The sequence below is a fragment of the Artibeus jamaicensis genome, unplaced genomic scaffold (assembly GCF_021234435.1).
Source record: "Artibeus jamaicensis isolate MK-2021 breed Jamaican fruit bat unplaced genomic scaffold, CSHL_Jam_final contig_601, whole genome shotgun sequence".
Lineage (NCBI taxonomy): Eukaryota > Metazoa > Chordata > Mammalia > Chiroptera > Phyllostomidae > Artibeus > Artibeus jamaicensis.
Genome location: NW_026521902.1, coordinates 1,673,327 through 1,817,505, shown reverse-complemented (window position 1 = coordinate 1,817,505; position 144,179 = coordinate 1,673,327).

The window sequence follows — 144,179 nt, the reverse complement described above, 5'->3', positions numbered from 1 at the left end:
CCATTTAGCTATTTTGTGTCTTTTAATTGGAGCATTTATTCCATTTATGTTTAAGGTTATTATTGATAGGTACTTATTCATTGCCATTTTTGTGCCTGTGTTCCTCTCTGTCTCTCTCTTTTCCTTCCTTTCCTTAAATCAGTCCTTTTAGTAGGGCTTGTTTGGTGGAGGCATATTTTTTTAGACTTCTTTTGTCTTGGAAGCTCTTTATTTGACCTTCTATCTTGATTGAGAGCCTTGCTGGGTAAAGTAGCCTTGGTTGTAGGCCTCTGGTTCTCATTACTTGGAATACTTCTTGCCATTCTCTTCTTGCTTGGAGTGTTTCTACTGAGAAGTCAGTAGCTAACCTTATTGGGGCTCGCTTGTATGTTACTTCTTTTTTCTCCCTTGCTGCCTTTAAGATTCTCTTTTTGTCTTGGAATTTTCCCATTTTAATGATGATGTGTTTGAGGTGGGTCTCTTTGGGTTCCTCTGGATTGGGACTCTCTGTGATTTCTGGATTTGTGTAACTTTTTTCTCTCATCAAATTAGGGAAATTTTCTCTCATTACTCTTTCAAATAGGTTTTCTATCCCTTGTTCTTCTTCTTCTCCTTCTGGTATTCCTATTATTTAGATATTATTATGTTTCGTATTGCCTTGCATCTCTCTTAATCCCTTTTCATTCTTTCTGAGCCTCTTTTCCCTTTCTTGCTCTTTCTGTGAGATATTTTCTACTGTGTCTTCCAACTTGCTAATCTGATCTCCTACCTCATTGATTCTACTTTTGATACTTTCTACTGTGTTCTTCATTTTGGAAATTGTATTCTTCATTTCCTCTTGTCCCTTGGTGATAATTTCTATTTCCTTTTTCATATTGATATAGTTTGCGGTGAGTTCATTGTAGCTCCCCTCTAGTTTCTGGTAGCTCATTGTGAGCTCTTTGAACTTCCTGATAACCAGTGCTTTGAATTTAATATCTGATAGTTGACTTGTCTGTATTTCATGTAACATTGTTTCTGAGGGTTTTGCCTTTTCTTTCATTTAGAGATTGTTTCTTTGTCTTCCCATTTTTTGTGAGACTCTTCTTGTTAACCTCAGCTTCTAAAATGGATCTGTTTTGACTCCCTGGGTCTGTGGTGTGAACTTCTGTGATAGAATACCTGTGAATTTCAGTGGTGCAGACTCCTTCCGGTATCTTGATATTCTCTGCTTCTACCTACTCCTTTTTCATGTATGTGTAAACAGTTGGAGGGGGAGGCAAAATGGTTTACGACAGCAGAAGAGTACTTTATGGTATTTACGGTCACAGCCAGTAGAGAGGAGATGGTTGATCTTTTGGCTATATATAGTGTTAACCGTAATCTTCAACCCAACTTGACACTTTTATGAAAGTATAGACAAAAGATAAGGCTCTTGTTGGGGAGGGAAGACTTGTGAGTTGGAACTAGAAAGCAGTGAGGTTGCAGATGGTCAGATTTTGAGGTAAGGTGAGAGTAAGAAATAGTAAATAGGTGTAGTGTGTGAGCAAATAGAGTTAATTACTCTAGTAATAGAATTCAGGAACTTGTAAAGTGGGCTAAGATCTGGGAGATAGATGTGTTGTGAAGTAGTTACAGTTGTGTAGAACAGCTATTATTTACAGTAGTATTAGAGCAACAATCGTATGACCAACTCTATGAGATCTGTCTGAATAGGGGATGTAGAGCTTCAGGTAGTGTGCTAAAGGAAAACGAGAGGTGTGAGGTATAGAAAATTAGAGATACCTTGTGGAGGAAAGAACAGAGGAAACCTGTGAAATAATACAATAAAATCAGCCAAGACTAAGAAGCCTATATAGAAGGAGGAGAGATACAAAGATACTATTAGAATATAAAACAAGTGAGAATAATGAAAAAAATAATACAAGTATACAGCAACTTGTGGCTTCTCTGCTATAGCAAAGTGAACTTTGTCTCTATTGTAGAGATGCCCTCTCTTTGGGTCCCACTCTGGCCTTTTTGCAGTTCCCAGTTGTTTGTGTCTCTTGTGGGTAAAAGAAAACAAAGCAACAAACAAACAAAAGAAAACAACACAGAAAAAAGGGCAGGAGAAGGGAGGAGAAAACAATGTTTGGGAAGAAGGGAAGAAGGACTAAAACAGGAAAAAAAGAAAGGAGAGGACCAAAGTATTGAAAGAGAAAGCAATAACAAAATTAAAAATCTATAAGATTACTAAAAAAAAAACCCCAAACAAACAAAAAAACCCACAAAACAAAACCAGATAACTTCCCTGGTTGGTTTTAAACTCTCCAAATCAGTTTTTCTGGTTGCAGCAGGACCTCTCTGTGGGCTGGGTTGCCATCGCATCAGCCAGGCTACCAGATTGGGATTCGGGCACCCGAGCACCTGCCAGGCCACCCAGTACCCTTTTATCCAGCAGGGCACCTCCTCACCACCAGGCTGGGTGGGAAGCAAGCCAAGCCGTTGCAGGAGAGTACCTCAGTCCACTCTCCAAGAAAAAGCAAACAAACAAATAAACAAAAAACATCTCCTGACAGCCTGCCTCTCAGCCCAGCCCAATCTTCAGCCAGTCTGCTGGCAACAATGCGCCTCTCAATTTTCCCGGGGTGACAACCACAGAGTCCACAGATGAACATGGCCCTTTGTTCTTGTTACTCTCTGCTCTCTGTGTCAACTCACACAGACAGGCCTCTGACTGGTGCTGCCCAGATGGGGAGGGAGAAAGCTGCTGACCCGTGATGGTTGCCTACCGGGGCGCTGAGTGTCTGGGCCCCCTTGGATGCCTCCTCCGACCCCGGCCCCAGACCCGCCATGATGGCGGCAGCGCGGGGACCACCCAGCCTTGGGCACTGGCCCCGCTGCCGCTCCCATCTCCACTCAACTCCCTGATGCCACTGACCTGCTGCTGACTGGACCCTCAGCGTCTGTCACAATCGCTGCTCTCCCAACTTCATAAATGCTGTGGATCTGTTAGTTGATTTCACTGCTTCTCAGTAGCTCTGCCAAGATTTTCACCCAAGTGTGCAGGAACTGGAATACACTCCTTCCTACCCTATCGCCATCTTCCTTCCTCCCTATTGTCTTCTTTTTCATGGCTGAGTAGTATTCCACTGTGTAAATGCCCCATGGTGAATTCATCCATTCATCTACTGATAGACAGTTGGGCTACTTCCACATCTTGGCAATTGTAAGTAACTTTACAATGGACATAGGGGTATTTCTATTCTTTTGAATTAGTGTTTTGAGTTTCTCCAAATATATTTCCATAAGTGGGACTGCTGCATCTAAAGGCAGAAAAGACTTGCAAAACTCAACACACACACACAAAAACTGAGAAACAACCCAATAAAAAATGGCCAAAGGACCTGAAGAGGCACTTCTTTAAAGAAGACATACAGTTGATCAGTAGAAATATGAAGGAGAGAACCATGTGCTTTTGGCCAGAATGGGGACTTCCATGGCCATGTGACTGAGAATCACCATGTAGCTTTAGCAGAGAGAACCACATGGCTTTGGCCAGAGAATCACCACATGGTTTTCTATTTGTTTTCCTGAGATACACTGACTGGGACTCCTGTGGCTCAACAAGTTGGGAGGGAGTGCCTGGGTCCTGTTCATTCCACTGACCTCCAGCTCACCTCAGGACCCTGCCATTTGTCTTCTTGTATAAGATGGCAAGTTTCCTCCAACTGTGGACCTTCTCCAGCTGCCAGGCCATCTTTCTGCATCCAGAAAGCTTGCTGAGGCAGAAGCACTGCACAAGAATACTTCCCCTGGAAGCCTGAAATTGCCTAGTTCTTGTCCAATGCCCACCTTCCTGCTTTTGGAATTGGTCCCCACAGATGAAATCCAGCCATAGTCAGGTTATTCTGAGACTCTGGTATTGTCAGGCCTGAAGAATCAGATGATCAAAGATTCTAGTGGATCCTCAGCTTTCCTGTGAGCCAGGCTGAATAAATATCACCTTATAAGATGAGCTGTGTCCCCTAAAAAATACCTGTGTAAGTTAGAACTATGGGCTCCTGAGGGTGAGACTGTGTTCTTTCACAGCTCTAAGAACATAGAGCTCCCATTCCGGCCAAGATGGAGGCATAGGTGGAAATACTGTATTCCTCGCACAACCAAATTTAAGAACAACAAAGATTTAGAAACAAAAACACAACCAAAACAGACAGAAAATTGAACTGTACCAGAGTCCAATAACAACAAACCATTCATCCAGACCAGTAAGAGGGGTGGAGTAGGTGGTCGGTGGAGAGGGGTGGCAGCAGGAAAAAGTGGTGGCTGTCGGACCAACCCAGGGGCACAGGTGGCAGTTGGCAGATCTCAGGTGTGGGGTTGCAACAGGCAGACCCAGTGAGGGCACAACACGGTGGCTGGCTGACCGCAGTCACACATTCATGCACAGATAAACCAGGTGAAAAAACAAACTGAGACAGACTGCCCAACACAGGGCCCCAGCGCAAGGAAATAAAGCCTAAAAGCACCAATTGAAAAAACTTTCGGGGGTTGAGGTGCCAGCAGAGGTTCCCAGACTCACAGGAGAGTTCGTTGGAGAGACTCACAGGGTCCTAGAATGTACACAAGCCCACCCACCCACGAACCAGCACCGGAAAGGCCCAGTTTGCTTGTGGGAAGTTGCAGAGGGGACCAAAATCTGAGAGAGAGCCCAAAAAATGCCATTTCTCCCTCTCTGACCCCACCCCCAGTCACAACCCAGCAACTGTGTTGACCCACCCTGGTGAACACCTAAGCTTTTGCCCCTCATACGTAACAGGCATGAACAGACCAAAACATTATGGCTCAAGCAGAACAACAGCTCAAAACCTCAGTGTCAATACTTCTAAGCAACAGAGATCTAGCCAATGTATTGAATGCACAGTTCAAAACACTGGGGATCAAGATGCTCACAGAACTGGTTGATTTTAGTCACAAATTAGATGAAAAATGAAGGCTACACTAAGTGAAATAAATCAAAATGCACAGGGAACCAATAGTTACAGGAAGGAAACTAGAACTAAAATCAATGGAGTGGACCAGAAGGAAGAAAGAAACATCCAACCAGAAAAAATGAAGAAACAAGAATTCAAAAAAATGAGGAGAGGCTTAGGAACCTCCAGGACATCTTTAAATGTTCCAACATCCAAATTATATGGGTACCAGAAGGGGAAGAGGAAGAGCAACTGGTGGAAAACTTATTTGAATAAATAATAAAGGAGAACTTCCCCAATCTGGCAAAGGAAATAGACTTCCAGGAAGTCTAAGAAGCTCAGAGAGTCCCAAAGAAGTTGGACCCAAGGAGGATCACACCAAGGCACATCCTCATTACAATAGCCAAGATTAAAATGAAGGAAAGAATCCTAGAAACAGCAAGAGACAAGGAGACAGTTACCTACAAAGGAGTTCCCATCAGACTGTCAGCCGATTTCTCAAAAGAGACTTTACAGGCAAGTAAGGGCTGGAAAGTATTCCAAGTCATGAAAATCAAAGACCTACATCTAAGGTTGCTCTATTCAGTGAGACTTTCATTTACAATGATGGAAGGGCAGATAAAGCACTTCTCAGATAAGGTCAAGTTCAAGGAGTTCATCATCACCACGCCTTTATTGTAAGAAATGTCAAAGGGGCTTATCTAAGAAGGAGGAGTTAAAATATAAACAGTGGAAGGACAGCAAGCTCATAGTTATTAACAACCACACCTAAAACAAAAGCAAAGTAAGCAGACAGCTAGATCAGGAACGGAACCATAGAAATGGCAATCACATGTAGGGTTAGCAACAGGGGAGTGGGAAGAGAAGGGGGAGAAGGTACAAAGAATAAGTAGCATAGACAGTAGGTAGAAAATAGACAAGAATAGTATGGGAAATGTAGATGCTAAAGAACTTGTGACACATGGACATGAACTAAAGGGGGGGAATGTTGGGTGGGAGGGGGTGTACAGGATGGAGGGGAATGAAGGGGGGAATGGGACAACTGTAATGGCTTAATCAATAAAATATATTTTAAAAATTTTAAAAAAGAAATATGAAAAGATGCTCAACAAGCATCTTTAGATCATCAAGGAAATGCAAATTAAAACCACAAAGAGATATCATCTTACACCTGTCAGAATGGCTATCATCAATAAATCAACAAACAACAAGTGCTAGTGACCATGTGGAGAAAGGAGAAGCCTAATGCACTGTTGGGGGGAATGCAGACTGGTGCAGCCACCATGGAAAGCAATATGGAGATACCTCAAAAATCATGTTAATTTTTAAACCTATTTTATCTTTTTGTGTTGTTTTTGTAAGTGGGATATTTTTCTCCTGTTTTATCTTCTAACTAGTTAATATTTAAATATATGGAAAAATGTATTCATTTATATTAACTGTATATCCCCCCAACTTGTTTTTTGAGTCTGTATTTTAATTAAGTTTATTCTTTTGGGTTTTCCAGGTTAATATCAAACACTTTCAAATACTAATTGTGTTTTCTTCTTGGTTTGCAGTTTTATTCCTCACTCTTTCAATTGTGTTGGCTACTACCTTTAATACCATGTTAAACAGTAGTGATGATAGCCTTGCTAGGTGTAGTGTTAGTGGTAGGTCCTTGTTTCATGACTTTGAATACTTTGTGACTATATATTCTGGCTTGAAATGTTTCTGTTGAGAAATCAGCTGAAGTTTTGTGAAAGCTTCTTTACAGGTAACTGTTTTCTCCTTGTTACTTTCAGAATTCTCTTTGTCTAAGTTTGTAGTTTTAATTTTGATGTGTTTTGGTGTGAACCTCTTTGGGTTCATCTTTTTTGGTACTCTTTGTGCTTCCTGGACTTGTTTTTCCTTTTTCTTTACCAGGTTAAGACAGTTTTCAGTCATCGTTTCTCCAAATAAGTTTTCAATCTCTTGCTCTGTCTTATCCCTCTGACAGGTACCCCTATGATGTGGATACTGTTGAACTTCATGTTGTCTAAAAGATTCTTTTAAATATTCTTATTTTTAATTTTATTTTTTCTTGTCTAATTTGGTGTTTACTGCTACCTTGTCTTTGAAATCTGATTCTGTCAGAGGCACTGATTCTGTCCTCTGCTTCATCTAAACTGCTGTCTTTTCCTTTTAGTATATTCTTCATTTCAGATATTGTATTATTTATTTCTAACTAGATGTTTTTATGGTTTTTATATCTTTTTCATACTGCTGAAATTCTCGCAACTTCCTTAGCATCCTTAAAACCATTGCTTTAAAGTCTATATCTGATAGATCACTTGCCTCCGTTTTAACCAGCTCTTTTTTTGAGATTTCTTTTGTTCTTTATTTTGGAACATGTTTCTTTGTCTCTTTGTTTTGGCTGCCCCTTAATTTTTTTTTTTTTTGTGTGTGTTAGGTAGATCTACTGTGTCTCCAACTCCAATAAGAGGAGAGTAGGTAGAGTTGCCTACTGTAGTGGTCAGCCTTTGGAAACCAGTGGTAGTGTCCTTTATCACCTAAGCTGAGCGATCCAGGAATGTCTTTTCTGTGGTTCTGTGAGCCTCCTGCTGTAGTGGAATATTTATTGCTTTTGGCCAGCTTGTACATGGGGTTCATTCTCAGGCTGGCTAATTGTAAGGATCAATCCTGACCACAGAGAAGTGAGCACTGACTACACCAAGAGTAATTCACCTCAGTAGGGTCTGGTACCTGCCAAGATCTCTTTTTTGACTGTGGCTTGTGAAGCCAAATGGATCTTTACCTGATTTTATCTGAAATTGGTCATTGGTGTTGGTTCTGGGGCTTCTTGGGAGCCACTCCATTGCAAGTCAAAGTCAGATGCTAGCTGTGATTGGTCCTGGGCAACTTTTCTGGAGCTACAAAGTAATTCATAGTGTATCACTGCTTATGTGGGGCCTGGGTGTGCATGAGAAGGACCAATCTGTGGACCAAGGCTGGCTACCACCAGTACCAATCTCAGGAACAAGTCAGCAACAGGCCCAAGGCACCCTCAGATTTGTCTTTGCCTTCATCCACCTGCTGGATTCCTGTTAGGCTCAGTCACTAAAAGAGCCCCTGGCAGCAAACAATTTGCAAGAGGTAGAGCCTCAGTGAATTACCAGGAAGGGGCAAGTGATGTTCACCAGATTAATATAGGTTCAAACTAGATGACACTGATGTGTCTCAGGCTACCTCACAAAAGTCTCAGGGTGCACCTATGTTAGCTGATACCCCTCCAGGTGCCTATAGACCTTTGTGTTGTGGTGGGGTCTCAAGGAATCTTACAAATGAGGCCAGCAGAGTTCACCAAAAAAAAAACAAAAAACCCAAAGTTTGGTATGTGAAGGGAAGACTCTATTACTGGCAAGTGTGCAAAGGAAAATTTGCGACTGTCCTAGAGCCACAAAATAATACTCTGTCCAGAATTCTACCTGGACTTCCTAGAGATCCTGAGTTCAGCATGGCTGTGTGACTGGGTGTCAGGTAGGTAGGGGTTGTCAATCTCCAGTGAGTAGGAGGTGCCTGTCATATTCTGGGAAGGTGCAGTGGATGGCCCCCACCCAAGAGCACACAAGTCAGTCTGTCCCACAGACTTTTTGGAGAGCCCAGGCTGAGGAGGGCATGGTGGGGCTGCCTATATTGGGATGGTTAGGCCATCAGAAGTTTGAGGTTGGAGAAGGAGGATTTTCCCTGAAGATAGGCACTTGTCAGGCCCACAGAAAGTTGCGGGGAGTGGTCCCCACCCCAGATACACACAACGCAATCACTGATACTCATTAAATCTGCCAGGACTTTTATACCTCAGGCCCAGGCAGCTGACTTCTTTACCGGACGTGAGTTCCACAAAGTAGGGCAACAGGGAGTCTGGAGCATGGGCCAGCACATTCCCCCAGGCTGATGCCACATGGAGGTGAGTGCTTCACCCAAGAATGATGCTGCTGTCTGTTATGTGAGAGAGGGGCTCAGCACAGGGACCCTGGCAGCTCTCCCTCCAGCTCTCTACCAAGAGCCCTCACCCCCAGTCTCTCTTCACACAACTCTATCTGCTTTGTCCTCCCTCCACTGCTGATGAGTTGCTGTGAATGACATTTTGTGCACTGGCCCTTTAAGAGAGCGCTGGTATCACTATATGGTTCCATTAGTTTGTGTCTTCCCTGATTTCTTTCTTCAGTGCTGTGTAGTTTTCTGCATACAGGTCTTTTACCTCCTTGGTTAGGTTTATTCCCAGATATTTTATTTTTCTTTTTGCTATATCGAATGGGATTTTTTCTTGATTTCTGCTTCTGCTGATTCATTTTGTATACTTTTGTTAGTATACAAAAATGCCTTTGATTTCTGGATATTGACTTTGTATCCTGCTGTTTTGCCAAATTCATTAATTACTGTGAGCAGTTTTTTGTTAGAGTCTATAGGATTTTCCATGTACACTATCATGTCATCTGCAACAATGTTCATAGCAGCACAAGTTACAATAGCCAAGAGTTGGAAGCAACCTAGGTGCCCGTCAGTAAATGAATGGATCAAAAAATTGTGGTACATATACACAATGGAATTCTATGCAGCAGAGAGAAAGAAGGAGCTACTACCCTTTGCAACAATATGGATGGAACTGGAAAGCATTATGCTGAATGAAATAGGCCAGGCATTGAAAGACAAATACCATATGACCTCACCTTTAACAGGAAGCTAAACAACAGAACAAACAAGCAAACAGAATAAAAACAAAGACACTGAAATACAGAACAAGTGGGCAGTGACCAGAGGGGAGAGGGAAGGGAATTTAAGGGGAAAAAAGGGGAGGGATTTTGAGGAACAAATATGAAAGACACAGGGATGAGGACTGGGGGGGGAAGGAAATGGGAGTGAGGTGGGGAGCATGGGTAGGGGGGGCTGGGATGGGAGAAATAGACAAAAAACTGTACATGAAAAATAACTAAATAAAAAAAAAGTAAAAAAAAAAAAGAGCACTAGTATCGCTAGCAAATTCAAGTTTCTCCCTTTTGGACAGAATCCTCACTAATTTTCACAGCCAGATGTTATGTGGATGCCTCTTCCCAGCTCTGGTGCTATGGGCTGGGAAACCTGTCCTGGAGTTGGAATCCCCCACCCCTCAGGAGGAACCTTACAGCTGAGATGTCTCTGCAGAATCTCAGCCATTGCAGCATCAGCCCTTTTTGCATCTCTGCCTTTTCTGCCAGCCACCATGTGGCTTCTTATGTAAATCCTTGGTGATGAGCATTCTGTTCAGTTGCTTTTCAGTTGGTTATTTAGGTTGATTGTTCTAGATATTAGTTCTAACTCAGTTTTGTACTGGGTGAAGGGGAGTGCATGTCTCATTTACTCTGCTATTATCTTGGATTCTCTACTTTATTGGGTTTTTAAAAATCAAAAGTCACTGATAGATTTTTTTACATCCGATTTATTGAGGTTTAATCTTCACACAATAAAAGTCAGATTTTTAAGTGTAAAGTTTGTAGAATTTTAACAGTGTATGCAGATTTCTAATTGCTAACACATTCAAGATATAGATATTTTTATCACCCCAAGAAGTTTTCTTGTGATACTTTGAAGAATTCCTCCGACATCCCTTCTCTTGGCAATCACTAATCTGATTTTTTTACTCTTAGCTTTTCTCCCCCGGGAATTAATGGAATTGTGCAATATAGCTTTTAAAAAAATTTTAATATCTTGCTTCTTGCCTTTACCATAATGCTTTTGCAATGCATTTATATTGTTGTATTTATTAGTAGTTGTTTCTTTTGATTGTTAAGGAGTTCATTTTATGAATATACCAGTCTGTTTATCCACTCACAGTTGAGAGACACTTGGCATGTTCCCAGATTTCAGCTTGCTATAAACAGCCTAAAGATCTTAATGTACACTTGTACTTCCATTTCTTTTATATAAATATTTAGGAGTACAAATATGAACTGTATGATAAATACATATTTAACTTTATAATACATTGCCAAACTGGTTTTCAAAGTGACTATACCATTTTCATTTACACCAACAATGTAATAAAATTACAGTTGTTCCGTGTTTGTCAGTTCTTTATTTTGTCTTCTTCACCTTCCTTTCTTCCTTTCTAGGGTAATTTTTTAAGTGTATTTGTTTTTTTTATCTATGACTTCAATTTGAATTTTTATATAATTTTTAAAAGATTTATTTATTTATCTTTAGAGGGGAAGGGAAGGAGAGAGGGAGAGAAACATCAATGTATGGTTGCCTTTCATGCATCCCCTGCTGGGAACTGGCCTGCAGGGAACCGGTCTGCAACCCAGGCATGTGCCCTGTGGGAATCGAACCACAATTGTCTGGTTTGCAGGCCTGTGCTCAATCCACTGAGCTACACCAGCCAGGGCTGAATTTTTATATAATTTTTGATGTTGAGCATATTTTCGTGTGCTTATTTGACATCTATGTCTATTATTGAAAGTATTTCTTCAAATATTTTGCCCCCTCCCCCTTATTTGGGACATTTGTTCTCTTCTCATGATTTTTAACAGCTTAATGACATATAATTAACAAACAGAAACTGCATATAATAAAAGTATATAACTTGCCAACTTTAAATATTTTTTATTGATTGATTGATTGATTTTGGAGAGAAAGAGAGACCTAGGGATCAAACCCATAACCATGACACATGAGGATGAGGCTCGAACCAATTCCTCAGACAGGTATCAACTTGGTAACTTTTGACAGATACATAAATATATTTTTTCATGCTTTTTGATGATATATGTATAATTTAATCAATATATATGTATATCATCAAAAAGCATGAATGTATTTATCTAGTCCCTAAAAATTTCTTTACCTGTTTTGATTCCTTTCTCCAGACCTCCCAACTCTGGCCCTTAACCCAGGAAACTAATGACATAAGTTCTGTCACTAGAGATTAGGTTCCATTTTTTATAATTTTATATAAATGGAATCATACAGTATGTGCACTCTTACCAGTAATGTTTCTTTTACTGATATAGTGATTTGGAGATAAATCTATGTTGTTCCATGTTGTCCATTCCTTTTTATGGTTGAACAGTGTTTCATGTTTGGGTAAACTGTAATTTGTTTATCCATTTACCTATTGGCAGACAAGTGGCTTGTTTACAGTTTTGGGCTATTACAAATAAAGTTGCTATGAACATTTTTGCTTGTCTATTTGGATGGACATGTGTTAATTTAGATATAGATCACATACCATAAAAGTCACCATTTTAAAATGCACAATTTAATGGTTTTTAGTATACTCACAAGACCATACACTATCATTGCTATCTCGTTCTACAACATTTTTATCACTCCAAAAAGAAACCCTGTACCCTTTAGGAGTCATTCCAATCCCTCCTTCCACACAATTCTCCTCTCAACCACAATTCTATTTCTTTCCCATTATGGTCTTTTATGTAAATGAAGTCATATAATATAGGACCTTTTGATTCTGGTGTCCTTTACTTAGCATAATGTTTACAGAATGTATTAGTGTTTTATTCCTTTTTAAAATTATTGAATAATATTGTTTTGTGAATTATACCATATTTTGTTTATCCATTGGTTAAACATTGAGTTGTTTTTACATTTTGCAATTCATGTTCAAATTGTTGAATGAGCAGGTGTTTTTAGTTGTCCTGCATATATAACTAGGAGTGGAATTGCCAGGTCATGTTGTAACATCATGTTGAAATTTTTGAGAAACTGTCAAACTTTTCCACAGCAAATTCCCACCCCCATTTTATTTTATTTATTTTTTATTGATTATGCCATTACAGTTGTTCTATTACCCCATTCATTCCCCTCCACCCTACCTCCCGTCCCCACCATTACCCCCCCTTTAGTTTATGACCATGTGTCTCAAGTTCTTTAGATTCTATATTTCCCATACTATTCTTGCTCCCCCCATCTATTTTCTATCTACTGTCTATGCTACTTATTTTCTGTACCTTCTCCCCCCTTCTCCTCCTCCCACTGCCCTGTTGCTAACCCTCCTTGAGATCTTCATTTCTATGTTTCCACTCCTGATCTAGCTGTCCTTTTAGTTCGTTTTTGTATTAGGTGTGGTTCTTAATAACTGTGAGTTTGCTGTCCTTTCACTGTTCATCTTTTTTTAACTTCTTTTTCTTAGGTAAGTCCCTTTAACATTTCATATAATAAGGGCTTGGTGATGATGAACTTCTTGAATTTGATCTTATCTGAGAAGCACTTTATCGGTCCTTCCATTCTAAATGAAAGTTTTGCTGGATAGAGCAATCTTGGTTGTAGGTCTTTAGATTTCATGACTTGGAATACTTCTTTCCAGCCCCTTCTTGCCTGTAAGGTCTCTTTTGCAAAATCAGCTGACAGTCTGATGGGAACTCCTTTGTAGGTGACTGTCCCCTTATCTCTTGCTGCTTCTAGGATTCTCTCTTTCATTTGAATCTTGGCTAATGTAATGATGATGTGCCTTGGTGTGTTTCTTCTTGGGTCCAACTTCTTTGGGACTCTCTGAGCTTCCTGTATTTCCTAGAAGTCTATTTCCTTTGCCAGATTGGGGAAATTCTCCTTTATTATTTGTTCAAATAAGTTTTCCACTGGTGGCTGTTCCTCTTCCCCTTCTGGTACCCCATATAATTCAGATGTTGGAGCATTTAAAGATGTCCTGGAGGTTCCTAAGACTCTCCTCATTTTTTTGAATTCTTGCTTCTTCACTCTTTTCTGTTTGGCCATTATTTGCTTTCTTCTGGTCCACTCCATTGATTTGAGTCCCAGTTTCCTTTTCATCGCTGTTGGTTTCCTGTGCAATCCCATTCATTTCAATTAGTTTCGCCTTCATATGTTTCTCTAATTTGTGGCTATAATCAACCAGTTCTGTGAGGATCCAGATCACCAGTGTTTTAAACTGTGCGTCTGAGAGTTTTGCTATTTCTTCCTTGCTTAGATTTATAGGTTCTGGGGCTTTGAGATCTTCTTAAGCCATTTTTGGTCTGTTCGCACCCGTTAAGTATGTGGAGCAGAGCCTTGGACTCCCAGGTGACTGGGTTGTGACGCTGTATGTGGGGGCGTGGTCAGAGCAGGGAAATGGTGGAGCCCTCCGCTGCCGCCTGCAGGGGGACCAGCTGGGTCCCAGTCCAATTGCCCACTCCCTCGCTTGTCTATCTGCGCACGAATGCTCGACCACAGTCAACCCACAGCCCTGCTCCCTCGCCATTTCCCCGTGGTCGCTGGGTCTCTCACTAGGTCCAACCCTGCACCTGGATTCCGCGCACCTGAGTTCGTCTGACCGAGTTTTCCTGTGCTACCCTGCTCTGCCAGCTGCTGCTTTCGCCCCTCTTACCGGTCAGGCTGAAGAATTTGTTGTTATCAAACTTCCGAAAAGTTCAATTTTCTGTGTTCTGGCTGTGTTTTCTGTTGCTAATATTTAGTTGTCTCTAAACTTGGTTGTGTGAGAAAGCACGGCATCTCCACCTATGCCTCCATCTTGGCAGAAGTCCTTGGAATACTACCTGCCCACCCCCATTTTAAATTCCCACCAGCAATGCACAGGTTGCCAATTTCTTTATATCCTCAAGAAAATGTATTATTTTCCTGTTTCTGAAGTTATAACCATCATGATGGGCATGAAGTAGTATCTCACTGTGGTTTTGATTTGCATTTGTCTAACAACTAATAATAATGAACATCTTTTCTTTTGCTTACTGATCATTTTTCTATCTTCTTTGGAGAAATATCTAATCAAAACCTTTGCCCATTTTTAACTGAAGTATTTGTCTTTTCATTTTTAAATTGTAAGTGTTTTTTATATGGGCTGGATATTAACCCTTATCAGATATACAATATGCAAATACTTTAACCTATTCTGTGTGTTGTCCTTTTCCTTTATACATAGCATTATTTGATATATAAATGTTTTTAATTTTATGAAGTCTAAGTTATCTAATTATCCTTTGATCATTTGTGCTTTAGGTGATAACTTATAAACCACTTCCTAATCCAAAAGTATGAAAATTTAATACTCTGTTTTCTAGTTTTAAGCTTATATGTAAACCTGGTGTATTTGGGTTAATTTTGAAAATATTGTGATGTAGGGGTTCAACTTAAATCCTGTTCAAGTGGATATCCAGTTGTTTAAAAATCTTTTCTTTCTGAAATTAGGAAGACACAAATAAATGAAAGTATATATCACATTCATGGATTGAAAGAATTAACACCACCAAAATGTCCATACTACCCAAAGCAATTTATAGATCCAATGCAATCTTTATTAAAATACCAGTGACATATTTTACAGATATAGAATAAACATTTCAAAATTTTATATGGAACTATAAATGATGTCAAATAGCCTCAGAAATCTTAAGAAAGAAGAACAAAACAGAAGAGATCACGATACCTGATATCAAACTGTATTACAAGGCCACTGTAATCAAAACAATCTGATACTGGCATAAGAATAGACACATGGGTCAGTGGAACAGAATAGAGAGCCCAGAAATAAACCCAAGTCTTTATGGCCAATTAATATTCTACAAAGGGGGTAGGTATGGGGGCAACTTTGCCCACAAAGTTCCCCCATCTGCCATGGATAAAAGTAAACACTACCAAGTCATGATCTGATTGGGGAGGAAAGGTGGCCAATCCCTCAAAGGAGAAGGGCCAGGAGCCCCTTCCTCCAGGGGCTTTTATTGGGTTTGTTTGCACAAGAATACAAGTAAGGATCAAACAATAGATAACATTCAAAGAAATAATATGAGGTCTTATTCTCAGTCAGAGTCAGACAGCTAAAGAGCCACAAAACTTTGAGGAACAAACTTCTTGCTTGGACCCTTATAATTTAAATAAGAGCATTCTAAACAAAGCAGGTTTCACAGGATTTTACATATTCTTTCTTAGGCCTGATCACCTGGGGAACCGGCCCTTTCCAGCACAGGGTTGCACTGCCTTCCCCATCATAGGCTTTTAGGCTTAAGTGGATTAGAGCCAGGAAGTGCTTCTCCCTGAGGACATGGGGACTTGGGCTATGTCAGAATAGCAGGAGGGAAAGGGTCCATCACTCCCTTTTTGCTGCAGTCCCCCCTGAGTCCTACCATGATGGCCTCCCAAGTGATCGTGTCTGGCTTAGGTTGCCCCTCCTCTGAGGTGTCATACCTGTCATGGACATCAACCATGCTTTGGGGGCAGGGGAATAAGCTGAGGCAGAGTTTGCTATCAGAGACAAGCTTTGTCTCCTAAGTGGCTCGCATTCTGGAGGTTGTTCACTCAGTCTTAGCCATGGGAGGCAGTTACAATTCCTGAAACCAGGCAGAGAGGTTCCCAACAGGTAGGAGCATAAAATAGAGCAAAAATAGCCTCTTCAACAAATGGTGTTGGGAGATCTGGACAGATACATGCAAAACTGAGAAACTTGACTACCAACTTACACCATACACAAAAATAAACTCAAGATGGATAAAAGACTTAAATATAAGTCGTGACACCATAAAAGTCCTGCAGGAGAACATAGGCAGGAAAATCTCAGATATTCCACACAAAAATATTTTTGCTGATATGTCCCCTAGATCAAGAGACATAAAGGAAAGAATAAACAAATGGGACTACATCAAATTTAAAAACTTCTGCATGGCTAAAAAAAATTAGCAAAATGAAAAGGGAATAAACTGTATGAGAAAATACATTTTCCAGTGATACCTTGAACAAGAGTTTGAACTCCAAAAATATATAAAGGACTCACACAACTCCACTCCAGGAAGACAAGTAATCCAATTAAAAAATGGGCAGAGGACTTGCACTTCTCCAAGGACATACAGAGGGCCCAGAGCTATAGGAAAGGGCACTAAGCATTACTAGCCATCAGAGAGATTCAAATTAAAACCAAAATGAGAGACCCCTTCACACCAATCAGAATGGCCATCATACATCATAAACAAATAAACAAATAACAAGTGCTGGTGAGGTTGTGGAGAAAAGGGAACCCTAGTGCACTGTTGGTGGGATTGCAGACTGGTGCAGCCACTCTGGAAAACTGTATGGAATTTCCTCAAAAAACTAAAAGTGGAACTGCCTTTTGACCCAGCAATTCCACTGCTGGGATTATACCCTAAGAATCCTGAAACAGAAATTCAAAAGAACTTATTTACCCCAATGTTCATAGTAGCATTATTTACAATTGCCAAGTGCTGAAAACATTCTAAGTGAACATTTGAAGTCAGTGGATCAAAAACTGTGGTGCATTTACACAATGGAATACTATGCAGCAGAAAGAAAGAAGAAACTTCTACCTTTTGCAACAGCATAGATAGCACTGGAGAGCTTTATGGATGGAACTGGTATGTGAGATAAGCCAGGTAGTGAAAGACAAATACCATATGATTTCACCTATAAGTGGAACCTAAAAAACAAAAAGAGCAAAATAGCACCAGAGACATTGAAATAAAGAACAAACTGACAGTGAGCAGAGGAAAGGGGAGGGGGAAAATGGGGGAAAGAAGAGGAAGGTTCAAGTCAATGAACGTGTATATAGGACACATAGATAAAGACAATGGGGGGGACACGAGGTTTGAATGTGGAAGGTGGCGGGGAGGTAGAGCAGGGGAGAGTAATGGGCAAAAGTGGGGACAACTGTAATGCAACGACAATAACTTTATTAATCTAGTCTTTCTACCATTCAATTGTTTTACACCCAGGTCAAAAATAAGTTGAGCATAAATATGGGATTATTTCCCATTTGTATCCTATTCATATTAAATGCCTAGGTTTATGCCAGTGCCACCAGGTCTTCATTAGTGTAACTGTGTACCAAGTTCTGCAACCAGGAAGTTGTGTGTCCTCCAATATTTTCAAATTATTTTGAATATTCTGGTTCTCTTATATTTCTATGTATAATTTAGAATCAGCTTATAAATTTTTGCAAAAATGACATTTAAAATTTTTATAGAGATTTCTTTTAAACAGAAGATTCATTTAGAGAGTTTAACCATATAAAAATATTATGTATCTCAATCTTTGAAGATAAGATATCTGCCATCTATTTCGGTGTTTTTTAATTTCTTTAAAAGTTTTGTAAATTTCAGTGTACAATTATTGAACTTCTTTTGTTAAATGTATTTCTAAATGTTTTATGCTTTTTTATACTATTGTAAATTAAATTATCTTCATTTCAGTTTCAAATTATTCACTAAAATGTATACAATACAACCAACTTTTTAAAAATATTTTTTAAATCCTCAGCCTAGGACAAATTTCCCCTGATTTTTTTTTAAGAGAGAGAGGAAAGGAGAGAGGAAGAGAAAGAAAGAAACAGCGATGTGGGATAGAAACAATGGCTACCTCATATGCACACCCAAACTGGGGATCAAACCACAGACTAGGTGGGAACCCCAGCCAGGAATCAAATCAGAAACCTTTTGGTTCTTAGAACAATGCTCCAACCATCTGAGCCAGTGACCAGGGCAGAATACAACTAATTTTTGTAAATTGATCTCAAATCCCATAACCTCACTGAATTTGTTTATTAGGTCTAACAGATCTTTTGTGCATTTCTTTGGATTTTCTACCATATACAAGATCTATATACAATCTTCAAATAAAAATACACAGGTTACTTCTTCTTTACAATCTGAATGTCTTATTTCATTATCATTCCTAATTTTCCTGACTAGAACCTCCTGGAAATATTGAATAGAAGTGACAAGAGTACAGATTCTTGCCCAGTTTCTGCTTTTAAAATAAAAGCTCAGTTTTTCAAAATTAAGTATGATGTTACCTATATGTTTTTTATTGGTGCTCTCTGTATCAGTTCGAAGAAGTTCCTTTATACTGCTATTCATTGTTTAGTGTTTTCATTACTAAAAGATGTTTAAAATATATATTTCTGCCTCCATAGAGATTATTGTATGTTCCCCTATTGATATCCTGTATTATATTGATTTGCTTTCATAGGTTGTACCAACCTAAATAACAGGAAAAAATTCTATGGTCATATACTTTGTATAGCCTGCTGAATTTAATTTGCAAGTACATATTGAGGAATTTTTGTCTCTATATTTATAAGACATTGGTGCGTATGTGTACGTGTGTGCCTGTCCTTGCAATGCCATTTTCTGCTTTCAGTATCAGAGTAATAATGTAATCAAAGGACTTGAGACACATGGACATAAGCTAAAGGGGGGGTAATGGGGGGGGTGGGGGGGCAGGGTGGAGGGGAATGAAGGGGGGAATAGAACAACTGTAACAGCATAAACAATTCAAAAAAATAAATAAATTTATTTAATTAAAAAAATAAAAAAAAAAAGTATTGCCTTGTTTTTTTGTTTTTGATGAGTTTAAGAATGTTTGATGTTAATTCTTCTTTAAATGTTTCATAGTATTCATTAGGGAAGACATCTACCTTTTTGGGTTTTTGTGGGAGGAAATGGTGGGGAGAAATTACTTATTACTAATTCGATTTATTTTTTGTTTTAAATGTATTCAAATTTTTAATTTTTTAAAATCAGTATTGGTAGTTTGTTTCTAGGATTTTTTTCATTTCATGTAGGTTATCTAGGTTTCATCTATGTTGACATACAATTGTTTATATTATTCTCTTATGATTTTTTTATTTTTATAAGATTAGTGATGAAGTCTTCAACAATTTTAGTTATTTAAATCTTTCTTTCCCTTTTTTAGTTAGTCCATCATTTTTTATCTTTCTAAAACCTACTTTTGTTTTTGTTAATGTTTATTGTGTTTCTGTTCTCTATTCATTTCTGCTCTAATTTTATTATTTTCTTTCTCTTGTTTTCCTTTTACCTTTAATTTGCTCTTAGTTTTCTATATTTTTTTAGGTAGAGGATCAGATCATTGATTTGAGATCTTTCTTCATTTATAGTGTAGATTTTTGCAACTACAGACTTTCCTCTAAGAACTGCTACCACTGCATTCTATAGCTTTTGGTATAATTGTGTTTTCACTTTCACTCACCTCAAAATATTTTCTAATTTCATTTGTGAGTTCTTCTTTAACACATCCATTTTTAGGTTCATATTTTTACATTTTACATATGTGTAAATTTACCAAATGTATTTCACTTACTGATTTTTATTTTTTTTAATTATTTTATTGTTTGGTCAAAGAATATACTTTATACGGCAGTTCTTTTAAATTTTTGAGAGTTTTTATATGGCTAACATCTAGCTATCCTAAAAAAAGTTTCAGTTTTTTGAGAAGAGTGTATGTTCAACTTTTCTTGGGTAAAGTATTCTCTATGTATCTTTTAGGACTAGTTAGCCTATAGTGTTCAAGTAGACTTTTCCTTTGCTGATCTTTCTAGTTGTTCCATTCATTATTCAAAATGTGATATTAGAGTTGCCAACTGTCATTGCTGAATTGTCTGTTTCTCATTATAAAATGTTGTTCCTTGTCTTTAGTGACAATTTTTATCTTGAAGTCTATTTTTTTCTGATATTAGTATAGGCATTCAAGTTTTCTTTTGAATGGTATATACTTTCTACTCTTATTTATACATGGTATATATTTTTCCACTCTTTTATTCTCTCCCTATTTGTGTTTCTAAGTTTAAAGTGTGTCTCTGGTATATAGCATGTAGTGTGGTCTTTGTATTATTTATTCTGTTAATTTGTGTCTTTTAATTAAAGAGTTTAATCCAGTTACATTTAATGTAATTACTGATAAGGCAGTATGTGTCTGCAGTTTTTTCTGTATGTCTAATTAATTTTACTCTTTCTCTGTTCCTACATATTACCATCTTTTTTTTGTTAAAAATGAACTTTGTAGTATACCATTTAAATATGTGTGTTTCCTTTACTACTTACTTGAGTTATTCTTCTAGTGGTTTCCTGGGATTAACATCTTTATTTATACAATCTAGTTTGGATTTATAGCAACTTTATTTTCTTCTTTTTTTCTCTTTAAAAACAAATTTTATTGTTATTCAAGTACAGTTGTCTCCATATTTCTACCACTGTTTTCCCCCACCCCACCTCCCACCCTCAGTCCTACCCCCTTTTTGCTCTGCCCATGGGTCCTTTATACATGTTCCTTGATGACTCTTCCCCTTCTTTCCCCCCTTATTTCCCTCCCCACTTCCCTCTGATTACTGTTAGTTTCTTCTTTATTTCAATGTCTCTGGTTATATTTTGCTTGTTTGTTTGTTTGTTTGTTTGTTGATTAGGTTCTGCTTATAGGTGAGATCATATGGTGTTTGTTTTTCACCACTTAGCTTACTTCACTAAGCATAATGCCCTCCAGTTCCATCATATTTTTAAGTGAATAAATTGCATCCCCAACAATTAATATATTGAAACCCTAACTCCCAGTTGGACTGAATTTGGAAATAAGAACTTTAAGGAAGTAATTAAGGTTAAATGAAGTTATAAGAGTGGGGTTGTAATCTGATAGGATTGGTATCCTTATAAGAAGAGGAAGAGAGTAGGGGATCCCTGCCCTTAATGTAGGATGTGCAAGAACATGCACAAAAGGTAAAAGATGTAGGAGAATACACTGAGACGCTGGTTTCTTACAAGCCAGGAAGGTAGGCTGTACTAGAAACCAGTTCTAATGGCATCTGATCCTAAAGTTCTAGTATGTGTGAAAATAAATTTCTGTGGTTTAAAACACCCAATTTGTGGTAGTATATTAACGTAGCCCAAACAAATTAATACAATATACAAAAACCTTTTTCCATGTAGCTCCATTCCCACCACCTGTTTATGCTGTTATTGTCACAACTTAAACATCTATATATTGTATATCTATAAATACAGATGTATAATTATTGCTCTATGCAGGTTTTTTATAACCAGATAGAATAAAAAGTAATAATTAAACAAAAATATATTTATACTTTTACCTTTACCTATGTAAAATGCTCTTCATTTTTTTCTGATTATAGATTTGAGTTACTGTCTAGTATTCTATCTTTTCATTATGAAGGACTTTAATTAATATTTCTTCTATAGCAGATCTCTTACTAATTCTCTCTTTTTGATTAAGGATATCTTAATTTTTAATTTTTTTGAGGAAATTTTTTTCTGAATAAAAAATTTATGGTTCACAGTTTTGTTTTACTTTTAGCACTTTGAACGTGTTATTCCATAGTGTTCTCATCCACAGCCATGTTTTCTGATGAAAAATTAGCTATTGATCTATTGAGACTGTCTCGTTGCAAGAGGAACTTGTCCTTTGTTGATTTCAAGGATACCTCTCTCTCACTCTCTTTTGACATTTGACAATATGATAAGTATATATTTAGGTGTAGATTTTTTAGTTTAACTTACTAGGGATTTTTTTGAACATTTTAAATGTGTAGAACAATGGTTTTCTTCAAATCTGAGTATTTTTATCATTATTTCTTCCAATATTCTTTCTGATTGTTTTTCTTTCTTCCTTCTGATGCTTGATGCTATCTTAGAGGTCTCTAAGTCTCTTTGTGGTTTTAAAATTTCCCCCATTTCTTCAGACTAGATATCTCTCATTGATTTATCTTCAAGTTCACTGATTCTTCTGCTTGTTAAATATTTTCTTGAGTGTTTTTAGTCGATTTTTAAATTTTATTTTATTTTTCAACTCCAAAGTATCCATTTGATTATTTTTTATAATCTCTATATTATACTTATATTCTCTATTTGATGAAATATAATTCTCATACTTTAGTTCTTTAGGTGTGATTTCTTTTAGTTCTTTAAACATTTTGTAAATAGCTGCTTTAAAATCTATGTGTGCTAACTCCAGTATTGGGTTTTCTGAGGGTTTAAGTTGACTGCTATTTTCCTCTGAGTATGAGCCATATTTACTTCTTTCTATGTCTCATAAATCTTTACTGAATACTGGACATTTTAAACCATAGAATATGACAGCTCTGTAAAGCAGATTATCTTCTTTCTTCAGGGCTTATTGCTGTTTCTGCTTCTCACAGTTGTTTGCTGACTTTTCTGAATAATTTTATAAAATATCTATTATTTTTCTATGTGGCCAGTGAAGTCTCTACTTGGATAGCTTAATGGTCACTTAATAACTGACAGATTTTAAAAATTCTGCACATTAGTTTTTTGTGGCTTTGTAAAAATTTACCACGAACTTTGTAGCTTAAAGCAACACACCTTTAGTCTACTATAGTTTGGATCTCAAGTGTGAGATTATTTCACTCAGCTGAAGGGCTGTACACTTTCCAGAAGATCAAAGGCAGAATCTGTTTCAGTTACTTCCAATTTCTTGAGTTGCATTCCATGGTCAGTGGGTCTTTCTCTCATTTTACATTCAACAGTGCAGTATATTGCTATATTATTCACATTTTCTTTTTCTTCTGTCAGGTCTCCTTTGGCTTGCATTTTCGACACCTTTGATCAAAAAATTAGAGCCCATCTAGGTAATCCAGGATAATCTTGTCATTTTAGTATCCCTAATTTAATATATCAGTAAGTCTCTTTTGCTGTGTGAAATTACAGACACAGAGTTAGGATTTGGATATTTAATGTGACTATCATTCAGTCTACCACAGCCAAGAACCAATAAATCTTTTAATCTTTTCCAAGAATGGGTATATGTGCAGTGGGGGAAGCACCTTCAAAACTCAGCCAGAAAATTGACAACTCTGCCTTAGCCTTCACTTCCCTCTTAAACAAACATTTTACCCAACAACTTAATTTAAGACTGTTGATGCATCTATTGTTTACCCAAATCACTGTTCCCTAATTCAGACAGCCATAAAGTTCAAACACTTTTCAGTAACTAGTTTTGAAATGGGAAAATATATTTCATACTGAGCAAGCTTCTATCCAGATCAAATGCAGGTAGCCTTGTAAATGAGGTCTTCCAGGAAACCACCAGCCAGGTCAGATAATGACAATTCTTAATGTATGTGTTTTTCCAAAAGCTTTGGCTTTATTCTACTCCTTCCAGTGGCTGCCAGGCTGCACTTGGTATGCAAGCTCTTATTTTTTTAAAGATACAACAGAGTTGAAGAACAGAAAATGATACTAGGGTAAGTTAAAATGCTAAAAAATATATACTTCTTAGCAAGATACAGCCATTTTTCTTGAATGAATATTCCTTGCATTGTTACAATCTTTTAGATAATTACCAGAGTTCTGAAAAAGTGAGTCTGACATTTTTTTGTTTGCCACTTTTCTTGTTTTTTATGGAAGAGAGACATTTTGATACTTATGCCATCATTTCTGTTGCTATCACTCACCAAACTTTTTAATAGTAGCTGCACCATTTTATATTGCTATGATCAATGTATAATAAATAGTCAGTGTTCCCATAGTCTCACTAATACTTTTGTATGGTTGTTTTTTTGTTTTAGGCATTCCAATAGGTGTGTAGTAATATTTCTGAGTTTTTAATTTGTGTTAAAACATAATAAATCATATATTAAATGTCTTTTTATATATTTATTTGCCATATATGTATCTCCTTTAGTAAAATGTATTTTCAAATATTTTATTCTCTTTGTTGCTCAATTATTCTCTTATTATTGACTTTTGCACATTCTTTATATATTCTGGGAACAAGTCCTTCATCACAATTGTGATTTACATATATTATTTCCTAATAAGTGATTTACATATATCTGCCTCTAAAATTTTGTCAAAGGGAAGTAATTATGATGAGGTATGTATTTTTGTTTTAATTATTTATTTATTTTTACAGTGGGAAAACTGTACTTGAATAACAATTAAAATTAAAAAATAATAATTTAGGTTTTTGTTGTAGGTCTCTGATCCATTTGAGCTAATTTATTTGCATAAGGATATCCACTTCTTTAAAACAATTTGTTATGCAGACTATCATTTCTCCTCAGAGTTGCCTTTGTACCTTTGTCAAAAATCAATTGGTCATAAATATTTGGGCACTTGAAGACTCTGTTATTTTATTTATCTATTTTAATTATATCTTTATGGTATTACCACATTATCTTGATTCTTGTAGCTTTAATTAAGTCTTGAAAGCAAGTAGTGTTAGTCTCCCATTTTTGTTATGCTTTTTTCAAAGTTATTGTGGCTTTCCTAAATTATTTATATTATCATACAAATATTAGAGTTTGACAGTTATACAAAGCACTTGCTGTTTTATTAGAATTGCATTGTATATACACAGTTAAATTTGAGGAAATTTAAATTCTTAACAATATTGATTGTACTAATCTACAAAGACAAGCTATCTCTTCATTTATTTAGGTATTCTTTGACCTGCCAACAGTGTTTGTTAGTCTTTAATTTATAGGGCTTTCCCATATTTAGTTGGATTTATTACTTAGAACTTTATAATTTGATCCTGTTCTATGTATGTTAGCTATTTTTCTTTCAGATTCTGATTGTTCATTGTTAGTATGTATAAATGCAATTGATTTTTGCACATTGATCTTATACCTGTAATATTGATAAACATATTTATTAGTTCTTATGCCTCTATTGTAAATTCCATAGAGTTTTATACATATATTAATGACAGTTTTACTTCTTTTCTATCTGAATGTCTTCTTTTTCTCTTCCTTATTGTTTTAACTAGACCCTATGGTATCATATAGAATAGCAGTAGTAGAATAAACAACTTTGTCTATGTCAAACTTTGTCTAGTCCAACTTTGACTTTGGAAAAACTACATGAATTACCATTAAAGATAATTTTAGCTGAAGGTTTTTCATAAATACTCTTTGTCAGGTAGTGTGCTAAGAGATGTTTTACTATATTTCATAAATGGATTTAAAATTTTGCCATATTTTTATTCTACTTTACATGATTTCTTCTTGATTTGTTATTATTTTGTTTTCTCTATTGGTTTTCAATTGTTGAACCAACCTCGCTTCCCCTGAATCAACTCCATATAATCATAATGTATTATTCTTTTGATACATTTTTTCCAAATTTTTGGTAGAGGTTTTGCATCTGTATTCATGAAGGACTGTATTCTGTAATTTACCTGTATTGTGTTTACATACATTAGGTTAGACCTATTGCATGTATATTTAATATACATACAATACTCTATACATGTGTAACATACATGCAATAATATATGTATATATGTACACATAATATTCAGGTGCATGTATTATATAATAAATACATATGACATATTCTATCTAATATATATTTAAAATATATAAATACATAAATGTATATGTACACAATCTAATTCTTTTTTATTTTAGTTTTGCCTTTCAAAAATTAATACATTTTTATAAATAGAACATTCATTGTCATAAAGTTCTTCATACTATTTAATATTTTGAAGGTGTATTGATTTGTTGTGATGGCCTCTATTTTTCCCCTGATGAAGGTAATTTGTGTGATTGCTCTTTATTATTTCTTGTAAAGTCTGGCTGGAGGCTTCTAATTTCATTTTTTTAAGCCTTGTTTGGTTTCAAGTGGCTTTCTCTGTTATTTTAAAATATTTTATTAATTTTTGCCCTATGTTTATTATTTTCTTCTGTATGTTTTATATTTAATTTGTTAATCTCTTTTTCATTTATTATGGTGGGATTTTGGTTTTCAGTTTGAGACTTTTCTGATATAAGCCTTTTATGCTATAAATTTCCCTCTAATCACTACAGTATCTATGTTCCACAATTTTTGATATATTATTATTTTTATTTAAGGCAAAGTATTGAAACGACAGTGTGATTTTATCTTTATTTTATTTAGACATGACATTTAATTTCCAAAGATTTGTGAATACTAAACACATCTATTATTCATTTCTAGTTTGATTCCACTGTGGTCACAAAACATACTTTATATGATTTAAATTATTTTCTGCTCTTTAAAATATGATCTATTTGGTGAATGTCTGATGTATTCTATAGAAGAGTAAGAATTCTGTTTGGTTAGACTAGTCTATAAGTATTACTTATATAAAGGTGGCTTATATTATTATTCATATTTTATATTTCCTTATTGATTTTCTTCTAATTACTTTTGCTGAGAGAGGGGTATTTATGCCCCCAAGTATGTTTGTGAGTTTGTCTATTTCTCCTTTTAGAAAGGAGAAAATAGTCAATTTTGGTTTAATGTATTTTGAAGTTTTCTTATATTCTTGAAAATAGGCCTTCATTATAACATAATGTATTTTTTTAAAGATTTTATTGATTGATTGATTGATTGATTTTTTTTGGGGGGAGGGGAGGAAGAGAGGGAAACATCAATGTGTGGTTGCCTCTCATGCACTCCCTACTGGGGACCTGACCTGCAACCCAGGCATGTGCCCTGACTGAGAATTGAACCAGCAACCCTTTGGTTCACAGGCAGGAGCCACACCAGCCTGGGCAGAATGTCTATTTTATTCCTAATAATAGCCCTTATTTTGAAGTTTGCCTTTTATTTTGTCGAATGTTAATGTAGCCACTCTAGCTTTTAAAAATTAAATTAGTAATTGCATGATATACATTTTACATTCTTTAACTTTTAACCTATCTTTTTATATTAAAATCGACAATTTTAAATAGCATAGAGTTGAGTTCTGTGTGTGTAGCCTATGTGACCATCTCCATCTCTTAATTTAAGTGATTAGAACATTGATGTTTACTCACTGCTGTTAAAATCCTCAGTCTGTAACAGGCTTCAAATTTCTGCAGTTGTGGGCTTCTCTTACCCCCTGGAGCCTGTGGGTGGGTTTTTATGTGTCCCAATTCCACCCTTAGGCTTCAAGGTCCATGTATTAAGGCCACAGAGGATGTTTCTCCCTGGACTCTGCCCACATCTGCAGTGTGACTGCAGTTCTGTGTGCGCACCCCCCCCCACACTCATTGTGCAGAAAGAAGGCATCCACAGGTCTGGCTCTGACAGTTGTATTTTGTCCTTTTTAGATCAGTGAATATTATTATATATGATATGATATAATATATGGAGAATATATTTTTTATTCTCCTTGAACCTATTGGTATGATGACATAATCAAGAAATTTTATAATATTGAATACATTTTATGGTTCAATAAACCCAAGTAATTTATTATGCATGACTTCAATATTTTTTCCAGCTTCTACTTATAGATATTTTGTTTAGAATATTTAAACAACATTCATGAGCAAGATTACTTTGTAATTTTTTTATTTTTAAATTTGTTTACATTTGCTGGAAAACATTTTGAAGGTGAATATTTAGCTCCATAAGTTAATTATTTCTAAGTTTTCATTCTTTTGTCATTCTTAGGAATGTTTATGTAGCATCAGAATTATGCATTCTTTAAAGCATCAAGACTTCTAGGCAAGAAGGAGGCATCAGTAGATATATTTGGCCTTCTTGCACAACCAAAAGAAGGACGATAACAAATTTAAAAGTTAAAAAAAAAGAACTGCCAGAAAATTGAACTGTATGGAAGTCCAACAACCAAGGCATTAAAGAAGAAACATTCGTTCAGACTGGTAGGAGGGGCAGAGATAGGCAGCTGGGCAGAGAGGAGTCATGGCAAGGTGGTAGCTGGAAGACCAGAATGAGCAAGGCAGAAGCTGGTAGACTGGGCAGTCCCACATTTGCATGTGGATAAAACAGAGGAACAACTAGGAAGCAAGACAGACTCTATGACCCAGGGTTCCAGCAGGGGAGAAGAAAGCCTCAAACCTCTGGCTGTAAAAAACCTATGGGTGTTGCAGCAGTGGGAGACATTACCAGCTTCTCAGGAGACCCACAGGGTTCTAGAAGTTACACAAACCCACTGACCTGTGAAATCAGCAGCAGAAGGACACAATTTGCTTGTGAAAAGAGGAGGTGACTGAAAGCCCACCAAGAGCCGAGCCAGCAGCATTGTTCTCTCTCTTACCCCTCCCCCACATACAGCACCACAACACAGTGAAGTGGGTTGCCCTTTCCTGGTGAACACCAAAGGCTCCACCCTTTACAACATAACAAGTACACTAAGACAAAGAAATCTGGCCCAAATGAAAGAACACATCAAAACTCCAGAAAAACAACTAAGTAACAAAGAGCCAACCTGTCAGATGCAGAGTTCAAAACACTGGTAATCACGATGCTCACAGAAATGGTTAAGTCTGGTTGCAAAATAGAGGAAGGATTGAAGTCTATGTAAAATTATATATATATATATATATAGCACCAACAGTAAATGGAGCAAAACCTGAATTCAAATCAATGATTTGGAACAGAAGAAAGAAGTAAATATTCAACCAGAACAGAATGAAGAAACAAGAATTCAAAACAATGAGAAAAGGCTTAGGAGCCTTTGGGACAACTTTAAACACTCCAACATCCAAATCATAGGGGAGCCAGAAGGAGAAGAAGAAGAACAAGAAATTAAAAATTTATTTGAAAAAATAATGAAGAACTTCCTCAATCTGGCTAATGAAATAGACTTCCAGGAAGTCAGGCGCTTAGAGAGTCCCAAAGAGGTTGGACCCAAGGAAGCATGCACAAAGGCACATCATAACTACATTACCCAAGATTAAAGATAAGGAGAGAATCTTAAAAACATCAAGAGAAAAGGAAATAGTTACCTACAAAGGAGTTCCCATAAGACTCCCAGTTGATTTCTCAAAAGAAACCTTACAGGCAAGAAGGGGCTGGAACGAAGTATTCAAAGCTATAAAAGGCAAAGACCTACATTCAAGATTACTCTATCCAGCAAAGCTATCATTTAGAATGAAAGAGCAGGTAAAGTGTTCCCAGATAAGATTAAGTTAAAGGCACTCACAAACAGCAAGTCCTTATTATATTAAATGTTAAAGGGACTTATGTAAGAAAAAGAAGATCAAAACTATGAACACTAAAATAACCACAAATTCACAAATATCAATAACTGAACCTAAAAAACACAAGTATATATATACACATATATATTTTTTCTTTGATGTAGATGTCAGGAAACACATTTAAGTTGGATAATCCAGTGTACTTTTGTTGACAACAAAACGAGGACTAGAACCCAGGGACACTTAAAGTAGAGAGTATCAGATACTGAGAATGCCAACTCTTGGCATGTTGGGAATCCCTGTCTCATCCCAGAATATGCATTTCCTATTTGGGAGGGCTTTCTCAAAATAGCTGCAGTTGCTGTACTTTTGATTTTAGAAAGCAAGGATCTGTGTGTGCCATACTTTGAAAATGATCCTAAAAATTATCTTTTTGATAACTACTAAATGAATGTTTCCTATTGAGAGTAGATTACGCTTCAGTGTTTAACCTCTCTTCTTTTTCATTTCCTTCTTACCTGATGCTCCTTGCCATCTTCCTTGGGTATTCAGCTTGGAACCATGACCATGAATACAATCCCGCAAGGCTACTGCAAGGCAAGACTGAAAAACATAATACAAGAGACATTAAGTAAAGACAAGGTAGGAGTAGGAAAGACCCAGGGGGTCCTAGGAGCTGGAAATTAAGAAAAACCTTGAGCTCTAAAAATAGGACTTCCAAAGAGTCTGTGTGGTCTTAGGCTGGTTAGAAGTTGGGAATCAAGCAGGTAGCCAGCACAGCAAACCCAGAGCACAAGGAAGAAAAAGTGCTTGGAACGGAGGTGAGGCACTTTCAAGGTGAAAGTAGCTTGGGACCCACGGGATCAGGGCCGTTGTATTTGCAGAATTCCCCAGATCATGGTTCTTATGATCTACTGTGAAGATCAGGTCAGTAATATCAGGGGACTGGTCAGTGTCTCCAAAAGATTAAAGATAAAAAGTGGGGTGTAAATCTGTCCGTCTGATGTCAGTATCAAACATGCTCTGGGTAAAAGTACTGAAGTTCATACTGAGGTGATGTCTTCCTAGAACAGTTTCCATGTTAGTGGAAATCAAAGCAATAAGCTAGAGGGCTTAATCTTCAAATGAAGGAGATGTTAGGGGCAGCAGGTGATTTGGGGCATTCCTGAGATTCCCAACATACCAGAGTGGCTGATGTGCTACCTAGGGCCTAGATACCACATCTGATCATTTTCTTCTTTGGGAGAGCACCCCCATTCAGCTGCTTAGCTCAATACGCATACTTTTAAACTGGTGTTTTTTTAATTCAGCTCCAAAGCTGTCATCAGCCATCTTTTCTCTTGCCTTTAACACTGACCACCTTGTTCCCTTTTATACCTTGAACAGAGCCAAGCAGTGTGCATTGAAATCCAGCATCCTTTGTGTTGTTTGAGAAACCTGAGGCTGATATCTCTGGGGCTTTTTTGTTTCTCTTGCCTCTCCCCACTGTGACCTGCCAACTTTTTTCGGCTCTCCTGGGCTTTCCCATGTCCCATATCAATTGCTACCCTTTTCTTTATTTGTGGAGTGTGAAGGATGAATCCTGTGGTACCATGATGCTGACTTGGGAGATGGTTAGGTCAGCCTCTGACCCCGGGCACATCAGTCCAGTGCTATTTCACCAGATCAGAGTTGTTGCATCAGCCACTCATAAAGGAGTTGATTGATTTTTTTTTAGATTGCTATTCTGACTTCACAAGGTCTTTTCCCCAGAAAAGACCTTTTATTCTGTTTCTTTAAATGCTCTTTTTGTGCTCCTTTAATTTTAGACCTTATTATCCTTAGGTACCCAGTTTACTAATTACCCCCAATGCTGGCTCCTGACAGCAGGTGACCAAAGTTCTGTTAATTATGTCTCCAGGCTTAGTAATTCTCTTAGAATGACATCCAGTCATCTACCTCTGACTCTTTGTCTAAAAAGAGGTTTCAGACATGCTTCTCCCTTGAGCTCTTGACATCTATTCATCTCGCAGAATCTTAAGATTTATATGCTGTGCCTTAAAGGTGTGTGATAGAAGAGCCAAGTACTCGATGCCTTCTGCAGTAACGGGTGGAGTGACAATCAGTGCAGGCACAGCATCTGTTGAACAGTAACACAGACCGCCCAGGAGTATGTGAGCAGAGACACTCTGGGTAGACGTGGTCTAAGGCCCTTCTCTCGTCTCTTTTCATTCCTCTTACCCCTGAGGTTGTGGCTTTCCATGGAGAATGGAATAAAGATTAGAAAGAGGTTAATGGTTATTTTTTTCTTGTGGGGATAACAGACCAACATGATGGTATAAGATATAAGGGGCCTGGTTTTCCAGAGAAGTGGGTTCTAATCAGTTAGAATATTTACTCCATGAGAGACTGGGCCTCCATTTTTCATCCATAAAATGGGAGAAACATCTATTCCTTATTTGAAGTGAAGCCAAGATAATTAATTGTGCAATATTTCCCAAAGATTTGGTATCCATGAAGACAGGTGCTGCATGTGCTTATATGTGAACACACAAAGATATGTAGGCATATATATAACCCCTCAATGATTGTTTCAAGATACTGAAAGAAATAAATTATGGGTAAGGAGAATTGTTGAGCAGGGAGTTTTGGTCAATTTGTGGGTACTTTAAAGCAATTGTGATGGATGTGGGAAAAGAGATCAATGAAAAATATCAATAAGGATTTCACTGTAAATACAATATCCTAACAGCCTAACTAGTCATCAAAAATACTGCCTATCTTCTGTGTAGGCAAATTAAAAGGGAGAAATAAGATCTTTGCATATACACAACAAAAATAAAATAAAACATGCACTTAGCCTCCCAAATGATGAGGCAAGTAGGAAGGTCAATGTTAGAGGTAACTTACCTGGTCTACAATTCCTAGTAACTATATAGTGCCCCTTTCAGCTGCAGGCCAACCTGGCTAAAAATAATTTAGATTTTCTTGCTGAGTTCACTGATTATTTGTCCATTCATTTCTGCACTAATAAAATAATTCTCAAGAGGGATTTTTAATTAGTACTTGGTTTTGCTGGGTATCCTCTTTTATGCTCTTCCTTCTTGTTGTTGAACCCTTTGCACTCTTTTTCAGGTTGTTCGAATTATTCTCAATTAATTAGTTCTCCCACTCCTTGGCTCTTCCACAGGTCAGGGTGCCAGATTAAAGAACCTGTTATATACACAGGTTAGTAAATACACCTACATTATAACCATTGTGTCTATTCTTTATACTGTTCAGATCTAGGGAAAAATTACCTTCCATCCCATACCCATCATAATGCTTTCTGACCACTTGGGAACTGTGAAAGGATAGCAGCGCTGAGGATTTTTTTGTTGTTGATTTTTGACATGTGTGAATAAATTGCATCATTCCAATGAGATCTAAACTCATACAACAGACTCTTCCTGCCAACTTGGCTGTGTTTTCTGTTCTGCAGACAACAAAAGATGACAGGTTGTAAGTTCCAGCATCAGAAGAGAGCAACTGGCTTTTGTTGGCAACCTTACTTGTTAACTGGCAACTCCAGGAAACAAGGCTCTCTAGGTCATCTAAGGACGGGTGGGAGCTGATGAGTTTGAAGGTAAAAGAGAGAACAAAGAAAGAGTTGATTTCGGTTCCATGGCACTGCAGCACCTTAGCACCTCTCTCCCTGGGCGCTTTCCTCCTCTCCAAAGCTCATTCCCATCTCTCATCTCCCAGCCCAGTAGATCACATTGTGAAACATAGTAAGAAGCACTTACATTTCCAGAATATGCTTAATGGAAAGAAACTCAGAACAGCCTCTGTGGCCATGAAAATTACTTCATGAGTAACTGTCCACCTTCTGCAGCAAACCTAGCCAGCCTAGGAGCATCTGATACTGCTAAAGAACATACACTTATTGATTTCTTTTCACTGGAAGATTCCAAATGTTTAATTTTAATTCAATATCATAAACCCAATTTAGTTAGAAATAGGGAATCAATTATTTTAATAAATATTTTTTCAACAAATACATTCTGAACTCATACAACAGAATTTTAGATTCACAAAAGTTTCAAAGATAACACAGTATTTTCATATATCCCCCCACTCAGTTTCTAGAATATCAATTTCAACACTTAGCTGAGTTTAAAATAATGCTTTAATTTTAAATGGAACCAAACCAGACTTTTAGAGCTTCTTAGTCTTGTCTAATTTTCAGCATTTTTCCTGCTAGCTAGAGATCCTAACTCATACCCAATGTCTCAGTTCCTTCTCAATTTTTAAAAATTTTATTTATTTTTAGAGAGACAAGAAGGGAAGGAAAAAGAGAGGGAGAGAGACACTGATGTACAAAACATCAATTTGTTGCCTCTTGTGTGTCCCCAACCAGGGACCTGACCTGCAACGTGGCCCACAACCCAGGAATGTGCCCTGACTGGGAATTGAACCAGTGACCTTTTGATATTCAGGACAATGCCCAACACTCTGAGCTACACCAGTGAAGTCCCTTCTCAAGTTTTAAGCTAAGCCTGACTGGCAGAGTAGGGTTGTAAGTAGATCTAGCCCCATATTCTGGTACTCAGACATAATTGCCAAGCCTTAGGCCTCAGGTCTGAGTACTTTGGGCATCTATCTCATAGGAAGTGTCCCCATTAAACCTCCCTAAGGATATCTGAATCAAGAACTGTGTGCTTACCTCTCAACTTAGGAAATAACTCAGTTCCTTGGCCTTGATTTTAATCAGTCCTTTCTATGGCTTCCAGAGGCCCTGTCTATCTCCTGCTACTTGCCAGCATATATTCCTGTTGTTACATGTGGGCCTGGATAACTATTCTTTTCTTAAAATGTGGCCAGTTGGTACCAAGCTTTGCAGACTCGTGTCCTGGCTGCTGGACTGAACATTCTTTTGATCCCTGCTGTCTCAAGTGAACAGTATATACTCTAGACCCATGTACAGACACTTCTGAGACTTCTCCCATGTGCTGACACTGATACAGCCATGCTTACTTACACCATGAATTATGATAATGCTTTATATAAACACATGCTGCCTATTCTAGGCTCCATTATTGAGATTCATGAAAGTAAATAATAAAATCTTTCTTTCATAGGGCTTACATTCTAGCAGAAAAGGTAGGCAAAACAAGTTAGAATTACCATGAAACAAAGTAGCTGCTATAAGGAAGCTAGCCCAGGGTAAATAAATCCATAGGACTAAATTTCCTAAAAAGGGAGACATAAGAAGAAAAGCCGATATGAAAAGAAAAGTAAACCATGCATTTGGAGATTATACATATATTTTTGAAATAAGTGTAGGACATTCATATGAAGGTGTCCACCATTGGTATAGAAGCCTGGGGATAGGAAAGAAATGTGGACTGAATTTATGGGATTATTGGAATATGAAGGCAGATTGCATCCTAAGGCAACCAGGAGATCACAGGTAGAAGGAGAAAAGAGCTAAAAAGACAGTCTAGAAGAAATAAGCACTTAAGGAATACAAGGGTCAATACTGAGTAATTTGAAAAGGCATCCTTCCTCACTGAAGCATGAAAAGCATGAGGGAGGAGATATTTGTTCAGATTCTGCTTTGCACCATAACTCTTCTCCTGTGGTGGTCTGTCCAGGCAGGCAGCAGCTGGGTGCCAGTCTCTGATGTTGCTGAAAAAAAAAGAGAGAGAAAACCAAGAGTCAATGGCCTCTGCTGTTATGGCTTGAGAATATTCATTCCCCTTCAAGTTCTGGGTATTGGTGAATTCGTGGAGAATTTGAGGAGAAGTGAGGCACACCACAGTTCCTAAATAGATCTCACTATCTTTGTCCATAATATGGGATAGAATATGGGTCATTAAATGACATTCTTAGAAAAAAACAGTCTGTGCTCCTGAAACACAAGTTCCCTGATCATTAGAAAGTGACTGGAATCAGTAACAGTGAGTCGAAACTGGTAAATTCCCAGGTTCTCAAAGAGTTTTCAATACAATGAGGGCCCCCAAATAACCTAATGAGTAAAGGATAAACTTCAGAGTCTGCACTTAGGAACTAGACAAACAAGTATGAATGATTTGTATCTAGCAAGAACCAAACCCACACATACACACACAAAGATATAATTGAAATAATAGTGTCCAGAAGTGTAGCATACACATTGCAGCTTCCATTTTACTTGTGTTGAATTAACTGAGCTATAATCAATAAATGAATGTTTTAGAGTTTCCACATATGGAAAAAGTAGTATGATTATTGTATTGTGGATCCTGTTAGCTGCTTGATTTCAAGGCTAATCTATAATATATTTATAAACATTGGTTGTTTCCGTGGGAAATTTGAGAACACACTATAGGTTGCTCTTGGATTTCTTACCTGAAAACACTCCTTAAAACACTCATAAGTTTCCAGCAACAGATCTGATGTTCCTGCTGGGGTCTAGAGCCACTTCTGTCCATCTGACATGGAGGAGTCTTTCAAAGAGGTATTTTCAAGTAGCAAAGATGAATTATCTGGTGCAGGGGAATCTAAAAAGTTCACCAAAAAACTGCCTTTATAGTGTTAATGGAGAAGCCCACAGCCTTGATGAGACATTTTGTATCTAGGTAACTAGATATCCTGGAATAAGTTCACCAAGAGGCAAAATACAGGAACAGGCCAATCCCTGCTGACAGTGGGAACTACTGATGGTGCAGATTGTAAGGAGTGTGGGGAAGAGATGGCTGGAAACTGGAAGGAAGTCTTAGAACTACACACAAGGATATACTTTCTCGAGTGCAAACATTTTCTCATAGGGCTGGAAAGCTTCCACATTATTTGTCTTGAATCGTTTCAACAATCTTGTGCCCAGAGCTTAAATAAGGAAAGAAGGTTATCTCATTTGATATCTTAAAATTCCTATAAAGAACAGATATCAGCATGCCCAATTTTCAAAAGAAAAAGTAGAAACTTGTCTATCACATATGTATTTAGTACCTATTAAGTATCAGTACTTGCAATGTGATTAATGTATCACAAGCTGCTCTTTTGCAGCTTGAAAATGTGAGAGAGGCAAATAAAGCAAAGACACATTTTCAAGTTTTAATAGCACTATGAAATAATGGATATTATAGATTGTATTATTTGTTTGGATTCTTTGTTCCTGCTCTCTCTTGTCATTCCCTATGAAGTACTTCCCTGATGCCACTCACTGTAGAGAGTGTCTTTTTATTTCACTGAGATCAAACTTTGATGTATAAAGTGCTTTGACCAATAGGCAAAAGTTAAAAAAACCTCTGTGAGGGTTTGCCATTGTGTTTTCTCTATGCCTCAAGAATTGAGTACCCAAGATAGGGACTGCTTTTTCTACCCATACCTAAATGAAGACAGCATGTGGAGGGGAACCTCAGCCCTCCCACAGCCAGTAGGAATGAAACAAGAATGAGAAATACACCCTTTGTTTCTGGAAGCCACGGAGATTTGGGGACTGCCTGTTATTGTAGTATAGTCTAGTGAAATCTGATGAGTACAATGGGTATGTTTTGGTGTCTTGGTAGGGGGTAGAAAGGGACTTTTGAGATGGTCCCTGAAAGCTTGTCTTGGAAGCCAAGGTATTTATTGACCAGTCTGTGGTAACTATATATCAACATATTAACTAAGTTTCCCCAAGCCTGTTTGGGCCATTTCTCCACAAATGACACCGTATTCATAAAAGGGCTGGGTTCTGATTAAAATTCACAGAATGCATAATGGAAAATGCATAATAATTTCTAAGCAGATTCATGAAAATTCCAATGATTTATCAAACATTTATGTTTGGATTAAGTCTAAAGTATGTTTTGTCTCAAGATCCTTGTTTCTTAATTTTAAATCTGTATGAATTTTCCAGAAAATAGAATCCATATGTTTCTCATTCATTTACACTTACCTCATCAAAATATAATTTAAAAGATGTACTTGATTTTTTAAGCTCTTGGAATCATATTTTCCTTCCCAAATGTGAAAGCTGCCTTCCCTAGGGTCTGCACCTCAAAGGAAGAAAATATCTTGACCCTTTGGGGATATGATATGGTGATGTCCCCAGTTCCAACTACTTCTCTCTCAGCCACAATGAAAATTCCTCCAAATGTGGCTTCCATTGTAATTACCAAATTGAAATCTGAATTAAACCACAACATACTGCTGCTAGAGCATGAATGTATTTCTTTAAGAAAAAAATTAAAAATTCAGAAGTCCAACATTTCCCCAGGCACCTACTCTTTTCACTGACATTTAATTATTTTTACTTTTTTGCATCCAGGTCAGCTTCATTATTTTATACCTTATTTCTGTATAGTAAGAAAATTAATTTAATCTTTCATTTTTAATATTTAGGAAAACATTAGATATTTTAGGCATAGCAAAACAGCCCTTTGTCCTTCACCCTAGCTTATTATTTTATGTTCTCTCAACATCAAACCACTTGTAATTCCTCAAACGTGACTTGTTGATGCCTATTTGCAAAGACAGTTCTCACTGGCTGGTATGACTTCTTGATGCCAGTCAACCAGGTGCCTTCCTGCTCTGCTTCCGGACTCTGCTCAAAGGTTTATCTCCTCTGATCTCTGTGCACTTACATGCTTCATTACCTGTGCTCATGTATGTCCATGCACATCTCCCATTACCATTTGTCTCTGGTGCAGTCGTCCATGTACACAGTAATCTCCTCCAGTGGATTTTCTCCTATTCAAGGGCAGAAAACAGGCCTTGTTTGTTCTTATTTCCATCTCATTACCAGAATAGGAGGGGAATAACTGGTGAAATACATGCATGACATTTAATGCTCATTACTGTATGTTTACTGCAGTGAGAAAACATATTTGTTCTGGGCTGAAGAAATTAAGTTCAAAGTTTCACCTATAATAAATAATATCACAAGCCATGGCTGGTGTAGCTTAGTGGATTGAGCATGGGCCTGTGAACCAAATAAATAATATCACAATTTAAGAGTATTTAAATTAATATAAAAATGAGAGATCCAAGATGGTGACTAAATAGAAGCTACACTCACCACTTCCCAAGACCAAACTAGAATTACACCAAACATACAGAAAAATAATCTTGAATACCCACTGAAAAGACGTTTCATAACCAAGGTTTACAGAAGGAGCCACATCAAGACTGGCAAGAAGGGCAGAAATGTGATAAAGGTCTGGTCCCACTCCACGGGAGGTGTCTGAGATTCTGGAGGGCTATCTCAGCTGCAAAGGGTCCCCCTGAGAGCTGGGATCTCAGCTCCTGCCAGGCACCCCATCCCAGTGCGCCAGTGTCAGGAAGAGGAGCCCACATAACATATAGCTGTGAAAACCAGTGGCAATACTGTCTACAGTGGAGAGATGGGAGTCTGCTAGAGAGACACAGGTGCCTTCTTAAAGGGCCACTGAACAAAACTTTTTTTGCTGCCACTCACCTTGGGCTCTGGTAGAGACTTGGGTTTGTGGCTCTGGGAGATGGCTGAAGAAAGAGCCACCAGGGTCCCTGTGCTGAGTCCCTCTCCTACACTACAGACACCATCTTTCTTGAGTGGAATAGTCCACTCCTTATGGCATTGGTCTGGGGGGAAGCACTCCCCCCTCCTCCTGACTCCCTGTTCACACAACCTGTGGAGCTCCTGACCAGCAGAGAGTCAGCTGCCTGCGCTGAGATACGGAGGACTGAACAAACTCAGGGGGCTTCAGTAACTGAGTTGAGTGGCTCTGGGACAAAGGACATTCCCCCCATATTTCCATGAGCCTGACTGATACCTTTACCTCGTGGAAGATCAGCTGCCCCACCAAATGGGCTTCTAGCCCTCACTGTACAAACTCCTTGTGGCCTCACCCTCCGGAGTGCAGGATCTCTAGGAGGTCTGGGAAGAATCTGCAACAGACTGAATTGTGTGGCTCTGGAGCAGGATCCATGCCCCCGTCCTTGCTATGAGTCTGCTGAGAGCCTGTTCCTCACGAAAAACAACTAACCCCACCTTCTTGACTCCCATGGACCTTTCTCTGTTGAATTCATTCTCTCCAGGAAATCCCTGCAGAATCTGGGACAAACTGAGTTGTATGGATCTAAAACAGGGGCCATTTTCCCCTCGCATACCTGAGTGATGCACAGCCCTCTCTTCACATGGCAAAGTCATGTCCTGACTTTGTATGGTCTGTTGTATGGTCTGTTTGGGCCTGATAAACTCTGCTGCCCTTGCCCTGATGAGTCCCTGAGACCTTGCCCCACCACAAAGGTCTGTGGGCACCTGGTGGGTGGAAACTAAACTTGGTATGTACTGGGACATTTAGTGAGTTGCCTCACACACAGCACTAGTGCCAAATTTGAACCTGTATCAGTGTGGTAAACAACACTTGCCCCTACCTGGTGACTCACTGAGAACCCATTTCACACAACTCCACTACCACCAGAGGCTCTTTCAGTGACTGAGCCTAACAGGCAGCTGACAAGTGGAGGCAAGCAAAGGTGGATCTCAGGGTGCCCTAGGTTTTTTTGCTGATTTGCCCCAGGAGTTGGTTCTAAGGAAAGTTATCCTTGGTGTCCAATTTTGTCTTTCCCAAATTTTCTGCTACCTTTGCAACAAGGTAGCAAAAAAATATCCAATCAGAGCAACAAATACAAAGGTTGCCCAGGGCCAGCCATAGCAATGTTGGACATTTTGTTTGCATTAAAGTCCCTCCCAGTAGACTCCAGAAACAGCAGACACATTAGCCAGAGTCACTCAACAACAGAGCAGGATCCAATTAGCTTTGAAAATTGCATATCCAGCCCTGACTGGTATGGCTTAGTTTGTTGGGTGTCAACCCACAATGTGAGAGGTCTCTGGTTCAATCCCCTGACAGAGCACATGCCTGGGTTATGGGTTCAGCCCCCAGTTGGGGCATATACAAGAGGCAGCCTATCAGTGCCCACCTCCATTCCCCTCTCTCTAAAAATAAATAAATACAATATTTTTTAAAAGTGGCATAGTCAAATAAATTTCTCATCAGGAAGCTCGCTGCTGAGGCAAATTCTGCTCATGTGATCAGCTGTACCTTATACTCTGTCGTGGGGTTGATTCTCACAGGTAGCTAGCCTAAGGGTCAACCCCACAAATGACTGTCCAATAACAAGACTCAAATACAGCAGGAAGGCTTATGTAACCCATACAATTTCAGATGATCAAGGAAACTGCACCACAAGGCCCCACAGGTCACTACTACATAAGGCCACCCTACCAATAGTGGAAGCCCTAATATATGTATATATACATATATATATTAGGGGTGAGTCATTGAGTCATCATATGTATGTGTGTGTGTGTGTGTGTGTGTGTATATATATATATATATATAATATATATAATACATACATTATATATATATATATATAATGTTATATAAGGAATGAAATAGTGGAATTAGCAACTAACACCAAAGATACAAAGGATTATAAGAAAATATTACAACCATATGCCAAAAAATGGAACAATCTGGATGAAATAGATAGATTCCTAGAAACATACAATCTTCAAAAAATAAATCAGGAGGAATCAGCATATTTAAACAGACCAAAACAACTGATGAAATTGAAGCTATAATCAAAAGAACTTCCAAAAAACAAAAGTCCTGGACTAGGTAGGTGGCTTCACAGTTGAATTTTACCAAACACTCAAAGAACTAACACCTATCCTTTTCAAACTATTCTAAAAATTTCAAGAGAAGACTCCCAAGCTCATTTTATGAGGCCAGCATTACCCTAATTACAAAAATAAATAAAGAAACTACAATGAAATAAAATTATAGGTCAATATTTCTGATGAACATAGATGCTAAATATAACAAAATATTAGTAAACTGGATCCAGTAATACATTAAAAAGGTCATACAACATGACCAATTGGGATTTATTCTGTGGATGCAAGGTTGGTATAATATTCACAAATTAAAACACATGACACGCCACATAAACAAAATGAAGAATAAAAATCACATGTTATCAATAGATGCAGTTAAATTGCATTTAATAAAAATACAGCACCTGCTTATAATAAAAAGTCTTAGGAAACTGGGAATGGAGGGAACATACCTCAACATAATAAAACCTGTATTTGACAAACCCAAACTCAAAGGGCAGAAAATTACAAGCATTTCACTTAAGGAAAATGACATTTTTCATTTTTTGGCATCAGCATTTAGTACTGTCATTCAACATAGTTCTGGAAGTCCTAGCCACAGCATTCAAACAAGAGGAAAGAAACAAAAGGCATCCATATTGGAAAGGGAGAAAGAAGTAGAAATGTCATTATTTGCAGTTGACAAAATACTGTATGTAGAGAACATTAAAGATTCCACCAAAAACTACACGGGACTTATAAATGAATTCAGTAAAGTAGTAGGATACAAAACAAATATTTCTAAATCAGTTTCATTTTTATAAATTTATTGTGAACTATCAGAAATGGAAACTAAGAAAATAATTTTATTTATAATTGCATCAAAATTACTTAGGAATAAGTTTAACCAAAGATGTAAAAGATCAAATAATGTTTACAGGACCCATACAGAAAGACAACGGTGGTGAGGAGGAGTGCAGAGTACTGCATGTAGGAGGCAGGGGTGGGTAGGGTTGGGGAGAATATTGGGGGGAAATGGGGTCAACTGTAATTGAACAATAAAAAAATGAAGAAAGAAACTGAAGATGATATGAATAAGTGGAAGCACATGCCATATTCAAAGATAAGAAGAATTTACATCATTAAAATGTCCATACCACTGAAAGCCATTTATAGGTTCAACACAATCTCAATCAAGATACCAATGGTATATTTTATAGAAATAAACCAAATATTACAAAAATATATATAGAAACACAAAAGACTGCAAATAGCCACAGCAATCTTGATAGAATAAATCAAAGTTGAAGGAATCACTCTACCTGATAATAAATTATATTACAAAGCTATACATTATATTATATTACAAAGCTGAAGAAATCAAAACAACATGGTACTGGCATAAAAACAGACATGGTGATTAATGGAACAGAATAGAGAGCCTAGAAACAAACCTATACCTATGTGGTCAAACTTATATTTGACAAACAAGGAAAGAATATACAATGCAATAAACATAGTGTATTTAATCAAAGGTGTTTATAAAATTGGACGGATACATTCAAATATGGGAATAATTCACCTTCTTACACCATAGACAAGAATAAATCAAAATGAATTTAAAGCTTTATGACTCATAAATATCCTAGAATAAAATACACTATAAAATCTTTGACATTTCCCTTTGTAATATTTTTTAAAATATATTTCCTGGGGCAAAGGAAACAAAGTAAAAAATAAGAGCAAAATATAACCAGAGACATGAAATTAAGAGCAAACTGACAGTAACCAGAGGGGAGGTGGGAGGGGATACTGGGGGGAAAAGGAGGAAGGGTTGCCAAGGAATACATATTAAGGACACATGCACAAAGCCAAAGGAGGGTAGGATCAAGGGTGGGAGGTGAGGATGGCTGGGGTGGTGGAGAGTCTGGGGGAAATGGAGATAACTGTATTTGAACAACAATAAAAAAAGGAAAAAAATGAGACTACATCAAACTAAGAACTTTTTACAAAGCAAAGGAAACCATTATCAAAATGAAAAGACAACCAACTAAATGGAGAATATATTCACTGATACTTCTGATGAGGGGTTAACATTTAAAATTTATAAAGAACTTCCAAGTGCACATCAGTAGATACATGGGTTAAAAAGCAGTGGTACACTTATACAATGGAATACTACTTAGCTGTAGAAAAGAAGGAAATCTTATGCTTTGCAACAGCATGGATGTACCTGGAGAGTATTATACTAAGTGAAATAAGCTATTCGCAGAAAGATAAATACCATATGATATTACTTATATCCGGAACCTAATTAACAAAATAAACAAACAAAATAGAAACACTCAGAGGAACAGACTGACAACTTTCAGAGATTAATTGGGTTAGGGCTTGGTGAAAAAAGTGAAAAGATTAAGGAAAAAACAACTACATATAGGCAACAGCATGTTGATTACCTGAATGAGAGGGAGAGGGGGTATTAGGCTAAAAGGGCAATAAATGGTGATGAAATAAGACTTGACTTTGGGTTGTGCACACACAGTACAATATGCAGATGATGTATGATAGAATTGTACACTTGAAACTTATATAACTTTAATTAGGGTAATATTAACCAATATCACCCTAATGAATTTAAGAAAAAATAAAACAATCCTAGGACCCAATGACTTAACCAGTGAAATTTACAATCATTCAAGGGAGGGATTATAACAGCTATTAAAATCTCTAAGAAAACAATGAAAAAGCACTAAAAAAAAAACAACAAAAAGTATATTCCCACTAGAGTGAAAACACTAAAAGAAGAGGAGAACCGGCAATTTATCCAGAATTCAGACAGCGTAACCCAGTCTGGACAGTGTGGGCAGTGAGTTCAATAGGTCTGCAGTATTCTACATTAATTATGCTTTCATAACTTTCAAAGGTTGAATTTTGTCTCCCCATCCTCTATCTTTAGTTCTGTTACTAACTTAGTTTAAGTCTCGGAAAGTCCTGAATTTATGACAACTGGTATGAAGACATAGTTTCTGGGTAGGGTAAGGGAAGAGCAGGCAGTTTTTTCATGACTTTTCACATATAAATATGCATGTTAATATATATGCACATATATATCACATGTGTATATATACGTACATATATTTCATATATCTGGATATACATATATATGGAGAAAGAAAGGTAATACTGTACAATTGTGTATATATGTTTATGTGTTCATTTAACCTTGGATATGAATGTGTTTTCAGTCCAATTTAAATCCAAACTAATGACCACATTGGCTTTAAGAAAAATGCTAGATGCACTTTGTGTGAAAGACAAAAATTTTAATAAATTATTACAATAAAAAGCACAATAAAAACAGATTTGATTTTGGTCTTAGTATTTTCAGCAGCAAAAGAGAAATAAATTATATTTAAAAAATGAGAAACTAAACAAGTAATTCAAACAAAAGACACATGCCTCTTCTTGAAACAATGAAAGACTCAATCAAAAATTTCCTTCCTCTTCTTTCTTTGGTCAAACCTTTGAGAATATCTTGCAGAATTTTTTTTGTTTGTTTTGTTAAAACCATAGATTATACGTCAGTGGAAGGAGAACTAGAGGGATGAACTGTATTGGGTATTTCAGCACCAAAAATTTTTGATTTACTTTAAAACTGTAAGTACTATGAAGTATGAGATAGCAATTATTTTCTCCTAAAGGGTTTTACAGTCATCAATGCCCAAAGTAAGCTGATAAGCTGAGAGTGGGTGGCCTTAATAGATATAACTGTGTATGAGTTCATTGTACCATGAAATTAAATTTTTAATCTGAATTGATGAACATAAATGCTGGTTTTACATTTTTTAACAATAATTTTAACAGGCTTGTAACTCTTTCCTTTCCATGTGAATTGGAAAGGAAAAGATTCTGACCTGAATTCAGAATTGTTCAAGGAAGCTTCCCATTTCTAAAGACTGTATCTCAACTCTACTATTAATTAGTAAATTAAAAATATTTTAGGAGTAAGGGGCTGTTTATCCACAGGTGGTTGGTTCTCCATGTCTTTATTTCTATTTTTCCTTCTTGTTCTCTTGCAAAGAAGAGAACATATCCCCTCTTTCTTCTTGTTTGTCATTGACCTTCTTCCACAGTCTACAGTACTCTGCTCCATTAATATGTCCAACAGTGTCATATATTCAGTCTCCTTCTAATCTTCCTCATCTCAGGTTTGTCTCTCTTCTGGTCCATTTAAATATCCTATCTCCACTTTTCGTTTAAAAAGGGGCCTATATTTTCTTCCCTTACTTTTTCATCATCCATTTATTGCCACCCAAAACTTAACTTTCTCTACAACCAGTTACATCCAGTGCCCTCATATTCTCTGCTGTTTTTTTTGGCTTTGGGTTAACCATTCCCATCTTCTTGAGTTGTATCCCACCTCTGGCTTCTAGGACAAAGGCTCCCCCTGCTCTTTTGTCGACACTCTTATTTTATTTTCTCCCATGTGCCTCAGGTGACTCTGGTCTTACTCCTCTGTCGCCAGATTTTTCCTCAGCAATCTCATTCTTTTTTATGGCTTTAACCATTTACCCGTCTCTTGTGAATACTTGTCCCATATTTTTATTTACTTTCTTGATATCCCCACATGAATATTTTCTTAGAATCTCAGAATCAATGTGATTAAAACCCAAATCATCACCTGTTTCTTTATACCTGCATCTCATCCTGACCTCCCAATAAAGAAAGAACAAGACATGAAAATAATATGCAGAAACTTCTACCTTCTGAGAAGTGAATAGCTGCAGTGTGCATGTGTTTGTGTCATGGCATTGAGAGAACTATGCCAGTTCCTTAGAGGGCATTTAGGAGTACATTTTCACTTGTGTTTTCACTCACTATTTATTTATGCAACCATTTATTCATTCACTTATTCATCCATCTATGCATTCCTCTATCCCTTTCCATTCATTCAAAAAAACACTCACTAATTATGCCCATTATTTTGTCAGAAAGACAATTGTAAGGCAGAGTCTCCAATTTCAATAATTGTTATAGAAAGATAAAATTTTCAATAAGCCTTTTGATAGAAGTATTCAAAATATGGAACACCAAATAGGAGGTGGTCAGTGTTACTGAGGAGACAGACATAAGGTGAGAAAATCTTCAAAAATAGCTGACATGAGACACAGTTGAAAGTGAGTTGATGTTCATCCTTTGCACAGGCCAAGGTGTTACATGAACAAACTGATATCTGAAACAGCTTTGTGTCCTAAAGAAGCAGAGGTGAAAGGTCTGAGAGTGGAATTACAGAGTAACCAAGGCCACAAGGCGGTGGTGACTGTGCTCACCACATGTAGGCATTTGAGTTTTATGCTGACATCCTGGAAGTCTCCTTGAGGCTCAGACCTTAACTCTGGTGTTCACTCTTTGTGTGGCCTTTGAGAGTTCATGGAGACCCAATCTCCTCACTTATAAAATGGAGCTAAAATGTCTTTTCATAACACTGAGGTGAAGTGCAGATAAAATAATGCTTGCAGAGTACTGAGGCTTGGCACCATGTTGGACACAAACTGTGTGTTCAACAAATGGGAGTTCTATTAAAAGAGGCTAGAATCCTTCTGTTCAAATGTGGGAAGCTCTGAAAATTTTTAAAGATTAAGATCATGGATTTCACTGCTAAACACAACCTAAATGGACCTGAGGTTAATTTGTATCTTCCTTGTCTTTTAAAAAGTAGTTTTTAATTCTGTTTATCCATCTTTATCTAAACATTCATGCATTTTGTGACAGAAATGTTATTGCTTTTGCTGCCCCAGGCCCCAGGCGTATATGACATGATATTGACTATACATACCATATTACCTGTCTAAAGTTCAAAACACTCTGTATTCTGAAACATGACTGTCCATAAGGATACTGGCAAATGACTACAGATTCACACTTCCACACTGCTTGTACTAATATTTCTGTTATGTCTGATTCCTTCAGCATTTGTTTCTTTTACCTGCTGGGGTTGGACTATCTTACCAGTCAATGTGAGTTCTGAAGGCCTGACGTTGAAATAGAGAAGACAACCTGAAAAAAACAGCCCAGCCACAGGGATGGTCAATTCAAGGTGTATTGGAGAGAGATAAGGCTCAAATGCCTGAGAAAGCAAGCAAGGGCACTGAATGCAGGGGCCAGAGAAAAGTGTACCAATGTAGACCCTGTAAAAAGCAGACACCAAGACAGAATTAAACCTGCAAGACATTTATTAGAGGAAACACCTGTGCAGGATAAATGGTGAGGGATCATGAGTAAGCACATTGCAATGTTGTTCTGACTGACACCTGTGAAAGAAGAAACGAGAGTTGTATAGAAAGAACTTCAAGTGGCAGCACAGCATGCAGAAACTCTTTGCAAGGTTGAGGAAAAGCCTTGGGCAGGGGTTTTTCAGGGAAGATTGCACTGGCAGTAGCAGCCCAGCCCTGTACATTCCATGGTCCATCATTGGCTGGGTGCACACTGTTGAGACTGTGGCCTCAGCACAAACACAGTGGAGGACCCAAAGGCATAGCCAGTGGAGGTTATCTGTCAGATGCACTCTTCACGGTGGTTCTCTTGAAGACAGATCCAAGTGGCACATCTCCATGGCTATCACAATACCTAATTTTATCCAGAAAGGCATTCTAAATCTGGCAAAAGTATGTCAGAACAAGAGAAAATTAAAAAGAAGTAAGCTGAAAGGAGAATATAATATAATAATATTAAAATTATGAGACAGTTTCTAAAGATCTCAGAGAATAGTTGCAACTTACCTCTCTGGCTAGTGGGTTTGGCACCTAGTGGGTTTGTGCATAGTGGGTTTGACATCTAGTGGGTTTTTGTCTAGTGGGGTTGATAACTAGCTTAGGTGCCAAAACAAAGTTCCTGATGCATCAGAATTATTGCCAGTTCATCCCACCATATGAAGAAAACAGAATAAATTATTGAGTTGTCCACCCAATTCCCTGTGGCCCTCTAGGACAATCATACCACAACTCCTCCTTTGTCCTCCTAATAGTCCTTCTTCCAAATGCTGGCTGTGGTATTCCAACATAATGTCCTGCACACAGCAGACTAAGGTCTAGTACAGAGGTTAAAAATGGTTTCTTCCCAGGTCTGATAGCTCCAGTCAAGGCAGAAAATCATCTCTATCCCCATCTGTCCTTTGTTTTTTTCCATTTTCTTTCTTCCTTTATTTTATTTTATTTTTTAAATTTATTTTAAATTACATTTTTATTATCATTTACCCCCCTTATAGCCCCTCTCCTCACAATCATCACATTGTTGTTCATGTCTGTGAGTTCTTTTACCTTCAACAGAATGCTTATTTAAAAATAAATACTTGGGACCTGGTTGGTGTGGCTCAGTGGATTGAGTACTGGCCCGCCAACCAAAGGGTCACGGGTTTTATTCTCAGGACACACACCTTGGTTGCAGGGCAGGTCCCCCAGCAGGGGGTGCACAAGAGACAAACACACATTGATGTTTTTCTTTAACTCTTTTTTGTTCCTATCCCCTCTCTCTAAAAGTAAAATAAATAAAATCTTTAAAAACTAAAAATAAATACTTGATAGTGTTATTATGAGCTGAAGATTTTGAAACATCAAGAACCAGGTCAGCCCTAACCAGGTGGCTCATTTGGTTGAAGCATGGTCCCATACACCAAAAGGTTGCAGGTTTGATCCCTGGTTGGGCTGTGCACGGGAGGCAACCAGTCAGTGTTTCCCTCTTACATTGACGTTTCTCTCTCTCTCTCTCTCTCTCTTCAATAAACATACTGAAATCAATAAAACATATCTTCAGGTGAAAATTAGAAAAAAAAGAACCACAGCAACTTAGCAGACATCTGTCAGGACTAGAAAACTTGATTAAACGTTTTCAGAAATCAGAATTGCCCAGGGCCTGTAGTCTCATCAAAAATATATACAGCTAAGGAGAGCTAAGAAAGCCTGAGATAAAAGAAATGGTCATATGCTAACAGTTGCCTGAAAAGGTCTAAACAAGTAGGAGCAGACACATCAAAGTAATAAAAGCTACAGTCCACAATGAAGAACACTTGTGACTCACTGTGCATTAAATGATGTAGCTTCAAAATGAGTCTACAGAAATTACGAGAAACTCATCAGTGAAAAAACAAATTTATGCCTTTCTCAGGTAATAAGAGAAGATATCAGAGAAAATTTTTAATCAAATGAAATAAAACTAAACCTAGAGTAAAATAATTTTAAATGATCCTTGAGTCAAAGAAAAAATTGGGCGAGCCTTGATGCCTATGTAGAAAATAATAATATTAGGCTTTATGTGATATAATTAAAGCAAAGTTAAGTGGAAATTTTATAATTTTAATATTAATAAACAGAAATATTTTTAAATTAATTATGTGCAAAACTCAAGAAATCAGAAAAAAAACTAATCTAAAAGAAAGCACAATAAAGAGAAAAGCAGAAATTTATAAGAAAGGCCAAAAAGGTAGAGTGAGTAAATATACTCACAAAGTGTATCTTTTACAAGGTAAAGTAAAATAGTTACACTCACCACCTCCCTGGACTACTGGAATTACAACTAAAAACACAGAACAATCAACTGGAATTACAACGAAAAACATAGAACATTCAACCTGTATAACCAACTGAAGACTAGCTGAACACAAGTTTTATAACCAAAAACTTTGGAAAGAAGATACATCAAGACTGGTGGGAAGGACAGAGAGGCAAAGAGGGCCGGTCCTGTATCAATATGTGGTGACTGAGAATCTGAAATCATATCTCAGCTGCAAAGATACTCCCTGAAAAGTGTGGGGTCTCAACCCCACACCAGCTTTCTAGCCCAGAGCACCAGACCTTGGAAGGGAATCCCACATATCATCTGGCTGTGAAAATCTGAGAATCCTGTTTGGCAGGAAGAGACAGGAATCTGGTAGAAATCCAGGAATCCTCTTGAAAAGCCAGCACAAAAAAATCTTGTTTGCAGCTACTCACCCTGCACTCTGGACAGGGGAGGGAAGCTTAAAGAAAACTAGGGTTGTACAAGGAAAGACTGGGTTGTGTAGTTCCAGAGAGAGCTTAGGGGATAGCTCTCTACATTCCTGTGCTGACTCCCTCTCCCACACCACCGACAGATGCCATCTTTCTTGGGTTGAGCTCTTCCATCCACAGGGAATCAGCTGGGAGAATGAAATAACCCCATCTTCTTAACTTGTGTCAACCCACCCTGCCAAGCTCACACCCTGCAGAGGAGTCAGCTGCCTGGGATGGTGGTGTAGAGTTCTAAGTGGACAAAGCAGGTGTCAGAAAATCAGTTGTATGCCTCTTGGACAGGAGCCATTCCCATTCACCCAGGAGCCTGACCATTCCCACCCCTCAAAATGGGAGGTCCACTAGACACTCTCCAAACTCCAGTTGGTCCCAACCTGCCAAGGTCAGGCTCTGGAGGAGGTCTGTGAAGAATCCAGGAAAGGCTGAGTTGTATGGCTCTATGTCAGGGACAATATTTCCCTTACATGCTGGACCAGTACAGGGCCCTCCCTTTACACAGCTAAATCTCAAACTGTTGGGGTTTCATAAATTCTTCTGGCCTCACAATAATGAATCTGAGACGTTGCTTTGCCAAAAAGTCAACAGGCACTCAACAAATGACGAGTGGCTTTGGTGGACACTTGGATTTTGTTAAAGTCTCAGACCAAGCATTGGCACTGAATTTAAATCTGTATCAGTCTGGTGAACACCACTTTCCCCTACTAGATGGCTCACTAATAAATGACCTCATACAACTCTTGTACTTGTCAGAGTGTCTCCCAGTGACTGAGTTTAACAAACAGTTGGCAGGAGGGACATGCAGAGTCAGTTGTTGGGGTACATTATGGCCTTTGCTGACCAGGTCCCAGGCTTGGTACTAGTATAAAATGGCCTTGGTGAGAAGCTTGGATCTTCCTATGAACACCCATACTCAGCAGAGGCGATCACAAACTATGAATCACTTGTAACTCCAAACAAGTAGCCCAGGGCCAGTCACAAACAGCATCTGACATTGACTTGCACCGGAGTCCTTCCCAAGAGGCCCTAGCACTAACATATTCAGTGACATACTTCAGATAATATTATAGCACAATGCAATTAGATCTAAAAGCAGCACATCCAAATACAGATCTTGGCAGGCACTAGCCCATGCTGGGGTAAATTCCACTTCATTTGGTCAGCACACACACAGCTGCTCACACACTGTGGTCCAGTTAATCCTCACAGTTAGCTAGCCTACAGGTCAACCCCACACACAGATGAGCCAACAGCAATTAAGACTCAACTACAACAGAGAAGAGGCAAGATGGCAAAGTAGTAAATGGAAGCCACAGTACCTCCTCCCAGGAACAATCTGGAAATACAACTAAATTGTGGAGAAATCACCTGGAACAAACAACTGGACAATAGCAAGAGAGAAGCTTTATAAACCTTGGACAGGCAGAAGAATAATCTGTAGCACTAACTAACTGGTGAGGAGTGTGGTGGAAACTCAAGATAACTGGCTGGGCACCCACAGGCAGCAGTGCCAGAGGAAGCAGTGCCAGAGGAATAATTAAGCAACTGGTTGGATTCCCCAAAGAAGTGTGGGGTCTAAATCCTAAGCTGGGATCCCCAGCCTAGAGCACTAGAGCACAAAATGTATGAATAACCGGTGGTGAAAAGTGACGGGGTTGCTCCGTGCCAGAGATATATAGTTGGAGCTGCTAAGAGCTGTTTAAAGGGCTAACACACACATTTGCATTTTCAGCCACTTACCCAGGGCTCCAGCAAACATGGGGGCAGAGTAGGCTAGAGGTGCCTGAACAGCAGCCATCTTGCTCAGGCAGAGCATTACCCTCTGAGCAGTAGCAGCCTGAGGTGAAACAACAGCTTGACCCCAGGAAAGACTCTACCCCAGCTCTATGGTGCTTAAGCCTGACTGCTGAGTGCAAAGTGACTACATTGAAAACTGAAGGAGGAAGCCACAGATAGCAGATCTCTGGCAAAGCGGGGCAGAGTGGACTAGAGACACTAGAAGAAAAACTGGGGATGGAGGCTTCGAGGAGAGAAATGAGATAGTAGCTGCCAGAATCTGGGTGCTAAATCATCCCCCATACAGCAGTAGCCATCTTGCTCAGGCAGACCACTCCCCTCCAAGCAGTAGCAGTCTGAGGGTAAACAATAGCCCAAACACCAGGAGTGATTGTGCCCTGACCTTATGGTGCTTAACCCTGATTGCTGAATGCAGAGTGACTAGATTAACAACTGAAAGAGACAGTCACAGACAGCAGATACCTGGCAGTCTCAGAGTACACTGCCTAAGGTCAGATGAGGTCAACATCTGATATCACAAAAGGCAGATTCAGAAAGGAAAAACAGTGGTAAATACTAAAGACTACCAAGATGCAATCTACTGAGGTCTTCTCCATGATTAGCAATATTTTCTTTCCTGCATAGTTTTCTAACATTCATTTCTTGTCCATAAAGTTTGTGCCTATTATGTCACTAGATTTTATATTATATTTTATTTCTCTCCTTTCTTATAATAGTCTTAATCTCCTTACACCATTGTTAATACTGGTTCATTTGCTGTTGACACAGAGATTGTGGCAGTGGGGGGTATTTTGTAGATGTGGGTCTTTTCCCTAGGCTTTGTGGTTTTGTTCTGGTAGCACCTGCACAACAGCATACAAGATATGGTGGGTGGAATGACCTTCAGTCAATCAGCTGGAGGGAAAGACCCACGAAAAAAGACCAAACCACCATCAAACCCAATTACAGTCAGAGAGCCAATATAAATGGCATACAGGGCATCCTAAGAACATCAAGTTCAGGAGATCAAGGAGACTGCACCACTGAATCTCACAGGTCTCCTACCATAGAAGCTCACACTACAAAGTCAGAAAGTCAAAACACATAAACTTAAGAAACAAAAGCAAATAAGAAGAGTCTCACAAATAATGGGAAGATAAAGAATCTCTAGATGAAAGGAAAGAAGGAATCCTTAAAAAGAATGCTAAATGAAATATAGGTAAGTCAACTATCAGATATTGAGTTCAAAACAATTGTTATAAAGAAACTCAATGAGCTCACTGACTATTACCAAAAACTACAGGGAAGATACAAGAAACTTACTGCAAATTGCACCAGCATGAAAAAAGACATAGAAACAATTGACAATAGCCTAGAGGAAATGAAGAATACAATTTCTAAACTGAAGAGCACAGTAGAAGGAATTAAAAGCAGGCTAGATGAAGCAGAGGATTGAATCAATGAACTGGAGGACAAGGTAGGAAAAAAACTCCCAGAAAAAGCAAGAAAAAGAGAAGAGACCGAAAGAGAATGCAAAGGGGTTGAGGTAAATGCAGGACAATATGAAGCATAATAATATTCATATAATAGAAATACCAGAAGGGGAAAAAGAAGAGCAAAAGATAGAAAACCTCTTTGAAAAAGTATGATGTAAAACTTCCCTAATTAACAAGAGGAAAAAGTCACACAAATCCAGGAAACAGAAAGGGTCCCAATCAAAAGGATTGCAAGGAGGCTCATTCCAAGACACATCACAATTAAAATGGCAAAATTCAAACACGAAGAGAGAATCTTAAAGGCAGTAAGGGAGAAACTGGAAGTAACATACAAGGGAGCCCCAATAAGGCTGGTGTCTGACTTCTCAATGGAAACATTACAAGCCAGAAGGGAATGACAAGAAATATCCCAAGCAATGAAAACAATGCCTGCAAACAAAAACTACTCCACCCAGCAATGCTCTCAATTAAAATGAAAGGTGAAATAAGGAGTTTTCCAGACAAATGAAAGCTAAAAGAACACACTTTCACCAAACAAGCACTGAAATATATGCTAAAAGATATGCAAGATATGAAAGATGGAAAAAAGAGTGAAAGAGAGGAACACAAGTCCAAAGGGGGTAAAATGGGTATGAATACATACCTATCAATAAAAACCTTAAATATAAATGGATTAAATGCTCCAATCAAAAGACATAGAATAGCTGAATGGATAAGAAATCATGACCCACACATATGCTGCCTCCAAGAGACCCACCTCAGAACAAAATACCTACAGAGACTGAAAGTGAAGGGTTGGAAAAAATATTCCAAGCAAATGAACATGGAAAAAAGGCCAGGGTAGCAATACTTATATCAAACATAACACAAAGACCATAAAAAGAGACATAGAAGTATTTATAATACTCAAGGGAAGAATTCATTGAGAAGACATAAATAATATAAACATATATGCACCCAATATAGAAGCACCCAAATATATAAGGAGAATCTTGGAGAATTTCAAGAAAGATACTGACAGCAATATACTTATAGTAGGGGATTTTAACATCTCACTGTCAACAATGGATAGATCTTCCAAACAGAATATCAACAAGGATATTGTGGTATTGAACAATGTCCTAGATCAAATGGACTTAACTGACATATATAGATATAGATATAAAGATATAGAAATATATAGTTATATATCTATACATAGAGATCTATATATGTATATCTATATATATAGAACCTTTCATCCCAGACAAGCAAAACACACATTATTTTTAAATGCACATGGAATATTTTCAAACATAGACCACGTAACTGGACAGAAAACATACCTCAACAGATTGAAGAAAATTGAAATCATGTCAATCATTTTCTTGGACCACAAGGGACTGACACTAGAAACCAACCTTAAGGAAAAAACTCAAAAACACTCAAATTCGTGGACATTGAATAGCATGCTATTAATCAATGAATGTGCTAGGAATCAGATCAAGGAAGAAATAAAAAGGTTCTAGGAACAAATGAAAATGAACTCACAACAGTCTAAAACTTATGGAACAAAGTGAAGGAAGTCCTGAGGGGGAAGTTCATAGTGATACAGGCCTACCTAAAAAAGATAGAAACATTTCAAATAAACAACATAAACCTACATCTACAAGAACTGGAAGAACAACAATAAACAAAGCACAGAGCAAGAACAAGAAGGGAAATATCAGAGCAGAATTAAATAACATTGAGACTAAAGGACCAATTCAAAGGATCAGTAAATCCAGGAGCTGGTCATTTGAAGAGATAAACAAAATTGACAAGCTTTTAAGCAGACTTGTTAAGAAGAAGAGAGAGCAAACACAAACAAAATCAGAATTGAAAAAGGAGAAATTACCACTGATACCACAGAATATAAAGGATTGTAAGAAATTACTATAAATACGGGACTTCCGCCAAGATGGAGGTGTAGGTGGAACCACCTTGCTTCCGTGCACAACCAAATCTAAGAACAACTATTTTTAACAATAATAAACACAACCAAGCCACACAGAAAATTGACAATACGGAGTCCAAAGACAACGAAATGCTCAGCTAAAATGGTAAGAGGAGCGAAGCCAGCAGCGGAGCAGGTTGGCAAAAAAAAAATCCCCGAACTGGTGGTGCGCAAGCAGCCCAAGGTGTGGATCATGGGCTAGCTATGGGAGCACACAGGGAAGAGGCACGGCTGTCTGTCTGCAGTAGGTCGTGCATCTGCGTGCAGATAAACAAGTGAAGAGGCCAGCAGGTGTGGGGCAGCAGGCTCACACAATTCCCATCGGATAAAGAGGCCGGGGCGAGTGGTGGGACAGGACGGACTGGGCTAGCGGAGAGGACCGCCATTGCTCCCTCTCTGACCATGCCCCCACACAGAGCATCACAAACCAGCGACCTGGGTGGCCCCGCCCTGGTAAACAACTAAGGCTTCGCTCCGCTTACTTAACGGTGCGAACAGACCAAAAATGGCTCAAGAACAACTCAGAGCCCCAGAGCCGATCAATCTAAGCGATGAAGAAATAGCCAAAATTTCAGATGCACAGTTCAAAACACTGGTTATCAGGATCCTCACAGATCTGGTTGGTTTTAGTCACAAATTAGAGAAACATATGGAAGCTAAACTAATTGAAATGAATAGTAATGCAAAGGAAACCAATAGTAATGGAAAGGAGATTGGGACTCAAATCAATGGAGTGGACCAGAAGGAAGAAAAAAATGATCAAACAGAAAAGAATGAAGAAATAAGAATTCGAAAAAATGAGGAGAAGCTTAGGAACCTCCAGGACATCTTTAAACGTTCCAACATTCGAATTATAGGGGTACCAGAAGGGGAAGAGTCATGAGTGGAAACTTTATTTGAACAAATAATAAAAGAGAACTTCCCCATTCTGGCAAAGGAAATAGACTTCCAGGAAATCCAGGAAGCTCAGAGAGTCCCAAAGAAGTTGGACCCAAGAAGAAACACACCAAGGCACATCATCATTACATTAGCCAAGATTCAAATGAAGGACAGAATCCTAGAAGCAGCAAGAGATAAGGGGACAGTCACCTACAAAGGAGTTCCCATCAGACTGTCAGCAGATTTCTCAAAAGAGACCTTACAGGCAAGAAGGGGGTGGAAAGAGGTATTCCAACTCATGAAAACCAAAGACCTACAACCAAGATTGCTCTATCCAGCAAAGCTTTCATTTAGAATGGAAGGACAGATAAAGTGCTTCTCAGATAAGACCAAATTCAAGGAGTTCATCATCACCAAGCCCTTATTATATGAAATGTTAAAGGGACTTACCTAAGAAAAAGAAGATAAAAAAGATGAGCAGTGAAAGGACAGCAAACTCACAGTTATTAACAACCACACCTAAAACGAAAGCAAACTAAGAGGACAGCTAGATCAGGAGCAGAACCATAGAAATGAAGATCATCACATGGAGGGTTAGCAACAGGGGAGTGGGAGGAGGAGAAGGGGGGAGAAGGTACAGAAAATAAGTAGCATAGACAGTAGATAGAAAATAGATGGGGGAGGGTAAGAATAGTATGGGAAATATAGAATCTAAAGAATTCCAGACATGTGTTCATGAACTAAAGGGGGAAATGATGGGGGAGGGGTATGCAGGGTGGAGGGGAATGGAGGGGGGGAATAGAACAAATGTAATGGCATAATCAATAAAAAAGTTTAAAAAAATAAATAAAAAATAAGAAACGTGTATTAAAAAAAAAGAAATTACTATAAATAACAAGCCAAGAAATTTGAACCTAGGTGAAATGGACAAATTTCTAGAAAAATGCAGTCTTCCAAAACTGATTGAAAAAGAAGCAGAAAGCCTTAACAAACTGATAACACCTTGCAAAATCAAAGCAGTAATCAAAAATACTCCCATCACACAAAAGTTCTGTTCCACATGGTTTCACAGGAGAATTTTACAAAACATTTAAGTAGCAGCTAACCTCTATCCTTCACAGACTATTCCAAGAAATCCAAAGAGGGATAAGACTTCCAAAATCTTTTTATGAGAACGGCATCATCCTAATTCCAAAACCAGATAAAGAAACAATAAAGAAAGAAAACTACAGGCCAATATTGCTAATGAACATAGACACTAAAATCCTCAACAAAATATTGACAAAACACATCCAGAAATACATTAAAAAGATCATGCATTGTGATCAAATGGAATTCATCCCAGGAATGCACGATGATACAATATTTGTAAATCAATAAATGTAATACAAAACATAAACAGAAGGAAAGACAAAAATCACATGATCATATCAATAGATGTGGGAAAAGCATTTGATAAGGTACAGCACCCATTTGTGATAAAAAAAAAAACACCCAGCAAACTGGGAATAGAGGGAGCATTCCTCAACATAATAAAGGCCACATATGAGCCAACATCATACTCAATGGACAAAAACTTACAGCTTCCCCACTAAGATCAGGAACAGGACAAGGATGCCCACTTTCAGCACTCCTATTCAACATAGTACTGGAAGTCCTAGCCACAATGATCAGACAAGAAAAAGAAATAAAAGGCATCCAAACTGGAAGAATGAAGTAAAACTGTCATTATTTGCAGATGATATAATAGTGTACATGGAAAATCCTATAGACTCTACCAAAAAAACCCTAATTGACCAAATAAGTGAATTTGGCAAAACAGTGGGATACAAAGTCAATATTTAGTAATCAAAGGCATTGTTGTACACCAGCCATGAAATATCAGAAACAGAAATCAAGAAAAATCCCATTTCCTATAGCAACAAGATAATAAAGTACCTAGGAATAAACCTAATCAAGGAGGTAAAATGCACATATTCATAAAACTACAGAACACTGAGCAAAGAAATTCATAAAGACATAAATAAATGGAAGCATATACTGTGTTCATGGATTGCAAGAATTAACAACATCAAAATGTCCACACTACCCAAAGCAGTTTATACATTCAACTCAATCCCTATTAAAACACTAATAATGTATTTTACAGATATAGAACATTTCAAAAATTTATAAGGAATCATAAATAACCCTGAATAGCTGCAGCAATTTTGAGAAAGAAAAACAGAGTAGCAAGGATCACAATAGCTGGCATCAAACTATATTACAAGGCCACAGTAATCAAAACAGTCTGGTACTGGCATAAGAATGGACATGGATCAATGGAACAGAGTAGAGAGCCCCAAAATAAATCCGAGTCTCTATCTATGGCAATTAATATGTGACAAAGGGTCAGAAGCATAAACAGAGGAAAAATAGGCTCTTCAACAAATGGTGTTGGGAGATCTGGACAGCTACATGCACAAAAACGAAACTTGACCACCAACTTACACCATATACAAAAATAAACTCAACATGGATAAAAGACTTAAATATAACTCATGACCTTATAAAAGTCCTAGAGGAGACCCTAGGGAAGAAAATCTCAGATATTCTATGCCACAATATTTTTCACTGATATGTCCCCTAGAGCAAGGAGCATAAAGAAAAAATAATAAACAAACGGGACTTCATCAAAATACAAAGCTTCTGCATAGCTAAAGAAAAATCAGCAAAATTAATAGGGAACCAAAGATTAGGGAAAATATATTTGTCAGTGATACCTCAGACAAGGGTTTGATCTCCAAAATATATAATGGATTCACATGACTCCAATTCAGGAAGTCAAACAACCAAATTAAAAAATGGGCAAAGGACTTGAACAGACACTTCTCCAAGGAGGACATACAGAGGGCCCAGAGACATATTAAAGGATTCTCAGCATCAGTAGCCACTGAGAGATGCAAATTAAAACCATGATGATATACCACTTCACACCAGTCAGAATGGCCATCATAATGAAATCAACAAACAGATGCTGGCGAGATTGTGAAGAAAAGAGAACCCTAATGCACTGTTGGTGGGAATGCAGACTGGCGCAGCCACTGTGGAAAACAGTATGGAATTCCCTCAGAAAACTAAAAACAGAACTGCCTTTTGACCCAGCAATTCTGCTGCTGGTATTATATCTTAAGAATCCTGAAACACCAATTCAAAAGAACTTATTTACCCCAATGTTCAAAGCAGTGCAATTTACAATAGCCAAGTGTTGGAAGCAATCTAAGTACTCGTTAGTAAATGAGTGGATAAAAGAACTGTGGTACACTTACACAATGGAATACTACACAGACAGAGCTCCTACCCCTCACAACGGTATAGTTGGATCTGGAGAGCATTATGATAAGTCAAATAAGCCAGGCAGTGAAAGCCAAATCCCATATGATCTCATCTATAAGTGGAACCTAATTAACAAAACAAACAAGAAAGCAACATATAACCAGAGACATTGAAATAAAGAACAAACTGGCAGTTACCAGAGGTCAGGTATGAGGGGATAAGGTGGGTAAAGGGGGAAGGGTCATCAAGGATCATGTACAAAGACCCATGGACGAACCCAAAGGGGTATATGAGGGAGGCTGGGAAATGGGGATGGCTGGGATGAGTGGGAGTGGTGGGGGGAAATGGAGACAATTGAACAATAAAAAGAGAGAGAAAAAATAAAAATAAATTCAAAGACAAAAAATACATATTAAATTGAAATAAAAAGATTCAACTACAATGAAAAGGTTCACATAACACATATGGAGAACATTACTGGAGCACCTTGCTCAGGGGATCAGAGAAAATGCACTACTGAGTGTCATAGGACACCTACCACATCTGTTCAACATAAGAAGATGGGAGGGATAGCAGATTAACCTAACACACAGAGACAAATACATAAAGGCAGCTGAAATATAAAGACAAAGAAATGTGCCGCAAATGAAAGAACAGAAGAAAAATCCCAAGAAAAAGTACTACATAAAATGAAGGCAAGCAATCTACCAGACACAGAGTTCAAAACAGTGGTTACATAAGTGCTCAAGGAACTTAGGGAAAGAATGGATGATATCAGTAAAGAATTAAACAAAGAGTTAGTAAGCATTAAGAATATATGGAAACCATTAGAAAGAACGAGAAAGAAATGAAGAATACACTAGAAGAAATCTACAGAAGGTTAGATGAAGTAGATAATAGAATCAGTAGTTTAAAAGACAGGTTAGCAAAAAACACACACACACAATCAGAGCAGCAAAAAGAAAAAAATAAGATAGTTTGAGTGACCTTTGAGACAATGTGAAGTATAACATCTGCATCACAAGAATAGCAGGAGGAGAGACAGAAAGGAAAAGATTGAAAACCTACATAAAGAAATAATGAATTACCTGGCTGGTATAGCTCAGTGGATTGAGCACGGGCCTGCGAAGCAGACAATCGCGGTTCGATTCCCAGTCAGGGCACATGCCTGGGTTGCAGACCAGTTCCCTGCAGGCCGATTCCCAGCAGGGGACGCATGAAAAGCAACCATACATTGATGTTTCTCTCCCTCTCTCCTTCCCTTCCCCTCTAAAGATAAATAAATAAAATAAAAAATCTTAAAAAAAAAGAAATAATGAATTAAAATTTCCCTAACATGGTAAAGAAATAAGACAATTCCGTGAATCACAGAGTCCCAAATAAGATGCAACCAAGGACTCCCACACCAAGATACATCATCATTAAGAATGTCAAAAGTTAAAGACAAAGGGAATCATAAAAGCAGCAAAGAAATGATGATGATCAACAAGGTAGCTCCCATGTGACTGTCGGCTGATTTCTCAAGAGAAGCATTTCAGGCCAGAAGGAATTGGCATAAAATATTCAAAGTGATAAAAAGGAAGGATCTACAACCAAGACTACTCTACCTAGCAAGGTTATCTTTAATATGAAAGGATAAATAAAGAGCTTTCTAGACAAGTATATGCTAAAGGGGGTCGTCCCCACCAAACCCATATTATGAAACTGTTAAAGAGATATTTTAAAAAGAAGAAAGAAAAAATATAGTTATATAGAATAAAATAGTAATAAATACATAATCACAAATAATCACTTAAATGTAAATAGAGTGAATGATCCAGTCAAAAGATAAAGAAGACCCATAGCTTTGCTGTCTACAAGATACTCACCTCAGAAAACAAGACACACACAGACTGAAAGTCAAGGGATGGAAAAATATATTTCATGCAATTAAAAATTTTTTAAATAGCTGGGGTAGCATTACCTACAGATAAAAATAGAGTTTAAAACAAAAAGTATAGTAAGAGGGAAAAAGGAATACCACACAAAGGAATCAATCCAACAAGGGGATATAATCCTTATAAACCTTTATGCACTCAACATAAGAGCTACAAAATATATAAAGCAAATATTGATGGACATAAAGGGAAAGTTAGACAGTAATGCAGTCACAGGGTATTTTAACACCCTATCAATATCAATGAGTAGATATTCCAGATAAATCAACAAAGAAACAGTGACCTTAAATGACACACCAGGCCAAATTGATTTAACTAATGCTATCAGAGCATTTTACCACTAAGCAACAAAACATACATTCTCTTAAGATAAACATGGAGCATTTTCTAGAATAGAACACATGTTAGGAAACAAAACAAGTCTTAGTAAATGTATAAATGTTGAAATCACTTCAAGCACTTTCTCTGACTACAATCCTATTACATTAGAAATTAATTACAGAAAAAAAGCAAAGAACACACAACAAATGACGGCTAAATCACGTTACTAAACAAAGAATGGGTTATTAATGAGATCAAGAAAAATATCAACACACACCTTGAGACAAATGAAAATGAGAACACAAGATTGTGAAAAACATATGAAAACATATAAGAAACAGTAAAAGCAGTCTTCAGAGGGAAATTCATAGCAATATGGGCCTATCTCAAGAAACAAGAAAACCCACAAATAAACAATCTAAATTTCCCCTGAAGGAACTAGAAAAAGAAAGACAAAACTGCCCAAAGTAATAGAAGGAAGGAAATACTAAAGATCAGAGTAAAATAAATTATATATAGTCTTAAAATATATAAAAGGTCAATGACAGCAATACTGGCTCTTTGAAAAGATAAACAACATTGACAAATCTTTAACCAGACTCATCAAGAAAAATAGAGAAGCCCCAAATAAATAAAATTTGAAATTAAGAATGAGAAATAACATCTGGCACAAGGGAAATAACAAAGGATTATAAAAATATCACTGACTATTGCCAACAAACTGACAATCTGAAAAAATGGATACATTTCTACAAGCCTATAGTGTTCCAAAACTGAATGATGAGGAAACAGGACATCAGAATTGGGCTAACAGAAAAAAATTAAATCAAAGAAGTAATAAACAAACTGAAAATAACCAGAAGGGAGGGGGGATAAGAGGGGGAAAGAGTGGAAGGGTCAAGTCAAGGGACATGTATAAAGGACCAAAGGACCCAAGGACCAACCAAGACAACAGCAGGGATGGGGAGTGAATGTGGAAGGTTAGAGGTCGAGGTGGGCAGGCTAGGGGAGAGTAATGAGGGAAAATGGGGACAACTATAATTGAACAACAATAAAATGTTTTTAAGTAGTAATGAAAATACTTTTAACAAACAAAAGTACTGTCCAAGGTGGCATCACAGGTAAATTTAATCAAACATACAACAAAATAACACTTCTTTTTAAACTACGCCAAAGAAATTAAAGAGAAAGGAAGACTTCCAAGGTCATTTTACAAAGCTAGCATTTTCTTAATTCTGAAAACAGATATAGACACTATGAAAAATATAGTCATTGGCAAATATTCTTGATGAACATAGATACAAAAATTCTCAAAAAAATATTAGGAATCTGAAACCAGCACTACATTAAAGAAATCAAACACCACAATTGAAAGGTATTCACTCTGGAGTAGTAATGTTGGTGCATTATCTGTAAATCAATTGATGTGGTACACCACATAAAAAATAAAAGGTAAAAATTATATGGCCATATCAATAGATGCAGAAAACACATTTAACAAGATTGAGCAAGAATTTATGATAAAAGTCCTCAGTTAAGTGAAAATAGAAAGAACATAACTAAACATATAAATGCTATATATGACAAACCCACAGTTAAGTTATACTCAATAAGCAAAAACTAAAAGCATTGCCTTTAAAATCACAAACAAGACCAGGAGGTCCACTTTCACCACTTATATTCATCATAGTACTGGAACTTTTAGCCATAGCTTTAGACAAGAAGAATAAATAAAAAGCATTCAAATTGGAAAAAAAGAAGCAAAAATGTTAATATTTGCAAATGACATAATAGTGTATATAGAGAACCCTAAAGAATCCACAAAAACTACTAGAACTAATAAATGAATACTGTAAAGTAGCAGGATACAACCTAATTAGATATCAGTTACATTTTTATACACCAAAAATGAACTATCAGAAGTGGAAAGTAGGAAAACAATCCCCAAATCCAAGATGGCAGAAGAGTAAGTGGAACCTATACTAACCTCCTCCCAAGACAAATCTAGAACTACAACTAAACTGCAGAGAAATCAACCAGAATAACTGATGGAAGCCTTATAACCAGGGACACAAAGGAGAAACCACTTCACCACAATACAAATGGTAGGGAATGTGGATGAGGCACAAGAGGGCTGGCTAGGCTTCCACAGGTGGGTGGTAACTGACTGCTGGAGAGATATTTCAGAGGCCAAGGGCTCTCTGCTGAGGTGTGTGGGCTCAAACCCCAAACTGGGCTCCCAGACTACAGCGAAAGAGCCAGAAGGGAGCCCAGACAATACCCAGATGTGAAAAGTAGCAGAATTCTGTCTGTCAGGGAGAGACTGCTTGAGATGGCAGAGAGCATCTTAAAGGGTCAACACACAAAATTTCATTGGCAGCTACTTACACTGGGCTCCTGCAGAAGAAGGGCAGAGTTGACTAGAGATGCGTGAGGGGAGCCTGGGGCTGGTGGCTCTGGGGAGAGAACTGGGGGAACAGCCACTAGGAGCCCAGTGCTGAGCCATTCCCCATACTGCAGGAGCCATCTCTTTCAGGCTAGCACTCCTCTCTGAATGGCATCAGCCTGAGGGGAAGCAATACCCCTGCCTGCAAGAATTACTCTGCTCTACCCAGGGGTGCTTAAGTCCTCAAAACTTAAGGATCTATTTTGAGGATATTGAAAAAGTGGACTTAAGCACCACTGGGTAGAGCAGAGTAATTCTTGCTGCTGATTATAGCTTGATTACATTAACTGTTGATGAGCTGGACGATCTGATTAGTTTAACAATAGGTGGAAAATACAATGAAGCCAAAAAGGGAAGACAAAGAAACAAATCCCAAATGAAAGAACAAATGAATTCTCCAGAGGAACTGGATGTAATGGAGGCAAGCAATTTATTATACAGAGAGTGTAGAGCAATGATTATAAAGATACTCAATAGCATGAAAAAGACATAGAAATCATAAAAAAGGACCATCAAAAATATGGAATGAAATATCTGAAATAAATAATACACTGGCAGGAATAAACAGTAGGTTACATGAAGCAGAGGATCCAACCAGTGTTTTGGAAGACAAGGTAGGAAAAAACACCAAGTCAGAACAACAAAAGAAAAAAAGAATTTTGAAAAATGAGGAGAGCTAAAGAAACATTTTGGAGTACATGAAGTGTGGTGATGGACAGAAGGAAAGGAGGATGAAGGCTATGTGGAGGTGGGCAAAGGCAGAGTTGGAATGGAAAGAGACTTAGCTTGAGGCAAATGATCACATGATGCAGTGTGCAGATGGATTTATTGAGTTGTGCACTTGAAACCTGTATGGTTTTGCAAACCAGTGTCACCCCAATAAATTTAATTTGGAAGAAATAGTTTTCATGGTGAAGGAAGAAAAAGACAAAATGTAGTAGAATGATAGGGACTATCTAATGTAAATGGTCAGGGAAGCCTCACTGATAAGGTGACATTTGATTAAAGACCCAAAGAGAGTTTAGAAGTGAGGTGTGATAATATGTGAGGGAAGGGATAGTGCAAAGCCCCTGAGACTAAAATGTAATTTTCCCCACATGGGTAAAGGAAAAGTTAAAAAATAATGATTTTTTAAAAGTTGAAACAAAAGTGTACCTTTCCTATGATTACATATGCATAGGGATATATCAGAAACAACTATTGAAAATGTATAAATCTTTAAAGTACTCCAATGAAAAGCTAACAACTGCTTCTCAAAGGCAATCAATATCTTCTAATTATTTTTGTCTGATTTGACCAGGCTTGGTATACATGGAATCTTGGTATGTGCAGAAATTTTATCTGATGACTAAATTAATGAATTCTTTTGAGAATGGTTTATCATTTAAAAAGTAAAACAAAATGTATGTTTGTGAAAAACTGTATAGCAGGTTTTCCCAAAAAGATTTGAATTTAGCTCTGGACTAGCCCAAGATATAATTGGCAAAGGAGACTAAAAGCTAAATTTTGCAGATTACCTAGTGTTTGCTTCATATTGTACATGCATCATCTTGAGCAAGCCACAGAACAGCTCAAGGAAGAAGGTATAGTTATTTCCATATTGCAATTTAGGACAATGAGGCCAGGGAGCTTCCTATTCTAACCCAGGAACATACCACCAATACATTATGGAGTTGAACAACAGATCTTGTGACTACAATTTCTGACAACCACAGCAAGGTCTGCTGCACACCCCATAACTCATGCCCAATAAGTTTTGAGGGCTACTTTCCTGTCCCCAACACTCTCAATGATCCTTCATTTTCCTAAACCCTCCCAGTGTGGCACATCAGCGAAGATGTCCCCATCTCTGATCTTAGTGTCAAAAGAACTGAACCCCAAAGAGCTGGACCCTCTTACTTGTGGTGTGTCTCTTGGCATGTCATCTCATTTTTCTAAGTCTTACTTTTGTTACTTTTTAATGGAGATAACTATGTGTTTGTATTGTGCTTCAGAGTCAGTGAATTTATTGGACCAGAATCTGATACATATGGCAGATAATAAACACTGGGTGAATCTATTTTTGCTGACTTTGTGGCTAGGTCCCACTAATCTTGACTAAGCTGAAAATGAATCTTATTAGTTACTGATGATGATAATATCATACAATATTGTGCTTCTCCAATAACATTAACAATTAACATAATTCAGATTAATTGCTGTGTTAAGGTCAGTCGAGGGTGCCAGGGAAGACCTCATTGACATCGTTTACCTTGCTGTTCAGTGGGAAGGCAGCCATTTTTTCAAAAATTATTAGGCCATGACTTAGGCTCAGAGTAAATCTAATGTGTAGGTTGACTGTCATAAATCAAATAAAAATAGTCCGCTAAGAAGAGATCAGTCAGCCTATGCAGCTTCTAAACTTAAGGTTCAGAAAAAAGTGAAACTCTTCAGAACACTACAAAAATGAGTCAGTCTAGTGAATTATGCTTTCTGAAATCTAGGATTTATCTTTCTGTATAACAGTTTTATATTTTTAATTGTCTTGACACAGAGCAGGAGAAGTGGACAGATGAGGAGCCTAAAAGGAAATTGTAAGAGATTCCTAGGACTGCCATAACAAAGTACCACAAACCAAGGAGCTTAACACAACAGAAATATATTGTCTCATAGTTCCGGAGGCCCGAAGTCTAAAATCAAGGTGCCAGCAGGGCCGTGCTCTCTCTGAAACATGTAGGGGAGACCCCTTCTTGCCTCCCCTAGCTCCTGGTGTTTGTCTGCAATTCTTGGCATTTCTTGGTTTGCCGATGCCTCACCTCAGTCTCTGCTTCTGCTGCCACCTGGCCATCTTTTCTCTGTGTAAACCCTACTCCAATATGACCTCATCTTAACTATTAACATCTGCAACAACCCTATTTCCAAATAAGGTCAAATTCTGAAGTATTAGGAAAAAGAACTTCAACATATCTCTTGGGGGTCACAAATCAACCCATTACAGTGTGTAACTAGTCTTTGCTGGGCTTAGAGGAGCACAGGACTGAAGAGCCAGACAGGTGATTTTTAGTTGCAGAGAGACAATGCCCCATATACAGAATCTGTTGTGGCAGTTGGAGGGCTACCAGTCATCTCTCCCCTTCCCAATGTGGAAGGTTTGTATTGAAGATGACCCAAATCTCAAGCTGGTGGCTCCATTTCTGACATAGAATATACAACTCTAGGAGCCAGAGTAAATGACCCTTCTCTGTTTCCATTTATTTTTGTTTTTTATAACAAAGACTTTATTTTTACTTATTTTATTTTATTTTTAACTGTTTATTTTTATTGCATTTTTCCATTATACAACTGTTTCCATTTTCACAGCCGGATTTTCATCTCAGTTTCATCCATGAGTAAAACATATTGTGTGCTTACCGCTGATTGTCTTACTTTTATTAAGTTAAAGCATATGAAGTTTCTATTTTCATTGATGAAAATGGTCAAATATTGGCAATTTCACATGGTTTGACTTATGCATTTCATTAGCTATTGTCATGGATGAGCCCTACTTTTCTCTGATTATTTAAATTGGTCTCCAGACTTCATATTTTAGACAGGGCCCGATCCTACTGTCACATCATCCTAGGGAACCACTGAGAATTTGTACATCCTACCATGGCCAGCAACCCTGTGAAAGGCAAATGTTCAGAAAAGAATCAGGAATTCAAGGATTCAGAAAGATATGGATTCAAATAACATCTATTATTTGTAGAATTTGACTTTAGGCAGACAATTAGGTTTATTTATGTCTCAAAACCCTCATTTGTGAAATGGGGATAAAACCATGTAGGATTATTGTAAGGATGATTACACACACACACATACACACAATAGGTGTTTGACAGATTTTGACTCACTATACTCATGACCTCCATGACTTCTACTGTGGTCCCTAATAATCCCATGAACTGTTCAGAGGCAAAATGAAGTAATGTGGAACTCTGCAGGCCTGATGGAGGTAATAAGATTAAACAATAATGGGACAAATAAATAGACCATTTTACATGCAATTATTCTTTGGATCCTACATCAGATACCAGTCTTAAGGAATATACCTTCAAGCTCAGTAATGGAAAAGTTCCATTAATACGCAATCTTTTCTCATCTCACAATAGCTGATCTCCATTTGAATTGTATCTGTGATATGGCCGTGTTTACACCATTGTCATTTTCCAGCATAATAGCTCTCAACCTCTTTTCCATTGGGACACACATGGCACAAACACAATTTAGCATGTGTGGACACTCGATTGGGGCTAATCAGAAATTTCCTAATTCCCTGCAGCCACCTCTTTATCGTTCACCATAGAAAGCATATTGAAAAGGAAATAATGAGGAAGGTCACATTACAGAGATAACCTCCTTAATTTTTTTCCAGTTACATTTTCTGCAAACTAAACAAATTGGTCACAAATGCTATGCTTGTAACAAACCTGAAACTTATGTGTAGTATAATACTGAGGCTGAGCATCAGTTTTCTGAGAAATACTGTTATTATGACTATTCAGCATGATTAAAACACTCTGAAGCCAATTCAGAACCAAGTAGACAATTGCTGTCCTCTACATCTTATTTAAATGCCTCTTGGTGCTTCTACTTAGAGTGGATGCAGAAAGTCAGGATAATTTTCTCTGCAAAATGAACAGATAGATTTACTATTTAAGTGAAAGTGTGTTGGCACAAATGGTACCATTGCTTCCATGTAACAGAGTTACAGCAATTAGGTATAAATAAATAACTAAAACCACCCCAGGTTTCTTGCCTTCCAGTATGTTCGATATGTGCAATATTATTACTGATATGATCAATGCTATCTAACCCTCAAAAGCAGTCTACTACATCTTTAGATACTTATGCCTCCTATTCAGTTAACCTGATCTCCCGTTTCACCAACACCATTTATTACCTGTTATAAGTAAGATGACTATCCAGGATGTTTCCTGGGGCCCCTGGAAACCTGCCATGACTTAAGAGTCCTTGGAACTAACTCAGACATTTTAAGTTTTTGTTTTGTTTTGTTTTTGTTTTTTTTTATTTAGCTATCTTTACAGGAGAAGGGGAGGAGAGAGGGAGAGAAATATCAATGTATGGTTGCCTCTTGTGTGTCCCCTGCTGGGAACTGGCCTGCAACCCAGGCATGTGCCCTGACTGGGAGTCGAACCGTGGTTGCTTGGTTCCCAGGCCTGCGCTCAATCCACTGAGCTACACCAGCCAGGGCACATTTTAAGTTTTAAAAAAACCTCTATCAGCCAAACACAAACATTTTTATAATTGACACTATAATAAATCATACTGAAAGGAGGATTCAGGAATGATTCTCTCTCTCACCCTCTCCCTTTTCTTCTCTCTCTCTCCCTCCCCACCTCCATCTTTCCCTCTCCCTCTTCCCCTCCCTCTTTTTCTCTCCCTCTCTATCTTTCTCTCCCTCTCTCTCTCTCTCTCCCCCTCCCTCTCTCTCTATTTCTCACCCTCTCCCTCCTGCCCCCCCTCACCTCTCTGCCAAAAGGCTCTCTGGTAAGGCAGAGATATCAAGAAAAATGACCGTTGTGTTCAGCCATGTTCAGGGCAAAGGTAGGAAATATAAGATTCGATCAGTTCTTAAGATATGGAGACCAGACACAGGGATAGATAGAACAAAATGAAAATGCAAATTATAGTTGCCTCCAAGCTTTATTGACCGATGGCTCCCTGTCACCTCTGAGGAAACGTTCACACATATTCACATGATCTGCCTGCACCTGGCTGCCCCTCCCCCACAGCACTCACCTATGTGTGGAGCAACTGTTTTTTTTCTTTTCCCTTGAGGCCCTTGAGTACAGGAATCATGAATTAGTGAACTTTAACCCTCAGTACCTATCAGAAGCCCAGTAAGTGTTTAATCAATTTTTTAAAATGAGGAAACTGACCCTGTACTAAAGTTGTACACAAGCCAAGAGGGCAAAGTCAGGAGAAGTGAACCTCAGTTTTTGCATAATCTGAAGAACTTGTGGGCACAGTCTTTTCTTCTAGATGGGGCAAAAAGCTATTTTAGGGAAGGCTATTGTAAAATGTGACTGTGAACTAATGGGTTTAATTTTTCCCCACAAATGTATCAGAATCTATTATCCCGTCTAAGTAATCTCCTTCAAAGGCTCCGTGTATACATATTCTAAAATGGCTACAGTTGCTCAACAAGCCTCTTAGAATTTTGGTTAAATTCAGTTTCTATGCTACATACATATAAAAAAATCTAACTTCTTTATAGACTCATTTATTTCCAAAACAATGTTCCTTCAGCTCAGTTGCCCACCATGGTCATTAGACATAGCGTCAGGGTGATGTGTGGTAGCTTCCAACCCCAAATCCATCCTCTGAGCATGAAGACGTGCTGCATGTGAAAATGTTTATGGAAGAGTGCTGATAGTGTCCACACAGAACTCTAAAAAAGAGTTCCAGGGCTGCTTTAATCAATTTTATATTAACTTGGAAGTAAGCATAAATCTATCAAGGAGACCACTGTGAACACACACAGACACTTTAGAATCACAGTGCTGCCCAACAGTACTTCCTAGGTTTACTCTGACCAAACAGTGTGTGTGTATTCTCAATGACCCCTCCCAACAACTGTATGTCAATATTTATTGAGTACCTACTATGTGTCAGGCACTGAGCTCTAGATTGTTTCATTTTACTCCTCATTTCACAGACAAGAAAATTGAGGTTTAGAGAAAAGTAAGTGTCTTGCTAAAGGTCACAAAGCCAGTAAGAGAGAAACTGAGATTCATGTGCAAATAGCTTTAACTTGTTCTTAATTACTCTAACAAATGCTATGCTTTTAACTACTATGATATGACCTCTGCATTTTTATTGACATTTTAGTGTTACATGCACTAAATATGTATATATTTGTGTATATATAATATATGTTTGTATATACATATATTTTATATATCATATGAGACTCATGTTATATCAAAACATTGCCTTGCTGAGTAAATGAATGAACTTATGTGAGTGACAAAGGTCTAACCCAGACCAGAAAAAAGGGCAAGAAAGAACAATAGGTCACAGTGATACAAGATGGCTCATCATCTAATGTCCAAACTGAAGCCTGTGGCTTCATGACAACTGTAGCATTCAACTTCATGATTTGTTTTCTATTTTATTTCAAGTAGGCCCCTGCTGGGCCCTGGGCCTCAGTCACTCCATCCATGAATCAAGAATGGGTACAACCACCTCTCTTCTTCAGACTTCCCCTATGAATATTTATAGAGCTGCAGAATCCTGGTATCCCATAAAAATGCAAAGTAAAATTTTTATTAACAATAGGGTTAGCAAGAAGGACATTTGTTATTTCTCCTCAATTGGCTTCCCTAGGGGAGCAGAAGCAATTTTTGACATAGTATTAATGTGCCATCTTTGTGACTTTGATCACTTGTCATTTTCTTTATGAGAAAGTTGCTCCAGTTTCAGGCAGCACTCTACCTCTTCCTTGGCAATGTGAGCATTACCTGAGTACAACTGCTTCACGGTTTGGGTGAAACTATGGATCCTGACTTGATTTCTGGTATCAAGAAATAATTTATTAGGATGGGGGCAGTTAGACTATGAGACTTCCTTTCTTACCCAGGTCACCACTAGTGAGCAGGCAGCCCTGGCTCGTAAATTTAGTTTTATTTCCCCATCAATTCACCTGGAACTAAGTGATTTTTTAAGGCAAAGGGGCAAACACATTTCCTTATGTAAGCACTCTTCCTCCTGATTGTAATCACCATTGTTTCTCAGACAAACTAGCCAGCAGCTGAAGCAGGGAGCCTTTTCTATTTTCAGCATCACCCTTGTATTTTCAGAGTACAAAAAGCACTTGCAATCAGTTTGGGATTTCCCTGTAATGATCCACTTCCTCTAAATGAATCAGAATTGATTCAAATGTGAAGTTCAGAGACAAAATGGCTTTCTGCAAATATCTCTTTTCCTATATTCTTCAGAAACTACCTTGCCTTTCTGCCTCCACCCCCCACTCCCACCCTTCCTTAACCTGCTCCCCCCTGCCTTCCCCTCCTTAAGAAGACTTTCCCAGGTCCCTCTTGGCTGTGGTTGACCGACGTTGGCTCCTGTCCATGCTGCAACAAAGACCTGGCATTCCAGCTGTCTGCGTCTAATCTCCAGTGTCAGCTCTCGTTAATGTGTGAGCGTGAAATCAGAGGGGGCAGAGCTGCACAGAATATTAAAACCATGATCAGAATTCCGCTGAAATGCTGGGAGTCTGCAAGCACCATTAGAGGAGGCTGTCAAATCATGGCTTTGCATTAAATAAAAGAAAAGATTTCTATCAGAGGAAAGTACAATCAGTGAATCGCTGAGCTAAATTAGCATTTTTTTCAATTGGAGATCGAAGTTGATTTATTGTTCTACACGACATTAATGTAACTATGTGCTTGACCTGCTACGGCAGCTAATTTTTCATTTAAATGGGTTCTTTCCTTCCCGGTGCAAAGACTGCAATCATATTTCAACTTTGAAGAGTGATCAGAAAAGTCGTGGAATGCTGTACAAATGTCTTAGAGCGGCCTTCCCTTATCCTCCCCTCCCTTCCTTTTCTTTTTCCAACTCCAGCGCCTTCCTCCTCTCCACCCCTTCCCCACTAACCTCATGGCTGGTGGTCAAGGTCACAGAGGAAGAGTAATCTCAAAGCCACCAACTTCAAAGCCGCCATCAAAGAAGCCCTACATAGCCGCTGAATTAAAAGTGAGTGGGGGAGGGAGGCCCTGGGCACTATGCTCCCGTCTACAAGAAAGGGCCCTGTAACTGCCTGCCCTGTCTGTGCAGCCAACCTGAGGCTCCCTCGGTCCAGGTCTCCCCTGCCAGCCTCGCAATATGTGTCTCTTCTCTTCCTCCCCGTCCCCTCCCCACGCACACATCGCCTGAAGATAATATACATTTCCAATTAGCAGAGCACATTCCAGTCATGTTCTCTTTTACTGCCCTGTCTTCCATTTGCTAAAAAGCTGGGCTGTCATTAATGAAATCCTGCAGTTCTGTTAATCCAAGATACAATGCTTCTTTTCTCTCTCACACTCCCTCTAACATAAAAACTACAGTTACTCAAGCTCCTTTCTTCTGTTTAGATCCCTTGTCATTTGTCTTTCATTACATACCTGATGTAGCACAGGAGCATTCAAAGTTCCTGGACATAGAAGGAAAAAATGCAATTACATTTGCTTTCCGGTGCCCTGTTTGCAAAGGAAGCTGACATTTTCTGTGGTTATTTTACATTGATTTTAATCTCTGGAATGATGAATATGTTTTAGGGTACTTTGGGGTCCTTAACATTTAGCAAGCTTGTTAGATTTTAAACTAGCTGCAAGTTCTGGAAGAACCCTAATAAATTAGATTTCAGCTTTTATCTGAAATGCCTCTTATAAATAAATTCACTATATCCCACAGTGAGAAAAAAGAAGGCACTGGGAAGTGGGCGGTAGACAGTGGGAATGATATTTGATACCTTTTACCAATATAAATGCTACTTCTAAAAACAAGAGTGTTGAATAATAGCTAGTATTTACATTTTTTCTTTCTGCCTCCCCACCCCAAACATCCACCTTCTAAAATAACAAATTGAGTAATTTTCTACATTTGAAGAGACATGAGGGGCTCATCAACCTCTTAGACCTGAGGGACCTAAGGTTATGAGGCTAAGGACCAGAACCAATCACTGCATACAGGACTGGCTACGGATAGATGAGGCAAAACCCCTTCCAGCCCTGTGGCCTCCAGGACAGATAAAGTCACTCCAAGGGTCAACAGAATGGCACAAACCTTCCTTCAACTTCCATCACAATTGGACATAATGATCTCTTTTCATCAGCCTAGAGACTGTGGTATGAACAGTCAGGAAACTGCTCTTGGCTCTGACCTAGTAAAAGGAACTCTACACAGAGCAAAGGTGAGGGTCCTGGCAAAAGATTGCTTATATTGGTACTGGAGACAAGAATCTCTTGTCACTTTAAGCCTACTGCCATTTTGTCCAGGTTGCTTACCCTTGCTCACTTCTCAGTTCCTCTGTCTCCCCAAGTTGATTATTTCTCAAACCCGCAACTCAAAAAAAGAAGTGTATTTCATTGTTTGAAGGCAATAAGAGTTTTGCTACTAAATACAGAAAAAACTTAACCACATGGCACACTATCATCTGCTTCTCTCCTAAATGATTTCCATCATGCTCTGTACCAAGAGTGGACATTAACCAATGTTAATTGGTTCCCCTAACATCCATTAGCCAATCAGGGTTCCCTCTTTCATGTTCCCCTAACATCCATTAGCCAAAGGATGTTGTCACAGAATGTTGCTCCCATGTTTTCCATCTGCAGGGCAATCCCATTACAAGGCCTCCTAAAGAACCCAAATGCAGAGTTCTGTTATGTCATGCACTCATTATTTTCAGGGTTATGTGTTCCCCAAATATAATGCACCTCTCCTTCACATTAACATCTCATGAATATAGTTTTATTCATGGAATTAACAATCTTCAGATGACTTTGGTCACCTTTGGTTCACTGGCCCACAAAATAGAACCCCAGCACCAAGAAGACAAACTGCCACTACTTAGTCCATCTGTAACACCTGCAACATGCTGTGAGCCTCAAAGGCTAGGAGGGACTGAATATGGAAGGAGCCATATTCTTTAGGGCAGGAAACTCAGGACAGGGACAAATTTGATAGTAGAGGCAGACCGGCTAAGGCATTAGCCAGAGGCACAGTGACAGAGCCCAGTTCAAACAATTTTTAGCACCAGTGCCACAGCCCAGTGGGCATTTGGAAGGAGGAGAGAGCAAAGGATGGGGTCATGAGATCAGACCATTCAGCACAAAAGCATCATCACATACAGGGTCTACTCAAAATGAAGAAAGAAGTGGTAAGTGAGGCAACAGCACAGGCCTACCACCACCTGGGCTTTGGGGAAAAGACTCAGTTCTCAAGAAAAACAGAACTGATACCCAAATAGATACATGGAAACACAGAGGACAGACCTGAAGCAGCGGCCCCAGGCCCAGTCTGCTCTCTCCTCCTAGAAAAGGGTCGTAACAGTAGTACCCCATCGGGCTACTTGAAGATTAAATGGCTTGATATTTAGATCCTTCCCTCTATCTATCTGTGTGTGTGAGAGAGAGATCACACCTGACACATTGAAAGCCACTAAGTGACTGTCTTTCAGTTCTATCAGAATGTTCAGGGATCATCCCAGGTGTCTCAGATTAAGTGCCATAAAGGGCTTTTCTGTTTAAGTAAAATAATAAACAAACATTTATTAAGACTGTCACACAGGATGCTGGATACTTCCATATGTTCTTATTTAACTCAATCTCAAACACTCATTTAATCAGCGCAGCAACCCTATGATGGGCGTAAGATTACCTTTCCTTTTTAAGTTAAGGAAATAGAAGCTTAGGAAGGTTGAGTGCTTTCTACCAGGTAAGATACCCAATAGAGGTACAATATTGAAACTCAAGGTCCAAGCTCTAACTCCAAAACTCAAGTTTCAATATCTAACTTGAAACTCAAGTTCCAAGATCTTACTCTTCAAAAATACTAAGAGGGATTTGAAGTATCTAATCTCAGAAGTAGATTTTATGTTTATAAAATTAAGCCTTTAAGCATTTTGAACATAAGTCTCATTAGAAAGAAACATCAATCATGCAACATGGTACTGCAGTAAACTCCAGGTAGAAAATATTTTGTTTGCAAAATAATAACTAATAACTAGAACCTCTTGAATATATATTCAGAGTTACACAATATTCCAAGTAATTGCATGTATTAATACATTTAATCCTCACACCAACCCTAAAATATGCTCTATTATTGCCCTCATGTAAAGATGAGAAAAACTAAGCACAAATATATCAAATAACTTACCCAAATTTGGACTTCAAATTCTGTACTATCAGCGACTATGCCATATACCATCCTGAAGGAGAATGGAGCATGGCTCCTTACTATTATTCTAGTTCAGTGAGGAGTTCAAGAAAAACACACTGGAGCCCTGCAGCTACTTTTGAGCCAAAATATATTTTCAAGGCAAAAATTACAAACTTATTTATAAGCCTCCCTTTTATGAGGTTTAGGCCACTAATATTTCATCCTACTGTTAGAATTTTCCCAGAAGTAGGAAATATCTGGTTACATAAGTTGGGGGGAGATGGGGAAAATAAAAGCAGGAGAGATAAGGAGGCAACAGGCACTTTTATTCAATACCTCCTGTGCAACTTCAGAGTACAAGCACCATGTTCTCGGAGTACTGGAAAAAGAATGATTAATTCTTTGTCTGAGAAGAAATGGTGAAAAAGAGAAAGGAAATACTCTAAGCTGCCCCTTGAGGAATGGGAAGAATTTCCATAGGGGGAAAGCAGAGTGAACGACTTGAGCTGAAGGATGTGCGTGAATGAAAGCAGAGAAACTATGAACTCCCAAAGACAAGATATTCATATGACTTATCTCTGTGTCCCTCACCGCGCCTTCTTTAGTGCCTGGCTAGGCCTTGATCACAGTCGGTGCACAATATGTTGAATGAATTAGATGAATAATGCTTTCATGCATGCATAAATGAGTAAAATCAAAGTACATGTTATGTCCAAATAATAGCAAGTAATCCAATGCAGCTGAAGTTGATCTACCAGAACATATACATTGATTCCAGAGAGTGGTTTAAGCAATGAGGAAATCTCGTTCCTGGTGGTCTTGTCTCCTAGCTCTCACCATGCTATGGATCATCCCGATATGTGAGAGATTTGTTTGCAGTGGGGAAAGCATATTTTTATTTGCATTTACTTAGCACATTGCTGTCGCATATTTTGCCGTGAGATGTAAAGTCATCTGCATGCACCACGTGTGCAGTTAGAAGAGAAGTCACAACAAGCGTCAGGCAGGTTGTCATCCACACAGCCTAGGCAGACTGTCATCCTCTTTGCCCATAATTGGTGCCAACTTCCCTCTCCTTGTCCCTGCTCTCTTCCCTGTTCATGAATCTTTGCACCTACATATACATCCTTAAGTTCTAATTAGAGAGTGGTTTATGTAGAAGACAGCATCTACACTGACTACAGATCTAAATTCACTAGCATGGCAATGCCTACACCATTTGTACCTTTGGTGTCACTGAACAAACTTCCTACCCTAAATTATAGTATTTCCTGAAAATCAAATATTAAAAAACAAAGCCCCAGTGGGGAAAAATAAGAAAATACTCATGGACACAGACAACAGTGTGGTGATTGGCAGGAGATGGAGGAGAATAGAGGGGGAATAATTGGAGATAGATAGAAACTTGACTTGGCATGGTAAACACAATACAGTGTACAGATGATGTGTTGTGGAGGTATATACCTGAAACATGAATAATTTTTAATCATTTTCACCCAATAAATTCAATGTAAAGATTAAAAAAACAAGCACAGTGTCTTCTGGATGCCTTTCTGGAAAAATAGGTAGCATCTAAAGTTTTCAAGACACCCACATGCAAGTTCACAGGTTAGAAGATCTCATTTAGCATAGATTTTACTGCTGCCACATCAAAGTCATGCCATCCTACACAGATACTTGTCCATTTGTTAAGCCTTTGTTTTGAAATGCTAAACGTGCTGAGACTAGATTTGCTCACACACTACACACAAGGGTGCATCAAATGTCATGCACAGGACTTCCACCAAGATGGAGGCGTAGGTGGAAACATTTTGCTTCCTTGCACAACCAAATCTAAAAAAAATAGTTTTAACAACAATAAACGCAACCAAACCACAGAAAATCAAACAATACAGAGTCTGAAAATAATGAACCACTCAGCTAAACCGGTGAGAGGGGCAGAGCCAGCAGCAGAGCGGGTTGGGCAAAAAACAGTCCCCCACCCCTGGGCAGTGTGCAGGCAGCCAAGGGCGCGGATACCAGGTGCGGGGTAGCTATGGGCAAAACCAAGGAAGGAGCTGCGCGGCTGGCTGTCAGCTGTCTGCTGTCATGCATTTGCGTGCAGAAAAACCAGTGAAGAGACGAGCATTGAGACAGATTGCACAGGCCCCAGCCCAGGGCGCAGGGTGGCAGGCTCATACATTTGCCCTCAAATAAATGAGCGGGGGTGATCGATGAGGCAAACTGGGAGAGCAGAGAGGACCGCCATTGCTCCCTCTCTGACCCCACCCCCACATACAGCATCACAAACCAGCAACCTGGGTGGCCCCACCCTGGTGAACATCTAAGGCGCCTCTCCTCATACGTAACAGGCACAAACAGATCAAAACATGGCTCAAGAACTACTCAGAGCCCCAGAGCCAATAAATCTAAGCGATGAAGAAATAGCCAAACTTTCAGATGCACAGTTCAAAACACTGGTGATCAGGATGCTCACAGAACTGGTTGATTTTAGTCACAAATTAGAGGAACATATGAAGGCTAAACTAATTGAAATGAAGGGAAATGCACAGGAAACCAATAGTAATGGAAAGGAAATTGGGACTCAAATCAAGGGAGCAGACCAGAAAGAAGGAAAAATGACCAAACAGAAAAATATAAAGGAACAGAATTCAAAAAAATGAGGAGAGGCTTAGGAACCTCCAAGACATCTTTAACTGCTCCAACATCCAAATTATAGGAGTACCAGAAGGGGAAGAGGAACAGTCACGAGTGGAAACCTTATTTGAACAAATAATAAAACAGAAATTCCCCATTCTGGTAAAGGAAATAGACTTCCAGGGAATCCAGGAAGCTCAGAGAGTCCCAAAGAAGTTGGACCCAAGAAGGAACACACCAAGGCACATAATCATTATATTAGCCAAGATTAGAATGAAGGAGAGAATCCTAGAAGCAGCAAGAGATAAGGGGACAGTCACCTACAAAGGAGTTCCCATCAGACTGTCAGCTGATTTCTCAAAAGAGACCTTACAGGCAAGAAGGGGCTGGAAAGAGGTATTCCAAGTCATGAAATCTAAAGACCTTCAACCAAGATTGCTCTATCCAGCAAAACTTTCATTTAGAATGGAAGGACAGATAAAGTGCTTCTCAGATAAGACCAAATTCAAGGAGTTCATCATCACCAAGCCCTTATTATATGAAATGTTAAAGGGACTTACCTAAGAAAAAGAAGATAAAAAAGATGAGCAGTGAAAGGACAGCAAACTCACAGTTATTAACAACCACATCTAAAACAAAAGCAAGCTAAAAGGACAGCTAGATCAGGAGCGGAACCATAGAAATGAAGATCATGTGGAGGGTTAGCAACAGGGGAGTGGGAGAAGGAGAAGGTACAGAAAATAAGTAGCATAGACAGCAGATAGAAAATAGATGGGGGGAGGGTAAGAATAGTAGGGAAACATAGAATCTAAAGAACTTGAGACACGTGTTCATGAACTAAAGGGGGGAATTGTGGGGGAGGGGTGTGTAGGGTGGAGGGGAATGAACAGGGGGAAATAGAACAAATGTAATGCCATAATCAATAAAATAAAAAATATATTTAAAAAATAAATTTTAAAATGTCATGCACAAATAAATGGTTCAGAAGTCCCTATGATCCCAGGAATGTCATAGTCTGTGAAAGATGGGCAACCTAGGCTTTGGCCATCTCTGAGTGCTACTGGGAAAGAATCATGCCTGGTTACATGCCTGAACACAACCATCTAGGTGTTCAGTAAACTTCTTTCCTCTTCTAGAGAACAGTGGTCCTTATAAAAGACTTTCAGGGTCATCTAGGAGTCCTTCTAACCAGTTTAGGTATCTCTCCTGCAAAAGCCTAACAGGTGGTCAATCAGTCTCTGTGTGAACACTTCCAATAACTAGAAAACTTACTACCTTATGAAACCACCCACTCCATAGATGAGCCATGGTTTTCACACTAGCCACCACACACGTTGATCTTTGTTCTTCCTTCCATTAACCCAAAGAATAACTCTGTTCTTTTATTTAACATGTTCCTTGCTCCATATTATTTCTCAAGATTACATTCAAAGATGTGTAGGACAAGGCTTCTTCCTCAAAAAGTCTACAATTTAGTGAGTTTGGCATACTCCCTGTATTAGTTTGTCAGGTCTGCCATAACAAAAAACTACACAGATTGAGAGGCTTAAGCAAAAGAAATTTATTTTATCACAGTTCTGGAAACCAGAAGTCTGAAATTAAGGTGTCAACTGGGTTGCTTCTTCTGGGGACTCTTTCCTTGACTTGTGGTCGGCACCTTCTCCCTGTGTTTATTCTCTGTATGTCTATGTCTTAATCTCCTCTTTTTACAAGGACACCAGTCATTTTGAAGTAGGGCCCATTGATATTACCTAATTTTAACTTAATTACTTTCTTTAAAACTCTATCTGTAAATACTGTCACGTTCTGAGATACTGGGAGTTAAGACTTCAACAAATAAATCTGGGAGGGAGAATACAATTTAGCCTATAATACTCCCCTTTTCTCACAAACTTTATTATACAATATACATTATATCCTTCCACTAAGCTTTTTTTTTTGAATAAACATTCTTTATTTTTTATTTATTTTTATTCTATTTTATGGCTTCCAGACATATCACCATCCTAATTATTCTTTAATGGAAACATTTTACTTTATTAATATAGCTACTAAAATGTGTGTGTAATAGGTCAAAAGGCAATGATTGCTGTTTTTTCTTGATCTGATAACACCAAATAATTATTAGTGTAGCTTTCAGCTTGGTATCCATCTTGTACTATTGACTGGTAATGGCTTCGAACAACTAAAATCCTTGGGAACTACAAACTATTAACACACATTTGTTACATAAGCTTCTATCTTTATCATTTTTTCAAGAAAAGTGTAAAACTTTGTTTGTGTGAAAGACTTGACCAGGATAGGACTGAAAAGTCTGGAGGCAGACCACTAGAAACCATACATCCAGCCTGCCAGATTTCTACCAATCAAATCATTTGATGACAGTGGTTTAATCAAGCAAGAGCCTACCTAATGGCACTGTTGTTAGGTCCCTGTGACTCTGTTACCTTGGGACCAATTGTCAAACACCTTGATAAAATTCAAACATATGTCTCTGTGCCCACATTTTCTAGACTGTGTCCTGAGGAACACTTAATTCTGTGGAATTCTCCACTGAAGAAAGATCAAAATTGCCCAAAGTAATGTTATTATTCCTTCTTAATCATGTCTAAACTTCATTGTTATATAAAAGGCTATTAGGTGTTTCAGAGTAAGAAAACCTATTTAATTTTATATAACATACTCATAAGTTTATTAGAACAAAAACACATTTTAAATTTTATATTTATTAATATCAACAGAACTAGCTCTATGAAATGTATTTTGAGAAACACTAGTGAATAAACTGACTTAAATTTTACCAATAAAATTTTTGTTTTTATAGATTTTGTTTAACCTAGCAACCTTGCTTGTTATGACCTAGCAAATGTAAAAAAGTTCCCTCTACAACCCTCCTATGATCCTCCGTGCCCATTATTTTTCTTTTCTGCCATTTCCCCCTTCCCTTCTGTTTTCACACATGTAACTCTTTCACCAGTTTTCTCAGAAATGCCCAAATAGCAGATCACACAAGTGAAACTGACCATCAAGGGTGTACACTCCATGTGAGGCCTTGAGCAGTGCCAGGTAACATTCATAATTAAGGTTTGGAGAATGATCAGATTTATGGGAGCAGCTGGGGTTGATTTCAGGCAAAATATAAGACATGCCAAAACTGCCAGTGTGGGGGAGCTGCTTGTGGGTGAGGAGTAGGCATAAAGGAGAAATTTTTAGTAGAAATGCCTCACTTTGCTTTGGACATTTACTCTGCACCAGACACTATGCTAAGTTCTGGGCATTACAAATAAATAATCTACATTCCTTTAGAAGAGTTTGTAGTCCAATAGGAGAGACAAACAGAGTCAGGGTCATAAGTGTTATAATTGGGGCAAGTTTAAGATTTATTGAGGTAGAGGAGAAAACTCGTTAACTATGCCCATGGAGTCTCATTTTTGCCTCCATTTTAAGCCTTAGTACTAAAGGTACAGGAAGTTGATACTGTTTGAGAGATAGTGACTTCATTGTAAAGGGGGAGAGACTGACATTATTGGGCATCTCCAAAGCACTCAAGCTTCCCACCTGAAAAACTTTGTGTCTAAGTGCAGGGAAAGTCAGAGAGCACAGAAATCCAGGGGCCACAATAAATGATGCCACAAAGCCTGTTATAAAACACAGACTTCAGAATTTGATGGCTCCAAATAGTGATTTTACTCAATCTACTGTCAGCTCTTGATGCCTGGCATTTAAGTGGCCTTTTACAATTTGAAAACTGCATTCACACCTCTCATTCTCAAGAGTCCTGTAAGGTTATTTGAATAGTACCAATTTACAGATGAGAAAATAGAAGCTCAATGAGACTAAGTCACCCCTCTGAGGCTCATGGTAAGTGGAAGAAAAGAGAAGCTAAATCCACACTTCCTCAAACATCAAGTCCATTTTTTAAGTGAAAATATTTATGACTATGAAAGATATATCAAAGGAAAATCCATATTTAATAATATTTCCAAAAGTAGATGATAAGAAAAGGAATAATCAAAGAATACAGATGTTTATAGTCCATAAAGTAGATGGAGAAGAATTGCATAAGTTCCTTTCTTCCATAAAACCCCAAGTAATTTCAGGCCAGACATATCCCAATAATAGCTCAAAAAGTAAGGAGCACCACTGCTTTTACTTTACAGGTGATAAAATTGATTTATAAATTAAAAAATGAATTGTCCAAAGATATTTTCTAAGCTGGAGACGAAACTCCATCTGTTTAAATGCAACTCAAATGCAGCCTCATCATTCAGGACTCACCAGCACCCACTCATTGGGTAGCTGTCTTCTCCCACCCAGAGCTGAGTGCTCAGTTAAAGAGAAGAAATTTCTTCAAAAGAAGTCATTCTTTACATCATGCCACTTTGATAGCTAGGAGAAACCAAGATAAACATGCCCATCTCTGGCATCCCAGTCTTAACTAATTCTTTATAGAATCACTGAGACTCAAGCAATAATGCTTACAACAGGGGTGAGTTGACAGAACCTGTAACAGCTTCTTGACTACTAGTCTTCCTCCTCCTTCTCCACTTTCTGTGTTGTAGCCATAATTCTTTCCCAACAGCTCCCCAAGAACCTTTCTTTTTTTATTTTTAAATATATTTTATTGATTATGCTCTTACAGTTGTTCTATTCTTTCTCCCCTTTATTCCCATCTGCCCTGCACTCTCCTCCCACCAGTATCCCCTGCCCCCTTAGTTCATGTCCATGGGTAACGCATAAAAGTTCTTTGGCTTCTCCATTTCCTACACTATTCTTTTTTTTTAGTTTAAAAAATATTTTATTTATTTCTTTCCTTTTTTTAAAGTAAATATTTGGGGTATTTTTTGCATTTCTTATTTGTTTGTTTGTTTGTTTGTTTTTCCTCTAAGAATCTTTGTTTTTATTTAGTTATTTTTCTTTTTTTTTGAAGGAATTCTTTTTTTTAAATATAAAAAGATATTATTACCCAGTACAATATCACTGTTTTAAAACATAAATAGCCCTTATATTAGGGTGGTAATTGAATGAATATTTTCTTTCTTTTTTTTTTTTAGGATTCACTGCAGAATTCTTTTTTTTTTTAAGTACATTTTTTTTATCTATTTCTCCCATCCCACCCACCCCCGCCCGGTTTCCCCCCTCCCTCACATTCCCCCCCCCCAGTCCTCATCTCTGTTTCTTTCATACTTGTTCCTCAAAATCCCTCCCCCTTTTTCCCCTTAAGTTCCCTTCCCTCTCCCCTCTGGTCTCTGCCCACTTGTTCTCTATTTCAGTGTATTTGTTTTTATTCTGTTTGCTTGTTTGTTTTATTCTTTAGCTTCCTGTCAAAGGTGAGATCATATGGTATTTGTCCTTCAATGCCTGGCCTATTTCACTCAGCATAATGCTTTCCAGTTCCATCCATGTTGTTGCAAAAGGTAGTAGCTCCTTCTTTCTCTCTGCAGCATAGAATTCCATTGTGTATATGTACCACAATTTTTTGATCCATTCGTTTACTGATGGGCACCTAGGTTGCTTCCAACTCTTGGCTATTGTAAATTGTGCTGCTATGAACATTGTGGTGCATAGATTCTTTGAAATTGATGTTTTAGGATTCTTGGGGTATAATCCTAGCAGTGGAATTGCTGGGTCAAAAGGCAGGTCGATTTTTATTTTTCTGAGAAAATTCCATACTGTTTTCCATAATGGTTGTACCAGTCTGCAATCTCACCAACAGTGAACTAAGGTCCCCTTTTCCCCACACCCTCTCCAGCATTTGTTGTTTGTTGCTTTGTTTATGATAGCCATTCTGACTGTGTAAAGTGCTATCTCATTGTGGTTTTAATTTGCACCTCTCTGATAGCTAGCGATATTGAGCATCTCTTCATGTGTTTCTGGATCTTCTGTAGGTCCTCCTTGGGGAAGTGTCTGTTCAAGTCCTTTTCCCATTTTTTAATTGGGTTGGTTGTCTTCTTAGAGTGGAGTCGTGTAAGTTCTTTGTATATTTTGGAGATTAAACCTTTGTCTGAGGTATCATTGGCAAATATGTTTTCCCATACACTTGGTTGTCTTTTTAATTTAATACTGTTTTCTTTAGCCACACAGAAACTTTTTATTTTGATGAGATTCCCATTTGTTTATTCTTTTTTTTTATATTCCTTGCTCTAGGGGACATATCAGTAAAAATGTTGCTGCGTGGAATATCTGAGATTTTCTTGCCAATGTTCTCCTCTAGGACTTTAATGGTGTCACAGCTTACATTTAAGTCTTTTATCCACCTTGAATTTATTTTGGTGTATGGTGTAAGTTGGTGCTCAAGTTTCATTTTTTTGCACGTAGCTGTCCAGTTCTCCCAACACCATTTGCTGAAGAGGCTATCTTTACTCCATTTCATGTTACTGCCCCCTTTGTCGAATATTAATTGACTGTAGAGGGTTGGGTTGATTTCTGGGCTCTCTGTTCTGTTCCATTGGTCTATGTGCCTGTTTTTATGCCAGTACCAGGCTGTTTTGATTACAGTGGCTTTGTAATACAGTTTGATATCAGGTATTGTGATTCCTCCTACTTTGTTCTTCTTTCTCAAAACAGCAGCTGATATTCGGGCTAGTTTATGATTCCATATAAATTTTTGAAGTGTTTGTTCTATGTCTGTGAAATACGCCATTGGTACTTTAATAGGTATTGCATTGAATCTGTATATTGCTTTGGGTAGTATGGACATTTTGATGATGTTAATTCTTCCAATCCATGAACACAGTATATGTTTCCATTTGTTTGTGTCTTCCCTGATTTCTTTCTTCAGTGCTGTGTAGTTTTCTGCATTCAGGTCTTTTACCTCTTTGATTAGGTTTATTCCCAGATATTTTATTTTTCTTTTTGCTATATCGAATGGGATTTTTTCTTGATTTCTGCTTCGGCTGATTCATTTTGTATACTTTTGTTAGTATACAAAAATGCCTTTGATTTCTGGATATTGACTGTGTATCCTGCTGTTTTGCCAAATTCATTAATTAGTTTGAGCAGTTTTGGGGTACAGTCTATAGGATTTTCTATGTACACTATCATGTCATCTGCAAACAGTGACAGTTTTGTTTCCTCCTTTCCTATTTGGTTGCCTTTTATTTCCTTTTCCTGCCTGATCGCTGTGGCCAAAACTTCTAATACTATATTGAATAGAAGTGGTGAAAGTGGACATCCTTGTCTTGTTCCTGATCTTAGTGGAAAAGCTTTTAGTTTTTTGCCCATTGAGTATGATATTGGCTGTAGGTCTCTCATAAATGGCCTTTATTATATTGAGGAATGTTCCCTCTATTCCCATTTTGCTGAGTGTTTTTATCATAAATGGGTGTTGTACCTTATCGAAAGCTTTTTCCTCTTCTATTGATATGATTATGTGGTTTTTGTCTTTGCTTTTGTTTATGTGATGAATTACATTTACTGTTTTGCAAATGTTGAACCATTCTTGCATCCCTAGGATGAATCCCACTTGATCATGGTGTATAATCTTTTGAATATATTGTTGGACGCGATTTGCCAATATTTTGTTGAGGATTTTAGTGTCTATGTTCATCAGCAATATTGGCCTGAAGTTTTCTTTCTTTGTTGTATCTCTATCTGGTTTTGGAATTAGGATGATGCTGGCTTCATAAAAGGAGTTTGGGAGTTTTCCATCCTTTTGGATTTTTTGGAATAGTCTGTGAAGAATGGGGGTTAGCTCTTCCTTAAATGCTTTGTAGAATTCTCCTGTGAATCCATCTGGTCTGGGGCTTTTGTGTGATGGGAGTTTTTTGATTACTGCTTCAATTTCTTTTGCTGTTATTGGTCTATTCAGGTGTTCTACTTCTTTTTCATTGAGTTTTGGGAGATTATATTTTTCTAGAAATGTGTCCATTTCCCCTAGGTTCTCAAATTTCTTGGCATACAGTTCTTCATAGTAATTTCTTACAATCCTTTCTATTTCTGTGGTATCAGTTGTAATCTCTCCTCTTTCATTTCTGATTGTGTTTATTTGTGTCCGTTCCCTTCTTTTCTTGATGAGCCTACATAAAGGCTTGTCTATTTTGTTTATTTTTTCAAAGAACCAACTCCTGGATTCATTGCTCTTTAGAATTGTACTTTTAGTCTCTATGTCATTTAGTTCTGCTCTGATCTTAGTTATTTCCTTCCTTCTACTTGCTTTGGGCTGTTTTTGTTGTTGTTCCTCGAGTTCTTGCAGGCGTAGAGTAAGGTCATTTGTTTGAAATGTTTCTCTTTTTTTTTTTTTAGGTAGGCCTGTATTGCTATAAACTTCCCTCTCAGGACTGCCTTGGCTGTATCCCATAAGTTTTGGGTTGTTGTGAGATCATTTTCATTTGTTTCCAGAAACTTTTTGATTTCTTCCCTAATTTCATTCTTGACCCATTCATTGTTTAATAGCATACCGTTCAGTCTCCATGATTTTGGGTGTTTTGGGTTTTTTCCTTTGGGGTTGGTTTCCAGTTTCAGTCCCTTATGGTCAGAGAAAATGCTTGGTATGATTTCAATATTCTTGAATTTGTTGAGGCTTGTTTTGTGCCCTATCATGTGGTCTATCTTTGAGAATGTTCCATGTGCATTTGAAAAGAATGTGTATTTAGCTTCTTTGGGGTGAAGAGCTCTGTATATATCAGTTAGGTCCATTTCATCAAGGGTGTTGTTTAATGCCGCAATGTCTTTGTTGATATTTTGTTTGGAAGATCTGTTCGTTTTTGATAGTGGGGTGTTAAAATCCCCCACTATAATTGTGTTGCTGTCTATATCTTTCTTGAATTCCTCTAAGATTTTCCTTATATATTTTGGTGCTCCTAGGTTGGGTGCATATATATTTATGATGTTAATGTCTTCTTGGTGAATTCTTCCCTTGAGTATTATGAAGTGACCTTCTGGGTCACTCTTTGTGGCTCTTTTTTTGAAGTCTATTTTGTCAGATATGAGAATTGCTACCCCAGCTTTTTTTTTCTTGTCCATTTGCTTGGAAAATTTGTTTCCATCCTTTCACTTTTAGTCTGTGATGGTCTTTTGTCCTGAGGTGGTCTCTTGTAGGCAGCATATGTGTGGGTCATACTTTCTTATCCATGATGCTGTTCTGTGTCTTTTGATTGGAGCATTTAATCCATTTACCTTTTAGGTTATTATTGATAGGTACTTATTCATTGCCATTTTTGTACCTGTGCTCCTCTCTGTCTGTCTCTTTTCCTTCCTTTCCTTAAAGCAGACCTTTTAGTATTTCTTGTAGAGCTGGCTTGGTAGCAGCAAATTCTTTTAGACTTCTTTTGTCTTGGAAGCTCTATATTTGGCCTTCTATCTTGATTGAGAGCCTTGCTGGGTAAAGTAGCCTTGGTTGTAGGTCTCTGGTTCTCATTACTTGGAATATTTCTTGCCAATCTCTTCTTGCTTGGAGTGTTTCCATTGAGAAGTCAGTGGCTAACCTTATTGGGACGCCCTTGTATGTTATTTCTTTTTTCTCCCTTGCTGCCTTTAAGATTCTCTCTTTGTCTTGGAATTTTGCCATTTTAATGATGATGTGTCTTGAAGTGGGCCTCTTTGGGTTCCTCTTGAATGGGACTCTGTGTGATTCCTGGATTTGTGTGACTTTTTCTTTTGTCAAATTAGGGAAATTTTCTCTCATTACTCTTTCAAATATGTTTTCTATCCCTTGTTCTTCTTCTTCTCCTTCTGATATTCCTATTATTCGGATATTATTACGTTTCATATTGTCTTGCATTTCTCTTAATCTCTCTTCATTCTTTCTGAGCCTCTTTTCCCTTTCCTGTTCTTTCTATGAGATGCTTTCTACTTTGTCCTCCAATTCACTAATCCAATCTTCTGTTTCATCCACCCTATTTTTAATGCTTTCCACTGTGTTTTTTAATTCAGAAATTGTATTCTTCATTTCCTCTTGGCCCTTGCTAATAATTTCCACTTCCTTTTTCATGTTGATATAGTTCACAGTGAGATCATTGTAGCTTCCCTGTAGTTTCTGGTAGCTGATTGTGAGCTCTTTGAACTTCCTGATAACCAGTGCTTTGAATTCAGTATCTGATAGTTGACTTGCCTCTATTTCATCTAACATTCTTTCTGAGGATTTCTCCTTTCCTTTCATTGGGGGATTGTTTCTTTGTCTTCCCATTGTTTGTGAGACTCTTCTTGTTAGCCTCAGCTTCTTAGATTAATCTGTTTTGACACCCTGGGTTTATGATATGAACTTTTGTGGTGGAATGGCTGTGAATTTCAATGGTGCAGCCTCTTTTGGTTATCCTGTTGTTCTCTGCTTCCGCCTACTCAAATATGCAGCAACTTGTGGCTTCTCTCCTACCACAATGTGCAATTTGTCTCTCTGACTCTACTATTGGGAGGCCTCTTCTATGGGTCCAGCTCTGTTCTTTTCATATTTTCAAGTTGATTGTGACTCTTGTGGGTAAAAGAAAGAAATGATAAGGAAAGAAATAAAAGGAAGAAAGAAAAAAATGGTAGGGGAATGGAAGAAAGCCCAATAAGTTTAGGAAGAAAAGAAAAAGAAATAAAACAGAATATCTGGGAAAAGAGGACAAAAGTATGGAAAGATGAAACAGTAATAAAGTTTAAAAGAAATAACAGATTACTTTAAAAAAGCAAAAAGATAAAGAAAAGGAATGGAGAAGGAAGAAAGGTAAAAATAAGAAATAAAGAATAAAAATAAAATAAAGTAAAAAAACAAAAAACGCACAAACAAAAATAATCTCTCAAAAACAACCTCAGAAAAGGAAATGTCACTTGTTGGCTTCAAACTAGCCGAACCGGTTTTTCTGGATGCAGTTGGCTGAGGGTCGATTGTTGTGATTTTTTTCAGCCAGCCCCTCTCAGGATCCAGACACTTGGCGCCTCTCCCCCAGCTCCCTACAATGGGGAACTAGGACTTTCTCGCAGCGCTCCCCTCCCAGGGGTTACTGCCATAGTCTGGTTTGCTGTGTTTGCAGGCACCTGCACCGGCCTAGTTGCCTGGTTCCCTCGGGATTGAGCACAGGCCTGCCCCCGTTCAGTTGGGAAGCCCCAGACCCTCTGCCCAATCCTGGGTTTGCTGCCAAGCTGGGTGTGAAGCAGACCAGGCTGCCGTGTCTACTGGATTCAGAGCCACAGGCTGCACCTCTGAGTTCTCCTGGGCTGGCAACCACAGAGTCTTTGGTTGGGGCCCTTTGTCCTCCGCACCCTCTCTGTAAACTCTATCAAACAAGTCTCTCCTGGCCCCCCACCTTGCTTGGTCAGAAAGGGAGGGGGTTGAGGGTCTCAGCTCTTTTCCTAGGACCCCTCAGCGCCCCGGGCTTCCAGATAGTCTGAGGGGGGTAGACTGGAAGCCGGGAGCCGATCTGAGGACTGGGCGCCGACCTAGAAACTCTGTGTGCTCCTCATGGCACGCTGCGTGGTATGTATCCCTTCTGCTCCTGTGTTTGTCTGGATCCCCTGGCCAACCTCTGGCAAAAAAAACCTAGGGATGTAGCAGCACCGCGCCGGGTGCTGGACCCAGAACTGTGTGCAGGCTGAAATCTCCTCTGCTCCCCTCTGGTTGGGTCTCTTGGCCGGTCCGGGCCCAAAAATCCTAGGGAGGGAGCTTTCTGGGCACTGAACGCTGTCCCAGGCGCCTTTAGGCACTCTCCCAGACACAGTTCCCAGCAGGCGCTGAACCTCCAAGCTATGCACAGACTGAAATCACCTCTGCTCCCCTCTGCTTGGGCCACTTGGCAGGTCCCCAGCCCAAAAATCCTAGGGAGGGAGCTTTCCGGGTGCTGAATGTTGGCCTAGGTGCCCTTAGGCACCCGCCCGGTGCCTGTGGGCACTGCGTGTGGAGCGACTAGTTCCCCAAATTGCACGCAGGCTGAAATTTCTTCCACACCTCTTTGCCTGGGCCACTCGGCCTGCCCAGCAGAAAAATCCCAGGGAGGGAGCCGTTAGGGTGCTGAAGGCTGTCCCAGGAGCCGTTGGGCTCTCACCACAGGGCGCTGGTTCCCCTACCCTGCACCGGCTGTTTCTCCCTGCTCCATCCCAGAGACTACTGTACTGCTGCTGTCTCCCTACCGTCTGGTTCCTCCGTGACCGATGAGGTTTCTGGTCTCTTATTTTCATATATGCTTGGCAACTGCTGGCTTGCTGGCCTCACCTCCTCTGATCGGATAGGTTTCTGTCTCTTTTGTACTAGAAACTGGTATCTGTTCCGTCCTAGTCCACCGCCATCTTAAAATCCCCCTCCTAGTTATTTTTCAAGTACAGTTTTCTATTTCTCCCATCCCAGCCCACCCCTCCCCCATGCACCCCACCTACCTCCCATTTCCACCCCCCCTTAATTATTGTCCCTGTGTCCTTTATACCTGTTCCTCTAAATCCCTCCCATTTTTCCCCTTAAATTCCCTCCCCTCTTCCCTCTGGTTGCTGTCCCCCTGTTCTCTATTTCAGTGTCATTGTTTTTATTTTTTTCTTTTCATTTCTTTATTCCATGTGCCTGAACCATCCACAGATGGTTCAATCTCTCCAAACCCAAGTACTCTGATATGTCAGGGGATTACTACCAGAGAATAATCAAGCATTTCAAGACTAGTAGACTGCATTTCTTCTGCTTTTATAATGCAAAGAAAGGAGCTTAATATTCATCAGAGTCCTTGTTGGGAACAATGTTGTGTGGTATTAAAGACTGTAACCCTGCTCAAGCAAAGCCTTGCCTACAAGTCTCAGCCAGAACGCTGGGAATGCAGGTGGCAGGCATGACCTGATACTAACACAGAGGGTTCCCATGGGAAATCAGGCCCGAAGAATAGATTGTATCCTTTGAAGCTTGCTTTGCTTTGTATAGCTCTGTTGATATAAACCAGATGTTAAAGTCCAAAGCATAAGAGAGTGAACTCCTAATTTCATGAACCATGCCTTAATGATACTGTGGCATCAGCATATTTAACAGACCCTGACCTGAGGCAGATCTCTGTGTTTCCTCAGTTATTATCTGTAGATAATATCTGTTTTCTATAACTATGGCCTTTAGACATTGATTAATGAGTTTTGTGTGCCTACTGTATACCCCTGCACATCCTGACCCCAATAACAGTCATCTGGGAGAAGGGCCCAAAGCATTCTACACTAGAGGAAATTGCCACCCTATTTCCCACCAGAACAACAGATTAAGTCCTGGGTGACTCATTTTTATCCTCCGCAGCCAGGAGATCTCTGGGGGACAGGGCATCCCACAACCCCTAGAACCTCACTCAACAGACTATGTATCAGGTAATTTTCCAAAGCTGCTCTAGGGGATATCTTTCATCCTACTAGATTATTCTTGGATCAACTAACCAACTACTAATATCTATTTCATGTCTTTTTAAAAAGTTCATGTCTTAATGGCTTCTTTTTGACCTGGGTTCATCCTTTCATCCAGCTTATTGAAAACTTTCTATGAAACAGATTATTATCAAAAGTTTTGCAGCACTTATAGCACAACTTCCTCTCATCAGATAACAGCAGACAGTATCTAGGAAAGGTATATGCAACTGATTTTTTGTCAACCCACAATATTTATGAACAATTGCTCAGGGAGGTCCATAGGAGATGTTGTTCCAGCAATGTGGCCAGAATATCTTGCAGGAAAGGTCAGATGAAAGAAAATTGTTTTCTTCTCCTTAATTATGGTCCAGCATAGTCCAATCCTTTAGTCTCACAAGTCACTAAAATTAGGAAATTGTGCTTTTGGAGATGTAAATAGATTGAGCATAGACACCCTAAGAAAGACACAAAGAAATTCTATAAATCTGTATTTCTTCAACTTAAATAATTTATGGATTTTTTAGAGAAAAACAAACCTCATGAAGCCCTTGTTGACTTTATTTTAATGTTTCTGAATGTTTGTAATAATAAAACTAGGCATAAACTTTCTAAGCATATAGCCATTATGCAATACAGCCAAAAGTTAATTTACAAATTAAATGCAAATATAACTAAAATATTATTGATATTTTCACCACTAATATAGTAGAACATATGACAGTTTGATAAAAATTAATTGTTGCTCACAATGTTCCAAATGCTCTGGTGTACCTGGTTTTGGTCCTGGTCTATCTTTGCTGCCATGTGTTGTACAATGGCTCCATCCCCTCAGTACTTCTCTCTGTAAAAATTCTGAGAAGCCACCATTTCTTCTGCACACTCTGATGTCCTTGATGTCCTCTGGTCTTCACTAGGGTGCAAGTGAATTCTACCTGAGCCTTTTTCTCATGAGAAAAACAAATAAAGTGTTACTACTCTCCCTAAAACAATAAAATCACATAGGAGTACTCAGGTAAAAGCAAGTCTTAGAGATTCTCATGTGTTTTTAAATCACCCAAATTAATATGTAACATTAAAAACTTCTCATAAAAAAACTTTTGACTTTTTAAGAATATGCCTCCAGCCCCCAACCAAAAATCCACATATTCCTGCTGGACAAATATGACCAGGTAACCAACCATCCTAGCTAGCTTCTTCTGTCAGAGCCCATAATGAGTGGCCCTATACCATAATGAACTAAGAAGGCTTCTCCTAGTAACTTCTGCCTATTTCAAAAGTATGATCCAGGTATCAGTAACTCCCCAACCATCCAGATAACTTTAGGTATTATTTCCTATCAATGGATTCAGTTATTTTGCACTAGAAGGAAGGAGGCAGATTTCAGCAGCTCTTCTTGGTAGAAGTTGGCAGCTGACAGCAAGGATTTGCAGCTCTTTAACACCTCTGATGGTTATACCAGTGTCCATTAGAGACGTACCTAACTGTCATCACTCGTCAATCCAAACTGCCCTATTTTAAGAGCCTATTTGTTTCCTTGCCAGATCGATGCTCTTATCTGTTATTGTGTGGACCACCACCAGTAGCCAATAACCAGTTAACATGCAATTCAAATTCAGAAGGAAAGAAATGTTTTAATTCACATATTTATTATACAGCTATAAAATTAATTGAGGCTTAGAGACATTAACTTATAAATCTATTTACCCAGCTTGGAAAAAATGATAGAAGGAAATAATGTAAGTTTTGGGGCAGATGAATACAACTTTGCTCAGGCTTTCAACTTTTAGCCCTGGATACACTGTCGTTACTATACTAAAATAATAATTGTTTCAACATATCTAGATATTAGCTAGCACAACAACTAAAGCAGAATTCTGTCTAGTTTTTCCTATGGGTTGTTAGCTTCTGACCAGAATGATGCTCTTCTGCCCAGTCCTCACAGTCTTCTCTTTTCTTTGTCTGGAAAGTCTTAGTCCCCAGACATGGGTGTCTAGATGCTCATTTACTTATCATTTGAACTTACTCTTGCTTTATTTTGTTTGAAATGAATGTGAAGAAAGATTTCTGCTTATTGAAACACTTTGTTGTACAGAGGCTGTGCTCTAATTCATGTTTTTGTAAATAGCTGAGACTTATCTTCCTACAGCGCTCCAATGCATTTGCTCAAAAAGCAAGATGTCATTTACAGTGCTCTTAGCAAGTAGAAATTTTCAGTTGAGAACACATAGAATGGTGGTCTGTTTCCTAAACCTGTATTCTATTTTTTTCCTTATCACATAGCTAGATTATATTCCCCACTCTCCTTTTCTGTTGGGCATGGCCATATGACTGAGCTCTAGCTAGTAGAATTTGAACATAATCTTCCTTATACCTATATTTATATTTTTTCTTCTTCTACTAGCTTGATACAGATTAATGATGACCGTTTTGGAAGCCAAGTGTTGATGATGGAGTAGTGGATAGAAGAGATCTGGATTCTTGAATCACCATTTGGAAGAGAGCTGTTCATCAATCAGTGTTATCTGAGAGAAAAGGAAATTTCTTCCATGTTTAACCCTTTACCTGACTTTGTGTTTCTTACAGCAGCAAGCATTAACTGCAATAATACAATGTATTTTACTGAACATAAATGAAGTGGAAGGTGATATTTCAAGAGTTCTAACACTTTTAGGATGTTTTTATTTCAAAATAGTGTCAAATATGACAGCATCTTCATGTGCTTTGAGATTCAAGTTCTTTGTCAGAGAGAGAGAGAGAGAAAGAAAGAAAAATTGGGAAGAGGCACACCAAAATATTGTTATAAATATTTTTGTGATGAGATCACAAATTACTTAAAAATAATTTTTACTCTTTTTATTTTCTAAAATTTCAAGAATCTCAGTCAGACAAAAAGCATAAGAAAACAGTATTCATGACTGCATTTTATTTTTGTCTGAAGCAAACATGCATCTCTGTTATAGCAGCTATGCTACGGCTAACAAATGTGTATTGCCTTTTTCTTTCACACTATTTTCAATTTTTATTTTATAATTTTGAATTATAAAATTATAATCCTATAATTTTATACAAGTTTTCCCTTCCCCATCCCAGGGGAAAGGAAGACTTTTTTAATACTTTTAAACTTTTAATACTTTGTGGATTGAAACAAAGGACTAAACAAATAGGCAAATGGGAAGAAACTTAAATTGTATGCCACAAATGATTTGCATACTCAATCTCCTTTGGTTTGAGTCCCTACCATGTCCAGAACCAGGCTTTGGGGTTTCTTCCCTGAGGTTGGACTTGTTTTTGTGTGTCTGATGAAATATCCCCATGGAGAATGCTCAAGGGCAGTGACTGGTCAAGCTCAGAGCTCCTGGAGCTGCAGCCCTTCTCGTCCATATGTCAGTGCTAGGTGAAAAGGAGAGAGAATATGGAAAAATCCTATGGCATCTTCATTCTCTGCTTCTTGTGCCTAGATCTGTGCTTAGGATCTTGACCATGTTCAATGTTTAATGGACCAAATAAGAGGACCTATTTATAACCTGAAAATCTTTTAGGTATGGAGCCAGATTTAGGCAGATCATTGTTCCATTTAGTTTACTTAGTACTCTTTTAGAAAATCTTTTTAATATTTCAGATAAACACTAAATTTTATCTATGAAAGATATAAGGTAAATCCACTAGACTACCTTAAATTTTACCTTTTCTGATGATGAAAATAATGTTATTCTATTAAATACTTGACATAATGCTACTCTAACTCTGAAGTGTGAGTCACCATAAAACCATTCTTTGAAATCTGAACAAAAAAATCTTCAAAGATTTACTGTATTTTTTAACTAAAAGAGTGGGGTGTTGGGAATTTCACAGTTGCTTTCTGGTGTTATGCAAACCAGGGAAGCCACTCATGAAAACAATGTATTGTTGAATTTTGGGTCTCAGCTCTATTGGGTTAATAAATGGTAGTTGATTTTTAGAAGACTTCTCTTGATTAGAGAAAGGATTAACAGATTAATGTGGGTCCAAGAATGTTTCAAACATTAAATGTAAACTATGTTACATGCTGGGGATTAATTAGAAGTTGTGTGTTGAGGAAAGAGGTTATTTTTTTTTTGAAAGACAGCAAGAGACACAGAAAGGTTGTATCATGAGCATTCTCCCATGTCATTAATTACTTTATGCAAACATGATTGGTAATGGTCTTATAATGTTACTCTACATGGACATACAATAATTATTCCAGACTCCTCCTTATTATGGACTATTTGTCTGCAATTCTAGTTTTATAAAATACATTTTATTGATTATGCTACTACAGTCTTCCATTTTTTTCTCCTTTTTGTTCTCCTCCACCCTGCATCCCCCCTCCACCAGCACATTAGTTCATGTCCATGGATCATACATGTAAGATCTTTGGCTTCTTCATTTCCTATACTATTCTTAAGTTCCCCCCGTCTATTGTATGCCTACCATTTATGCTTCTTATTCCCTGTACCTTTTCCCCTATTCTCCCCCAAGCCCCTCGCCACTAATAACCCTCCATGAGATCTCTATTTCAGTGATTCTGTTCTTGTTCTAGTTGTTTGCTTAGTTTGTTTTCATTTTTGTTTTGTTTTAAGTTCAGTTTTTGACACTTGTGAGTTTGTTTTCATTTTACTATTCATAGTTTTGATAATCTTTTTCTTAAATAAGTTCCTTTAGCATTTCATATAATAAGGGCTTGGTGATGATGAACTCCTTTAACTTATGGTCTTATGGGAACTCCTTTGTAGGTAACTCCTTTTCTCTTGCTGCTTTAAGATGCTCTCCTCTTTCATCGTGGGTGATATAATTATGATGTTCCTTGGTGTGTGCTTCCTTGGGCCCAACTTCTTTGGGACTCTCTGAACTCCCTGGACTTCCTGGAAGTCTATTTCCTTTGCCAGATTAGGGAAGTTTTTCATTATTTGTTCAAATAAGTTTTCCATTTATTGCTCTTCCTCTTCTCCTTATGGCACCCCTATGATTTGGATGTTGAAACATTTAAAGTTATCCCAGAGGTTCCTAAGCCTCTGCCCGCTTTTTTGAATTCTTGTTTCTTCATTCCATTCTGGTTGAATGCTGACTTCTGCTCTAAATTGTTGATGAGTCCCAGTTTCCTTTCTTTCACTACTGGTTCCCTATATATTTTTCTTTGTTTCACTTTTCATACCCTTCACTTCATCCACTATTTTGTGACTATACTCAACCATTCCTGTGAGCATTCTAATTACCAGTGTTTTGAACTGTGCATCTGATAGGTTGGCTATCTCTTTATCTCTTATTTCTATTTTTTGAACTTTGATCTGTTCTTTTATTTGGGTCATATTTTTTTGTCCTGGTGTATCTGTTACATTTAAGGGGTGGAGCCTTAGGTATTCCCCAGGATGGAGCAACACACTTCGCTGTGTTACAGCCCTGTATGTGGGGGTAGGGTTCAAGAGAGAATAATGCTGATTGCTCAGTTCTCAGCTGGTTTTCAGTCACTTCCCCAATACCCTCAAGCAAATTGGGCCCTTCTAGTGCTGACTCCCAGGTACACGGGCTTGTGTACATTCCTAGAACCTGGGTCTCACCAAAAACCTCTCCTGTGAGGCTGGGAGTTTCTCCTGCCACCACAATTCCCACAGGTTTTTACAGACAGAGGTTTTGAGGCTTTATTTCCCCAAGCTAGAACCCTGGGTTCTGTGGTCTGTCTCTCTCCCTAGTTGTTTCTCCCTGTTTATCCATAGTCAAATGTAGGACTACCTGGTCTGCCATCTACCATCTTGCCATGAGTATTATGTATATTTTGAATAAACTGATAATAAATAGACTTAAACATAATCTCTTCAGGCATTTTTTCATAATTTTATGGGATACATTTTTACTAGGAACAGTGGCAGAAACTTCTCTATACTTCTTAATAACTCTTGTCCAATCACTTTCAAGAAAGTTCGTGTTCATTTCTATACTAACAAATTACTCACAAGAGTAATTTCTCAATGTTTCTAAATGAAGTATTATTTTTAATAGTTTTACTAATTTGATAGGTAAATGGTATTTTATAATTTTGATTTTTATTGATTTCTAATGAAATGGAATGCTCTTTTTTATATTCAGCTTTTTAAAAATAATCAGTAAGCATCTGATTTCTTCCTTGAAGGACAGCTTATTCCTGTGCTTTGCTGACATGTGTTTAATTTTTAATGTTTTTATTGATATATATAGTTTTGTTTTTTAATTGTTCTATTACAGTTGTACCAATTTTCCCCATTGTTCCCCCCTGCCTCATCCATCCTCTGTTCCCACAGTCAGTGTTCATCCTGTTGTCCATGTCTATGGGTCCTTTTACATGTTCCTTGACTAGACCCTTTCCCTTCTTCTCTGCTTATTTCCCTCCCATCTCCCCTCGGCCCCTGTAAGTGTATTCCTTGTTTCCATGTAACTGGTTCTATTTTGCCCATTTGTTTGTTTTGTTCATTAGGTTACTCATATAGATGAGATCACATGGCATTTGTCTTTTGCCTCCTGGCTTATTTCACTTAGCATAATGCTCTCTAGTTCAATCCATGCTGTCACAAAGGGTTGGAGCTCCTTCTGTCTTTCTACTTTGTAGTATTCCATTGTGTAAATGCACAACAGTTTTTTGATCCACTCATTTATTAATGGGCACTTAGGCTGTTTCTAGAACTTGGCTATTGTAAATAATGCCATTGTGAACATAGTACAGTTCTTACATCTCTATTATATTTATTTATGCTTGTATTCTAGCTATGTTTTAAGTGGATTCTTTTATCAATTATATTTTCTAAATATTTATAGTAGAAAAGTAATTGACTATTATATATAGACTTTGTAACACACTACTTGACTCAATGCCAATTTATTCAAATTTATTTCACTTAATTTTCTATGGATTTCTAATAGAAAATAAAAATTCTTTTTAAAAGTATTTTTATTGATTATGCTATTACAGTTTTCCAATTTTTTCTCCTCTATCACCCCTCCACCCTCCACCCACAACCCTCCAGCATCCCCCCCACACTTAGTTCATGGGTTGTACATGTAAGTTCTATGACTTCTCTGTTTTCTTACCATTTTTTAGCCCTCCCTATCTATTTTATGCCTATTAATCATGCTTCTTCTTCCCTGTACCTTTTTCCACATCCCTCCCTTCCACCTCCCCACTGAAAACCCTCCATGTGGTGTTCATTCTTCTGATTCTTTTCCTGTTATAGTTGTTTGCTTAGTTTTTGTTTTCGTTACTTTTTTCCTGTAAATTCATTTGTTGATAGTTGTGAGTTTGTTGTCATTTTACTGTCTATATTTTTTATCTTCTTTTTCTTAAGTAAGTCCCTTTAACATTTCATATAATAAGGGCTTGGCAAAGATGAACTCCTTTAACTTGACCTTATCTGGGAAGCACTTTATCTGCCCTTCCATTCTAAATGATAGCTTTGCTAGATAGAGTAATCTTGGATGTAGGTCTTTGCCTTTTATAACTGAATATTTCTTTCCAACCCCTTCTTGCCTGCAAGGTTCCTTTTGAGAAATCAGCTGATAGCCTTATGGGAATTCCTTTGTAGGTAACTCTCCCTTTCTCTTGCTGCTTTTAGAATTCTCTTATCTTTAGTCTTGGGTAACTTAATGATGATGAACCTTGATGTGTTTCTCTGTGGGTGCAACTTCTTTGGGACTCTCAGGGCTTCCTGGATTTACTTTGCCAGATTAGAGAAGTTCTTATTCATTATTCGTTCAAGTAAGTTTTCAACTTCCTTGTCTTTCTCTTCTTTTTCTGTCATCCCTATAATTCAGATATTGGAACATTTCAGGTTGTCCCAGAGGTTTGTAAGTCTCTTCACTTTTCCAAATTCTTGTTTCTTTATTTTGATGGACGTTTATTTCTTCCTTTTATTCCAAATTGCTTTGAGTCCTGGTTTCTTTCCTGTCACTGTTGGTTCCCTGAACATTCTGCTTTATTTCACTTTGGGCATACTTCATTTGTTTTTTTTCATTTTTTGACAAAGCTCAAACAGATCTGTGAGCATTTTAATTATAAGGGCTTTAAATTCTCCATCAGATAGGTTGGCAATCTACCCCTCCTTCTTAGCTCTCTTTCTGAATCTTTACTCTGTTCTTCATTTGGGCAATATTTCTTAGTCTTGGCACAGCTGATATGCTGTAAGGGAACAGGGTTGTAGGTATTCACCCAGGCAAGGCTACCCTCTTTGCTGTGCCATGGAACTGCCTGTGGCAGAGGGTCCAGAGAGGGAACAGTGTGGCTCACCTGCTCCATCTCTAGCACACTTTCAACTGACTCTTGTGTGAGACTGGGAGCTTCTCCTACCAGGGCAACCACCGTAGCCTCACAGCCACCTCTGAGTTCCCTTAAGTCAGCCCCTCTCACACAGCCTGTCTAGCTCCACCCACCAAGGTCCAGGGCAATGCCATGATTTTTCTGAATCAGCCTTCGAGGTCTGCAGCCTCACTGGTCTGGCTGTTTGATTGATTTTTCTTTAATTCCATTGTCGGAGCTCCATTCAGTTTGATTTTCTGGCACTTTTTTGTTTATTGATTTCAGATTGATTGTTATCCTCCTTTTGATTGTGTGAGGAAGCAAAGGGTCTCTACCTAGGCTTCCATCTTGGCCTCCATTGAAAATAAAATATTCTGAATATAATATAAGGAATTATATAATATAATATAAAGAATATAAAATATTTAGCTTTTCTTTCAAACAATTTTATTTATTCTATTTCATAGTTTGCATGAATATCTTACCTTCCACCACTTATAATGAGCTTGATATTTGTAATTTGTTTAACATATAGATTCCTTTTAATATTAACAAATAATACTATTTGTTTTAATTAACTATAATTCTCTTTACAAAATTAGATACTAAATTTTATGTGATTAACATGTTCATGTGACCTTTCAATTTTGACTTACAGAGAGATAATTTTTTAATAAAGTTGTATTGTTTCATACAAAATACACTAGGTCAAAATGGGTTACATTCCAACCATGTCATATAACTTTATTTATTAGTTTATTTAATTTATTATTTATGTTTTATTTAGACTTTTTATGCATGTATCCACATTCATAAATGAGATGTTCCACAATATTATTATATTCATTATAGGCAATATGTTCATATTAGTGTTATATTAAATAAATTAGATATTTATTAAATTTATCTAATAGATAATAGATGTTTATTAAATTTATTGGGTTATTTTTATTTAGTTTATAATTTACCTTAGTAAATAAATTAAATATATTCAGTATTTTGCTTTGAACTTGAATTTTTCACATTTTTTACATGGCTTTTAATGTTTTAAAGAACTTATCAGTGAAATTATCTGTTTCTAAAACTTTTATCTGATAGAAAACTTTATAATAATTTTTGAAACTTTTGGCCTTATTATTTCATCTATTTAAAATGCCTGTTTTTATCTGAATGAGTTTTGGTAATTTGTGAATCTCTAGAGATTTGCCATTTTATTATGTTTTTCAAAGTAGAATAAAGTTTTTCACATATTATTCTCATTAATATTATTTTAATAGCATATATAATATTTTAATATTATATATAAAGCATATAAATATGTGTTTTAATAGCATATATAAATATGTATATTTATCTCTTTCTCAAATATTTTTAAATGTGATACATTTTATTTTTTATTAAAATCTTATCTACTGATTATTTGTTTTCTCATTCATTTATTTCTACTGTTAACTTTACTATTTTATTTCTTCTGCTTCTTTGAGGTTGATTTCAGTTTTCTAGCTCCTTGACAATAATGATTACATATTTTTTATAACCAAATCATCTTAGGCTATAGTTTACTTCAAATTAAAACTTTGGCTATATCCTATACATTTTAGTAAATAGTTTTTATGGCCATCATTTTATGAATGGAAGATTTATTCTCTTGTAAACTCACCTCAAAATGATTTAACATGCTTTTGTGAATCATCTCCCCCTATGTATACATATACTGCTAATAAATGCAGCATTTTTTGGTCCTTACTAATATGTCTAAATTTGTTAATTTGTGTAAACTTTAAAAATATTTTAAGAATATTTTCAAAGATAATTCTTGACCTTTGCCCTCAATTTTATAACCAAGTTCTATTAGTAATAATATTGTTAAACCCTATGTTCTACCAGCTAAAGACTTAAACACAAACAGCAGTATATTATTTAAAAGAACTATTCTGGATCCAATTATATTTTACAAATTCATTACTTTAAATAACCATGATTGTAGTGCTATTTGGTGCCATGAGCTAAACATTAAATTAACCTGTCTAGGCTAAATTCAAATAAAAACAAGTCTGAAGTAATGTCTTATAGAAATTCTATCTGTAATTGATAATGGCTATTACATTAGCATCATATTTATAAGTATAAATATGCCACCTTTGACCAAGTTCCCCTTTATCAAGTTATCTGCTACTTTTCATTATATACTCAAGAGAAAAACACACTCAGCTAAAGTGTTTCCTTCTCCATAAAATTATCCTTAGTTTTCAGTTTTCTTGAAAGTCCCCTCAGGATTTTCAAGGGCATCTATCACATACAACTATTGTGCTGTGAGAACTGCTGGTTTTCCAGGGATGCTCCTTTACTAAGCAATTTGAGGGAAGTCCCTAGCATAAAACTACACTATTTATAGGTAATCAGGTTTTGTTAAATGAGCTAAACTAATAGAAGAAAGACTCAATCACCTTGAATGAGCAGAACTACTGCCGCCACCTATCTCTCCTTGCTGACTGGCTCTTTAATCCTGGTGGTGCAAAGATGAAAAGCTAGAAAGAGATCTCCCTGTGAAGTTGGAAAGAGACCTTCTCAGGAAGTCAAAGTGATAACCCCAGTGAGCTGGACGGGAGAACTGAGGTTTAAAGAGAGTGGCCACCTACTAAATTAGTAGGTGAGTTACTCTTCACTGTGAAGACAATTGTCATAGCACATTATGAGATTTCTGAGAACTTTGTAGCTTGTCCCTACCTATCATTATCCTTTTGCTTTTTTCCATTATTTTTCTCAATGACAGTTTTCAGCAACTTGTTCAAACACTGAATATATAAAAACTCATATAAGAATAGTCTTCATACTTCTGAGCCAGGTGCATGGTCCAGCTCCTCCCACCAACCTTTCCTGACAGCTGCAATGAAATGATGTTCTGTCCATCTCTGAACTGCCTGTCTATGTGAGCTTAGCAGTTACTTGGCTTCTAACACTTACGGTTTTCTGTTATACTTTTACTCATTAATGGAGACTGAGACCTTTCTGGGTGAGTATAAAACTACTTCTCCACCCACCCCAAGATTTTTAGCAAAACACCCTGCACATTGCATGTACTGAGAAAGCATGTTAATGTATACATTTATGTACGGGCATCTGTGAGTGTATGTGTTTAAAATCACACATCTCCAAAATACCATCTCAAAACCTTCTTCTCAAAACAGAATCAGGCCAAGGGGGATGTGGAGAATTTGTGTTGAGAGAACAAAATAATCCTGACTCAATAATTCCCCTCAAATATACTTTATTCCACTCTGCCCTAATACCCCAAATAATGTTCTGAAAACTGCTTCCTCTCTATCAGGAAATATAAACACAGACAGTAAATATTCACCAGAATATTTCCGTGCTTCCTCACATTGAGATTAGAAGTGGGGCCTCCCAATGAGCTGGAGAGGAGAACTGAGGTTTAAAGAGAGTGGCCATGTACTTCTGTTGTCTTGAGAAAGCTTAAAACACTGTCCTCAAATCATCATCTACAATCAAGAGAATCTTTCTGAGAAGAGCTGCACTCCCTCCAGCTCCCCCTCTTCTACATATACCTATAGATCATTGTCTGGGACCAAGAAATACATACATAAACCCAGCTATACACATGTGTCCACACAAATACACATAAATACACACTCTACTCCGTGACTTGGGAGGACCCTCCCTAGTGATTAAAGATGGAACTTGAGGGCTCTGGAAGTCTGGTAGGTTTCTATACCAGCTGCTATCAAGTACTTCCAGACAAGCAGAAGGACCATGTGGCTGAATTTCAGGGTGATTAATAACGTAAAAGGGAGCCCTGAGTGCACTGAGCACTTAGCAGCATGTGCAAAATTCTCCCAGCAGGTACTCAGGTGGGCGGGAAGCCAACAATATTCTAACATCCTGCCTTATTTGGCAGGTGAGGCTGAGCCTGCACTGGGGAACATAAATGCAAGAGCAGCGGCAGCAAGGAAGATTCAGCAGCCAACAACTTTTGCTTTTCTTCCTGTAGTGTGCTGCTCTCTCCTTAATCTGTCAACTCTCCATTACAGCCTCTTGGGGTAGTTTCCTCCCTATCCAAACAGATTATCTGCACAATCAGTTGTGGGAAGGTGGTCAGCAGCAATAACCCTTTGACTTCTCATTATCTGATCTACACATGCTGCTCTGTCAGGCAGTTTGTTATTCCAGTTAGGTCATTTCCTCCCTGATCTCATTTACCTTCTATCACTTCTGTTCCTCAATTTCTGACTGGACTCCATTGTCACATGACCCTTCCCCATCATCAAATAATAGTAACCTTGGAAGTAAATGATTTTAGTTCTTATCAATGTCCCCTGTTTCTCATATTAATTAGACATCATTAATAAAGTTAATAAATGCAACACTTATGGTAGACTTTTAGGTCCTATGATAATTGAAAAGAAGACAGCTTTCAGAAGGCCATCTTACTGGAGCTACTGTATTATTGGTAAGGTATGCTAATATTTTCATCCCCCTTTCCAGCCCTACATCCTTAGACTCATCTCGTTCCTCAGTTTCCCTAAGCTGCTTTAATTGCTTTGCTCATAGAGGTAAGTAGATGAGCAACATTGTCTCCACTTATTGTTCTTTGGAAGAAATGCTCCAAGGGAGTATAAGAGAGACAAGAAATATAGCACCAGAGACCCCTTGATATCAGGCTCCTGTTTATCTCTTTAACTCCAACTTCAGCTACACAAATTATACTCCAGCCACATCAAACTCCTAGCAACTACTAACTAAGCTATGAATTTCTAGTTGAAATTCCTATCACCCCAAGTGGCCTTTGCTGAGTTTCTTTTTTGTTTAGATATACTTATCTCAGAGCTCCCATAATGCTCTGTGCACAAATTTCCCATAGCACTGGACTCTGTGAACACAAGGACAATCAGCTGGTTCTATAATGTTTTAAGAATTCTCTTTGGGCAAGAGTGTGAAAAAACATTTCATACAAACAGAGAAAAAATGAAACGTGGCATGAAAAGGGTGGGCTAACACGCACCTTATTGTTTACTCAATCAGTTAAGATTATACTAGCATGAACTTAATAAAAGATGGCTCATACACAGTAGCTATTTTCTGTCTCTGTAGAAGACAATGCAGGCTGGAAGTCCAGAACTAATATGGTGGCTCTGTTCCAACAAGTCTCTCTGACTCCTTTAAGGTCATACTTTAACCCTTTTCATCATCCACTATAGTCTGAGATTGCAGCATCCTCCCTCTAGAAGACAGGAAGGAAGAAAAGGACAGTGAAGAACTGAGGAGAGGGATGGACTAGCTGCCTCTGTGAAAAATCCCTGAAAGCTGCCTCACATTTTGGCTTACATCCAATATCCAGTCACCTGGGCACATATATAAGGAAGCTAATAAATGTAGTCATTTTTCTAGGAGAGCATATATTCAGCTAAAATCCTATTACAATGAAAAAAGAGGGGAATGGGTATTCGAAACCAACTACTCCAATATTATCTTAATGTTAACGCAACCTCACTAGAAAATTATATTACATTGTACTAGCACTTTCTATAATTATATACTAATATTTCTTTTAAAACACACATATGTCCTTTCTCACCTCCACTATTCAACATAATACTGGCAGTTTGAGCTAATGCAATATTACAAGAAAAAGAAAATGAAAGATATTATTAAAAACACACATGCATTTACCTAACCAATTATCAATGATTTGAGAGTACTGTACTAGTTTTTATGAGTATAGCAAAAGTCTAAGTCTTTTATGCATGTAAATAAAGCTAATTTTCTGATTGGAACTGTGTCCAAGCATCCACTGCTAATCAAAAAACAAATTAATGAATACTATAAGGCCATACCAGAGACTTGTGCATCTACCTGTCTATAGAACACATTCTTCTGGATCCCCATACACATTCATGTGCAACAGTGTACTAATTTATTTTCTCCCAAAGCCATTATTCTTCTAGTGTCCTTATCTACAGCTACCGTAATCACCATCCTTCAGGTTGTCCAAGTGAGAAATCTAGACTTCATCTTTCAACTGGACTTCACCTTGACTTCCTACAATTAATCATGCTACCAAGTGTCATTAATTCTATCTCCTTCCATACATTCCTACCAATATCATAAAAACATCACTTCAAGCAACCATAATATATAACTTAACTGTTATTGTTGCTCTGGTCTTGTCTTCTAGGGCTGGCAAAATTCTAAAGGAAAAATGAAAATGTAATGTGATGGTTGTTTTACTAGAAGTAAGGGCAAAATAAAAAAGAAACAGAGGGAGAAAAATTACTTAGTTTTGATGGGGATAAGCTTTGGAAAATATTTTGACACATCAAAATTACAACTAAACTAAAGAACAACCAAAATTCAGAAATGCCTAAATTTAGCCAAGCAGAAGTTATACAATTAAGGGTATGAAGAAGAAGCTACATCAAGACTGGTATGAATAGCAGAGACATGGAATGGGCTGGTCCCACACCTATTTATGCAGGAGAAAAATTTGGAGGGATATCTCCACAGTGAAAAGTCTCCCTTGAGGAGCCATATAATCTCAACCCTGAACCAGGACCCCCCAGCACAGGGTTCCAGTGCCAGGAAGAGAAGTCCCCGTAACTTCTGGCTGTGAAAATCTGTGGACATGGTGGCTGAGTGAGACAGAGGGCTCCTAGAGACACAAGCAATCCTTTTAAAGGGCCTACACATGAAATCATTCGAACTCACTCACTCTGAGCTCCAGTGCTGGAGCAGCAGCTGAAAAGGCACTGGGGACATACAGGGAGAAACTGAATCATCTGGCATCAGAGTGAGGGCTGGAGGGACAGCTCTTTTCCAGACAGAAGGGCTGGTAGAACCAGTGTTCCTTTTTTGAGCCCTCACCTACACAGCCAGCAGGCAGGCGCCATATCTGCATCACCAACAACCCAGCTAACACTGTTTGCCTTTACCTGGTGATTCCCTGACACCTCACCCCACCCAACTTGCAGGTCCACCTAAACTCTCTCCAGAGGTTTTGCCATACAAACAATCTATCATGGCTCATACTGCTACTTTTTCTGAAATCTCTCACACAAGCAGCACCTGTCCATGGCATGATCCAGACTTGGAACTAGCAAGAGTTGTTCTCATCTTGGCCTCTCACTGGCACCTCCAAACCCAGTGCAAGTAGCAGGCATCTGCAGATCATTTTGTAGTTTATGCCAGGTGGCTATAGGCAAAACATAGACAGAAGCTGACTTTGGCCTGCACCTCCTGGGCACCTCAAAGCACCTCAAAGCACCTCATGGACAGCTTTGGACCATGCCAAAGCACCCCCAAACACATTCACAAGTGACACTCAAGAGGTGGACTCAGAGAGCTACAGAGCCCTGCTGAACTCGCTCCTTGAGGTGAAATCCTGCACAGCTGATCCTCCACAGTGCTTGCACAGCGTGGCAGAACTGGAAAGCATTATGCTGAGTGAAATAAGCCAGGCAGTGAAAGACAAACACCATATGATCTCAACTACAAGTGGAACCTAATAAACAAAACAAACAAGTGGGCAAAAGAGAACCTGAGACATTGAAAAAACAGAACTGACAGTTACCAGAGGGGATCAGGGAGGGGGTAATGAGGGTGAAAAGAGGAAGGGTCATCAATGAACAGGTATAAAGGACCCATGGACAAAGGCAACCGGTTGTGGGGAGGATTGAATGTGAGAGGTGGGGTGGGTAAGAAAGGGGAGAGCAATGGGGGGAGCAATGGGGACAATTTCAAATGAACAATAAAAATTAAAAACACAAATTAGATAGATAGAAAGATAGATAGGAAATATAAGAAAAAATAGCAGAGTAAGAGAATAGAAAAGAAACCATTGAAGTTTGCCTCCAGAAGAGAAGTTTTCATAGAGTCATGTGAATGAAAATCTGACTACCATAGGTTTCAGAGTGAGGGAAAATCTGTGCTGGAAAGAGAATATAAACCATTTCTACAAGCCTGGCTATGAAGATGGGAAGGAGCTTAGTGGTATTTGATGGGGAGTTATCAGTTGCTGCCCTAGCCTGGTCTCCATTTCCATGAGTGAGTAAGTGCCAAACAGGGAACTCTGTCCCACATCTTGTATCAGAAAGATGAACTATGCAAAACTCTAACTCTGTTGCCTCAATAGATCTACTTTATGCCCCCCACAGTAGGTTGAACCTATTTCTGGTTTAGGATCAATATGTATGGTTGTTGTTCACACCTGTATCTTCTTAAATCCCTCAAGAACAGAAATTTATATTTCCTGTATTATATGTGTTTTATAAATGTAGAGAGAAGGATGAAAGAGAGGAGAAGAAGGGAGGAGTGAGGGAGGAATAAAAGAGTTAACAATGAGCATTTATTCTGGTCCAGGTGCTAAGTACATTACCTTCTTTTAACTAATCTTTGCACCAACTGTACAAGGTAGATACTATTCTTATCTCCATTTTACAGCAGCAGAAACTGAGGCATTAGTATAATAAGTGACCTGCCCAATGCCACAGAGTAAGCCAACAGTGGAGCATGCATCTGAGCTTAGGTATTCATAATCAAATGCTTACATTCTTAACTATGCAAAAATTAACTGTAGAAAATTTAAATGACATATAAAAGTGATGCATGAACAATAATTTGAAATATTTACTTTCTGAAAGAAACTGACCAAGAGCCAATAAGAACTACATTTGATCTGCTGAACTGTGTTTCAATCCACTTGCAGGATGCACAATAGACAATCATCCCACAACTCTTGTGGAGCTGTATTATGTTCAGCTGTCATGTTTACTGGTTTTCTAAATCAACTAGTCACAAACCATCACTTGAAAATTTTCACTGTCAGTTCTAGAGCATAAAATTACTCTTTATTGCTCTGTCACTGATTTTTAAAGATAAGGAATAATCACACACCAAAGGCGGCAGAACCCATGCCAGCAGGGCTGCTCTGGAGAAATGTTTGTTTGTTTTCTGATGGCTTTCATTTGAGCAATGATGTGAAGGAATGAGTGGTCAGGACTCTAGGACGCTTCCTTAGGGCTGGGAAGGCGAGGCATAAGGACACTGGCTGCTTTTCACCCTCAATATGTCTTCCTTTGGACAGGGAAAATATCACTGAGTCTGGACCCAGGTAATAGGCACATAAGAGAAGACTTGGGGCAGCCAGTCAGGGTTAGGGACCTCCAGGACAGGAGTCAAAGTGCTTTGTGGTAAGCCTCCAAAATCACGAAAGAAAGAAACAAAGCCAGTGGCTTCTCCTTCAAATGTAACTTTTTTAAAGTAGAAGGAGATCTGTCGACTCTATACATAAAATCAAGTTTGGATCAATCATAGTTTGAGATGAATGGAAGGGTCAGACTATGACTCAGCTTCTCTTCTTCGAAAGTCACTTACCTTTTGGTGATCTTTAACTAATTAATACTACTCCCATCACTCAAGTCTCAGAAGGATTTCTGTACATATGAGAGTTGCAGTGAGTTCAGTGAAAAATCTCAAAGTGAAGGTGCATTTTGGAGAATACAAAGTTAACCTCTTTCTCACCTTAAGGATGTTTTTCCTTCTCTTTTTTTTAATGTAGTTCAATTACAGTTATGTTCATTTTCCCCAATTGTTCTCTCCTGCCCTACCCACCCTCCACCTCCCAATTTTAATCCTCCCCCACATTGTCTTTGTTCATGGGTCCTTTATATATGTTCCTTGACTTAACACTTCCCCTTCTTTCCTCCATTATCTGCCTCACCACTCCCCTCTGGTACTATAATTCTGTTCTTTATTTCCATGTCTCTTTATATTTTACTCACTTGTTTGTTTTGTTGATTAGGTTCCACTTATAGGTGAGATCATATGGCATTTGTCTTTCACCACCTGGCTTATTTCACTTAGCATAATGCTCTCCAGCTCCATCCAGGCTACTGTGAAGGGGAGGAGTTACTTCTATCTGCTGCATAGAATTCCACTGTATATACCACAGGTTTTTTTTTATCTGCTATTTGTTCTTTTATTTTTATTTTTTGATGTTCTTATTTCTTTTTTAAATTTTTAAAATTTAATTATTGTTCAAGTACAGTTTTCTGTCTTTAACTCCTATCTCAGCCCACCCCCTCAGTGCTCCTCACCTCCCTCCCATTTCCACCCCTCTTAGTTGCTGTCCATGTGTCCTTTATACTAGTTCCTGTAAATTCTTCTTTTCCCCCTGGAATTCCCTCCCCTCTCCTCTCTGGTCACTGTCCCCCTGTTCTCTGTTTCAGTGTCTTTGTTTTTATTCTGCTTGCTTGTTTGTTTTGTTGTTTAGCTTCCTGTTAAAGATGAGATCATATGGTATTTGTCTTTCAACACCTGGCTTATTTCACTCAGCATAATGCTTTCCAGTTCCATCCATGCTTTTGCAAAGGGTAGGAGCTCCTTCTTTCTTTCTACTGCATAGAATTCCATTGTGCACATATACCATAGTTTTTTGATCCATTCATTTACTGAGACACCTAGGTTGCTTTCAGCTCTTGGCTATTGTAAATTGTGCTGCTATGAACATTAAAACACCAATCCAAAAGAACATATGCACCCCACAGTTTTTTGATACACTCATTTACTGATGGATACTTAGGCTGTTTTGAGCAATTGGTGATTGCAAATTGTGCTGCTATGAACATTGGGTGCATAGGTTCTTTTGAATTAGTGTTTCAGGATGCTTATGGTATAATCCCAGCAGTGGAATAGTAAGGTCAAAAGGCAGTTTCATTTTTATTTTTTTTTGAGGAAATTCCATAGTGTTTTCCACAGTTGCTGCACCAGTCTGCATTCCCACAAACAGTGCACTAGGGTTCCTTTTTCTCTACATCCTAGCCAGCATTTATTTCTTAACTTGTTTACCAAGGCCACAGACCCAGGTGAAGTAGTAATCTCATTGGGGATTTAATTTGCATCTCTAATGGCTAGTGGTGCTGAGCATACTTTCATATGTGTATGGGTCCTCTGTATGTCCTCTTGGAGAAGTGTCTGTTTAGGTCCTTTGCCCACTTTTTAATTAGATTGTTTGTCTTCCTGGAGTGGAGTCATGTGAATTCTTTATATATTTTGGAGATCAAACCCTTGTCCAAAGTATCATTGGCATTTTCCCCATATGTTTGATTCCCTTTACACTTTGCTGATGTTTCTCTAGCTGTGCAGAAGCTCTTTAATTTAATGTAGTACCATTTGTTTATTCTTTCCTTTATGTCCCTTGCTTCAGGGGACATATCAGTGAAAATATTGCTGTGTGGAATATCTGAAATCTTCTTGTCTATGTTCTCTTCTAGGATTTTTATGGCATGACAACTTACATTTGAGCCTTTTATCCATCTTGAATCTATTCTTGGGTATAGTGTAAGTCGGTGGTCTAGTTTCTTTCTTTCTTTTTTTTTTGCACTTAGCTGTTTAGATCTCGCAACATCATTTGTTTAAGAGGCTATTTTTACTTCATTTTATGTCCTTGCTCCCTTTGTGAAATATTCATTGACCATAGAGACTTGGGTTTATTTCTTAGCTCTCTATTGTGTTCCATTGATCTATGTGTCTGTTCTTATGCCAGTACCAAACTGTTTTGATTATTGTGGCCTTATAATATAGTTTGATAGCAAAGTATTATGATTCTTCCTACTTTGTTCTTCTTTCTCAATACCGCTGAGACTATTCAGGGTCATTTGTTGTCCCATATAAGTTTTCAAAATATTTGATCTCTATCTGTGAAATCTGTCATTGCTATTTTGATAGGGATTGTGTTGAATGTATAAATTGCTTAGGGTACTATGGACATTTTAATTATGTTATTTCTACCAATCCATAAATGTGGTGTATGCTCCATTTGTTTGTCTTTTCTTTAATTTCTTTCTTCAGTGTTGTGTAGTTTTCTGAGTACAGGTTTTTTATCTCATTGGTTAGGTTTATTCCTAGGTACTTTGTTTTTCTTGTTGCTATATCAAATGGGATTTTTTTCTGATTTCTGTTTCTGATATTTCATTGTTGATGTACAAAATTGTCTTCAATTTCTGAATATTGACTTTGAATCCTGCTATTTTGCCAAATTCACTTACTAGGTTGAGTTGTGTTTTGTTTGTTTGTTTGTTTTTGGTGGAATCCATAAGGTTTTCTATATACACTATCACGTCATCTGAAAACAATAACAGTTTTGTTTCCCCTTTTCCAATTTGGATGCCTTTTATTCTTTTTTTATCTGATTGCTGTGGCTAAGACTTCCAACTATATTGAATAGAAGTGGTGAAAGTGGAAAACCTTGTCTTGTTCCTGATCTTAGTGGAAAAGCTTTTAGTTTTTGCCCATTGAGCATGATGTTGGCTGTAGGTTTCTCATATATGGCCTTTATTATGTTGAGGAATGCTTCCTCTATTCCCATTTTGTTTTTATCATAAATGGATGCTGTACCTTATCAAATGCTTTTTTCACATCCGATCATAAGATCATGTGATTTTGTCTTTCTTTTATCTTTTCAACATATTGCTGGATGTGGTTTGCCAATATTTTGTTGAAATTTTAGCATCTGTGTTCATCAGCAATATTGGTTGTTGGTTTTCTTTCTTTGTTGTGCTCTCATCTGATTTCAGGATTAGGTTGATGCTGGCTTCATAAAAAGAGTTTGGGAGTCTTCCCTCTTCTTGTATTTTTTTACAATAGCTTCAGAAGAATAGGGCTTGGCTCTTCCTTAAATGTTTTGTAAAATTCTCCTGTGAAACTGTCCATTCCAGGGCTTTTGTGTGACCAGAATTTTTTGATTACTGCTTCAATTTCATCAGCTGTTATTGGTCTGTTCAGGCTTTCTGCTTCTTCTTCATTCAGCTTTGGAAGATTACATTTTTCTGAAATTTTTCTGTTTCACCCAGGTTTTCAAATTTCTTGGCATGTAGTTGTTCATTGCAATTTCTTACACTCCTTTGTATTTCTGTGGTATCAGTTGTAATCTCTCCTCCTTCATTTCTGATTTTGCTTATTTGGGTCCTCTCTCTTTTTTCCTTTGACAAGTCTGTTTAAAGACTTGTTGATTTTGTTTATCTTTTCAAATAACCTGCTCCTGGATTTATTAATCCTTTGAATTCTTCTTATTAGTCTCTATGTCATGTAATTCTGCTCTGATCTTGGTTATTTCCTTCCTTCTACTTGCTCTGAGCTATCTTTGTTGTTGTTCCTTGAGTTCTTAGATGTGTAGGATTAGGTTGTGTATTTGAAATGTTTCTATGTTTTGTAGGTAGGCTTCTATTGCTATGAACTTCCCTCTCAGGGCTGCCTTCATTGTGTCCCATAGGTTTTGGACTGTTGTATGTTCATTTGTTTCCAGAAACATTTTGATTCCTTCCTTTATCTTATTATTAACCCATTTACTGTTTAATTACAAGATATTCAATCTCCATGAATTTTAATGTTTTTTAGGGTTTTTTTTTTCCTTTAGGTTGGTTTTTAGTTTCAAGCCCTTGTGATCCAGGAAAATGCTTGATAAGATTTCAGCTTTCTTGAATATTTTGAGGCTTGTTTTGAGTCCTATCATGGGGTCTATCTTTGAAAATGTTCCATGTGCATTTGAAAAGAATGTGTATTTTGCTTCTTTGGGATGAAAGTTCTATATATATATCAGTTAAATCCATTTGATCTAAGACATGTCCAATGCCACAATATCCTTGTTGATATTTTATTTGGAAGATGTATCCATTGTTTACAATGGGTTGTAAAATCCCCTACTATAACTGTGTTGCTGTCTATATCTTTCTTGACATCCTACAAGATGTTCCTTATATATTTGGGTGCTCCTTTTTTGGGTGCATATATGTTTATAATGTTTATGTCTTCCTGATGGATTCTTCCCTAGAGCATTATGAAGTGACCTTCTGGGTCTCTTTTTTATGGCCCTTGTTTTGAAGCCTATCTTGTCTGATATAAGTATTGCTAACCTGGCTTTTTTTCCCTGTCTATTTGCTTGGAATATTTTTTCCAACCCTTCACTTTCAGTCTGTGTATTTTTTTTCTGAGGTGGGTCTCTTGTAGGCCGCATATGTGCGGGTCATGACTTCTTATTTATTCAGCTATTCTATGTCTTTTGATTGGTGCCTTTAATCCATCTACATTTAAGGTGTTTTATTGATAGGTACTTATTCACTTTTTCCCCTTTGTACCTGTGTACCTCTCTCTCTCTCACCCTTTTTCTTCATCTTCTTAAAAGCAGTCCCTTTAGCATATCTTGTAATGCTGTTTGATGGAGATATACTCTTTTTACCTTCTTTTTGTCTGGGAAACTCCTTATTTTGCCTTCAATTTTTAAATGAGAGCCTTGCTGGGCAGAAGTCTTCATTTCAGTTCTTTGATTTTCATTACTTGGAATATTTCTAGCCATTCCCTTCTTGCTTATAGTGTTTCTTTTGAGAAATTAGCTGCTAGTCTTATTGGAGCTCCCTTATATGTTACTTCCTTTTTTTCCCCTTGCTGCCTTTAAGATTCCCTCTTTGTCTTTTGATTTTGCCATTTTAATTATGATGTGTTTTGGCATACACCCCTTTGAGTTCATCTTGATTGAGTTGATTGAGATCCTCTGTGCTTCCTGAACTTGCATGGCTTCTCCCCTCTCCAGGTTCTGGAATTTTTCTGTCATTATTTTTTCAAACAGGGTTCCTACCCTTGCTTCTTCTCTTCTCCTTATGTTATTCCTCTGATTTGAATATCATTGCATTTCATGTTGTTCTAAAATTCCCTTTAAGCTATCTTCATTGTTTTTTAGTATTTTTTCATGCTGCTGCTCTACCTGGGTATTTCTTTTTACCTTGTCTTCCAGCTCACTAATTCAGTCCTCTGCTCAGAAAACTTGTTTGCGATTCCTTCTAGTGTATTTATTTCAGATATTCCTCATTTATTCCTGGTTCTTGTTTATAGTTTCTATTTCCTTTCCCATGCTGTTACAGTTCCCACTCAGTTCCTTGTAGTTAGGGTCACTGAGTTCCTTAAAAATCCTTATAACCATTCTTTTGAACTCCTTGTCAGAGAGTTTGCTTGCCTTCATTTCATTTAGCTCTTTTTGTGGCAATTTTTCCATTCATTTCAATTGTGGGTTCTTTCTTTGTCTCCCCATTTTAGGCGACTCTTTTTGTGTTTATGTTTCAATATGCTCTGCTTTGCCAGCTTTCTTCATGGGGTGAACTTCTGTGGTAAGGGTTCTGTGGTACTCATTGGCAAGGTCTCTTTGATATTCTTGTCTGGATGCTCTAGGGTTGCTCTTTCTTCCATTTGTGTGGGTGCTCTTGTTGGATTTGGGCTTTAATTATTGGTGGCTTCTTTGTCTGTGGGTTCTCTCCTCCAGCAAGCTTACTGGTAGTCACAATTCCCACCTTGTCTTGTATGCAATTGTACAGGTATTGATTCATAAAATAGTATTACCAGACAATCAAATCTACACCAGCAAAAACAACTCCCCTACCACATCAGCAATCTCAACCACAATGAACTAAGATTAATAAAGGTGAAGAGAAATTGGGGTTATTATAAGATATGACAAAGGAAATATGAGATGACTAAAAGAGGGGGAAATGTTATCGAGCAGTGAGAGGGAGCAGAAGTAATAAGAGTGAAAGAATCAAGGCAAGGAAAGGGAGGAAACAAAATTTAAAACATAAGTAAAACAAAAAAAGTTGATGGGAACAATGGGTTAACAAAAGGGACTCTTTTCAGTTGAAAGAGTCATAGTATACTCTTCAATTTCAATTGAAATGAGATTGAAAGGTACTGGACCAACATGCATGAGCAAAATTGCAGAAAAACCACAGCAGTATTGATAGCAACAAAAGCAGAATAAAGTTTAATAAAGGTGGAACGGGAATAAGAATATTGTAGCAAAGCGAAAAGTGAATATGAGATGTCTGCAGTAACAGAAAATGAGAGAATCAGGGAAGAAAACTAGTAAGAGTAAGGAGTAAACCCAGTTAAGAGAGGGGGAAAGAAAAGAGAGAAAAAGGAAAGAAAGAAATAAAATTCCTCACTAAACTAATCAGGGGCAGGGCAAAAGATAAATGGAGTGAAACAGCAGGAGAGTATTCTTTGGGATTTAAAGTACAAACAAATAGTGTACAAATAGAAGTTCCTTTGAAGAAGATCAATAACTATGGTATTTCACCCAAGTAGCCACTGTTAAGAAAAGGTAGAAAAGAAATATGACTCTTAGAAGAGGGGAAAAAGAATGTGAGCTGCCTTAAGGAAGAAGAGCGCTTATGCGATGTTAGAGGAAGGAGAAATAGTGAGAGTGAGGGAGAGAAACTTGGCTCAGTGTGAGAGAAAATAAAGTTTACACCAACAGTAATGAAGTTCAGGAAGATGGTGAAATGAATTAAGACCAGGGATGTGTGCTGAGTGGTATTTGGAATAACAATAGTATGATTAGAAATACATAATCTGAATAAAAACAATACACAGTAAAAGACCAAGAGTAATGAGTTATTTGAAATACGAGTGAAGTGAAACAAGAAAAAATAAAATGCAATATGGGAGACTAAAGAAACAAAACAATAAAAAACAAACAAAACTAAATGGAAAGAAGAAAGAGAAATAAAAAAAAAACATACAGGTTCTGATGAAGAGCAAAACGACATTCGTCTCAGTTCTTGGTTTTCACCTTCTGACTTCTTTCTGGATCTGTCTCTGGTTTTCTCTCAGCTCCAGGTCTTACTGCTACACTCTTGAGGGGGAAAAAAAACCATCTGATGATTGTTAAGACTGCACAGCAGTTTGCAGATCTTCCTGGTTCCTGCAGGCAGAGTGGGGCTGGGCTCCATTTTTCCTTTCCTGCGGTTGGATTCTGATGAGGCTCCGTCTGGGCTACAATAATCACAGGTGCCCCGTTTGCAGCCCACACTCTCGGAGCACTGCGCAGCCTGCACTCTCCGCTCTGCACAGTTGTGCCAGGCTGGTGCCAATAGGCCACCTCACTTTGCACTCCTTTGATCAATCCATGAGATGCACTGAGTGGGAGTAAATCATGCCCACGCTCCCCCCTCTTTGTTGACAGGGCCACTGCACCCCCTGTGCCTAGGTTCTCCTTTTGAAATAAGTCTCTTTGGGCACCGCTGCTGCCCCGAGCCTCTGCCAGGCTTTTCACACACTCCAACTCTCTGGCAAGTCCAGAGTCTGAGTCACGAGCCAGCTTAAGTGTGCCGCTGGCTGTGTGTGTACTTGCTGCCTCCCCTGCCCCGACCCTCACCTTTATGCATCTAGATAGCTCCTGGTGCAGGTCTGGAATTTCCCACTCTAGGAAAGGAGGGAGCCGCAAGGATGCTATCACTGACCAGCTCTCCTCCAGCGTCCCTGTGGCAGCTGCATTTTCTGGCACCCAGGCACCTTCCATGTCAACCTATAAAACTTCTCCACTGCCTGTTTGGAAACGTCCTTTGTACACTTTGGCTTCAAAACTTCATATCAGCTAAGATTCTGTTGGCTGCTCACTTTGTTTTTCCAAAGACCATCTAATGTCCCAGTTGGGTGCACATGCAAGTGGGCTCAGATCCCACCTACTTCCCCACCATCTTCCAAACCCTCCTGTTCCAGGATTCTTGGGGTATAATGCCAGCAGTGAAATTGCTGGGTCAAAACGTAGTTCCATTTTCAGTTTTTTAAGGAAATTCCATAGTTTTCCACAGTGCCTGTACCAGTCTGTACTCCTACCAACAGTGCACTAGGGTTCCCTTTTCTCCACAACCTCTCCAATACTTGTTTGTTGATTTGTTTATGATAGTCACTCTGGCTAGCGTGAAGTGGTATCTCACTGTGGTTTTAATTTGTATCCTTCTGATGGCCAGTGCTGCTGAGCATCCTTTCAAGTGTCTCTGGGCCTTCTGTGTGTCCTCCTTGAAGATGTGTCTATTCAAGTTCTTTACCCATTTTTAATTGGGTTGTTAGTCTTCTTGGTGTGGAGTTGTGGAGATGTTTTCCTTAATAAGGACTATTTTTTCCTGAGAGCTATTTGTGATTCATCGCACCTAACACTGCAGATGTTTCTCACACAATATCTCTGATTTTACTACTACTACAACCCTTCAAGTCTCAGATAAGGAACGTAAAGCTGAGGAAGGTGAATTATTGTTATGGGTTGAAGTGTGTTCCTCAAAAGATATATTAAAATCTTTACCTTCAGTACCTGTGAATGTGACTTTAAATACCTATGAATCTGACCTTATGTGGAAATAGGGTCTTTGTAGTTGTGATAAAGTTAGATGAGATCATTAGGGTGGGCCCTAATCCAATGACTGGTGTTCTGAAAAGAAAGATTAGTTTGAGTGCAGAGATGGATACACAGAGAAGAAATACAATGTAGGGGACACAGAGGAAGAAAAGACCCACATAATGATGGACGCAGAGAGTGGAGTGGCACATTTACAAGCCAAAGAATGCTGGCAACAGCAGACAAATATGAGGACAGAGGAGAGGCAAGGAGGGTCTCTCCTCAGAGCCTTCCTAGAGAACCTGCCCTGCAAACACCATGATTTGGGACTTCAAGCCTATTGACCAGGGACACGACACACTTCTGCTCTTTTAAGCCATTCAAGTTTGGGACACTATGTAACAGCAGCCCTAGGAAACTAATACAACTGCCTTCCACAAAACCACAGAATTAGTCATCTTCAGGGTCCAGATGTAAATCCTTGTCTGTCTAACCCCAAAATTCATATTTGTTGCTTCTATGTTTCACTGTTGATGGTCAAAGACAGCCTTCAGACAGGGGTCTATTAAAGTGTGCTTCTGAGGATGAGAGTAAATGTTTTAGATGATGAAAGGGAGGAAAGAAATAACAGGGAAGGTATGAAAGGCATGAAAGTGCATGCTGAGCTTCAGGAATAAATATGGCAGGTGCATGGGTCTGAAAGGATATTCAGTTGCACAGAGCACATCCTCTTTCTGGGAATGCCCCAGCTGCATGCTTGCAGGTATGGTTTCATAGTGGAGGAGCATCCAAAAATATGGGAAGGCTATGGTCTCTTCCCACATTGTAATCACTCTTGGCCTGCAATTAATGCTCAAGTTTTGGAGGCAACGAGTTCTTGTAGCACAGTCAGTCCACTTAGCCAGGGTGAGCTGGAGTCTTCACTATTGGAGGAACCCACAAAATAAAGAACATTTTACTTCCTTGTCATTAAGCACAGTCTCTTCATTACATTGTTTTCTGTACTCTTGATCAGAAGTGCATACCAAGAAGTCCTCTTCCAGGAAATGTTTATTTCTCCTCCAGCCTCCTTTATGGCCACTTTGCTTCTCCACCCCCAACATGTCACTTGATATCATGGGCTGGTGCCAAGAGGTTAATAAGCCAAGGAACTAGAAAGTGATTCCTCTTTACTGCTCCATGTCCACAGGTACATTTGCAGTAGAAGAGCACAGCCTAAGCCCTGGCAGATGCAAAGTGGGTGCTGGGGGCATAAACCACAGACAGTCATGCTGAGTTTTGCAGCACCGCACTGAATTCTTTAATCTTGCATAGAGAAAGGAAGTCATGTGCTACTTGTTGAGAATATTACTATTGCAGTTCTAAATTCCAGACTTTGCCTTGTTTCTACCAATAAAGGCTCTACTACTGAACTGTATATTTTGATCCAATTCATGTAAAATTATTTAATTTTTTTAAAATATGGGGAGAAAAGAGGCTGTGTAGGTAGTGACCATCAGGACTAGAATACCTTTAATGAATAATAATAGAGCAAACCCCCATAGCTACTTAGAGCCTGTCTCTTCCTTTGTGTCCTGTCCCATAGGCAGTATCAAAATGCTATCAGTTTTTTTCTCTTTTCTCCTGACTACAAGTGTCTCTTTGTCTCCATTTCCACTATGTAGCTGACACACACCTACTTGCCCTGAAAGGTGTGGAGCATAACTGACCTCCCCTGCAAACACTTCCCTTACCACCTCCTCCCCCACACTGTGCCAGTGGGATCAGAAACTTATCCCACCAGGCTTCCACAGCTATGAGATTTATCACATTGTTCTGTATTTATTTATTTATCCTTCTCTATGGCTGCATAAAGAAGCCACTTCAACACTTAGTGGCTTAAAATAGCTTTTATTATTACTGCTATCTTTTAGGGTTCTCCACAACTACCATCCAAGTAGAGGAGATATCAGCATAGTGAGGCTGGAGCTGGGACCATCTGCAAGGCTTCCTAACACACATGGCCTCACCTGGGAAAACTCAAGCAGCTGGGGCCCTTTGGGTGTCTCTCTATCCACACATCTCTCCTCATGGTCTCTCCTTTATGGCAACTCCAGCTAAGCCACATGTCTTACACGAGCACTCAGGGCTCCAAAGCCAAGGTGAACCAGGCAGAGGCCATTTTGACTGTTATCATGTAGGCCAATCATGGAGGGCCTATTTTTCCCTAGTCCCAGGTAGACCAGATTCAGTGGAAGGAAATACATATAACCCATCTCTAAGCACCATAGAGGAGGGTCAAATCGCACTGGAAGAAGAGTACGCAATAGGATGCATTTGTGCAGTCATCTTTGGAAAATGCAACTGCCCAGTTATAAATGCACAGTTTGGCAAAATGCCTGGTATCTAATGGTCTCCCTAGACACATCCATGGCTTATTAAATTAATAAAACTTACTTCCCTGGGCAGGCCTTATTATCTTGTCTACCTATTTAAAAAGCTCCTATCCTTTCTTTTCCACCTTCCCTACATTCAATTTATTGTTTACCCCATTTTCTGATGATCATTTTTTTAAATTCTTGCTTTCTTCATGCCTCATTTTCAGAAGCCTCCAGCAGCTCCTAATTTCCTGTGGCAGTCTGAGGGTATTGTCCCAGATTGTGATGCTGTGGTGTGACTGTGAATATAACACGAGAATCCATATCCATATATGTATCTCAACTTACCTTTCGATTAAAAGAAGACCATGCCTGGCCCACGTATTCATTACTGTCTTTCAAATGTGCAGCTTGTTTCATTTATAGAATTGTCTTGAGTTCTGGTTCATAGCAATGGATTAAAATATTATATTTACTTCTGTTTCCCCCTGTAATTCCACAAAACAACAGAAGGATATTTAAGAGACTGCAACAGAAGATAAAACCTCAAACATTTGGAAGATAGAAAGCCAACAGAGCAGTGGCTGACTTTGATCATCTGCAAAGACAAAATTTTTTTGTTCCAAAGAACTTCATGGGACATGAGAATTACAATACCAAATGCCTCTCAAATCAAGGGAGAAGGTGGGGTTGAAAATTTAAATGAGTTAAAAGTCTACACAAAAAGTAGTAGCTCTTGCTGCTCTATCTTGGCAGAAGACTTTAGGTTAATTCTCTTTAGGACATGGAACACCAGGCAAGTTGATGATGGAATGTGTTACTTAAAACAGAGGGAATAAAATAAAACTGCATATGAAACAGTGAGATTCCTGGGAATGTTTTCCCTTTTAGGCTCATGAATGCTAACAGATTGTTTTTGGCCCATGTAACCTTTCCTCAAACCAGTTAAGTAATCAAAGCATTTCTCTCTGAAAAAAAATAAATAGAAAACAAAACATGTTACCAGCCTTGAAAAAATAACTAGAGATTCTGACCACTGTTGTTTCCTGCAACAAAGCTTACCAACAGACAAGCACCTCCTAGGTAACAAGAGTTTCCAATGAGGTTTTTAATGTTGATATCTCAATAGGAAGAGAGAGTCATAAATCACCATATGTTTGAGGAAAACCTCCAACTGAAAAGCCAGAGGCTTAAGTAAAACAAATTTGGGGACAAAGAAACTTAGAAGGAATAGAGGTGATGCCAGGAGCCATACAAGAAGTAGGAGAAGAAAATGAGAAAGAAAACTACAAATAAGACCCTTAGTAAAATTAAAGAAGATAGTAGAAACAAAAGGTCCAATATAAGAATTGGAAACCAAGGCTAAGGGTGTATCACAGAATGTGGAACAAAAAGATGGAGAGTGATAGGGAATAGGAACTGTAGAAACAATTAGAGGATTGGAGGCTATCTATCATCCAAATGAAGAAGAGTTCCAGCCCCAGCTGGTGTGGCTCAGTTGGGTGGAGCACTCTCCCATAACTGAAGGGCTGTGCTTGGATTCCCCATCAGGGCACACGTCTAGGTTGTGGGTTCGGTCCCCTGTACAGGTGCATATCTCTGGTCCAGGTGTGTAAGAACCCCAGGAGACAACCAATTGATGCTTCTCTCACATGAATGTTTCTCTCTCTTTCTTCCTCTCTCTCTCTCTCTCTCTAAAGGCAATGAAAAAAAAAGTCCTTTGGTGCAGACAAAAAAAAGAAGAGGAAGGAGAGTTCCAGAAAGAAAAATTCTACAGAGGCAAAACAAGAAAATGACAAAGGAGGACAGATCTGAGCAGCATAGGACTTTTCACAGTAACACTAGAAGCTAGAAGACATAAAAAAAAATACTTTCACGATTCTGAGAAAAGTAATTTCCAATCTAGAATTCTATACTTACCATCAACAAAGAGCCAGATTAGAACTTCCTTCAATAGGGAAGGTCTTGAAAAAATATTCTCTGCACTCTTTCTTCAGACACTGGAGGGTGTGTTCTACAAAATGATGAAATAAGGAAAATGCAAGATCCAAGAGACAGGATACCCAGCCTGGGAGAGGAGTGAGGGAACTACCCAAAAGGATTAAGGGGAAATGGCAAAGAGACCCTGTGTAATGAATCTAGGAAGCATCCATTCCAGACTGAAGGAAGGACCCAGATGGCTGTGGAAGTATGTCTCCAAGAAAATAGGAAACATAGAGCATACTGATATGTTCAAACATAACTTCTGAGAGAAGACAGCCCTTAAATGAAGTTTTGGGTAACTTAGTGGTAAGTGCATTGAAAATACATTTTAAACTAGTATGATTATTAAATTGGGGTGGTGGGGGGGGTGTTGTAATCACAGTAAACTACATGGTTCAACAGTGAGTAAAATATACAAAATTATAATTGTATAAAATTTAAAAGTGAAATTTAGACAAGTAAAAATAACAGAAAGGAAGGAAAAGTGAAAAGAGAATGGAAGAAAGAATGAGGAAAACATTGAAAATTTTATGAAGCTCTGCCTAAAAGATAAAATCTAAAACCTTTTGCATGGCATTCAAGGTTTTTTACATAGCTTCATTCTAACTAACTACCTACTAATAATATCTAATATTTTCATACTCATATTTTCCTCCCAACCTGGAATTTGACCTGTACCTTACCTTCTCTCAATTTTATGCATCTCCTAAAGCATAAAACTCTCCTGAGTTTTTATTATCTCCATAAAGCCCTTCTTGACCATCCTCACATAGAGGGATCTTTCCCATCTCTAAAGTCCCACAGAAGCTATTGCCTGTATCTAGTAAGTTAATTGGTCTCTTTGCACTGAGCTTTCACACTGTTGTGGTTTCTCTAAGTGGCTCACAAGTTCCTTGTAAGGACACATTCTCCCACAGTGGTTCATGCAGTGCTGCAGAGCTATGTACATGATAGGAACATTAACATTTTTTGAACAAATTAGTTAATTAATAATTAACTTTCTCCACCTCTGTCTCTCTCATGCCACAGTTTTGTTGTTTCTTCCCCTGAGCAACAGGGGTTTATTGTAATGTTGTATTGATCTCCTCTGCCTGGGCCTGTTGGCCTGTGGTGGCTAAGTCTGCCATTGCTTGAGCACACTGCCCCTCCAGGCTCAACCCAGGGCCCAGGAGGAGAGGAAAACTGAGATGCAGATGGAGTAATCATGTCACACTTTATTGGTGCTGATTTTGTTTTGAAAGATCTGTCCTTAACTAAGTCGAGTGGGACATGAAGTGGTAGGAGGAGGATTACAGCTCTTTAAGTGTGGTTCTGAAAAACAAAAATAAATAAATTAAATAAATAAAACCCCTACACAGACTCTTTCTAAATGCAGTTAAGACACTGGAATTTTTCTGCCCAGAGTTGTCATACCAAGTCATATCAACCTCACCCTGGACTTTCTAGGACCACCTGCTTTGCCCTTTGGGCACCTGATCTGTCTGTTCCCTTTCCACATTTCCTGTCCCTGAGACCCCCAGCCTTTGCCTATAGCCAACACACTATATCTCTTATTCATTGGACTTAGTCCCTTGAATGCCAGAAAGGCAATGAGAGTGGCTTTTCTTTAAAAAGACAGCAGGAATAAAATGAGAATCCAAGTTCTCACTTCTGGCTCATAATTCACTGAGTTCTAGAAACTTGGAGTTAAAGGAGACCCTGGAGACCACCTAGAGCACCTCCACATCCACTGCCATTGATGAAAAAGTGCTCTTGCTAGCCTCAGGAGCAATGCTGCTGCTGGCGCCGCTGCCGCTGCCGCTGCTGCTCTGATGCTGCCACCAAAGCAAGGGCTTCGCTCAGCAAGTCAATGGCAAGCGACCCATGTGTCTTGTGGTGGGGCAGCTCTGGGGGCAGAGGGGTGGCTAAAGAGAATTTGCCTAAATGCAGTGGCTATCTGTATTCTGCCATCACAAACTTCCAAGAGAACATGAAGAAGGTTTTAGACTATCACCTCCAGAGAAGCCCGTATAGCCATGAGGTTTGGACCTAATTTTAATAGGTTCAAAAACTCCTGAATCCTCTGTAGGTGGCAGTTAGGAATCCCTGCTTTGCTTTTGGTTTTGAGGAACAAGAAAATGGACTAAAAACGTTACATTAGTCTGGCCTTGGGGAAGCAAGATCAAGCCTTGGAAGCTGAAAATTTTATTGTAAATTATAGCAGCATGCATTGCTATCGTCATTCACCTGAACCAGTTGGGCCTCAGAGACACAGAATGCACTTAAAACACTGAAAAAAAGCAAGGCAGCCTTGTAAGTTACTTTGTAGGACTTCTTATTTCCTTGATGCACTCGCCACATTGTATAAAGAAATTCCACACTCTTCACTGTTGTATTGGCAATTCCTAGGGTTTCAAAGGTTAATGATTTGGGGGGCCCAGAATTCACATATGTTACACCTTTCAATGACTTTTGAATTCAATGACTTTTGCCCAATGACTTTTAATTAATTGTACTTTTTGTTGCAACAAGTGAGACAATACAGAGAAAGGGATTTAATAATTCTTGCTCAAAAAAAAACCAAACTTATATCTGTTGGTTGATAACTGATTAATGGGAAGCTTAGGTTCGTCATTGCAAATTAAAACCCAGGGTTATGTGCTACCTCTAAAAACAAGCTTGAGAAGGTGGCTCCTGCAGCACTCACATGCTGGCTTTGATGGTGTATTTGGACTTCTGAAACTTCCTTGGGTGTGAGGCTCTTGCTTTGGGGAATACGTGCTTCCTGAAGAACTCCCAGGACAAGAAGTGAACTCCCATATGAAATAATGTTGACAGCTGGACCAGATGTGTGTGGAAGAGGAGCGGTGTGGGGATGATTAAGAGGGTATAGTACTCGTGTCAATGCTCAGAAGCATAGAAAATACATTTTTTATTATGCAAGGGAAGAGGGTAGAAGAAACAGATCTCTTTTCTGAATATTAACTCCTGGGTCTGAAAGGAGCTAATCCATTTTTCTACCTTTAAGAAACCCAACATTCAAGTAGATTTTTTTTTCCTTTTTTCAACATTTCCAAAGAAGAGCATTCCACCTTTCCTTTCTTTAACCTTACATTCCAGTCTCACAGTGCCTATGCTCAGGAAATACTTATTCAGGTTTAACTTCAATCCTCTCCTTGCAATAGGAGACCATAGCTATCCCCCCAGGACTAGAAGAACAGCTGCCTGGCCCCATGCCAGTCACACCATTCCATGTTCTCATTGTTCAGAAAGGAAACAGCTCTGGGCTTTTTTTGCTTGGTTCCCACCACCCAGCAGGAATCCTGGCCTGAGCCCCAGGCTCCTCTGAGGAGTTACCTCATAATTTTTCAGGTACTTAGGTGGGGCCCTGTTCACCTAACAGTTAAAAATTATCACGAGTGACATACTTCCTCTGAAAACAAAAGTCCCTGCAAAGGGCTTTGAGAGATGACTTTAAAATGCTGTACACATGTATGCGCTTTACATAACATGTGCTCACATAACTTCCATTATAGGTATAACAACCATCATTTTAAAAATAAGGAAATGGGTTCAGCAAGTTGGCTCAATGGGCATTTGCACAGATGAGAAGAGGGGAAGCAAAGTGTGGGCCCTCACATCATGATGTGTCCAGCTGAACACCCTGCGCTGCTGTGGAAGTGCTTCCTGAGAGTGAACACAGACTGGTTTGCAGTTTTTGCAGTTCTTCATCTGACGAACAGAGAGGAAGATACTCAGAAAAATGAGCAGGTTGCCTCCTTACAACCTGTGAAGACTTCAGTCACAGGAACTGTGAACTGGTGGTGGGGTGGGCAGCAGGAAAGCCACCCCCTGCATTACAGGTGCTCAAGGAGGCAGGGCGCTTTGAAGACAGACCTCATTTTCAGTCCCAGCTCAAACACATGCAGCATGACACTGAGCAAGTCCATTCACCTCTGACCTTCAGTTTCATCATGTATAAAATGAGAATAATGACAGCTTTTGAGGAGCAAATATATGTATATTTTTCAGGTAGTTGGTGTCAGTTTTATTTCTGCCACTTTAGAGACATGCATCCTGGAGACATCCACCTTTCAGTTCTACTTTGCTCTCTAGGTGAACAGCACAAGTCTTTGCACTTTCCTTCACCCTCATTCTGGTGACTCCTTTTCCTTCTGTCCATGGGAACTTCTTTGTTTTGGGCTATTTCTTTATTTCGAAGAACTTTCAATGAAGCTCCCTTAAAAGTGGGCAGGAGGTACATTGTTTTTCTGGGACTTTGCATAACTGAATGTATCTTTGTTCTTGCCTCATACTCGGTTGATAGTGGAACTGAGGATACAGCATTCAATTTGGAAATGACTTTTCTCTCAGAATTTAAAAATCATTGCTTTATATTATTGTAGCTTCCAAAGTTACTGTCAAAGCCTGCTGTCATTTTAATTCCAAATAATCAGTATATAGTCCCTTTCATTCTTCTGGAAGCTTTGAAAATCATCTCTTTTTTTCTAAGCTGAGTACTCTTACATTAAAATGATGTGTCTTAGATGGGCATTTTTCTGATTATTTAGTAGCTTTTTTGAAAGTGGGAATGCATGCCTGATTCCCTGTAGAATTTATTAATGTTTTTTAACTTCTTTTTTTATTGTTTTTCAGTTACAGTTGTCCTCATTTTCCCCCATTACTTTCCCTTGTCCTACCCACACCTACCACTCACCTTCAACCTCCCCCCTTTGGCTTTGTCCATGGGTTCTTTATACATGTTCCTTGATGACCCTTCCCCTTCTTTCCCCGTTATCACCCTCTCCCCTCCCCTCTGATTACTGTCAGTTTGTTCTCTATTTCAGTGTCTCTGGTTCTATTTTGCTTGCTTGTTTGTTTTGTTGATTAGGTTCCACTAATAGGTGAGATCAAGCCATGCAGTGAAAGACAAATACCATATGATCTCACCCATAAGTGGAGTCCAGAACTTTTGATCCTTGGCAGGTGTTTTTGTTTCTTTTTTATCACTGATTCTAATTTGTTAGTAGTAATTGGTATGTTCAGATTTTCTGGTGGTTTTTTATTCAGTCTTGGTAGATCATGTATTAAGCAATTTATTCATTTCTTCCAGATTGTCCAATTTGTTGGCATATTTCACAGTACTATTTTATAATCCTACGTTTTTGGTGTTAGTTGTAAGTTATTGTATTTCTGATTTTATTTATTTGGGTCATTTCTCTTTTATTCCTGATGAGTTTGTTTAAAGGTTTAGGAATTTTGTTTATATTTTCAATAAAACAGGTATTGGTTTAGTCGATTTTTGTATATTTAGACTCTTCTGTTTATTTTCACTCTGATATTTGTTATTTCCTTTCTTCTACTCACTTTGGGCAACCCTTGTTGTTCTTTTTCTAGTAATTCTTTTAAGTGTAAAGTTAGATTGGTTATTTGAGATTTTTCTTGTTTCTTGAGGTAAGCCTGTATTGCTATGAATTTTCCTCTTGAGCCTGCTTTTACTGTGTTCTATAGATTTGGGATGACTGTGTTTTCATTTTTACTAGTCTCAAGGTATCTTTGGATTTTAAAAATTATTTATTTATTTATTTATCTTTAGAGAGGAAGGGAAGGAGAGAAGGAGAGAAATATCAATGTATGGTTGCCTCTTGTGAGTCCCCTGCTGGGAATTGGCCTGCAACCCAGGCATGGCCCCTGACTGGGAATTGAACCACGATCCTTTGGTTCACAGGCCCCCACTGAATCCACTGAGCTATACCAGCCAGGGCTGATTTCTTTCTTGATCACATTGTTAACCCATTTATTTTTAGTACCATGTTATTCAGTCTCTATATGTTTGCATGGTATTTTAATAATTGATTTCTAACTTCATACTCTTGTGGTTAGAGGCAATACTTCTTATGATTCAATTTTCTTAAATTTATTAAAGCTTGTTTTGTGGCCTGAATTGTAGTCTATCCAAGAAAATGTTGCATGTTCACTTGAAAAGAATGTACACTCTGCTACTTCAGTGTGAAATTCTTGAAAAATATCAATTAAATCTGTATACCCTGATATGTCTGGTAGGGCTGTAGATTTGATGTCTGTAAGATTTATCTATTGACATCAATGGGATAGTAAAGTTTTCTTTCTAGGACTGTATACTAATGTCAATCTCTCCCTTTATGTTTGTCCATATTTCTTTTATATATTAACTGCTCCTATGTTTGGTGCATAAGTGTTTAAAAGGGTTATATTATCTTGTTGGATTCATCTTTTCATCATTATGAAATGTTCTTTATTATCTCCTATTATAGTCCTTGTTCTAAAGTCCATTTTTCTGATACAAAGTATTATTACCTCAGCTTTTTTAAAATTTACATTTGCATGAATTTTTTTTCATCCCTTTAACTTTCAGTTTCTGTGTTTCTTTCACTCTGGTGTTGGTTCCCTGTAGACAGCATTTCATTATTTTTAAAGAAGTCCCTTTAACATTTCTTGTAATTCTGGTTTAGTGGCAATAAACTGCTTTAAATGTTTTTTGTCTTGGAAGCTCTTTAAGTGTTCTTTGATTCTAAATGATAACCTCATTGGTTAGAGTAGTCTTGGCTGCAGGCCCTTTCTTTTCATACTTTTTAATACTTTGTATATCTCATATCTCATGGCTTTTCAGTCTCTTCTGGTCTGCAAAAACTGATTGGGAAATGAGGTGGCAGTCTGGTGTGATCTTCCTGGGAGGTAACTTTTTCTCTTGCTGCTTTAAAGACTCTTCCTTTGTTTCATAGTTTTGCCATCTTACTTTTAATGTGTCTTGGTGTGGGCTTCTTTGTGTTCATCTTGTCTGTCACTATCTGTGCTTCCTGGACTTGCATATCTATGTTCTCCTCCAGGTTAGAGAAGTTTTCAGCTATTATTTTTTCAAATAATTCTCCATTTCTTGCTCTCTTTCTCTTTTCATTCTGGTGCCCCTATGCTGTGAAGGTTGTTATATTTAAAATTGACCCAGATGTCCCTTAAACTATTCTTGTTTTTTAAATTCTTTTTAATGCTGTTTTGAATGGGTATATTCTGCTACTTTATCTTTAAAATAATTGATTTGTTCCTCTGATTCATCTAATATGCTGTTGATTTTTTCCAATGTAGTCTTTATTTCAGTTATTATATTCTTCATTTCTTACTGTGTTTTTATGGTTTCGATGTTCTTTTTTAAACTTACTATGTTTTTGTTGAAGTCCTCTCTTAGTTCATCTGTTCTTCCCCTAAGTGCCTTGAGTATTCTTAAAACCAATGTTTTAGAAACTGTATGCAGTAGATTTCTCATCTCCATTTTATTTATTTATTTTCTGGAGTCAGGAGTAAGTAGATAAGTAATATAAAGTGCTTAGCATAGGGTCTGAAAGAAAGAGTTAAATAAATATTTAAATAGTAAGTATTTCTATTATGGAACAAATAGAACAATGGACCTGAATGAAGTTAAATTAGGAAAGATTTTATGGAGAAAATAAAAGTTCAACAGCAGTTTAAACTAGGATTAGAGCTTGGTGAAGCAGACAAAAGAGAAGATTTTTTTGTCTGCTGTCAGCCTCCCGTAAGCAGAGATGCATCAGTCTTTGAATATGAATGATCAACTAACTGTCTCCACAGGCTTTCAGATTTTTAAACACCTTATGGGACGATGATAGAGCAGAATGTCATAGGGGAAACTCTGGGAAAGTTATTTACAGGTGATATGGGGGAATACCAGCTTTAAAGCAAATTTTGTCTTAGAATGAAGAATAGCTTCAGTATAAATCCATTAAAATTGAGTATGCTATAAGGTGGAGCTATTTTTAGTATGTGTAACTTCTTAAAAGCTTAAGTCTAATAACTTGGCCTGCTTGCCATAGATCTGCTGCTTCTGACATAAACGACCTCTCCAAGACACTACAGATTATTGGAAACAGGGAGATTGCAATTCTTGGAAGTTTTCTATTGATTGGTTAAGTAAAGCATCTGCTAAATGGATATCTAATTTGAAAGGTATACATTTAATGGAATTAATAAGTGAACTGATCAGGCAAAATGTTAGGAGTAACAAAAATGTTCTAATTGATTGGAGACCTTTAACAGACCCCAAAGGTAAGAAGACTGAGAAGGAAATTACTGGATGTTGTTAGTGATTGTGGCAACACTACTTTTGACATCTGCTTCATCCAGTGTGGATCTGTGGAATACAGCTACAGTGCCATTCTATTTCCAAAAGAGTGTAAATTGAGTGCATTTCTACCCATGTGTGACATACAATTTCAATTCAGATGCAAAGATTGTGGCAATTCCATCTTGTGCTTTAGTGGCACCAACTCAACATGAGGGTTTCCATGGCTAGTGAAATAAAGCCAGGTAGTCACAGGCCAGGTTTCCTTGCATATTGTTCTTTTTGGGAATGCTGGTGACATGGTGGGAGGCATTGGTCTGGGAAAAGTCCATGATCTGCCTTGGAAGAATGCTCCTCAAAAACAGATGGTGAAATAAGATACTTGATTGGACAGTGGAGAAAGAAAATCATATCAATTTAAAATTTATTCAGTGCTAGTCATTTTACCTACATTGTTTTATTTAATTGTCATAGCAATTCTGCAAGTTAAGAATTACTAAGCACATTTTACCAATAAGAAGCCTATTGGCAGAGCTAAAACTTGGACCCAGATTTAACTGACCCCAGAATCTATAAATCCATGGTCTTTCCACCTCACAGGGTTGCCTTGAAAAAATGAAGTATAGTTTGATTTCACTGAGACATTAGGCCTTATGTATTAGACTAGAATGATCCAGGCCTGCAAATTTGTATCTAGATCATGAAGTATGTGGAATCACTGAGTATCATGTTAAGGGATTTGACCCTTATTCCATAGGCAAAGGCAGTTTAAAAAGTTTATAGAATAGGGTAGTATGCAGAATAACCAGAATTTTCCTTCCTATTCATAGAGTGTAATTCAATATAGAAGAAAGTAAGGAGAAACCAAATGAAAAAGCAAATAGAAAAGAGGAGAAAAGTCTAAGTTAGTAATAAAGATTTGAACTAGGGTGGAAATCAAAAGACCTGGGAGAAGAAAAAATGTGTGGAAGATGTTTTCCAAAAATGGCTATAACAATATTTCCCATTTCATGTGCTCTTCCAGAAACTTGTCTTTCTCTGTTCAAATGTAGAGTCTATGACCCCTCCTTATGACACTGGGAAGGGCTTTGTGATTTCCCAAACAGAGCATGAGAGAAATAACAGTATGTGACTTCCAAGTCTCAATCATAAAAAGTGACATTGTTTTCAGTATATTCTCCCTTTCTGAGGATGTTTGTGCTTGGAAGCCAGCCATCGTGCTATAAGAAAGACCAGGTCACATAGACAGACCCATGTGGACAGAAACTAAGGCCTTGAAACATCACCTTCAACTGAGCTTTCTACCAACATTGGACACCAACTTACTACCCACGTGAATGAGTGTTAAAAGTATGTCCAGACCCCAATTGAGTTGCCCCAGGTGGTATCACATGGAGCAGAGATAAGCCTTCCAGACTCAGCCCTGCCCAAACTGCAAATTTTGATCAAAATAAATGATTGTTGTCTTCATTTGCTAAGGTTTGGGGGAAGTTTGATATGCAAAACAAAAGTGGTTAATGGAAAAAACATTTACTGGTGCATCAACTTACAGGCATCCTGATGCATCCTGGCCAGATGGTAACAATGGTCAATTTTGTTTGTTTGATTGGTCTCCATTGCTGTAAGAGGTGAAGAATTTAGAGCTGGGAAATGTTTGTGCATCTGTCTATTAAATGTTGGTGCATCTAACCAAAGTCTTGTCATAGAATTTCTATAGAATTCACTCTAATGGATACAGGTGCAGATGTAGACAATTATTCTTAGTGATGAATTATCCACTGCAGAACAAACATTCATTTTAGGCAAAATGTTAGAGCTTTCACATTCCTTTTCTAAGAAAATCCTTAAAAGACTTTTATGAAGTCTTACTCTCATTTTAAAGGATCAAAAGAAGGTGTAGAAAATTACTTTTCTTAAATCTCACACCAGCAAGTGTTAGTGGCAAGACTTGAATTCAGGTCTGATTCCAGTTGCTCAGCCTCTTCCCACCACAACATCTTCCACACTTGCCAAAGTTAACTTTTGGTTTTTGCACACCTGTGGTATCAATGCTTTTTGAATTACTTGAAGTAGATTCTTTTTATTTTCAGCAGCAGACTATTTACCTTTCTTGGCTACTATTTTTAAAAGGATTTGCATTCTTGAAGTATACACAGTCTAATAGTGTTCAGAGCAGATGGTCCATAATTATGCTGTGAGACATGGGGAGTCAAAATTAAAATAAAATTTTGTCACAGTTATAAATTGCTATGGTGAGATTATATGTGTGTGTATAATATGTGATTCTATGTCATAAATACAAGTGGCTTTTTCTTCTTTAATTTATCATTATCCATATTACAGGTGTGCTTTAAATAAAAGCTAAGACATGTTGTCCAATATGTGTCTTGTAAGTTGAACTGCACAACAGTGATGTGCAGAACAGTATTTTGCAGGAATGCGCAACCCCAGTCAACCCACCAGCCTGCGCCCTCGCTGGGTCCCCCGGTCACTCACTGGGTCGCTCACTGGGTCAGCCCTTTACAACATCACGCCTGGGATCCTTTGAAATGTTAAAGGGACTTATCTAAGAAAAAGAAGATTAAAAAGATAAACAGCGAAAAGACAGCAAACTCACAGATATTAACAACCACACCTAAAACAAAAGCAAACTAAGACAGCTAGATCAGGAGCAGAAACATAGAAATGAAGATCTCACGGAGGGTTAGCAACAGGGGAGTGGGAGGAGGAGAAGGGGGGAGAAGGTACAGAAAATAAGTAGCATAGATGGTAGGTAGAAAATAAGGGGAGGGCAAGAATAGTATGGAAAATATAGAATCTAAAGAACTTGACTTCCGCCAAGATGGAGGCATAAGTGGATATGTCGTGCCTTCTCACACAACCAAGTTTAGAGACAAAATATTAGCAACATAAAACACAGCCAGAACACAGAAAATTGAACTTTTCGGAAGTCTGTTAACAACAAATTCTTCAGTCTGACCAGTAAGGGGCGAAACCAGCAGCCGGTGGAGTGGTGTTGCACAGGAAAACTCGGTCAGACAGACTCAGGCGCACGGAATCCAGGCACAGGGTTGGACCTAGTGAGCGACCCAGTGAGCGACCTCGGGGAAACAGCAAGGGAGCAGGGCTGTGGGTTGACTGTGGTCGCTCATTTGTGCGCACATAGACAAGCGAGAGAGTGGGTGATTGGACCGGGACCCAGAGGGTCCCCACGGCAAGCGGCAGGGAGGGCGCCCCTGCTCTGACCCCACCTCCACATACAGCGACTCTGAGTGGCCCGGCCCTGGTGAACCAACTAAGGCGCTGATCCTCACCCAGCGCAGGAAACAGCAGAGGGGGCCACCATTTCCCCGCTCTGACCACACCCCCACATACAGCATCACAACCCAGCAACCTGGGAGTTCAAGGCTCCACTCCTCACACTTAAAGGGCACAAACAGACCAAAAATGGCTCAAGAAGATCTCAAAGCCCCAGAGCCTATAAATCTAAGCAAGGAAGAAATAGCAAAACTCTCAGACGCACAGTTTAAAACACTGGTGATCAGTATCCTCACAGAACTGGTTGATTATAGCCACAAAGTAGACAAATATATGAAGGAGAAACTAATTGAAATGAATGGAATTGCACAGGACACCAATAGCAATGAAAAGGAAACTGAGACTCAAATCAATGGAGTGGACCAGAAGAAAGCCAATAATGGCCAAACAGAAAAGAGTGAAGAAGCAAGAATTCAAAGAAATGAGGAGAGTCTTAGGAACCTCTAGGACTTCTTTAAACACTCCAACATCCAAATTATAGGGGTACCAGAAGGGGGAAAGGCACAGCCACCTGTGGAAAACTTATTTGAACAAATAATAAAGGAGAATTTCCCCAATCTGGCAAAGGAAATAGACTTCCAGGAAATCCAGAAAGCTCAGAGAGTACCAAAGAAGTTGGACCCAAGAAGGAACACACGAAGGCGCATCATAATTACATTAGCCAAGATTAAAATGAAGGAGAGAATCCTAGAAGCAGCAAGAGCTAAGGGGACAGTCACCTACAAAGGACTTCCCATCAGACTGTCAGCAGATTTCTCAAAAGAGACCTTATAGGTAAGAAGGGGCTGGAAAGAGGTATTCCAAGTCATGAAATCCAAAGACCTACAACCAAGATTGCTCTATCCAGAAAAACTTTCATTTAGAATGGAAGGACAGATAAAGTGCTTCTCAGATAAGATCAAATTCAAGGAGTTCATCATCACCAAGCCCTTATTATATGAAATGTTAAAGGGACTTATCAAACAAAAAGAAGTTAAAGAAACATGAACAGTGAAAGGACAACAAACTAACAGTTATTAACAACCACACCTAAAACAAAAGCAAACTAAAAGGACAGCTAGATCAGGAGTGAACCATAGAAATGAAGATCTCAAGGAGGGTTAGCAACAGGGGAGTGGGAGGAGGAGAAGGAGGGAGAAGGTACAGAAAATAAGTAGCATAGACAGTAGATAGAAAATAGATGGGGGGCAAGAATAGTATGGGAAATATAGAATCTAAAGAACTTGAGACACATGGTCATAAACTAAAGGGGGGGTAATGGTGGGGATGGGGGTAGGGTGGAGGGGAATGAAGGAGGGAATAGAACAACTGTAACAGCATAATCAATAAAAAAATTAAAAAAAATAACTTGAGACACATGGTCATAAACTAAAGGGGGGAATGGTGGTGGTGGGAGGGTGCAGGGTGGAGGGTAATGAAGGGGGGGATAGAACAACTGTAATGGCATAATCAATAAAATAAAAATTAAAAACGAAAAAAAAAGAACACTATTTTGCAAAACTGGTGGTTTTTTGCCCTGATCAGTCTACTTTAGAATTCTGTCAAAGGCTTGTGATTGACTGACTGGAAAGAGCTACCTGAATCATTCCTTGGAGTGAGAAGTTACATAGAAGCTAAAGGTGAGAGTCTTGTTCTCTGAGTGCCAGAGGGTTCAATGATCAGGAGAAGTGGGAGTCCAGGGTCCTCCGTCTGTCCTGGTATCACCACTCCCCGTGGTAACCTTGCTCAAATCATTAATCTTTCACTTTTATTATTGGTTCCTAGAGGGAAAAAATCACACCATTTCAACCCCGCTTAGACAAGTCAGTTCTTCAGAAAAAGCTACTTGATTTTGTGTAAACCCAAAACCCTTTGTTATAAGTAATCCCCTTTTTTCCCCTGACAGCAATGCATTTTTCCTCAGCATGCCATTTTCAAAACCTTTGACATTTCACTGTTCCTCATCATTGCCTTCGTGGTGGACCTTGCCAATTCATCAATTTTAATCTGTTTAAAAATCTGCATCTGCTGCATGAATGTTTTTATTTCATATATGTTGATACAAAGATTTTACACATTGATTTTTTTGTAGCTGAGATTTCATGTAACAAAGCAAGCAAGGAGAGGTGGATACCTGGGATAATGTATGCTCTATCAGGTTAACAAATCAATGGCATTGGCAAGTTTCAGATGAGGCTCAGGGGGTGGGGTCTGGACTGCAAAACCTGCCAGAACAAGACAGATGGTATGAAGCTGACACTCTTACCTCTTTATCTTAATAGGCTCATTAGCAGATTTCTCTCCTTTGGGTCTCATTTGAGTTTCTTGGCTTTAAATGGCACCCCATAGATTGCCCATCACCCTGGAAAACAACTGACAAACCCTTCTTACAACCTGGCACAGAGAATGTTCTAGTGCTCAAGGTCTGTTTAGCCACATGGAAGGGTAGGACTTAGGTAAACAGGTGCTGTTTATCCACTAGGACCATTGGGGTTTAAATAATTAATATATTCGTGTTAAGAACTGACTTTTCTAAAAACTACCAATTATTGAATTTCAAGTTCTGTAATAGGCACATTGTTTTATTTAATTTTCACAAGAACTCTAACAGACAGATCATATTACTTTTGTTGTTGCTTTTACTGTTCTGATGTCATTTTATAAGTGAGAAACTGAGGATTAAATAATCTGTCCCAAGCAGCAGAGTTGATGAGTGGAAAAGGCAGGATTTGACTCTGGATTTATAGGACTCCAAAAACTCTGAGGTTAACCACTGGTGTAACCCCACATTCTCACTACTGGTCTCATATGCAAGGTCAGATGGCTAAGCCTTCAGGCAGCTCTTGTGGTCCTGAACTGGCTTCTATACGGCCTTCCTGCCTTCCTCTTGTCATTCCTTCCTTCAGCCTCAAAAATTCTTAACTGCCCCTTTCCTCCTTTTTGACACAAAGCACTGTCCTACAGTTCTTTCCCCTCTAAGGATGGCAGTGAAGCAGGGTATAGTCTCCTTGGCTCCTCTATTTCTTATTCTTTTTCCAGGAGACCAGCATCATAGGAAAGCCATTGAAAACTAAGGTTTCAGAAATCCTTCAGGGCTTTTGTAGTTATTGCTCCATCAACTAAAAGTCCTGACATCTTTTTTTTTTCATTGATTTTCTTTGTAGATGGTATCTTTTGAGTTCTCACTTACTTGCCTTGGCTACTTAAAGTAGAGCTGAGAGATTCATCATCAAAGATATTCTAAGTGGGCGATTCTTAGGCCTGGTTTAAGCCTTATGCCCCAAATATGAGTTACTGCTGCATTCTTTTACTCCTTTGCTCTTTGTCAGCTTCACAAGGAGTACACACGTTCCATTCACCTGGGTATATGGAGTTAGACAGAATGAGAAGAAGGGGAGGCAATATCCATTAAAGACCCAAAGATCAGGGTTCTGAGTCTGATAGTGTTTGACTCCCAATACGAGATTGTGAAGTCAATGATTCTTTCTAGGCTTCAGTATATCTATGTGTAAAATGGAATTGCCTTTTCATCATAAGACATTAAAGGGTCTAGAGAAGCCACTGGGATGAGGGTTCTCCTGGAAGTTTGGGGCAGGTATAGTTTCTGCTTTTGATGTAGGTGTTTCTGCAGTGAGTGCTCACCACTGTATCCCCTAGATGTAGCAGAATAAATGGCATAGAGTGGGCCCTCAATACACACCAAATGAAAAAATAAGTCAATTGAGGCATCTGCAGTAATTCATTCTCTTAAGGGTCATGTATGATATTTTCAGAGCTAAGAGAATAGCTATGCATTCTTCCTGCTTCTCTACTGCCTTTCCAGTACTCAGTTTATAAACATTTCAGTATGAACATAAGTCTATGATGCACTCATCTAGTCTGCTGTGTAATGGGAGTTATGTGTGGTTGTCTTGGGACACTTACTATTCAGAGAAGTTATATTAAGATTCTTATCATCCTTGCCCCGAGGTTTTAGGTATAGATCATGGTGGAAGAAAAGGACTCAGAAACTGGGTTAAGAATTCTAGGGTTCATTAGCCTCCTATAAAAGTTCTATGCTTTACTGAAGCTTAAACCTGGAATTGCTTGCTTGAGACCTATCTCAGGAGGCCTGGAACTGGGAGGATGGGATTAGGATAGATAGAAGAAGTCTAAGCATGTTGACTAGAGCTATATCCTCCAGTGGTCCAGTGGTGTGGCTTCTGCCAACCTTTCTATGCTTTAAAATGCATCCAATAACAGAGAGTAACGAGACCCCATCTCTACATGACCAAATAACAGGGTACCTGCTTCTCCCATGCAGCTGATGCTAAGTGTGCGAGGAAAAGGCCCTTTTGATGGCTACTATCCTTCCCCTAGACAGTCCCTCCAAAATTCCAGCTGAAACTGAAAGGACTCTAACTGAATCAGAACCAGAACTCTTGTCTTACCATAAAGTTTTCTCTTTGTCACCAAGAGGTAGAAAAATAATGATGTTTTCCTCGTGGGTGCATTTATCTATTTTCCATCATTCCCATACCCATCCTTCTATACTCCATTCAGACTTCTAAGCCAGCTACCTTCTTAATGAAATCTGCATATAAGGAGGCATAAGTGGGAATTCAGAAATTAGAAGTGGAAAATGTCATTATTCCTTCTTCTTCTCATTTTCTCTTTTTCTGTTTCTGTCAGAAACTGTGGAAGTAGCTACATTCCTGTGAGAATCTCAGCACATATGACAGTAATCATTCCTTGATGTTTCTAGTAGTGACCATGTGGTTCACTCTCTGAGAGGTCAGACTCAATTGGGTGGTCCACCCCAGGGCTCCAGTATCTTCTAAGTGCCACCCTCTTCCATGATACCTGCACTGAGCACAATATCTTCACTATCTAGCTCAGTAGTCAATGTTTTCTGCACTCTGGAAACACCAACTCCTTCCTTTTTATTCTCTAGCCCTATTTTCTACCTGTAGTAAATAATTTCTTGGTTACTTCTGCTGTTTCCTTTAATCTAAGACTTTTATAACTACTTCCATGTATTAAATTCCTTTGTTTTTCTTTTTGTACCCCAACCAATACACAAAAATTAAGGAAGGTGACTATATATAAGTAGAAAATGATTTTTTCTTCATCCAAAAAGATATGGTAAGAAGTAAATTAGGAAATACAATTAATAAACAAATACATTATTTTCCATTACAGTTAACTAAGTACTACCTTGCTGATCACAAAGTTAGATTATTGTTTTTTTCTACTGTTGTTCAAGTACAGTTGCCTCCATTTCACCCCCCTACAACCCACCCACCCATCCCCATCTCCCACCCTTGACCTTACCCCCCTTTGGCTTTGTCTATGCATCTTTTATACATGTTCCTTGACAACCCTTCCCCTTTTCCCTCCCCATTACCCCCTCCCCACTCCCTTCTAGTTACTTTATTTTGTTCTTTATTTCAATGTCTCTGGTTATACTTTGCTTGCTTGTTTATTTTATTGATTAGTTTCCACTTATAAGTGAGGTCATATGGTATTTGTCTTTCACCACGTGGCTGATTTCACTAAGCATAATGCTCTCCAGATCCATCCATGCTGTCTTGAAGGGTAGGAGCTCCTTCTTTCTTTCTGCTGTCTAGTATTCCATTGTGTAAATGTACCATAGTTTTTTGACCTACTCATTTACTGATGGGCACTTAGGTTGCTTCCAATACTTGGCTATTGTAAATTGTAGATCACTATTTTAATATTATTTTTCTTGGGTAAAAACACACTTCCATATATGATAAGCTATCTCCAATGGAACTAAATTTATTTATTTTTTTAATTTTATTTAGTTATTTTTCAAGTACAGTTTTTTGTCTATTTCTCCCATCCCAGCCCCCCCTGCCCTGTCTCCCCACCTCCCTCCCATTTCCCCCCACCCAGTCCTCATCCCTGCGTCTTTCATACTTGTTCCTCAAAATCCCTTCCCATTTTTCCCCTTGAATTCCCTTCCCTCTCCCCTCTGGTCGCTGCCCACTTGTTCTCTATTTCAGTGTCTATGTTTTTATTCTGTTTGCTTGTTTGTTTTGTTGTTTAGCTTCCTGTTAAAGGTGAAATCATATGGTATTTGTCTTTCAATGCCTGGCCTATTTCACTCAGCATAATGCTTTCCAGGAACTAAATTTATTAATGTCATCTTAATTCTGAATAATATTTTACATTTGAACTCATTGTATTTTCTGAGCCATTACATACATCTTGCTGCCATAATGTATCCAATTAAATGTTATATTTCCACATAAATAATTAGTAATAATAATAATAATGTCTTTCTCTCTTGTCCATTTTGAATGTACAGCATGGTTTAGATTTAAGTGAAGCAAACTTAACGAATGACTCCTGCACCGCTGCTAGTAAATGTCTGCATTAATGACATCATCAAGAAACCATTTAAAAGAGTCGTGATCTAAACATAAATCTGTAGCTGATGAATGATACCCACCCATCCAGCCAGCACAGGCAAAGCTACTGAGTTATTGAAGGTGATATTTATCTATAATCATTGACATTGTAGGATGTTTACAATACATTTTGAGTAAAAAATGGTTATAAAAGTTTGCTCAATATAACTGTATTTCTCTGATTAAAAAATATTTGTATAGAAAAATCAGAGGGACTTCCGCCAAGATGGAGGCGTAGGTGGAAACACCTTGCGTCCTCGAACAACCAAATCTAAAAACAACAAAGTTTTAACAATAAACTCAACCAAACCACACAGAAAATCAACAATACAGAGTTCGAAAACAATGAATGCTCAGCTAAACAGGTAAGAGGGGCAAAGCCAGCAGCAGAGCAGGTTGGCCAAAAAGATCCCCAACCAGGTGGTGCGCAAGCAGCTGAAGGTGTGGATCCCAGGTGCGGGCTAGCTATGGGCGGACACAGGGATGAGGTGTGGCTGGCTGTCTGCGGTTGGTCAAGCATTTGCATGCAGATAAACCATTGAAGGGGACAGCACTGAGACAGCACGGCCCAGGGCGGCAGGCTCGCACATTTCTGCTCAGATAAATGGGGGGGGGGAGCGGAGAGGACCGCCATTGCTCCCTCTCTGACCCCACCCCCACATACAGCATCACAAACCAGCGACCTGGGTGGCCCCGCCCTGGTAAACAACTAAGGCTCTGCTCCTCATACGTAACAGGCACAAACAGATAAAAACGTGGCTCAAGAACAACTCAGAGCCCCAGAGCTGATAAATCTAAGAGATGAAGAAATAGCCAAACTTTCAGATGCACAGTTCAAAACACTGATCAGGATGCTCACAGAACGGGTTGATTTTAGTCACAAATTAGAGGAACATATGAAGGCTAAACTAATTGAAATTAATGGTAATGCACAGGAAAACAATAGTAATAGAAAGGAAACTGGAACTCAAATCAAGGGAGAAGACCAGAAGGAAGGGAAAAATAACCAAACAGAAAAATATGAAGAAACAAGAATTCAAAAAAATGAGGAGAGGCTTAGGAACCTCCAGGTCATCTTTAAAAGCTCCAACATCTGAATTATAGGGGTACCAGAAGGGGAAGAGTCACAAGTGGAAACCTTATTTGAACAAATAATAAAAGAGAACTTCCCCAATCTGGCAAAGGAAATAGACTTCCAGGAAATCCAGGAAGCTCAGAGAGTCCCAAAGAAGTTGGACCCAAGAAGGAACACACCAAGGCCCATCATAATTACATTAGCCAAGACTAAAATGAAGGAGAGAATCCTGGAAGCAGCAAGAGATAAGGGTACAGTCACCTAAAAAGGACATCCCATCAGACTGTCAGTGGATTTCTCAAAAGAGACCTTACAGGCAAGAAGGGGCTGGAAAGAAGTATTCCAAGTAATGAAAAGCAAGGACCTAAATCCAACATTGCTCTATCCAGCAAAGTTTTCATTTAGAATGGAAGGACAGATAAAGTGCTTCTCAGATAAGACCAAATTCAAGAAGTTCATCATTACCAAGCCCTTATTATATGAAATGTTAAAGGGACTTACCTAAGAAAAAGAAGATAAAAAAGATGAACAGTGAAAGGACAGAAAACTCACAGTTATTGACAACCACACCTAAAACAAAAGCAAACTAAGAGGACAGCTAGATCAGGAGCAGAACCATAGAAATGAAGATCACATGGAGGGTAAGCAACAGGGGAGTGGGAGAAGGAGAAGGGGGGAGGAGGTACAGAAAGTAAGTAGCATAGACGGTAGGTAGAAAATAGATAGGGGGGAGAGTAAGAATAGTAGGGGAAATATAGAATCTAAAGAACTTGAGATACGTGGTCATAAACTAAAAGGGGGGAATGGTGGGGGAGGGGGTGTACAGGGTGGCGGGGAATGAAGGGGGAAATAGAACAACTGTAATGACATAATCAATAAAAAAAAGAAAAATCACTGGAAGACAAAGTAGATATAACAGTGATTATACACTGTGAGTGGGATTATGTGTGCTTTTTAATTTTCCTCTTTACTCAGTGGATTTTCTAACATTTTAATAATAAAAGCATATTCATTTTATTTAAAGAAAAATTTTAAGTTATTTAAAATACAAATAGGTGCTCTCTCTGATTTGTACAGCATGGGCAACTGGCATGAAGGACTGTGTAGGAATGGTAAGAGAAGCAAGTTGGAATTGGGAAGGAAATCTCTGAGACCCACTTCTTCCAGATTATCAGGTGGGTTCATGTCTTTTAACAAGGTTTTGAATGATCTTTAAGGATCTCTCCAACTTGGGACTCTAAGATCCAGCCTAAGAATCTATTCAAGAAACATTTATTGTTGATCATCCTAGGCCAAGACCTATACCAGGTCCTAGAGAAACATAGATGAAAGCGTAGTACTTGTTCTCGAGAAACCTGCTGTTTGTCAAGGGATTGATTTGGGCTTTGGAGTGTAAAGATTTCTCCTTAAACCCTGCTTCTGTCCCTCACTAGCTGTGTCCCTTGGGGAAAATTATTCACTTTGAGTTTTAGATCTTTTATTTTTAAAGTGAAGGTAAGGATTCTTTCTTTTCTTTCTTGTTTGGGGGAGTAAATAGAATGATAAAATAATCCAAAAGAAAGGGAGGGAGGGAGGGAGGGAGGGAGGGAGGGAGGGAGGGAGGGAGGGAGGGGAGACAGAGAGTCTTGTTTTGTTGGACTGTTTAGGCCAACAGGGTTGCAAACAATTGATAGGAATGAAGAAGAAAATAGCACAAAAAATCCTTATCTAAGGATGGGTAGCCAAACTTTAAGAGTGAAGAATTGGATGCAACCAAGTAGGCTAAACATTAATTACAAAGAGATTTCATATTTTTTAGTAGCTCCTCATACTTTTTTTAGTAGCTCCCCTGGTCTTCACCCTTTGTGAGCACATAGGTCTTCATCACAAACAGATTTTCTATGTAATCTGCATGTGGTCACTGTAAGACAAAGTATCTACTTGACTTCTGTTTCCCCAAAACCTCAATGAGTGGGAAATCAGGGTTCCACTGAGTATGCCTCATAGACATAGAGTGAACAACCCTGTTATTCTCTCTGTCAAGAGAGAATAGAAAGGGAGAAGATTACCGGGCCATGATAAGTTATTTCTACCTAATAGAAAAATTATAGTTTCTATATTTTTGTAAAACAAAAATGTGAAGGTATAATAAGTTTATATAAATAGCTTTGGTGTGTGTGTCAGTTTATGTTCCGATGGTTACAGTAGAGGAACCAGTCCTATTCTCATTCCCAATCTCTTTAATCAAATACTCTGAAGAAGAGAGAAATGTGATAATCTTGAGAAATATCAAACACCGACCAACATCCCAATATACAGCCAGACATTATTTTGTTCTTTAGAGTTTTATCTCCCCAACCATACTAAAAGCACCTTGAAACCAAGAGTAATGTTTATCTCCATTTGTAGAAATTTTAC